This window comes from Passer domesticus, chromosome Z, assembly GCF_036417665.1.
Source record: "Passer domesticus isolate bPasDom1 chromosome Z, bPasDom1.hap1, whole genome shotgun sequence".
Classification (NCBI taxonomy): Eukaryota; Metazoa; Chordata; class Aves; order Passeriformes; family Passeridae; genus Passer; species Passer domesticus.
The window spans coordinates 5830518-5974696 of NC_087512.1; positions in this window are offsets into that span (position 1 = coordinate 5830518).

Below are 144179 nucleotides of genomic sequence, written 5' to 3' on the forward strand. Positions count from 1 at the left end.
AGGAAGGAAGGAAGGAAGGAAGGAAGGAAGGAAGGAAGGAAGGAAGGAAGGAAGGAAGGAAGGAAGGAAGGAAGGAAGGAAGGAAGGAAGGAAGGAAGGAAGGAAGGAAGGAAGGAAGGAAGGAAGGAAGGAAGGAAGGAAGGAAGGAAGTGTCGGAAGGAAGGAAGTGTCGGAAGGAAGTGTCGGAAGGAAGTGTCGGAAGGAAGTGTCGGAAGGAAGTGTCGGAAGGAAGGAAGGAAGGAAGGAAGGAAGGAAGGAAGGAAGGAAGGAAGGAAGGAAGGAAGGAAGGAAGGAAGGAAGGAAGGAAGGAAGGAAGGAAGGAAGGAAGGAAGGAAGGAAGGAAGGAAGGAAGGAAGGAAGGAAGGAAGGAAGGAAGGAAGGAAGGAAGGAAGGAAGGAAGGAAGGAAGGAAGGAAGGAAGGAAGGAAGGAAGGAAGGAAGGAAGGAAGGAAGGAAGGAAGGAAGGAAGGAAGGAAGGAAGGAAGTGTCGGAAGGAAGGAAGGAAGGAAGTGTCGGAAGGAAGTGTCGGAAGGAAGTGTCGGAAGGAAGGAAGGAAGGAAGGAAGGAAGGAAGGAAGGAAGGAAGGAAGGAAGGAAGGAAGGAAGGAAGGAAGGAAGGAAGGAAGGAAGGAAGGAAGGAAGGAAGGAAGGAAGGAAGGAAGGAAGGAAGGAAGGAAGGAAGGAAGGAAGGAAGGAAGGAAGGAAGGAAGGAAGGAAGGAAGGAAGGAAGGAAGGAAGGAAGGAAGGAAGGAAGGAAGGAAGGAAGGAAGGAAGGAAGGAAGGAAGGAAGGAAGGAAGGAAGGAAGGAAGGAAGGAAGGAAGGAAGGAAGGAAGGAAGGAAGGAAGGATTATTCCTGTGAGACTTTAAAACAAGGCTGAGTCTCTCTGTGCTTTAGTACATTATTTCTCATAATTTTACCCAAAATTATATCCTGAAAAAATTATTCTTATTAATGTTCTCTTCATTTCTGCAGGGGGCATAAAAATAACTGATGAGTATGAGAATATAAACCGTATGGTTAGTGAGGCAGAGGTGATAATTAGAACATGCTGTACTACGCAGTAAACAAAGCTATTATGAATGATAGAGTTCTTTATAGAGTATTTAAAAGGGGGATGGAAATAATATACTTTCCCCTGACTAGCTTAAAAGCTCTGTCTGCAGCTACCATGAAAAACAATAAAAAGAAAGAAGAAGGAGATTTGGAGTTAATCACTTTATGTGTTGATTTCCAGTTAAAAACAACTGCAAATATTATCAATACTGATTTGATTTCACACTAATTTATGTATAGCATATTATTTGTGTCTCATTAGTCATAGGTTTGGACAGGATAAATCATGTTGCAATTGCAAATACAAGGTTGTGGAAGAAAAATACCACTGATTTATTTTGCCAGTAGGATTGTCTGATTGCCATTTTACAAGTTTTCTGTTTTCAATGTCAAAGATGTACTTTCTATAGGCAAGTCTTGTTCATTGTGTACAAGGGTAAATCCAACTTGGAATTTAATCTTTCAAGGTTTTTAAAGCCAAAAAGTATTTTTCCCTGATTGTGAAAGCTACATGGTTATTGAATATTGAGGTTACTACTGTCAAGAGTTATCTCCAGTGTAACCACATTAAAATACCTCAGCATAGCTCTGTTTTCTTGAGCACTACACAATAATAAAATACCTCATATGAAATCAAAAAGCCCATTCTGAAATAAAAATATATGTTGCAAAAAAGTAGGCATGGAGCTCGACAGTTTCTCAAAATATGCCTTTGATTGCTTCTTGACCAATATAAAACCAAATCAATCCCCGAACAGAATACAACCAACTGAACATAAGATCCTAATTTGCATAAACTTGTCTTACCTGTTTGAGATCTGCCCCAAGTTTCCTTTTTTCTTTTTTTTTTTAAATTTAATCTTATTTTTTTGAAAGAAAAATTCTATATTCAAAAACATGAGTCAAGATGATTAAAGACCAGTTGTCATGAACTTAAAAGCCAAGCTGATCTCACTGTTACAATTACAGAGATGAATTTTTGGATGAAACACAGAGGATGAGTGCAAACGCACTATTGTGCTACACCATTTCTGCAAGAGAAAACTCTGAGCCTCTGGAGTAATGATTTGAGAAAGGAGACATTGGTGCTCTCTGCTTACCTTACCTTACCTGCTGGTGTTACGTGCAAAATCATGCTTCATCCTGCATCAGTAGTGGATGCATGTATTCTACATCCCATATATAGCTGAACATCTCTTTGTATGTTACTAAGTGGGATGCAGATGAGAAGTACAAAACACCACACAAGGAATGCTTCCCTCCCATCATTTCCAGGAAGCTTTGGTTTTCAAGAAAAGATAAAAAAAAACCTCACAAACTGAGAGATATGTTTCTCACCTGTAGTGCATAGCTAAAGTAAAAATCTTAAAATTTTCACTACAGGTATCACTTCTGGTGTCTTTATTAGTATTCAACTAAATGTTATAAACCAGTGAAGAAGTATCTTGAACAATATTCCCAGAAAAATCTTTCATTACTAATGTCTGCACTTTTTCCACTGTAGTCCCATTTGCTATTTCCTTTAGCCTGTCTCCTTTTTTTTTCTTCTTTTGCATCTCTCAGGGTTTCCTTAGAGACTGTGAACTAAATAACCTTGTGTTAACAGACCCATGGCAGCAGTAAGATGAAGAGATCTAGTTAATACACATATTTCTGAACAAAAGTAACCATTTGAAAGACAGTGGAAGAGGGAACTTGCATTTCTGAAATCCTAAGGGACTCTCCTTAGAGTTACAGGGGACTTCTACTCTTCACTCAGGATTTAGAGCCACAACCCAGTCCTAAAAGTATGTTCTTCATAAATGAGAGGTGAGTGAAGTAGATACATGGCCTGCAGGGAAGCTCTAAGAAGATCAAAATACTGGGAGACTCAAATTCACTTCCTTCCTGCTGCAAGAATTCAAGCCAATCTTATGAAGTACAAGTAAGCCCAAACACCAGTCCTGTGGCTTTCTTTGAGGGGGAAAAACTCACTCAGAAGACTTGGCTTTAAATACAGGAAGAAAAAGATCTGTTTTCAATTACCACTTCATGATCTTAACCATTTTTCACTAAGGGCCATTTTGTATAAAATACTGATGGTTGCTGTATGAATGACTTTCATGGCTTTAAAAGAAAATTCCCATAAAATGCTCAGCCCATATATTCTTGAAAGAGTCTCAGAGTGTTCTTGAAACATATCCATAAGACAGACCTGCAAGCACTGTGTGGTGGGAAGCAATGTTTTCTTTTACAACACAGCAGTGTTGTGGAGGAGAAAGATGGTTTTACCTCTTTGGCTCAAAGCCTTGAATTCATGTGCCTTCTTTTCTGGGAGATTATTCTAACTATTGTGTTATTGGGTATTCTTGGGTACATATCCTTAGAGTCTCTTTCTTGAAGTTATTCCACTTTGCAAGATAAAATGAAATATTCATCAGGCCAGACAGAAAGAATGAATAAGCAAGATTCTTTTGTCTGTTGGGTTGGGTAGTCATGTGGGAGATGAACACATGGGTTCTGGTCCCTGCTCCAATAAATACTTAATACATATCAATGTATAACTCTGGGAGCAAGTCCTTCACACAAGATAGGCAGAGACATGCATGTCTTGTGAATCTCGGGAGGATTGAAACATAAAATAGATATCTCACTCTGTCAAGACCAGAGTTCTTGGCATGCTCAGATCAGAACTTTAGATACCAAGGGAACTTCTCTGTCAGAAATACTCATGAGTTTGCAGTGCAGCAGCTTTGAAAATATAAGCTTTAAAAATGAGAATCTGAGGGTTTTAGTGGACTTAATTCTGAGTGTTTTCATTTTTTCTGCTGTTTTATTAAATTTATTTTCTCATAAGCCATAACAGTTCATGTTGGACTGAAGAGTTGAACTTCCAGCTCTTATTGAGCAAAACCATGGTAGAATACAAAACCACCTTCCCTACTTAGGTGTCCAAAGCATGTAACTGTAAGGAGGAACAATTACCTTACTACATTAGGACAAGAAATTTCCTGTATTCGACTGTCCAGGAAGTCCCCATTACAGCCAGAGATGGAACCTGCCTACACAGCTCAAAGTCCAGGGCTTTACTGCTGTAGCTACAGCCATGCACCCATGAGATGATGGCCAATTGCCTCTCTATTTGCAGGAGATATTTAATGGTTTTGCTACCTAACATCACAGAAGGTCAGCAGGGAGATGGATGGTGATAAACTAACAAGCAAAATTGTTCTAACAAAGCATCTGTGAGCAACTGCTTGATCAAAATGACAGACATCAATCAGAATAATAACTTCAAATATGAGATTTTCAATTAGCGAGGGAACATAAATAAATGCGTCTGGAAAATAAGCATAAGGGATTTGGGAAGGAGACAGCACATACATAACAAAAGAAAGAGAGGCAGGAGGAAGAGAAACGAACTGATATACACAAAGATACGTGCATAGAAGCAGACTTGCCAAAGGTCTGCTGGGAGATGCACATATAAACAGAACTATTACAAATATTGTCTCTGGCATGCACACAGGAAATTCTTGCTACAGCAAAGATCTTAAGCTGCACTTTGCATTTAAAGGTAGAAATAATAATAATAATAATAATAATAATAATAATAATAATAATAATAATAATAATAATAATAATAATAATAATAAAAAAACCCGCAAAACATCTTCTGCTCTAGAAGATGTTGCCTTCCAAATTGTTCTGTGACATGGAAGTGTTTGTAGGAGATATTTGGCACTGGTAAAGCTGCACCTTGAATATGGTCTTCAGTTTTGGGCCCCTCAAAACAAGAAGGACACGAAGGTGCTGGAGAACATTATGGAAGGGTAGTGGAAGAGGGGGAGGTTTTGGAACACTAGTCTGAGGAAGAGTGACTGAGGGAGCTGGTGGTGGGGCTCATCCTGGAGAAAAGGAGGCTCGGGGGGACCTTCTGGCTCTGCTCAACTCCTGACAGGGAGGGACAGCTGGAGGGGTTGTGCTCTGCTGCCAGGGAGCAAGGGACAGGACAAGAGGACAGAACCTCAAACTGTGTCAGAGCAGGTTCAGGTTGTATTATAATATTTTTATTTGTTTTCACTGAGAAGGTGGACAGGCTCTGTAAGAGGTTACCCATGGCTGTACTGGAATCATCATCCCCAGATGTATTAAAAAAAAACCAAGTAAATGCAGCACTTGAGAATATTGCTAAATGGTAAATTTGTGATGCTGGGTTAATGGTTGGACTTGATCTTAGAACTCTTTTGCTACCTTAATGATTTCATGATTCTATATGCGTAACAGAACTGTAATCAGAGCAATGGGTATATTCAGAATGAGTGCCTCTTTTGTCATTTACTTACCTCTGAGGTTGTCATTTGCATTAGTGCAAAATGCAACCTGACCAAAATAACAACATTTTACTTCTGATTTGAACAGGATGATGGGCAAAGAGGTCTCAAATTGCATAGCTCCAAGAAAAAAAAAAAAGAGGACCACCTCCAGGTCAGGAAAATCTTGATGTGCAGATTGTTGAAAGGTGCAGCACATGTCTGGGAAATTATGCAATGTACAGATTTGGTCCTTGTACTCCCATCAGAGCTAATGCAGTTGGGCTGGATACTAAGAGAGATGAAGTTTTGATGTAGTATGCTATGGTCACTAATTTCTGTGAAGAAACTCTGAACTAGTGTGTGGGCCTCAAGGATGCTGGTGAATAAAGCACAGCCTCTTCAAAACCTCTCTACTATGACCTTGTTTTGTATGGTTTCCTGAGTTTCCAAAAGCTGAGTGTTCTTCTGAAATGTACTGATATATCTAGGGATGAATCTAAAAGAGGTGAAATTCAAAAACCTGGAAAAGAATCTAGGAGAAAATTAGGTTGCTACTTCCTGCTGAACAAACTAACCCAACAAAAACACCCAAAACAATCCCTCCCAATAAAAACCTCACAGAAAGACTCATTATACAAGATTCCTTGTATGATTCAAGCTCCAATTGTTCATGTTCTGGCAGTAGCATAATTAAAATATCATTGTGGAGAGGTGAGTGGGAAGGGAAAAGATCACTGATATCTATTGTCAGGCAATTCAGAGAGAGGTGAGATTTCTTTGTGAAAGTGATACTTATTTTGGAAACAATGTTGGTGTCCTGATTCAGACAAGGACACTCATTATTATCAATGTCTTAAAACAAAGATACATGAAACTTTTGACAAGTTAGGTGAAGAAGGAGTTCCTCTGAGTCTCATTCAGGCTTTGAATAGCCTTTAATTTACAAAACAAATTCTGATGGAGGCAAATTTAGACCACATATGTGCTACATTGACTATATGACTCTATATTCAAAATTTTATGCCATAAGCATCGCTGAAGACCAGTGCATTAATTAAAGGGTTTGGAAAACTGAAGTTTTATGTTACAGGCCATCTGCAAAGTGAAGTAGACTGGAAAGAGGTGGTGAAAATGAGAATATCTGCTCTTTGAATTTTATCTTATATCATCTAAACAACCATTTCTGCAGATTTAGCAGACTGAATAGAGAGAAATCTAAATCCAAGAATAAAAGACCTTGAAGAGTTTAGAGGAGGTAAAGATATAAGGTCTGATAGCTGAGGAATACATCCAGGAAAAGAGAAAAAAGAGAGATAGAAAGAAAGATGACAGTGAGCAGGACACTTCAAAAAACATTTGAATAAAAGCAGTAAGTCATTAATGCTGTTGATAAAGAAAGAGAGTTGGTTTAGATCTTGGAAAGATGCGAGGTTTAGATAGGTATTGGGAAGTTCTTTGTTCTTAATTCTTTCCTGTGAGGGTGATGAGACCCTGGCACAGGCATCTCAGAGAAACTCTGGCTGCCCCATCCCTGAAAGTGATCAAGGCCATGTTGGATTGGCCTTGGAGAAACCTGGGACAGTGGAAGGTGTACCTGCCCATAGAACAGGGTTGGAACCAAATGATCTTTAGTGTCCCTTTCAACCCAAAATAATTGTATGATTTTATGTTGAATGCTGTTGAATGTCAGCTTGTATGACTTGAATGTCAGCTTACCAACTGCTGTTGGTAAATCATGTAGAGGACAGGTCCACATAAAGTCAGTGAAACTACCAGAAGCCCTTATGACTACATAAGCAAACCCACACTGTACCACAGAAACAAATAAGTTTCAGATGTATAATGTGTCATTTAGCAATGCCCAATAGTCCTTACAAAGAAGCCAAAATGCAGCAGCTGTTACCAGATTTATGTATTTAGTTGTCATTGACTCATACAGTGTTGAGTGAATCTCCCATAATTTAAGAATTATGAACTTAATTTTGTCCTTGTTAATTCTTGTGGATGCCCCTGACAGTTCAAGGAAAATATTTGATCCACCATTTTGACTTATCTAGTTCTATTTGTGATTATAGTTTTCCTTTCTCTGTGGTGGGGTGCTCACCCTGTTTTATGCTAATTATCTGTCAAAGTGTCTCACAGCTCCAGAATTTGGTTTCCCCTTGAGCAACTCTCAAGTTTATTAGTTTGACCTTATCAAGCTTCTTTTAAGGCAGCTCTCAATGTCAGTCCAAAGTTACAACTGCCCTTCATTCTTATTTTCACAGTTACAGCTCTTCTCCACTCCTCATTATTAACCCTGAAGACGGAGTCTCTTACTTAATGCATCTCTCAAAATCCTGGGCACTTGTGGTATAGAAAGAAGTGAAAGGATGGAAACATGGGAAAATCAGGGCTTCTCTCTCACACACTTTACTCTTGGTTTCCTTCTGTCACTTACCTCAATCAGGCACACTAATAAATGTTTCTCCCCAAAAATGGACTTGTGAATCTCAGAAGGAGAGCAATCAGTGGCCTACACAATCACTCATTTTGTGCTTTCTTGTTTGAAAGAAATTTTCAAAGCCTTTCTTTGTTTTAGCTGTAGCAACAGCTGTTTTTGCAGCAGGCACTGTGGATGAAGGGCAATTTCCTGAAAACCAGACCTCACCTCAGCTATTTGATAATGTTATTTATACATGTGCATGCATGGGCATAAAACCACAGACATAAAAGAGCTACAGCAGCATTGATGAATGCATTGTGCCCTCTGTCATGCTACTTTGTCTTGCCCCTTTTTTTCACATTGCCTGGGTTAAAAAAAAAAAAATTAAAAATTAATTGAAATCCTAATGCACTTTAGTTGCACAAAACTTATTTCACTAACATCCTCTACCTCAGGATAATGATGTGGGTCTCCTGAATCATAACTCACACTATGGAAATCTTCACTTTTGCACACATTTGCTAGTCAAGCCAGGAGCTTTCATCATGCCCTTAGATTTTTTTTTCACAGTCCTGCTGTACTCTGTTTTAAGGAGACCTTCTTCCTGTCCCATAACTCCTTGTTGCATAACACCATGATTTTCTAAGTTAGGGTGATCATTTCAAATAAATGTTTGTTTTTGTAACTTACATTAAAGCATCTCAGAAGTTCCCTTTCACTCTATGCCCTTAGAAATTTAGACATATAAATTAAAGAACCCATTTCTGTATTCCTGAAGAAAGTTTCCCTGTTAGTCAGCTTTAGCCAAGCAATGCAGATCTATTCCTTTTCATCTGTCCCCATGACTCATTGCCTACATCTCCTTGATCATTTTGTTTATTTTGCTCTGAAATGTATCAAATTCGGTACATTTTACATAGATCTTTCTTCCTTTCTTTCTTTCTGTCCTCCATAACAATCTATAAAGTGAAAGGACAACAATTTTACCTTCTCATACACTACTTTTATGTTTATATTTTTGAGCTCTTCTGTCTTACTCCTCTGTCCTTCCATCAAATTACTCCAATCTGCTTCAATGACATTTCCCCTTCTGTTTAATCATATCAACCCCTTGATTTTCCTTCAAAAGGAAAATAATAGGGTCACCTATTACCAATGATTCTGTGGCATTAAACTGTAGGCAAATATCCTACAAAATGGGTCCCATATGTCTAGAAATCAGCAAGAGACAGCAGTGACCAAGAAGTTTTCTGTTTTCTTCTGGACTTTAGCATGATGGTCTACATTTATGATGATGGATGCAAACTCCAGTGAGGTGGGATTTTCAAAGGCTAATGACCTGTCATATTTAGCAACTGAAGTATGGTAGAGTTTTCTAGACTGTGAATTCATTCATTAAAATAAAGGTGAAAGTTCAAGTTTTATGTGATAACATTATAGCTCCTCCTTAATAAATGTATAATTAGATAACTATAGGAAGATTGTATATACAGCAGATACTAATCCATTTAATATGTTGACTGTCTATACTTAATTATGATAATCTCAATGTGCTGTTAAATAGACAAGCAGGACAAAAGCCTCCCTTAGAGATTTGTCAGTATTTTAAGAGCTGATATAGTTTACCTATAATCCTCCACTAACTCATTAAAGTCCAGGCACTAGCCTTTTTTTCTTTCTGTTTTCTGTTCTAATTAGTCCTTATTTCCCTTTCTTAATTCACATACTGACAGCTTGTATTTCTTCAAGAAAAAATAAATAACCTTTATTATTGACATTAATGAGTGATTTTCACACCTATCCAGGGCTGAACGGTTCTCTGAATTTGATGTGGAGTGCTAAAACAATGGCTTGTGTCTTCATCTTCTTAGGTTCTATGAAAGTACCAAGAGGGGAAAAAAAAACCCAAACAAATGAAAGTCAAAAAGAATAGTTAGCAACCCATAGGAGAGACATTACAATTCTTAAATGAGGGTTACACACTCAATCTCTTTGTCTTTTTATGTATGAAGTGAAATACGTAGAAGACCCACACATTTTTTCCTCCATCCACTTTGAATATTGTTCACTCTTGTTGTCAGCTTTGCCAGTGACAAAAGGTTTATTCCACATATTCCCAGGTGATGGTAGAGCAAAAAGTATACCTAATGTGGCTGTCCAATGCATTGACATTCATATTTAGTCTCTAAAGTCAAGTCATTTCAGAGGAAAGGGGAGTACAATTTGCTATGTAATGCACTGAGACAATCCTATATCTTTGACTGTGTTTCATGACAGATCTTATAAAAGATCGTAAATTACTATCTGTTGAAATATATGAATTTAATGGATTTCATTAATGCACACACCTGCACATAAAAGATTTTGCAAGCCAGAAGATATGATCAGTCAAACAGCTTTAATAGTTATTAATTATAGTTGCTCACTATTTATTCCTCACCAACGTAGAAATGTTGAGGTATTTTAATACCTATGCTCTTGGATGGCATGCATAAAACAGGGAAACAGTCCTTTTCTCCTGTGCAATCAATCGGCCTGTTACCCAATGCTTTAAACTCTGTGCTAGGCAATTTCTGAGGCAGAAGCCTTATTTTTCTCCATATGCTTCAGAAAAACACACACAGATTTTTTCTTTTCAGAAAGCACACAGCTTTCTGCTCTTCCACTTCTGCATCATTTAGGCTGAACCCAGAAATCTTCAGTTCAGATTTAACTTTGCAAAAGATTTCAGCATTTGTTTCTGTATTCATTACAGGTCATAGAATCACAGAATGGTTAAGGCTGAAAAGTACTTTTGGAGACCAGTTTATCCAATCCAAAGGCAGGCTGACTAAGAGCTGGTTCCACAGGATCATGTCCAGGTGGGTTTTGAGTATCTCCAGAGAAAGCCCCACAACCTCTCTGGACAGCCTGTTTTAGTACTCTAGCACCCTTGCAGTAAAGAAGTTCTTCACACTCAGATAAGACTTTCTGTTTCATTTTGTTCCCACTGCCTCTTTTCCTGGAGTGTGGCCCCATCCTTTGGACAGTGCCATTCAGATACTTGCCCACAGTCAGGAGGTTCCCTCTCAGCCATCTCTTCTTGAGGCTCCTCAGCCTTTTTTTACAGAGAGATGCTGCACATCCTTCACCATCTAGTGAAGGCCTAACAGCTGTCGGTTAGACCCAGTCTAATAACTCCTTGTCTTTGTTGAGCTAGCAAGCCTGAGCCCAGACACAGCTGTCCAGATGTGACTCACCAGTACAGAGTGCAGAATCAGGATCACCTCCCTTGGCCTCACTTTTACAAATGCACTCCAGGATGCCATGGACCTTCTTTATACGTCAGGGCACCCTGCTGGCTCATGGACAGCCTGTTGTCCACCAGAACATCCTCAGATCCTTCTCCACAGAGCTGCTTTCCAGCAGGTCACCCTCAGCCTGTGCTGGTGCCCAGGGTTTTTCCTCCCCAGGTGCCGGACTCGCACTTGCCTTTGCAGAACTTCATTAAGTTCTTCTCTGTCCAGGTCTCCTTCTGACCTAGGTCTTACCCTTAAAGTCACAAGAGATGATTTAAAAAATAAATCCATATTGTTTTTGTGTCATAAAGTGATTAAAATAATGTCTTCTTGGTCCTAAAACACAAAAAAAAAAGCAGCAAACCAAACAAACAAAAAAAAAATCCCCCCCAAAAAAACAAAAACAAAACAAAACAAAACAAACCACACACACAAAAAAAAAAAAAAAACCAAAACAAAACAAAAAAAAAACCCAACAAAAAAAACCCAAAAAAAACAACCAACCAACCAAAAAACTTTTTAAAAAACCCTTCAAAACTCAGGTGTTGAAGTCAATAGAACAATCCAAGTAGGACACAGTAGACTAAAAATTTACAAACCCAAGGCATTACCACAACAGTGCCAAATTGAATAAAAATGTATCAAAAGTGCTGGACCAAGAATCCTATCAGCCAAACAGGGATGTACTGTAAAACATCCCAGTGACTCTGGCTTCTGCAGCTTAAAATGAACACTATGAAGCAAATGAATAAATACATACAGCTGAGAAATATTTTAAGTATGCTCCTACCTCATGTTCTGTGATTATCTATAACATAACCAAACACTGAGAGCAGTGTAGCTGCAGTGACAGCACTTTGGCTCTTGGAAAAAAGGAATCTGTCCCTGAGTTCCAGCTTTGTTTTCTAAAGTGTGAAAGAGATTATTTCTATGTAGTTGTGAGTTTTAAAGGGCTTTGAGCTATATTGGTATAAAAAGAAAGACACTGTGTGTAATTGCAGAGTTTCTTAGCCCCTTGGATAATCTACGTTTTGCTAAAATTTCCATGTTATATATGAAAATGCAAATATAAAGAAAAATTTAAGCTTGAAGTGAAAAACCCTTTACTTTGTTCAAAAGCCTCAATTAAGCAAGTTAATGAAACAATGAAGAAGTGCAACAAATTACATATTACATACAAACCTGGCAAAATTAAACATTAGATCAGAATATTGGTTACTCTTCTATTGTCCACCTCCATAATTTTACGTGAGAATATATATGAAATAACAACCTCCACCTCCCAAAACTATTATGTGTTATAAATGGTGCTAAATTGTGAATGAAATCATTACTGAAATTATTATCCTAACTGAGATTTGTTATTTTTCCTGTGTCCTTTCATCTAAAATTGAATTATACATTACTCAGTCTACTTGTAGTCCACTCTTTTGCTGGATTTCATTATATGGGCTTTTTTTTTACCCTTTTTTTTATCTTTACTAAATGAATAGAAGTTGAATATATTGTTGTGCATAGATGTATTTCCACACAGTCTACCACTTTTTAGTTGTTATTATAGTTATGGGCTTTTGCTCTTTTATTCTACTGTTTTAAAAAATGTCAATATATGCATTTAATTGCTGACCCACATGGCATGCAGTGAAGGCAATGGTCACAATGTTGACTTTCACCAAGTTTGAGCTTTTGGCCTGTACATTAGATGCTGAGCATCCACAACACTCCATTTCTCTGCAAATTATTGTTCAGACCTTCTGAAATTAAGGAAGAAATAGACATTGCTGAACACAGTCAAAATGGGTATTTCCAAAATTAGAAATCACTTGGAAAATTCAAGCACCATTGTGCTGGCCAGCCTGAATTACTAACTTGTCAAAGGGCAAGGAGGTGGAATGAAATGGGTCTCTTAACTTCAGGGATTGCACTCATGACACTTGACCATTGACAATGTTAGCTATGGACAACAGCAATGGTGATAAAAGAAACACTTGATCCTTACTTATGATTAGGATCCCTAACCAAAAATAAATTATATTTTTTAAGGTGTTGGTGATTTTTCTTTTTTTAATATTGTTGAGCTTTAAACAAGTACCTGCATGGCCTCAGTCAGGAAGCCTCTGAGTGTCTGGGCCTTTCAAAACTTTAAGAAGAGACTGATACAAAAACTTTAATAACATAAGTCACAAAAAGTACCTGAGTAGATAGCTCAAAGGCCATTGTTAGAGCTAAAGTTAGCTATTCTGCAGCACCGCTATTCACTCTATGTCCTTGCTTCATAATGGTTGGTATAAAATGCTCCTTTCATTTGGAGTGAAGAGAATTTTTAACTCAGGAAAATACTTTCCCTGATGGAAAAGACAGGGTTTGCCCTACATTATTATATGTTATAGTATGTTGTGTTCCATTACGTTATAGCACATTACTCCATGTTAAGTTTTAAGGTATTTATGCTGTGTTCTTTTTCTGAAACTTTGGTAGAATTCGGTGCTCTAGTCTAAAAGAGATCTTGAGAAGCACTTGAAATGAAATTATGTTTCAGTTAAATCAGATATATTTGTAGTTTAGTATAGCTTTTCACACTTTCCTGAATGTCAGTCTGGATCTGTGACATTATATCCTTACAATGGGAATGATTCAGAAACAGATCTGTATATCTCATTAATACTGAAAGGTGGAAACATCACCTAAAAGTACTCTTTATTTTGTCTGTTTTGGAGATAAATTGATTGGGTCCCACTGGAGCAAGACTTTCTACTTTGTTATCACAGTCCAGGAAAAATTTTATTAATCAAATCATGGAAGACTGTTACCAGGAGAAACCACTATGGTGAGGAGATCTGGCAGACTGGAAATATTCTTCTAGCACAAACTACAAGATTAGGCTGTGCAATGAAAATCTAATAGATATACGTGGTGAGATTGTTCTTTCTACATAGTCAGCAATCAAACAAGTTATCAGTAAGGTTAAAAACACTCTCAAAAGAAATTATCTCATTGCAAAATCTGCTTTTGCTGATTTGTCTACCTTACCACTTTCATTTTAAGTTGTTACTAGCAGCATATTTCTTCAGTAACAAATTTTAAAAAATCTATTCATCTTTTAGGCACGAAATTAGTCTAATTCTTTTAAAAGGAAGAAAATGTGCAGCTGATCGTCAGCCAGCACAAACTGACATCGTCTCATTAAATGTAATTAATCTACTCCAATTATCGTTATCTGAAGTTCAAGACCTCCAATTGAAATAATGTTTTCATTGATCTATTAAATGAAAAAGAAAAAAAAGTCTGTCTATATGTCCAGCTGTGTAGCTATCTGCAAAAGACTGCTTACACAGACACATTTTTTCATTAAATATTTGGTCAAAGGCTGTTGCATTCTTAACAAATTTTTTATCCCCATGATTCCTGCACATTTTTGGACAACACTGGAAACAAACATATCTTTTCCTCATGGAGGTCTGGGTGTGAAGTAGGGAGTGAAGGAAAGATGAAAAAGGATCCCAAGTCAGTACATTATGTTAGAGTCTTAGTAAGAACATACTTTACTTTCTGATCAACTTGTTGGTAGTACAAGGTTAAGAGTGATGAAAAATAAAAAGGGTGGGAAAATTCTCCTTTAATCTTAAAGTATCTGTCTTCACTTAGCTTAATTAACAAAGGAGAATGTTTGTCATGGTTATTTGTAAACATTGCTGAAATTACTGTTATTCATTTTCTTCTGGGAGAAAGGGACAGTAGAGAAACAAGTAACAAAACTAAAACAAAACCTTGTTTTCCACTGCTTTATATAGGCAGTGGCATATCCACATATTGTCAACTGAACAGGTACAGCACTGCGTGAAGAATGAGCACAAAAATTCTATTTCATTAAAAATTCCATATACATCCTTAAACTAGTTAAGAAAGCACATTAATTAGAGTTTGGCTCCCCCATTCCCCAGTATCCCTTAGTTACAGTGCTAATAAATACTTTAATAGATTAGCTAAGATTAGAGAAGAGTGACAGACAATACTGGCTGCAGTTGTGGTTGCTTAGGAGTTTGGCTACATAAATTATGCATAATGTCAGAATTTTATACACATCACTGGAAATTTCCTTGTTTTCCACATTTAGACAAGAACCTGGGGATATCCAACAAAAGGTTTATGTTACTGTTACTAATTTCATTGGAGGAAATTAGTGCATTGCAGAAAAAAACTCCCATATCTTGTGTTGGGATGTGGCCCTGTCATGTAACCAGCTCTACATGTCAGGAGGGTTGGACCAGATGACCTCCAGAGACACCTACCAACCTCAACCTTTCAATGATCTTTGCAAACTCAACTCAAGATGCCTTTTTTGCACTCTTGCAAGTTGTTATTTTTTTTCTTGTGCTGAAACTTGGAAGGATAGTAGTCTTTCTGGAAAGACATTTTTCCTTTTATATATTTTACATGTTTATTTACTGTAAAGTAAGCTTGTTTTCAGTGCATGCCATCAGCAAAGCAGGTGTGTTGGAAAAATCCTCTTTTTATTTGTAGAGTGATGAAGACAACCAGTCTTTAACAGTTTATTTTCAGTGGGAAAAAAGTTTATGACATTCCATTTCTATTTCATAATGCTCAGATTTATGACAGGCATTAAAATCGTACTCTGAGCTTTAATGTAAGCGTTATTTAATGACACCAGAGTTACCAGATCTCATGTACTATGGTATCCACAAAGCTAACACTGCAACTCTCAGCATTTCTAGAAAACATAGTGAAAACCAAGTTGCAGGATTTTCTTCACTGTGTTTTGTAAGATGCTGCTGTGCCTATATATTTCCACAGATGGGTTAATAAAAAACACAGAAACTGTATCAACATTCTACCTGAAGTGCAGTTGCATCCCTTCAGCTGAAGGGTGGCCATGATATTTTGATCCAAATTAAAATAATAGAAGGTAAAATCATTAGACCCTTCTATGAACACGTATAAAAGAGAGGAAAGAGCTGCAGTTTCAATTCGAACATAATGGATGCAAAAGATTTTATGAAGTACATGTTTATATGCATTTATTTCAACAGAGATTTAAATTAAAAACAAGACTTAAGCCCTAAAACTGCACTAAATCCTGGTTTCTACCAATTTCAATTGCAATTAGCTGCTCATATATTTATATAGTGCTTTTTAGAAGTATTTATCTTTATATACTGTCTGCTCCTTTAGCACTAAGAGAGGCTTGTCTAGTCCAGAAATGAATGAAAGAAAAAATCAGTATTGGTGTGCTCAAGAGTTTCTGAATCCTTATCACGACATATGCCAGGAAATTCATGCTAATACTGCATTTCTATGCCCAGATCTGGTCACTGCATGTGGATGGATAGTCAGTGAAGCACCTACCTGGATCAGATCATATTATACACTCTCCAAGGCTTGGACTATATATGTATATTTCATCTTGCACAATACTGAGCAGATGGAACTTGATTGTCAAAAGCCCTCAGCAGCCAATATGCTGAGTATTTTGTAAAGCCTTTCCTGTGGCTGAAAAGGGGAAAAAAGAGAGTAAAGAGAGTATTTTACTGCCTCAATTACAGTCCACTCTTAATGGGCTCCCATCTAGACAATGCACTGCCCAGTCTTTGAAAAGGGGAAAAAAAAAAAAAAAACAAAAAACCCAAAAAACCCAACACTTTTGTTTCTTTCTGGTTTGTAGGATGTGTTGATAACCCAGTTAGGCATCATTTCTTCTTATGGACAATTTATATAAATGAAAATATAAAAATAGACCTAGAGGTCTATGTCAATGCATAAGTATTTGTGTATGCTTGTGTATGTACATATTCCATCTGTGTATATTTTTAAATATGCAAACAGAATCCTTTTTACTCTCTCAGTAGAAGTTAGCAACAGCTTCCCATAGCAACAACTCACAGATAAAGATTCTCACATCAAACCAAATTGTACATAGAGGACACTGCTCACTGTTATGCCAGCATTATAGGTCTGATTTAAATCCACAGAATTAAGGAGTTTCCCAGTGCAAGTCTAACCTCATCTCACCGGGTTATGATATAGCCACACATATGGCAAATAACATCATGTCCTCTTTTTGACATATAGAAATGAGTTACAGACTGAATGGCAGGTTTTATGCCAAATTTCCTGACTTTTGTGGGTTTAAATCTTCCCCAAAATGTTAATATTATGGAAACTACTGTTTTGATATCTGAGGAGACATACAGTCCTTCTGGATGCAGTTACATTCTGTTTCTCTTGGTCTGGGGGAATTTCTTCTCCTGAACAGTCAGTTCAATTGAATAGCATAAAATAGAAAGACATTTCCTTCTGGCAGGACAGGTGGAAATTTTATGCTCCAGGACTGTTCAGTAATGATCTTTGGCTGTATTCATAAACACAGACACAGCAGCTAGCTATTAATGTAGAGATATGCAACATGGAAAATATAATTCATGACTCTCCACCCTTTCACACACACTCTTCATTAGCAGAAACTCTTCAATATTGTCAACACTGCACAGCACATGTTTCTACCTCAACTTCTTTTTTCAGTCCCTAAAAGGAAATGAACTTAATACCATGTTTCATCATCTGAAACAAGCAGATGCAGGGCAGCACAATTTTCAACACTGAAGTTCATAGCCAGTCCAGGAGAAAATGCCTACAATTTCACTTCAGTGATATTTGTTTTCTAATTTGCTTTTTTCAACCTCACAGTTCAAACTTTTGCAGTAAGATTACATTCTTATCTCAGATGCTATCTTTGTTGTTTTGGTGGGGGTTTTTTCCTGTTTTTGTTTGTTTGTTTGTTTGTTTTATTTTGTAATTGGGTGTTTCTTTCCAGTGGTTGTTCTTTTGTTTTATCATTTTATTGTTATTGTTTCTATTTGTTGTTGTCGCTTTTAGAAGCTAATGAATAATTTAGAACTGTGAAGAGCATTGATGGTTGAGCTCTTTGTTGGGATTGGGATATTAGAAAGCATGCATACAAGTGAGGTAAAATAACCTTCTCTCCTTTCAAAAGCTTTGAGAAATACACAAAGTATTTTCTCAGGAACAGTAAAGACATGCATTCAAAAGCAAACAAAACCACAAGATTTTTATTTTCTTTAACAAAAAAAAGTTAAATACTTGACCTTTGACTACTTCATTTTTGTTTGCATAAAAATTAAAAGTTTGAATCATATGAATCATATTAAAAACAATATTGAGTTGTCCCTTGTAATACCCTCTATTTCTTATAAAGTAAAAGTCATTAGGTTATTTGAGGAAGAAAGTTTAAGGAGACTATAGATTTCACATATGCATTTTAATGTATGCACACAAGTTGTTTCCTGCTACAATCACTCCACTGGCTTTAACTCTTTCCAAACAACAATCTACCCTTCAAAAAAATCTTGCAAATGACTTTCTTAAATATATAAAAAAGAAAAAAGTGAAAAAACCCCAGAAATTACCTATTGGACATTGATAATATATTTATGTTTGAGTATTTTCTTTTCAGCTACAATTGGGTTACAATCATATAGGAAGTATATGATATATTTTTTTTCTTTTTTATCCAAATTCAGTATTTCTAATCGAAAATAAAATGGACCTAAGCTTTTTGAAATTCAGAATGTAAACTTGATCTTAACTTCTCCAAGGTTTTAGTCACTCAGATACAGGAAATGGAGGTTGCAAGCCTTGCAGTATTCATCTTGTTTCTCCTTAGTTTGAATTCCGAACTGTGTTTTAATCTCTAAAATGTGTCAGTGTCTCAGTTTACTCCTGCATGAGATATTTATGGATTTGGATTTTTAAACTACTTCAAACCTGATTGCTGTGTCCAAGTCAAATGGTCCTTCTGTGCTCCTTTTAATGTCACTGACTGAAACAGGGCTTTGGTGTTTTTCCTACATCTGAACTTCCTCTCTAAAGCAGTGAAATTTGCTCCAGACTGAATCCTGAGAGCAAAGCCAGGTCGTGCAAAGGGTTGCCCATGGAATATAATGTGGACCAAATTGACCTGTCCATCTGACACAGATGATGCATTGCATGGCCTTGCGTGAGTCATTTTCTGTCTTTGGTCCTTCTCTCCTGTAAAGCAGGAATAATGACACTTCCACACTTCCATTGTAAAGACATCATATAAAAATAGGTAAACAGGTCACATACAGGTTCAGTTGTTTCAGTGTCTCGTCTCTCACAGTGGCAGTACCAGGTCTGGATAGATGAGAAGAACAAGATAACCAATAATAATATCCCCCTTTGCTGCCCCTCCTGAGGTTCAGACAGCAGGGAACACAAAATCCGTACAATTTCCAGAGCCAAATTTTGAATCTATATTACTTTGCTTAACATTTTTAATGGACTTTTCTTTGGTTTTGCAAATGACTCTACCTGAAAGCAATTTAATTAATTTGTAATTTTGGTTATGTTTTGTGGTAATAAGTCCCACAACTGGATTATCTGTTCTGATAAAGCCTGACTAAGTAAGCAAAATGAAAAAATTGCCTTTTTCTTGCCTTAACCTTCATGCCTAATAAATAAAAGGAGTGAGTTGAATAAATGACAAATATTAGCAAAGCCTTATATTGAAGTAAAATATCAGTCTATGCCTTTGCTAGTGTCATTTTTTTAGTAATATAACCGGCATATGAAAAATACGTATGAGCTACACAATTCAAAGAATATATTTACATCAGAATTCAGGAGGGGGAAATTAAAAGGTCTTGCTATTTTCTTTACATATCATTAACAACATTATATTGCTAATTCAAAGAGTTTTACTTCCCACCAAGAAAACTACCCAATCAGAAATTAATTTTAAACTTGAAAATGTATGAAGTATCATTATTCCAGACTGTGCAGTGGTCAAAACTCTTGTCTACAAATTCACTTTGGAAGGGCATGGAAATATCATAGAATGAACATTTTCTGCAGACTTCTGCACTGCTTCTCAGGGCAGCTGATTCTTGCTTTGCAGACTGTTTAGAGCAGTGGACCTCTATTTCAGTTACATCAGCATCAACTGAAGGCACAAGACAATAAAAGTTACTAAATTAAAAAAAGAAAAAAATCTTCCTTTACATTTAAACAGGCTTAAGATAGGATCAGGATCAGGTTTATGGCTTTAGACTGAGTCCTGCTATGTAATGCACATCAGAAGTCTCTTGCACATCTGTATTATACCTGGGAGATCAGGGACAGCTCAGGGTGTAAGGTGTTATTCAGCAGCTTCTCTTGTTTTTGTTGCAAAGGGTGTGCACTGGTTTTGGCAGTTCACTTTTACATCTTCCCAGTTTTGTTTTGTGGTTTCTCTCTTGAAACCATCCAAACTAACTCTGGGGCCTCAGGAACAACTTTTTGGATCTGTCCCTGTGGTTCATTACCACTCTTTATTTCCTCTTCCTTTCCCTCATCCTCCCTCACCTTATTCCAAAGGAAGATCTGCTCACAAAGAAAATAGGTGATATGGTACTTAATCTATGTGACATATTATTTTATTTTTCAAAAGACAAATTTTGAGAAAAATAACAGAAATAATTTCATGCTTTCAACTTATTCACATGATAATTCAGTTTTGCCTCTCTCTTCCTCACAAAGACCCCCAATATTTCAGCCTATTGGGTTTTTGTTATTGTCTGTGTAATTTACTATGCAAGACCCAGATTGTGTGTAGTTATGCCTAACTTTCCTAGGATCTCACACCTTCGTGCTCTTGCTCCCCTACTGAGTCATTTGGTAGAGACTCGAGGCTGTGGTCACTTCCCACACCCACAAAGGATGTGTCTTCCCTGTCTTTGATGTCAAAGGTTTAGATGTCTAAACATAAGCATATCAGACTATCCTCCTTGCAGGATATTCATTTAACCACAGGAGAGCACTGAGAAAGGTAAAATGATGAGGTTGTGCTTGATGATCATAGTGGGTCCCTTCCAGCTGAGGATATTCTATGGCTCTAGTCAGTGATTTGCCCTATCAAGGTGTCAGTAAAATCTCCGCTTTCCCCTTTCATTGCATTCCTCCAGTTTGGTAAGTCACAAATTACTAAATTCTGAGAAAATTAGTGGTAATTAGATGGCTTAGAAGCTGTAAACCTGTGGTTTTTCATGGAGATGTGGGGCACACAGCAGAGTGGAGTCCTCACTTCTAGCCCTTCTAGGCAGTGCTTTCACCCCAGTAGGAACACAGTTATTACATGAACAGAAGCCGTTCCTGATCGGCTTTCAGGAAGACTCATTATGTTCTTGCTCGTTTTTTTTGTACTTATTCTCAAGTCAAGCAAAAAAAAAAACCCAAAAACCCCAAAAACAAACAAAAAACCCCCAAAAAACTAAACTGAAGAGTGACCAGAAGATGTACCACAATTCTTTGTAAAATTTCTTCTCTTTTTTAGCTTTTAATTTCCAGTGCAAGATAGAAAGCCTGCTTAAAGCTTAAAGCTTTGTATGCATATGGTCATTTAGGTTTAACTTGACAATTCCATAATGACACTGCTTATGGAGCACAAGAAAAATTTTCCTGCATGGACCTCAACAAGGAAAAGCAGGAATGACTGACATTAGCAAGAGTTCATTGGGTGTTTTGTTGCTGCTGTTGGGGTGGTTTTTTTGTTGGTTTTTTTGGTGTTTTTTTGTTTGTTTATTTTTTGGGTTTTTTTTGTTTTCTTTTGTTAGTTTGCTTACAAACAGCCTAAGTAGCAACTGTTTAGCCTCCGTCTTCCTTACCAATAAAACAAACAATAAACCTGGTCTTCCAGCCATTGGAAATTTTTAAGCATCTTGACATCTGGCTGGTCTGATAGCATGAAATAAGGAGTGTGAGAAAAGAGCATAGCCTATAGTTTGACTTCAAATCTTGACCTCACCAGCAGTCACCTACTGCAGTTATAAAGAAAAAGTGATAATTTATATTAGTAATTGAGGTGACAAATAGACCTGTTATTTAATGATTTTAAAATTATTATTATTTAAATTTATTTCTGTTCCAAAAATCAAACTGGAGTCATGAGCTGGTTTATTAAGGGAAATCTTTCATGAAATGGAGAAGTTATACATTTTGTTGCAGAACCAATAAAATAAAGTATTTTCATCTAATTAATATCTTTGCTTTGATTTAATTTAAAATAACTTTTTACTGAACACACTGATTTAGATTTAAAAAAAAAAAAAGCAAATTATATCCAAATTATCTTCTTTCTGACCCATTTCAAGCCTCAGTTTTGTTTCTCTCATGCCTTTAACTAATCTCAGGTGGAATCTGTAAACATTTACTCAGTTAGGAAAAAAAACTATAAAGTTAAGTACTGCTTCAGGATTTTTAACCTCATTCAGCACACAAAAGTATTGGACTAAATTTCGGATAAGAACCACAACATATACATGAACAGAGCTAAAGCTCTGAACCTTTGAAATTTCCCCTTTGATGTTTAATTCTATCTAAAATAAGGGATATAGTATGCCCTGTGTTGAGGAAAATAGGGACTTTTGTCAGCGGAAACAAGAAATAATCCACACTTTTTCACTAATGAATCTGATGCCTGCTCTAAGAAGTTAATGAAAAGTCTCTCTATTGAATTCCATGGGCTCTGGAGCAAACCCCAGATAAGCTGTTCAGCGAGAGCAAGTAAAATAAATTGGGAAAAGGTTCTTTGCTTTACGAAGTCATTTTAAGGGAGGTAATGGAACAGCTGTTGCATAGATAAAACACACATGTCCCTTCAGAAATGCAGTTGGGCAGAGCCTTGCTGCACAGCACGACTCGAGGGCATCGCCCAGCAGCTTCTCTGGCTGAACAGACCACTAGCCCAGCGCTAACCTCGCAATGCCTCCCCAAATCCCTCCGGCCCCTTAAAGGGAAAACCAGCTTCATTAGCTCCTCACATAAACAGCCAGAACATAAACACAACATGCTCCATTGAAATGGTGAAATTAAGCAAGTGGAGAACCTTTCCTGTATTGTGTCAGCTTTAGTAGTTTCATTTTGGGTTTTGTTTTCGTGGTTTTTTTTTTGTTTTTTTTTTTTTTTTTTTTTTTTTTTTTTTGTTGTTGTTTGTTTTTTTGTGTTTTTTTTTTCTTTTTCTTTTTCTTTTTCTTTTTCTTTTTCTTTTTCTTTTTCTTTTTCTTTTTCTTTTTCTTTTTCTTTTTTGGTTTGTTTTTTTTTTTTTCTTCCTGGTTTTGGTTTGTATGCTTTTATTTTCAGGGCATGTATGTGAATACTTAGATAGAACTGACTTTATTTCATGTAGCTTATTGAAGCTGTGTTTTAAGGACATTTTTCTTTCTCCTGCCTGAATTTTAAAATGAGCATTTGGAAACTAAAATTGATGAATCAGAGAGCACATATAAACTATCAGTGGTCTTGAAGGGTTGCGGTGAGACAGCCCTTTTCTGTGTTATCTGTTTGAAAAATTTCTCCCTCTCCATTGATTTCACAGAGTAAAGCACAGTGAAGAGTAGAGTATAACATTTAGCTGCTTTCTAGCACTTTAGAGTTTGTGACCCACGTGTTTGTATGTATTTCAGGTAGAACATAATGATGGCAGCGTGATCTTTTATATATCTAGTTCTGCTCTGAATCTTTGGCAACTTTGTCTTTTCTTGCTGATTGCATAAGAAGTTCCCTTTTACATGTTTATGTGGATGTGTACAAATACAGGGTGATAAAAACTGTAAGAAAAGGGAGACGTTGTTGTTGATGGCCACATATCTGTGCTTAGCTATTTTTTTCTTTAAATTTAATCTTTCTTTCCTTTTTTTTTTCCATATTCCTTATTAATTCCCACTGAGTCTTTACTGTAATTTTTTTTTCTTTCCACTTTGGACCATGTATTTACAAGCAAAAATCGCTGAAGTTTTTTTAACTGTAAGTTCTTCTGCTTTGAGCCTCACAGCTTTTTTCATACTTGTCAGAATTATCTTCTCAATACCTTTTTTAAATCAAAATGCATTATCTTTCTAAATTCTCTTGTCCCACTCACTCATACTCCATTTAAAAAACTTCTGTTTCTTTTTTTTTTTTTTTCTGACATTTCTTTGTTCTTCCTTTAATCTTTGATGTGTAAACTTTTGGAGATCTTCTTTCTAATTACTATAAAAGGAAGAGGCTTTTCGTTTTAAAATTTTTTTTAAAGATTTTCCCTTATTGAAGAATTTAAGTTAGAGAGAGGATAGAAATGCAAAATAAACACATTGATTGATGTAAGTTAATTATCATTTTAATTTAGTCGTTATATTCTTTGTTTCTTATTTCAAGGGGAAAAGTCAAGGTGTGGAGTACTTGTAAGAAAGGAAAGGAAATATTTTTGACAGTCATAATAATAGTAATTATAATAACAATATCAAAACCAACAACAATAACAGTATTAAATGCATTAAAATATTTAACAATTATTTATTTAAAATTCTTAAAAGGTTAAACATTTAACCCGCAAATAAAATGTGTTATCTAACATAATGCAGTTATGGTATGAAGATTTATCTTTATATAACATCTAACTTAAAAAATAATTACAGAGCACATCCTATTAAAAAGTTATATTCATTCTTATCCAAAGTCTATCAATAAATTAAGCTGAATATATATTATGGTCCATTAACTGAAAAAGAATGAGCTTTACTGTTTCTGTTCATGTCATAAAAACATCTTTCTTTCAATGCATTGAAAAGTTCTGTGCAGAACTAAAATAATTCTTGAGTTGAAACGTGATGTGAGAAAAAGGTAGGAATCAAAGTATAGCTGGCATTACCTTAGGTGTGATCCTTGCATGTTTACAACAGGTCACAGCTTTCTCTGAAGAGCTCATCTGAAACAGGAAGGAGTGACCTTGCTGTCATCCATGCTGGGGTGGCTGCATCAGTGGACAAGGGAAGAGAGACAGCTGCAATCTGTATGGCATATTGTGATACCTTTGGGACATGGTGCACCACAACATCCCTCTCTCTTAATCAGAAAGAGGATTGGATGGACAGAGAGTTTGCTGGATGAGCGGTCATGTTCGCGGGGATGTGGCTCAATGTCTGGATGGAGCCCTGTGAAAAGAGGTGATCCTTTGGGCTGCTAGGATCAGCAGTGTTTAATGTCTTCATTAATGTCCTAGACAAAGGAATTGAGAGCACACTCAGTAAGTTTGCAGATGAGCCAAGCTGAGCAGTGCTGTTGACACACCTGAAGGTCAGGACGTGATCCAGGGGCAGCTGTACAAGCTGGAAAAGTTGCCCTTGGGGATCTCGTGAGGTTTAACAAGACCAATCACAAGGTGCTGCACTGGAGTCAGTGCATGAATCCAGGCTGGGGGATGAACAGCAGCCCTGCCCAGAAGGGCTTGGGGGTGCTGTGGGTGAGAGGCTGCACATGCCCCAGCCATGGCACTGCCAGCCCAGAGAGCCAAACGTGTCCTGGACTGCATCCAGAGCCCCTTGGGCAGCAGGGCAGGGAGGGGATTCTGCCCCTCTGCTCTGCTCTGCTGAGACCCACCTGGAGCACTGCATCCAGAGCTGGGCTCTCAGCACAGGAGGAACTGGGACCTGCTGGAGAACGTCCAGAGGAGGCCACTGAAATGATTGGAGGGCTGGAGCACCTCTCCTATGAGGAAAGGCTGAGACAGTTATCCTTGTTCAGTCTGGAGAAGAGAAGGCTTTGGGGAAACCTTACAACTGCCCTTCAGTACTGAAAGGAGGCTTATGAGCAAGATGGGGACAAATTTTTAGGATGGCCTCTTTAAACCTTTCATTAGGTCAAGGATTAAAGATTTTAAAATAAAAGAGGGCAAATTCAGATGAGATATAAGAAGATTTATATGGTGAAGATGGTGAGTTGCTGGAACAGATTACCCAGAAGATGATGGATACCCATCCTAGAAACATTCAAGGTTGTTCTGAACATCCTGGTCTAGCTGAAGCTGGCCTGGCTTACTGCAGTGAGGACTGGACAGGATGAACTTTAAAGATCCCTGACAGCCCAAGCTTTTCTATTATTCAATGCTTCTATAACAGGCAGTCTGAGAAAACACAGCCTTTCATACAGATCAAAAAGGTAAAAGCTTTGCACAGGTGAAAAGTTGCCTGTGGACAAATATGGCACACCTATGGACAGAGTTCTCCTGGCTTGTATCAAGTTTTCTGACTTCTTCTGTGTCATCTGATGTTCTTGTAGAAATATTCCTTTATTGATATTTTAGAGACCTCAGTGAAGCACCTGAAAGAAGAGGATAGTTGCTGTAGGTACCTGTCTAAAATTGTGTTTCTGTTATTATTGCTAGAGGGAACTCTATCATTAACCAGAGAAAGGGAAGATATTTAACGGCCTCATGCAAGTGTCAAAATTTAGCTAAACTCAGTCTTGGCCTTTTTCAAACCATGTCAGTAAATCACGATTAAGCAAATATGCACTTTTAGGATATTTGGTACAAACATGCATGCTGTTCATCGATTCTGGTTTTGTCTCCATAGTAATTTTCAGGGGTATGAAATCTCTGTATAGTTGCAATCCGTAATACAGAGACCTGGGTGAGGTTATATATAGTGATTTCCCATTACTTCATTTTTGCCTTTGCAAATAAGGTGTTCTTAATGTGCATTGCAGAAGGTCTTCCATCCCTGTTGTGATTGATGGCTAGCAAACTGCTGGGGACAATTCCATTTGGTGGGTAAAAAACACCATCTCGTTTATCTTTATATCATATCTGCTGCAAATTAAACTAAAAACATAGAGTTTGCACACTAAAATTGTTACACTGCAGAGCAATGTGCCTATAAAACAGCATGTTAACAAGCACGACATGATAAATGAAATGCAATAAACTTCTGTAATTTCAGATTCTCCCAGAGGCAGATGACGAGGCTATCACCTGTTGAGCTTTGCTTGGTGACAGCATAACAGTGTCTGCAAGGAAGTGCTGGCTGGGCTGGCTTTGCAGGAAGTGAGTGGCTGCTTGTGCACACTCAGTTAACTTCACACAAGCTGCATCTGAGATAAGATTCGTCACTCAAGCAAACAAATGTAGAGGCAGAGGTACTCTGCTTGCTGGATTACTGGTGTTCGCGAACTGGAATGTCCTGTTTTCTTCAGTAGATGGCAGCAGCACTGATGCATTATAAAAGCTGGATTCCAAAAGCATTTTGTAAAATAGAGCTGTTTTTCCTCCTCCCCCCCACCCCACAAATGCTACCAACATTAAAAATTATTGTAACACCTGAGCCACTGCCAGTCAGATATTAAACCTTATCCCCAGCTTCAATAGTAAAGTAATTCACATGTGTGCAAATTTGTCTAAAAATGAAAAAAGAAACCAAACCACAACTAAAAAAATGAATCAAAAGCTCAAGGAAAGTGAACCAAAAATCCCCCAACTAGCTTTCTGATCAAAGTTCTTTTATTTTTATGTGCTAGTAAACATTTATTAGCATTAACTCTCTAGACATACATGCAGATATATTTTTCCCCATAAGGTGTCCCATGGTACTACCCACTAGGTTTCTTACCAACCTTATAACTCTCTTCAGGAAGATATCAGTACAGCACCGCTTTGGGAATGGAAAAAAAAGCAAAGAATGTCTCAGGGACTTATTTGTCGTTCATAAAATGTGTCTATTTCCTACCATACAACTGAGCACTATTTCACTTCAAATGTGCATGTTTTCGCTGAGTATTTAAAGTATCAAAAATATTAAAATAGTCCCTCTAGGGTTCCTGAGTTCTATTTTTGAAGGAAGGGGAGACAAAAAGAGAAGTGTAAGGACACTCAGAAGGGAAGGTACAAGAAACCTGGTTTCAAATTCCTGTACCTGGCTCAGCCTGGCAAAAGGTATTTGCTTCCCTTACTGTGAGTGCTCTAGCCCCAGGGCTATGAGAATACAGTTGTGTATTCAATCTGGCACAGTAAATATTTCATTACTTTTACATAGAGGCTGAATGTAGGAACTGCATAATTCACCTTAGATGCAGGTGAAAAGCAAAGGGAGGGTCCCCACTCAAAAATCTTGAAAATTAGAACCTTCAACATATAACTTCTGCATTCCCTAAAAATATCCTGAGGCACTCAGTTTTGTGAATGTAAAATTTCTGCCCTCTACATTCATCACAAGAAATAGGAGAGTTGATCTCTAACCCAAAAATTTCATGTTTCTAAGAAGAAAGCAAAGACTAAAATGAACAAGAAAAAAACCTTTAACAATTTGATGGACAAATTACATGTTTTATTACTATTATTATTATTGTTATTTTTATTGAAAATACTATCTACTACTATTTACTTATGTGGCAGACTTGTGGCTTTGTGAGATGGAGAATTTCCTGGGTGGGAAAAAACAACTATTATTCTATTATAACTAACTCAAATGTGTATGATGAGAGAAGGTAAATTGTTCAGAGGTTTAAATGCTGTGGGATACCTTGAATACTACTGAAATGTTCCTGAAATTTGTACTTGAGCTTTCTACCTCTGCATTTATTTCACCAATGCTTGGGTACTGCAAATGCTTTTGTCTTTCTTTGATATACTTCATGTGATTGGTTTGTGCCTAAACTCATCTTCCACAATCTTCCAACAGAAACTTTTAACAAAATTTACATTAGGATTGAATCATCATAACTGCTGGCTTAATAATAAAAAAATGGAGTTGCCGTGGTGACAGCTTATAAATAAATGTTCCTTTCAAGCAACTGTAGGTAAGGACAGAAGAAAAAAATCATCTTAACATCTCGTATTGATTGTTGGGTCAATGCTGTTCTTGAAACTGTAAAATATGAATGAGCAGCCTTTGAACAGAGTAAGATACTAGATGCCTTTGATCAAATCTGGAATGCATTTCTACACTGCTACTCACTAAAAAGAACAAATAGAGGATAACCCTCAGATGATCAACCCTGGATCCACAAGGCCTTCTTCTATGTAGCTCAAAAAAATAAATATATATTGACCAAATGACAGGTTTCAGAAGATAGGGTTTGTTTGTGAGATTTTCAAATAAAGTAAACAATAGAAAAGGAAGAGTTTTATTTAGATCATTCCAAATGCACTTGTTTACAATTAACTGGCATTAAATTAATCAGGGAAATTTGTAGACTGAACATCAGCCTACATACTTTTGATTACAGAGAGGTTGGTCCAACTACTGAAAGATTCTATAAGAAGAAATGGAAGAAATCCCATTGTTTTCAAAAAACTGGATGTGATAGGATGTTGATGAATACAACAAGCTTATAGGACATGGTGGATAAAAATCCCTAAAGAAAATTGAAATTTCAGTTTTAGAAAATAATATTAAAAATAAATAAATAGCAAAGAAAACAAACCAGAAGTTGTAGCTGCAGCACCTCAGAGAAATTTTTATATCCTGGGACCCCATTTGCAATTTTTAAGTTTTCAAATATGTATGTTATTTACTATTGTGTGTGTTTAACTCTTCTCATTCTGTGACACTATGAAGACAGAATGGAATGCAATAAACCAAGCTGTGACTCAATAAAAGTGGCATTACTGGTGTGACCAGTTCATGAAGATGCATAGAGGCATAAAGCCTGTGAATTACAGCCTGTGCTCTACATTTCCCAAATAACATATTTTTTCAAGTGGATTTCCTCAAAGGGACTTGAAAGTGTTTCAAAGATGTGTGATGATTATATAGTGTGGGGTTTTGTTTATTTGTTTGTTTGGTAGGTTAGTTGGGATTTTTAAAATAATTTTTTTAATCTGTATTTTATACAGCTGTGTTTTTTCTAGTCTTAAGCTTAACTTTCTTTTGTTCTTCTGGATTCTGCAGTCCACAGCATCAGTTTTCCCTAAAAGAAGTTCTGGAAAGGAGGAGAAAGCTGACAATGGCTCTTCCATGTCCCAAGTCTTCCACTGGAAGGAACATGCTTTTGATGACCATTGTTTCCTTGACTCTGATCTTCTTGGATCCACTTGGTGCAAACATATTTTTATACATTTTCTCACACATAGTCAACTTTTTTCCATTTACGTCCAGCTAAAATTTGAATGTTGTACAACAACCTTCCCCAGCCCATTAGCACAAAGAATATATTTTTCTGCTCAGTGACTATAGAGATTTCTCAGACTTCTATTTCATATTGCATACTCAAACCTAAATTAAACAGTCTGGATAATAGCTACTTGACCAAAATACAAAAAGCATCAGGGTTAAAACAATCTATGAGCTCCTCAAGTCAGCAGAAGACTAGATGAGACCTGAAATCCTGCACTACCAGGCCCTTACATTGTCTGTGGCTCCTCCTCAGCTAAAGATGGGATGCAATATTTTACTCACTAAATTCTCTTCAACACTAAGTCTGTATAGGTACAGACTAGAAGCAGTTAATGTATATACAAATATTCTCTGAGACATCAGAATTTATATGTATCTCACACAAATAACAAAGACAGCATTCCAGGAAGTGGAAAGTTAAGAAAAGTGAAGAATGTGACATCATTAGAATGAACATATTGCTGTCAGACTTCAAAATTATTCAGGTACAGTAGTATTTTCTCTCTGTTCCTTACATTACTAAATCTTTTTTGGGGGAACTCCACACAAACACAGTATTTTATATTTGGCCAACTTACTCTCCCTTGATATATGTGAAAGGTGGGCAGAGATATCTTCTGTCATTTCAGAAATGAAGATCAACTCAATCCCTTTAGAAAAAGTATGAGTCACTTCAGTTTAACATATATCACTATTTGAAACTCCAGAAAATATGATAGAATTAACATCCACTATATTTTTTCTCAACTGATTGTAAAATTCACAGCAGGAGAATGGTAAAGGAGTAGTAGTTGTTATTTTAAAATCCTTTCCAAAAAGAAATTTTTGCCCAGTCTCTACAAGTGTTAAATTAGGAGGTCAGGTAGCAGTGTGTCTGTAAGTCAGTTTGAGTCTGTTCCAGTTTTTCCTCAGAGGACGAGGCCTGGGTTCCTAACTCTGGCATCAGGAATAAGTTGAAGCAATATCTTACCTCCTGTGATTGCTTTGAAAGATCATTGATTTTAAAGACAGATTTTAATGAAAAAAAATTTTAATGATTATGGACAAGGAAAGGAACTTTATCTGCCCATTATGTTGAAGAGAAATATAACCTGCAGTAGAGTTCTAAACCACAATTTTACATTTTTATGCTTAAAGAAATTTGCATTCTCCTCCTGGCAAGGCAAGAAACCAGACAGATTGATAGGAAAACAGGTTTTCTGGCTAATTGTTAAAGATGTTTCTTTGATTTGTGCAGAACAGCATGAAGACAACACAAGATAAGTAATGCAAAAATACCAGAGAAGGAAAATGCAAAAAACCTGACTTTGGAGCTCACACAGGATCACTCTCAGCAGATATTCATGCTAGATTTTCATTTCTTTAAAGCAGTTTTATCATTAGAAGAAAAGGGGAAAGAAGGAGAAAAGAATTAAGAAGCCCATAATCAGACCAAAATTACAGAATTACAGAACAGCCTTTTGGGTTTTTATTTTTTGGGGTTTTTTTGGTTTTTTTGGGGGGGGTTTTTTTGGGTTTTTTTGTGTTGGGTTTTTTTTTGTGGGTTCTCTTTTTTTTTTTGTTTTGTTTTGTTTTGTTTTGTTTTGTTTTTTTGTCCACATCTGAAAACAATGATGATTTCTTTTGATTCTATAGCTATTCATCCAACAGAATGCTAAAATAGCATCCCAGGAGAGATCACATCTTGAGACCGAGCTAGACAACTGGGCTACTTCTATAGCCAGCTGTGGAGGATTGGTGGAGGATTGGAGGGCAATTAAACTCATTTTATGATGGGTGTTTAAGAGGGAGATCTACAGAAAGTGATTTGTCTTAGCTGTATTTCTCCGTTAATTATGGACAGTCCAAGGGAATAGCTTAAACTGGACACTTAACTTGAAGGCAGCTAAAAGTGGGGGTGAGTCCCAGCTCTTGTCACCATGCAATATAAGCCTTCATTGCTCACAATGATTATGTTCATCTGCACACAAGGATTTCTGGATGACTGTCTTGCCCTATGTTGTATCATCCTTCCCCCAAAACTTGTGTGTTTCAAGGACCTGGCCTGCTAAACTCACTAGAACTTTTCAATTCATTGCAGAATTCACAGATTTTACAAAGTTGTGAATAAGGGGTATTCTGGTCAAACCCCAGTGCCAGAAATAAAATTTTGCCTTACAAGTCACAGCTTTTATCAGGTGTTCTTGCTATTCTTTTCTCTCTCTTTAGCCAATATCAATGTTAAAAAGCCTTTTCTCAGAGTATTCAAAAAGAACATATTCAGTATGAGTGCAGAATTCAGGTTCCCTATTCAGCAAAGAGAGACATAAGAAAATACTTAAAAAATAGGGCAGGTAACAGAGGGCTGTGAACTGCTTAGACTGCAAAATTCTAAATTATTTTTCTTGTAATGTCTAACCAAAATTTTAGCCAACTGAGAACACGTACTGATAAAGTCAATGACAAAGCTTGAAATGGAAGCAACTGAAAACACAGAAACAATTACTGCCCAACTGTCTTTGTTTAAGCTGCCATTTACTTATGAGCATTTGGATCTTATTATTTCTGCCAAATTTGTATTTTACTGAAGCCGGGAAAACAAGACAAAACAAATCTCTGTTCTTGAATTTGAGACAGCTGGGCTGTAGTGAAGGTGACTCTGAGTTTCCAAGCAAGTAGGAATCAGTGTTCACATAGAAACTGCTTTCATTGTTAGGCTGTTAGGAGTCATGCATTCATTTCCTGATGGGAGAAGGGAAATAAGCTCTGTATAATTACTTTGGGATGTGGATCTATGATTGTGCTGCAAAGCTGAATTGGAAATTAATTTCTTGCCATGCAAATCAATTTGTTCATTGGAATGATCTCCAATTTTATTTTTTTTTTGCCAGACTCAAAGCCATTTGAGACTTAGATTTCCTCAAGGAGTGCTTAAACAACGACTGAATGTGTGGAGGATGATGCACTCATAAAATTGTGCAACAATTTAGGCTGAAAGTGACCTCTGGAGGTCATCTCTTGTGATACCTGCTCAGAGGTGTTGGGGAGAATCAACTTCAAAGTTAGAGCTTAGGCAAGTTTTTAATATAAATTCATATTTCTTCCCCCTAATTTTCCTATTGTTGTAGGAAAATGGCCAAAAATACTTGATAAGATCAGTTAAACTATTTCTGCTGCCCTCCACTATCTCTCAAGCCAGTCCTCTCATCAAAAAGGTGCTCTAGACCATTAGGCACGACTTTGCTGTTGTAAATCTAGGCTGGTCAGTTCACATTCTTAAAACTTCCATACCTGGACAAGGGTCAAAGAAGATTTGCTTCATAGTCTTCCTGGTGTTACACTAAAAATATTCTTGTGGTCAAAATGGATAACATTGACTAAGTGCTGATAAGAATTTATTGTTATTTTAGCTCAATCCTTGTGTCATCAAAATAGAGTGGTAGTTATTATTCCAAAGAGATTGACTGATGCACTTCCATTTCATAATGCATTTAAGACTGACATAGACAAACTTCTCAGTTTCTAGCCCATCCCTTAGTTTGCATGCAAATATTCTTGTAAAATCAACCATTTTACTGAATAATGTGAGTTTCTGGGGTTGCCAATAAATAAGGTTCTTCATAAAACAGTAAACTGTAATGACGACTTTGATTTCATTTTTCATTTTCTTTAGGAAGCTTTTGTGAGTTTTCTGAGCTGCCTCTTTTCTTTTTATTCACAGGTTACTACAAAGTTTAAATCACCTTAAATTGACTATTAGCTGAAGTTATTAATTAACTCTCTTCAGCACCAATTAACATAAAGAATTAATGTTTGTTACTTAGTGATTTCAGAGATTGTCAGAACTTCACCTTGTGAAGTATTAAAACAGCTAAACTGAAACAATTTAGTCAGTAATCACTTACTAAAAGACTTTTTAAAACAGGCAAATCATACTGAGGTCATATCTAGTCAATACAGTCTGAAATAGTCCTGACACCCTGGGTGACCGACCTCCTACAGGTCACAGCAGAAATTTTATCTATTGGGCTATATACACAGCTCAGAACATAACTGGGGTGGAAAGTTGCAGGTCTTGACATATTTAAAGATTAAGCATGCCAGTCTTCACATGTGCATAAGGTAGATCTAGTTTTCTCCAGTAAAATTATTTCCTTCTTTATGAATAATATTCCTTAAAACAGGATCCAGGACTTGGCTAGGCTCTATTCCCATGTTAGGTTATGGAAATACTGAATTCTATTATATTGTCTTTTCATATTTGTTTTATTTTCCTAACGAACATAAACTAGAGGAAAAGAATTGAAACTAAGGAGTGGAGAGAAAAATATTTCTGTCCTTGTTTTGTCATCAGGGTCCTTAAATCCCAATATCTATGGAATTTTCTCTAATTACATAGAATATCGACCAGAGACAATAAATTAATTGAAGTTTCCTGAGTGCTACATTGGTAACTTAATTACAAAACAGTTTTGTCTGAGTATCTCAAAACTGATGAAAAAAAAGTCTTAAAAATCAAGATTTTTTGAGTGTTTGAACATATTACAAACAATTTTCCTCTATTAATGCCTATTTTGGGGATTTTTATTGTTTCTAATTATTCCTATTTATATAATTTTGCTCGTATTCTTTTTCTGTTCCCTTTTGTTAATGTTGTGATTGTTGTTCCACTGACATGCAATTTATTTCTCCTTTTACTTGTTAGATCCTTCACTCTAAATTCTCTTCTCCTGGCCTTTAGAAGATTCCCTGTTTTCAGTAATAAAAAGTTGTTATGTGATTAAAAAGGATGTTGGAGTCCTCTCACATCATGCCATCAGTATGATGAATGCACTACTAACCAGCTTGTTGAAATCAAAAGCAAACCAAAACCAGTCTTGCTGAGTGGAGTGTGAAAGGTAGTTGAACAGAATATAATTCTAAAAGCAAAATATGGTGGATTTTTTTTTTTTTTTTTTGCCAATTCGCATAGCACAATGTTAAATCTGGGGTGTTTTTTAGGAAACTTGTGTAGAAAGGTAAACTCGTTCTCGAGTCATTATCTAGTGTTAAGTGCATAAAAGCCATCCTTATAAGAGACAACCAATTGTCCTGACTAGTTCTACTGCTAGCCTGAAAAAGATGATTCTTTCTAAGAATTCTTTGGGTAAAGGAGCATAATAAAAACTCTGTCTTACTCTTTCTTCATTTGTGTCATGCATATTCTCAGAAACTTAACTGAAGTAGTTACATGTCCAAACTTAAGATGCTTTTTGAATTTGATATAAAAATTTTATTTTCACCACATTGCGAAGGAAATCTCATGAGCATATAATTTATTGGTACTATGGCAGCTTATTAAGTCTGTCTAGAAAACAGTTTTTTCATTTTATGAAAAAAAAAGATTGTTTCAGAATTAGTTTTTGTTCTGATGCAAGATAAAAAATTGATTTTTTTGATTTCTTAGTGTTTAGGCAGGAAAAAAACTAACATTGAGATCAACAACCTATAACAGTTTTTCCACCTCCCTCCTGTATATCCTGACATCTCAATTGTTATCTAGGTCTATGTGATTCTCTGAGACCTGAATTCAACCTTCGTCTTGGGAAAACTTAAGTACTTTTGTCAAAATAATTATTTTCAGAACAAAACCACAGTTTTGATAAATGTTCAGAGATATATGCTAAATTTCTGAACAGCTACTTACATATTACAGAACTCTGTAATATGCAAAGCTGTACCTCTTAGCTGGATGGATCTTTGCAGGATGCATTTATCTCTACAATCTGTGTCTGAGAGGTTTTATTTTAATGAAAACACATCTCAAATTGTTAATTTGTGATAGCCACGGCAGACTCTGAAGCCATGGTCAGAAAGGTGACACAGAGTTTATGGTCCTGGAAAGCTTTTTGCTCCTATTTAATGGTGTATAAAACCTCTAGTGTTTCCATGCACAAAGCAAGACAACACAATAGGTTTGCACTCAATATTAAGAAGAAATTCCCTGTGAGAGTCGTGAGGTCCTGGCACAGTTTATCCAGAGAAATTGTGGATGTCACATCTCTGGAAGCGCCCAAGGTCAGGTTGGACAGGACTTGAAGCAACTTGGTCTGGTGGAAGGTGTCACTGCCTATGGCAGGATGTTGAAAATAAATGTTCTTTAAGATGTGATTCAACACAAGTGATTCCATTACTCTATGTATCTATGAAGACAACCATGTATATCTTCACCCTTCTCTTAAAATCTGGTCATCAATTCTTAATTTCCAATTGAGAAAAAAAGTATCACAGAAGGAGTTAATTTTATTGTTCCTATAATCTCCTTGCTCCCTCCAAAAAAGCTCCAATATGCTAATGAACCCATGCACCAGAAATCACTCAAGAATTTCTGAGTAGGTTTAGTTTGGGTTCATTAAAAGAGCCAAGTGGGATCAGTTTTCCAGGCTGGTTACCACATCCATAATGCTATTCAAGCTACAGAAAACTGCATAAGTTCTTCTTAAAAAGAAGAACTTAAAAAAAAAAAAAAAAAAAAAAAAAAAAAAAAAAAAAAAAGAGAGAGAAAAATAAAAGAAAACTAATTAAAAAAATTAAAGAAATCTTATATTCCTCTAATGAGACATGTTGTTTTCATTAGTATTCCTTTGAGGTATTATACAAAAAACAAAACTGAACAAGTCCATTCTGCACAAAATAACTACTTTGGTCTGCAATCAAGTATCTTGCTTTAAGACTTTGCGTTGTTCACCACTTTCCCTATTAGTTTTAGCTGACTTCACACTGTGTCTATAGTTAAATGGTAGTGTCAAATGCAATCCTGTGGCATTTTGTGTGCACACGACTCTAGAAATAACTATATGCTAATATTAACCTAGGCATCGAAATTTATCACACAGCTTAACAAGGGTCTTTTTTTCAAGGTAGCCTTCCCACAACACACATAGCTGTTTCCAAGTGCTTCCTTGCTTCATAATAATATGGATAAGTGTATACCTTTTTCATTGTATCATTGGTTCCAATATTAAAAATAATAACTAAAAAGGTAAATTACAAAAAAAAAAGTAAGCATGTTAAAATTTTTCATCTCTTCCTTTAAAAGATGCAAAATTTCTAAACACAATACATAAGGATAAATGTTGAAGGCTGGATATCCAGCTCTAGAATAGAAGGAAATTTGAGAAGGAAATTAAAAATGATTCATGGTATTACTATGAATAAACCCAAAATCAGGACATCTTTTTTTGGAGTCCTTATTATATGCAGATTGGCTTATTACCTGAGCCATTAAAAATTATTAATTAATTGTTTCTTCTTAAAAGAGCAACAACAACAATCCAACTAATTATGACTCATATAGTCCCCTGGAAAAGACTAGAAAGTTGTATCACATAGAAGGATGGACATTGAGAGCATCTTGCAAAGCCAGTGTCATCACAACACAGTCATTAAATAAATTCTACAAAAGGTTTGGTCTTTTCAACAAAATTAGTATAGCAGTTTTGTAGATAGTGAAATGAAAGCAGAGGTAAACAAGGTGAAATTAGGTGAAATATGCTAAGCCACAGGCAGAGCTCTCCCACAGTAACAAGCCTTTTAACTTCAAGTCATCTGACTCAGATTTTATCCTTTCTTCATGCAACTTTGATCTCCAGATGTAAAATCATGCAAAAAATGAAGGAACGACTGAGGCATAGAACCAAACAATGCATTTTTTTTTTAAGTTTTTATTATCACTTTTGCCCCCCTTGAGGAGAGCAGTACTCACGAATTTTAAAATTACTGTGAAGGGTGAAATGAAACAACAGAATTCAAACACTTGCAAATATCCATTTGCCACATCAATAGATCTAATATTACTACCTGAGCACAACAGAACCTCAGGGACTCCATTGTGTTTTCACTTTTGTCAGTAAATCTAGAGTAACTTCACTACAAATGTTTTAGTCAATAGTTATTCCTGATTTACACTTATGAAGCTAAGAGAAAATGGGACTTTAATTGATCAGCAAAACCTGTTTCAGTGTAGATTTTTCTCTAGCAGTCATCTTACTCAAGTAATTTCAAGAAAAATAAATAATAAGATTCAAACACCACAGTAAGCCGTTAAGGAAATTATATATCAAATAAGTCCCCAAAAGCCTGGAGAATTGCAAACAGAAGTGTTGCCTTACAGGTCTCATTTCTTATGTAGATTTAAATAATTCAATTGTTGAATAAATCTTCTATATTTTATTTATTCAAGCATTTTCAACTTTCATTTCCCAGCAGCCATGCCAAGAGTCATAAGAAAGAAAGGATCTTTTTTGATCATGACAACAGTGATGTGAAAACAAGTTGCATAGCAAAGTTTCTGCATTCTATAGTAAAGGGATAGATAATGGTATGCTGCCTAAAACTATCCTCAGCAAGAGTGGAACTGGCAAAAAAAAAATAGTTTCTTCCCTAGGCTTAAATAATTCATTGGTTGAATCACTGAATACATCTCAGATTTTGTCATGCATTCACAGCTTCCCTGTGATACTTTTGCTGACAATAAAATTTAAAACCAAATCAAACAAAAACATACCTAGACTTCCCTTAAAGAGGCAAGAGTTTGATAGGAAATCCTTTGTAGTTTCAGAAAACTTACATCATATTGAAGATGATTGCTCTGTTCATAGCAGTAACTTCTATGGTAGTTGAAATAGTTTTTTATTATGTATTTTAAACAATTTTTCATTCTTTTATCTGGAGTTCTTCGATCAAATAAGAGCTACAGGGAATTCAGAAAAGCTTTTTTCACTTCCCATGTTCTCCTACTGAAATCAAAGTGATGGGGTTATCTTGTTGTCAGATTCTATTGTGTGACAGAAGTAGGCACGATACTGACAACGGTTGAATTGACCCTCATTCCCTTTAAAGCTTTGTGCACAGTTGCCTCTGTGATTTCATTGAAGAAACACAGGAAATCAAGCTTGTTGCATTTTCATTTTCTAAGACAATAATTGCCTTGATAATTGCATGCACAGATTTGCCATCCCATTGCCATACAATCTGAACACTTAGAGCTCTTTCTAAGATTCATTGATAATGCATAGGTAAATGAAGACATGATAGTCTGCAAATGCAGTCTGCTCTGGGGCAGAAATTAGGTAATAAAGAAGAGCAACACAAAGACTCTTTTAACAGCCTTCTCAGCAGACATTGTGTTAGTTGCCAGGTTTGTTTAGAAATGACGTACAACCTGGGAGCACATACTTGCTTGTGGCAATTCCACAGTCACAAAATTTTGTCTGTTCCCTTGTCTCACAGCTGTTTGGCCTGCCTTGTCCACCCGACATTCAGCAAAATTCATCAAGAAGATTTTTTGAACCAGGCTGCCAACTTGATATGACAGAATCACAGATTGGATCAGGTTGGAAGGGGCCACAGAGAATCATCTGGCCCAACTTTCCTGCTCGGACAGCATCATCCCAGAGCGTGTTGTCCACCATCTGTGTCCAGATGGTTCTGTGATATCTCCAGTGAGAATGGCTATCTAGTAAGCAATCAAAAAAAACCTTTCACCTGAGTCCCTTAATCCTCTGGAGTATTGGAATGGCAAGATAGACTTGACTTCCTGGGAAATGGGAAGGGTCTGTCGGGAGGTGAAGAAATAGCAGTAACTCTTTCCCGGAAGTTTTAGCTGAGTTCATGTCACGTTACCTGACTGTTGTAAGGCAAATGTTCTTTCTTTATCCTCCCATAATTAAGAATAAAATAAATACTTCACACCTTATTGTTGCGCAGAAATTCTTTCATCCAAGGGATATGTGGGCATTAATGGAAAAAATGGTGAGGCAACACAAGTATTCTTCATCCCAGTACACCACCAGTATATTGCTGTAAGCATTAGCATAAAAGCCCTGGCATATTGAGTTGGCACAGGATTGTACAGCACAGACACAGCAAAATTTTCAGAGTGCTAATGTCTTTTGTCCTGCCACCTCTCTGTTGATTAAAAATCAGACCAGAACTAGGAATGGTCCTGTTTGTTCATTACTATTTTCTGGACTCTCATAGATCAATCATATGGCTGGGCATGGTGTAAGGGTTGTGTCTTTACAAACTCTTAAAACAGTATTAAAATTAATTTCTTCAAATGTTAGCTCCCCAAAGCTTTTATTCTCATTTCAGTATTAATTAATGAATTTTACGCTGCCAAGACTTGGAATATAAATTATAAAATAATAAAAAAATTACACTTAAAAGAGAAACTTGTGAAAAAAAAAAGAGGAAAATATTAATAATAAAAAAGTAAACCAAAGTTACATTGCTTATTTATCATGATTTAATATTTTTCTGTTTCATTTAGTACAGAATTTGTTGGTTTTCCTCAGTAGCTTTCTGAAGAATAGATTTTCAAATGAGACACTATTATTAACATTCATTTGGATAAAAAAAATAAGCTTTGACAGTGTCTGAAAACATTTGATTTTCTTCATCATTCTACACTGTAATTCATCATCACAGCAAACACTGGACCATATATTCTTGGCTAACTCGTATAAAAGTTTACTAATAAAAACAATACTTCTTAAAGTAAAACCTAGCAGTTAGAAAAAATATCCAAACAACCTGGTACTGAAGAAGAGCTGTGGAAATCACAGGTAACCTAAAAAGACTTCAGAGTTCACTGGGACATTGTCTGGAAAAACTGAGCAATGAGGATTTTTGCAAAAGGAAAATTGGGTGACAAAAAAAGATACAGAAACAGAAGCATAAGTGAAGTTTCTTTATTTTTTTTTTCTTTCAGAAAATATGTCCTGAAATAACTTTAGAGATGAAAAATAGCAGAGCTTGCACACATGCATGCATAGAAGGATATATTCAAGGAGGCTTTCTCTGCCTATTGAAGCTTTATTTTTGACTTTACATGCTTGAAGTTTCCATTCAGGAATGTTCTGTCTCTACTATTTTTTTTTCTTTTCCTCTCTCAAGAGTTTGCAAAAGTAAAGGGGAAAAAGAAGCTCTGCTGTGCTCATACATTTTTTCCTATTTCTTGAGTTGACTCTGAGTGGGAGGTGGAGTTTGCTCTTCCTTTCATTAGTTGCTTTGAGATTCACATCTTTTGTTCTTCGAATGCTCTTATTTGAAATTCTTTTCTTTATGTCAGCAGGGAGCAAGGGTTGATGAGCCCCAGCCTCAACTACAGCCTTGGGGCAAAGAGTCTTCTTTTTGAATAATAGGCTTAAGGATTTGTTGTATTTTTTCCCCCTGAAATATATCTTGGATATGTTGATTTGTAAAAGGCTCTTCTGAGGCTTGTACATGTCCTCTTTTCTGTATAGTTTTCTGACTTTTTATTTTTCTCTCACTGTGTTAAAAGTTTACTTAATGTTTATGCTTCTTTATTCTAAAATCCCCATCATGTTTTTGTTGTTCTTTTTTTTCTATTATGTCTTTGATCGATATATATTTCCATACTGTGTTTTACTTTTCTTAAACTGATGTAAGATCAGAGTAAACATTTGCCACCTGTCTTCCGAGATATCTAGTGAGAACAAGTATTGAATATCATGGTGCATTCAGTTTTCATACATAAAGGATTTTTACTGGGACATTACATGCCACATTTCATTGTTTAAACCAGCACTTAGAAAGATGAATACCATGTAGGTCTGGGAATTTTTTTGAGAGACAAGAGGTAAAATTTTCTGCAATGTTTTTGATTTATTCCTAGTTTTCATGTTTCCTTCTCTATAACCAAGTGCTTAAAGCACTTACTTAAGAATCATCCTTCCTGAGACTGAATGAGTCCTTCTGTTACCCAAGGACAGCCCTATCCCTTAAATATACGTAAAAATATGTGACTCCTGTTGAGGTATTCCTGGCTGCACACTGGCTCATCAATATTCATAGAGAGAGAGCATGAAAAAGAAAACATAATTTGGAAGCCTAATGCCTCTGATACTCCACTGAGAGAAAGGTGGTCTGTGTTCTAATCCTTGTTTTCCTTATTTATCTCCTAAATTACCAGTCAAAAGGGAAATCTGTGGTTTTCTCATTTCATGCTGGTACTGCCTTTTCACTGTAGTATAACATTTCAGACTTCACAGGCAGCATATCCATTCCACACAATCCCATGAAGTTCTTTGTGCCTGAGAGCCTGCACTAAACAGTGTCTGACATTCCTTTCTTGTGAAAATCAGGGCCCTTCTCTTGATTGGGAAAATTATCCCTTTCAAAAATGCTGCATTCAATCCCAGTTAATCACACAGTTTGGTTTACTTACTTGAATTTGCTTCATTTTGCTTTGGTCAGTAGAATTGTTTGGAACTTGACATTAGCCATTCTGGGAAGCGTGTGTGACATTTTGCTATAAGAGGCTGTTTTTTACTACACATATTGATTCTTAAATGTTCCCCAACCAGTGTTAAAGATGCTGAAAGCACCCATAGTCACTGTTTGATTAATTTGTACATGTTTCTCTTTTCATTTTAATGTATGTTCCCTGTCCCTTGGGAAATGTCTGTGGCATATTCCTCATGACCTCTTAGTCTTTAACAGATCTTTGGAATAAATACATTCAAAGCCTTTTACCTTAATGTAAATGGACACATCTTGCTCTCTCTCTCTTGTGGCCTGGGGGTAGGGGGACTCAAGCTCCATACACTTCTATGTGTCCAATTCATTCCATTACTAGGAGAAAGCAATATCTTCATAACACCAGCTGTAATCATAATCTTCCCAGCTGTAGCAGAAGTGAGTCTTCAGATTTTGTTAATGATGCATTCCAAGGTTCAAGACAATTAAATTGCTGCTGATGGCTTTATATTTTATTTCTTATTATTGCTATTATTTTACTTCTCTGTTTTGTGTTTCTGCCTCTTTGTAAAGTCTTGTCCCCATCATCCCAAAAAAAGAAGCTTATGTGCACTGCAAAAATATTGTACTTAGAAGAAAGTGTTGAAAGGGTTTCAGTGTACAGTATGCCATCAAATATGTTCATAGCACTTTTCAAAATCTGTGGAAAATCAGTAGCACAGACAAAACAGACATGACCATTCTACATGAGAAAATGCTGAGACAGTCCAACTGAAATATTTTACAGAAATATGCAATTCCAAAGACATTTAGCCAGGGAGAAAGCATTATTGTGCATCCAGTTTATTTTCATAATCTTAAATTGTATCATTTTGAAAAAGGAAAAATATTATATTTTAAATCACCTTTTTAACTTCTCTATTATAATAATGGTAATTAGTATCATATTGTAACACCATACATTCATTATTATATGTACTCAGTCTAAAATTTTGTACCTATTTTTGGTTATACTTCTATGATGCTTTCAAATGCAATTCACTGCTCAATGTGAAATCCAACATTTTGATCCTTTTGTCTTAAAATGAATTGGTAGTGTTGACAGAACACATTTCAGAGATATCAACTTCTCTTTCTTCTTTGTGTCATGATTTGAAATCTAAATCCATGTTAAAACACCTCAAGTTCCTGTAAAATAGACATTATTTTCTGAACAACACATAGGTAGAACAGTTCACAAGAATTTTAATGGACACACTCCTGCTGGAAATTGTTAGAACAAAACCTCATATCTTTATTAAAAATATACCTCATTTCAGCTCCATGGTAGAATTTATAGCGCATGTGCCATGGAAGAGAAATTCTCAAGCTGGAGAAATACAAAGTGATTTTTTGAGGTGTTTTAGGGGGGGTGTCATTTTGTTTCTATTTTCAGGGGGTTTTTTTGTTTGTTTTTTGTTTTTGGGGGTTTTTTTAAGACAGTGTTCATAGGAATATCAACACAAACCACCTGACCCTTTCTCTGGTTTCTGACTTATGTTGCAGATGCCAATGGAAAGATTTTGACACACAGTGAAAATATGAAGCTATTTGTCCCTTATTATATATTCAATTTCCAGTCATCTGTGAGGTTGGGACTTCCTGAACCACAGATTGTATACACTGTGTTGTTAACAACATCTTGGGTCAGACCCTCCTTGTTCATATGGGCAGGAATTTTTAAAAGGCAGCTTGCAAGCTGTTCCAGCTAACAATTTGTCTTGTAGGTACAGTCATGCTTGGTCCTTATGAGGCTCTCATAATTAATTTATGAACATCTACTTTATTCTATGTTAAATAGATTCTTCCTCATTACTTACGTGTAGTTGGCAACTTCTAATCATGCATTTAGATCATCTGGTGTAAATATAGCCATCTGGAAGCTAAGCATCCAGTTTCAAATAGTCATCTAGGTTCTTTCTTAAAGAGACATTAAGCTGTTCCCAAGGACAATTCAGTATGTTGCAAAATAAATGATTGGTTGTTGGAACTAATTTCTCCGCAGATATGGCCCCTTTGGGTTGGATAGGGAGCCCAGATGAAATAACTTAGATGCCCTGTTTTCATATGGCTGTCTCTCAGATGGATCTCACCTGTGCTAATGAGGACAGCTTCTGTTGTGCAAGACTTTTCTGTCCTCACTTCACTAATGTGACCTTGGTGACACAAGCACCCTGCCTTGCTGCTAAGGTGGTAGCAAATAGACACTACAGCTATGCTAGTAGAGGAAATGAGAAGTGAACCACTTTCTGGTCCAGCCCAGCTTGGACTTAAAGGTATTAATTTATCTCCCAAAACCAATCAGCTGCCTCTACACTACCTACTAACCCAAAATCATATTAACCCCAGACTGTGTCAGAAGAAAATCTGACAGAGCGGTAGATGGACTAGGCTCAATCTCACCTGATTATTTAATAGCATGGGTGATTGCAGAATGGATTTTTTTGCTTGTGCCATGGCCTGATTAGTCACATAATCGCAATATCATATAGGTTGGAATAGACCTCTAAGATCATTGAGTCCAGCCTTTGTGTGAAATTGCCACGCCAATTAGATCATAACAATAATTGCAACATCCAGTCATTTCTTGGGCACCTCCAAGGATCTTGACTCCACCATCTTCCTGGGCAGCCCATTCCGATGCCTGAAAACAATTCTGTGACTAAATTCTTCCTGATGTCTAACATGAACTTGCCCTGCCATAGCCTGAGGTTATGTCGTCTCATCCTGTCAAGATTTGCCTGGAAAATAGCCTCACTTTGCCTTGTCTCAGGGATTTGTAGACAGCAAAGTGTCCACTGAGTCTCCTTTACCCAAAGCTGAGTCCCCCCAGCTTCCTAATCCACTCCTAATATGACTTATTCTACAGACCCTACTCCACTCTGTTGCCCTTCTCTGGGTACCATCCAGCAGCTAAATACTTTGCTGTTGTGAAGGGGTGGAAAAGTGAACACAGCACTGGAGAAGTGAGCACAGGCCCCCCCAGTGCCCCAGCCCAGGGGGATGGGCCCTGCCCTGCTCCTGCTGCCCACGCTGTTGCTGACACAAGCCCGGTGCCATGGGCCTTCTTGGCCCCTGGGCACACTCCAGCTCGTGTCCAGCCCCTGGAAACCAGCCCCTGCAGCTCCTTTCCCACTCAGCAGCGTTCCAGCCACGCTGTCCCAGCCTGGGGCACTGCCTGGGGCTGCTGTGACCCAAGGGCAGGGCCCAGCACTGGGCCTGGCTGAGCCTCACACAACCGGCCCTGGCCCATGGATCCAGCCTGTGCAGATCCCTCTGCAGAGCCCCTGCCCTCCAGCAGATCAGCACTCACACCGCAAGTGTGCTCTGACAAGGGTTTGTTGGGTCCTTTTGTGCAAAATTATGCAATGTTTTTTAAATTATTTTGTGTACCAGAGAAAACTCTGATTCTTCTGTCTATTGTGATCCTCACAAGAAAGTCAACAATGGTAGGGAGGTTTGATCTTGTCACTTCTCACCACTTTTTTTTCAATCACTTCACATTAGCCTTGTGCTCCTTCTGGAGGATTACCTCACTTGCCTCTTGTCCTTGGCCTTAAACTCCCTAGCTATTTTGCAAGATTTAAAAACAGAAAGCTCTGTTTAATACATTTTTTTAGTGAGGGTGTTCTCTAGTCCTGAGGTAAATGTTGAAATATTACACAAAATGTTATTATTCAACACTATTAATTGAAATAAGATTTTACAGTGAGTCTAATAAATAAATAAATAATTGAATTGACAATTAAAAAAAAAAAAACAGAAACAAAACAAGACAATGTACACACTGGCTGTTTAGAGACTGATACAATTGAGTTGGTTTTAGGTTTGATTTTTTGGGTTTTTTTCCACTTTCTATTAAGGCCATTTACTGGAACTACCACATGTAAAAAAAATGTGTTATTTATACTTACTTTAGGAGCTACCCAGAATTACAGGAATTAAACTAATTTGCTTGTAGGACAGAAACTGCATCTAGTAAGAGGGTGATGTGTTTTTACAGGTCAAAATGGGTTCAAGATATCACTAAAGGTGTGTGAAGATCCTTTGCTCTGAGAATAGAGTCCTTACATGTCTCAGTAAAAGATATAATTTTTCTTTTACAGATTCTGTGAGCCTATCCTTAAATTCTTCCTCAAGGCAATTTTTTTCACTCATAGCTTGTTACTTTGTACTTTTTTTTTTTAATTTTTCCTTATAACTTATCATTTATGAAACAACAAACCACTCTCCCAAGAATACCTGAAAGGAAGAGGACTCATGGGTCAGAAGCACACTCTTGGTTTTCTACAAAAGAGTTCATTAGGAAACCTGAGTAATTCGGTTAGATGGCCCAGAAGAGGGAATATTCAAGCTTTAAATAAATACACAATAAAAATAGCATACTTTTACTATAGGGTTACTGGACTGTAGCAGTAAATGAACTGAATAAAATTTTATGGCTTCTTAACATGCTGAGGTTTTTCAGTGTCGTCCATCTTGTAGCCTAACAACATTTCCCAGCCTGCTATCAGTGAAACTAATAGTGCGAATGGAAATTTTATGAAAAATGGGAAATCTACGTTGGTTTTATATTGTGTCAGTAGAATGAATAAAGACCATATTTTGGCATTAATAGCTAATGGTAGAAAGTGTGGAGGGAGGGAGAAAGAAAGAATGGCTACATTTTCAGCTTCTGAATTGATGCTTTTTAAAGAGTTGGCTGTAATTATGATACTTGAATGTGATTATCATTAAGCTGATAAATTATTTAGTAAGAAGGTGAACAACGTGAAGAGATCATTGATGTATTCAAGCGCCCAAGCGCCTTAGTTGTATTCCATAAGTCTCCTTATGACTCCCAGACTGCTGTATTAATCACATGGATACCACAGATATGTTCTGTTATTATCTTTCACTGCAAGGTCAAGGTTTTGTACTAACATATCGTATGGGAAGGCAAGGTGGGGGAGAAGAAACCTCAAAATTATTAATCATACCACAGAGCAACGATAACAATGGCTCTTTGCTGACTTAAAATGGATTCCTTAATGCCCCTCAAGCCAAGATGTTATAATGACCTCGCTATCAGGCCCCCTTAGACAGCACAGATAACATGTAAATTGGATCCACAGGAAGCAGCAGGTGCATCAGCAACGGAGCAGCACTCACTTGAGTTCTGCTTCTGAGCAGCCACCACAACAGCAGCAGAAGTCTGGGTATGTTCCTCCAAAAGTTTACTTACATGTCAGGGAAAAAAAAAAAAAAAAACAAAAACAACTTATTGAGTAATAAAGAGCAAATAAGAGGACAAGATTTTTAGTTTGGGTGGGGTGGTTTTTTGGGGTTTTTTGGGGGGTTTTTTTGTTTGTTTGTTTTGTTTTGTTTTATTTGTTTGGTTGGGGTTTTTTGTTTTGTTTTGTTTTGTTTTGTTTTGTTTTGTTTGGGGATTTTTTGGGTTTTTTTTAATGAAAGCCAGAGCTCAATTCCCCTTTTCAGGTAGTTACAACTTCCTGAGTGAGCAGCACAAGCACACACCTTTGATAATATATCGACATGCTGCTAGTGAGCAACATATCCATAGCTGCTAAAACACTGTATCTGCCAGAAATAACCCCAAAATTCATTTAAATCAACTGCTTAAATACTCTCAGGAGCTTTCTTGTGATAAGTTTTTCCTAAATGTTTTGTTTCTTGAATTAATTCTGACTATTTCTTTAATAAAATAATTTGCCAAATAGTTTGAATAAATCAGATAATTTCTTTTAAAATAAAATAAATACCACTAGACATTAATAAAAAGACCAATGTCTTAAGATCCCAAGGATTGATTCTTAAGTAGATTTTATATATTTATATATATGGTGTCAACTTTAAATGTTGATAAATAAGGATAGTGCTGGTTTACATCATGGCAGAGTTAAAAGAGTGGTATTTTCTCAACTTTATTATACTACTTAAAAGGAACTCAAGGGTCTTTTATCAGACCTTTATTAGTTTGCATGCTAACCAAGTAATCTAAGTAGTCATAACAATTTCCTTTGTACTGAAAAGACAGAGAGAAAGAGAAATAGAGACAGAAGGAGAAGATAAGAAGGAGAAAGATCTTGGAAGAGAAAGAGGAAGAGAGAGGGAGAGGAAAAGAGAAATGACAAAGAATAAAGTAGATAATTTCAGGGCATGACTATTTTATTTCATGTATCAATCACTGATTTGTGTCTTCCAGGTGTTTCTCTCACCAGCACCTGTGAAGGAAATACCCATTCCTGACTATTAGTAACTAGATTATGAAATAAATTTAAATAAATCCCATCTTTAGTGACTTACTGTTGAACTCATTCTTCATCAAATGGTCTCAGCCATGGCTAGTTGTGAAAATTTTACCCTGTTCAGAAAATATCTCAGTAGTTAATATGCATTTTTTAAGAAATACCTCTTTTACTAGAATAGATGCAATAGATTTTTTAAAAATAAAATTTCCTCAAGATCTATTTGATCTTTAGATATTTTCTGTAGTCTAGCAAACTGTATTTTATGCCCTATTCACTGCAATATTTTGAAATTGAATGAAAAAGCTTGGGAGTTTTTTCCCCATTATTTTGCTAAATCACTTAAACTTGAAAAATGCAGAGAAACATTGTGAAAATATTTTAATATTTCTTTCCTTCAATAGGGCTGGAAATGTTATTCATACTAAATTCTTTATATTATTTCTTTTTCTGCATTTCCCCCAGAAAATCAGTTCAATATTTTCCCTTTTATTTCTGGGGTTTTTTTTATTTTTCTTTCCTTTTTTGACTTTTATGACTTTTTATATTTTAGATATTGGCAGTGTAACATAAACAAAAAAACAATGCACAATTTAGGGTAAATTTAAAAGATTTTATATTATTCTCATGACTTTCACACAGCATAACAGACACATAGACCTTGTTTTGACCCGGGGACAAAGAATGACTTAGTTTTGAAGAAAATAAAAGCAATACTATTTTCCATATCACCAAAGCTTATGCATAAAAGGTTAAAATATCATATGCAGTGTATGTCAGGGAGTTTCTAGGAAAGATAGAAACACAATAAAATAATTTATTCAGTTGAATTTCAATATTTGTGATTATTTTGTTGCGCCATTCTTATGCAGCCACATTCAAAGGTTTTTATTTATCATTAGAAAAATTATGCCTGCTTCAGCTCAATTAATTAGCTGCAGTTACTTATAAAACACACAATATGCCTGTTTCTTTGTCCATACGTGCCTGGTCTGTTTCTTTGTCTATATGAGCAGAACTAAACATAGTTTAGAAATTCTTGATCCTACTTTAGTCAGGCAGAGGGACTTTATGATCCCCTCTGGAGCGATTTATGACAATTTAAGAATCTTGTTCTTGACTCTTTTTAAGATTAGTGACCTAGAAGTTGTAACTTAACACAAATTAGGTCTTCTGCCTTTCTCCAGTATTTCCCATTTTGATGGTGGTCTGTTGATAACAGTTCAGTTCTTGTGAGGTTGGCTGAATGAAACGCACATATGGGAAATGGAAAGCATTTCTGGTGCAGTAGTGAAGAGAATAGGAGAAGAATATATATATATATATATATACTAAGGGGTTAAATTTGTGAAGGGAGAAGCAGTCTTTGTGTCATGCCAGCAGCTGTGAACAAAATTAATTTGCCTCTCAAATATAGCCCCTAGGGAAGATCCCAGGAGTGTTATGTGAAATAGAAGGTTGTAAATGTCCCAGAGACCTTATGCAATTTTAGGGCTTGTTTGAAATCAGAAGTGAAAACTAAATAGTGCTAAAAGGAGAATGAAACAATAAAAAAAAAAAAATGTTTGAACTCCCATTGTTGATTGTGTTTAGGAGGCAAAAATCAGACATAACCGAGTATTCATCCTCCCTCTTCAATTTTTATCTCAACTCTCCTCTGACTTTTCCTCCATTCTCCACTCTCCTGTTAAACTCAGTTTTTTGGGGTTTTTTTTCAGATTTTTTTTTTATTTTACCTTTTCTTCTTCAGGTGCTATCTCCTCGTTTCTGTTTCTTCACTCTTCTTAATTCACCAAAGCAGTAGTGCCTGCTTGATCTAATTGACTTTAACAGGCTTTCTCAGGAGCTGTAAGTAAAGTCTGTGGTCTCTGTCCCCTTATTCCTCTCTCAGCTGTGTACTTCCTTATTAACTTTTAAACACTCTGAATCTCCAGGGCAGTGAACCCCCCTAACTCTTTCTGACATAGATGGGAGTTGAAGACAACTGACACTTTATAGGAGCTGCTCAGCATTTCACCATATTGATACATAAATGCCTGATGGGTCAGATCCAAAGTCTCCTGAAGTCAATGGAAAAATCTCTCATTGACTCAAGCAGGCTTTGGATCAAATCCTATTTGTTTATCTGCCCTTCTGTGTTAACCTTCTATGTTTCTCATCTTTCCCTATCAATACCCCTTGCTAGAGGCAATCTTGGCAGGACTAAAAACATGGTGAAAATTAATAAGGTATCCACATTATTCAACACATTTAAAAAAAAAAAAAAAAGAAAAAAAAATTTACTTGAGCTAACTTCAAGTGAGCAAAAATCTGAGACCAGAGTAGCATTTAGATTATTAGGTTTGGTGCACTGTGTTTTTTGCTTCTTCAGCCTCTTACTGAGAAATTAATTTGTGAAATTTCATGTAATTGTAGAGATTCAAAATAATCCAAAAGAGAACTAGAAAATGTTCAGGGGGAAGTAAGAAGCAGGAAATGGTGGAAAAAACCCAAGCAACACTCCTTGTTTGATTACATTATTTTAATTTTAGATTCTTTCTTTCCTTTTATAAAACACATAACTCAGTGTGCAGATTCTCTGCAGTTTATAAAGAAAACATGAGATATGCTGATGCATAAAATATTGGGCCCAGCATCACAGTATGTGCAAAATTCCATACAAAATTCAGATGTGCAGTGAAATAGGAATTCCTTATTTCTCGTCTAGATTAAAATGGGTGCATAATTTATCTGGTGCAAAATATATGCAATGCTCTTTCTTAATAATTTATATTAAAAAAGATGTTTTGGCATTTGGTGTCAAGGACAACTCTTGCAGAAGAAGGCTGACAGGAAAACTCATGTTAAACCCAGCATTTCCTTTAAGTAAAAGACATCTTTTTTACTATCACCCTTCCTCATTTTACTTTAACAGATGCAGCATAAACATTATCAACATTATAAAAATTAAATGGCTAAATTATTCTTATCTAATAATTCATAGATTACAAGATAGTTCCTTGTCATGACATGGAAATGTATCAGCCTTAATATTTAAGCTGTGTTATATATGGATCAATAATGGAAACAGAATCTAGAAATCTAAGAAGCTTTATCACTATTTAAGTATTTATTTAAATACATAAATAAGCAAATAGGCAATGGGAGAATAGCAGTCTACCCAAAGGTCACACAGAGGCTTAGATGACACAGTGGTAAGCAAATATTTAACATTGTAAAGGATGATAAAATTACTCTTTTATTCAATTTGAGCATAGGGAAGACTCACTTAGTGTGTTGAACTCAGTCCTTAAATCACAGAATTCATGTCTAAGCCCTAAAACTCTTTACCTATTAAATCATCCTGCACACACCTTATGACACTATCAGTTGCTGCCATGTCCATAAATAGTGGGTGGAGGATGAAGGGGACACTTTGGAATGGGATCCAATGTTTATGATATCTTCAGGCAGAGAAAGAAAACCAAATTATTTTTCTATAGGGAGACCATAGGGGCATAGATGGAGCTGAGATGGTTTGAGAAATCAAACTGGTTACAATTACAGCAGAAATAGCAGTCAGGATTGGAGACATGCACAGTCTGATGTAAGGACAAAGCAGCATCATCCCTGTAACATATCAGGGAATCTAAGCCTCTACGAGCTACTGCTAACTGGCACCTAGAGTGTTCTTGGCCCTCTGTGGAAAACATATCTTTTTTGATTAGTAAAATCTATGGTGGGTTGACCTTGGCTGGCCAACAGATGACCACCAAACCCACTAAGCCGCTCTAACAATTCCATTTACCAGGTTGATAGAGCAGAGAAAATAAGAGGCAGACAAACTTGTATGTTGAGATAAAGCAGCCTACTAAAGAAAAAAAAAATTTCTGCATGAAAAACCAAAAAGAAAAAAATAGTTTTGTTCTCTACTTTCTATTAGTAAATTATATGCAGCCACTTCCCAGGAAGCAGAGCTGCAGCGCATCACTTCATGAAGATATATTTCACAAAATTTCTGATTGGGTAGGTAAACTGAAACCACCACACACAGAACACATGACAGAGACAACAAAACCCAACCTGCTTTATTCCTGTGTGCAACTATGCATTGGCTGATATGTACTCTAAAGTTCTTCTAGTTTTGGTGAAATCTTACAGAAAGCAAAATCCAGTCCTGTGTAACAGAACATCTGATGAATTGGTGAAAAAGCAAGTTTCCTTCCTTCCTTCCTTCCTTCCTTCCTTCCTTCCTTCCTTCCTTCCTTCCTTCCTTCCTTCCTTCCTTCCTTCCTTCCTTCCTTCCTTCCTTCCTTCCTTCCTTCCTTCCTTCCTTCCTTCCTTCCTTCCTTCCTTCCTTCCTTCCTTCCTTCCTTCCTTCCTTCCTTCCTTCCTTCCTTCCTTCCTTCCTTCCTTCCTTCCTTCCTTCCTTCCTTCCTTCCTTCCTTCCTTCCTTCCTTCCTTCCTTCCTTCCTTCCTTCCTTCCTTCCTTCCTTCCTTCCTTCCTTCCTTCCTTCCTTCCTTCCTTCCTTCCTTCCTTCCTTCCTTCCTTCCTTCCTTCCTTCCTTCCTTCCTTCCTTCCTTCCTTCCGACACTTCCTTCCTTCCTTCCTTCCTTCCTTCCTTCCTTCCTTCCGACACTTCCTTCCTTCCTTCCTTCCTTCCTACACTTCCTTCCTTCCTTCCTTCCTTCCTTCCTTCCTTCCTTCCTTCCTTCCTTCCTTCCTTCCTTCCTTCCTTCCTTCCTTCCTTCCTTCCTTCCTTCCTTCCTTCCTTCCTTCCTTCCTTCCTTCCTTCCTTCCTTCCTTCCTTCCTTCCTTCCTTCCTTCCTTCCTTCCTTCCTTCCTTCCTTCCTTCCTTCCTTCCTTCCTTCCTTCCTTCCGACACTTCCTTCCTTCCGACACTTCCTTCCTTCCGACACTTCCTTCCTTCCTTCCTTCCTTCCTTCCTTCCTTCCTTCCTTCCTTCCTTCCTTCCTTCCTTCCTTCCTTCCTTCCTTCCTTCCCTCCTTCCCTCCTTCCCTCCTTCCCTCCTTCCCTCCTTCCTTCCTTCCTTCCTTCCTTCCTTCCTTCCTTCCTTCCTTCCTTCCTTCCTTCCTTCCTTCCTTCCTTCCTTCCTTCCTTCCTTCCTTCCTTCCTTCCTTCCTTCCTTCCTTCCTTCCTTCCTTCCTTCCTTCCTTCCTTCCTTCCTTCCTTCCTTCCTTCCTTCCTTCCTTCCTTCCTTCCGACACTTCCTTCCGACACTTCCTTCCGACACTTCCTTCCGACACTTCCTTCCGACACTTCCTTCCGACACTTCCTTCCTTCCTTCCGACACTTCCTTCCTTCCTTCCTTCCTTCCTTCCTTCCTTCCTTCCTTCCTTCCTTCCTTCCTTCCTTCCGACACTTCCTTCCGACACTTCCTTCCGACACTTCCTTCCGACACTTCCTTCCTTCCTTCCGACACTTCCTTCCGACACTTCCTTCCTTCCTTCCTTCCTTCCTTCCTTCCTTCCTTCCTTCCGACACTTCCTTCCTTCCTTCCTTCCTTCCGACACTTCCTTCCGACACTTCCTTCCGACACTTCCTTCCTTCCTTCCTTCCTTCCTTCCTTCCTTCCTTCCTTCCTTCCTTCCTTCCTTCCTTCCTTCCTTCCTTCCTTCCTTCCTTCCTTCCTTCCTTCCTTCCTTCCTTCCTTCCTTCCTTCCTTCCTTCCTTCCTTCCTTCCTTCCTTCCTTCCTTCCTTCCTTCCTTCCTTCCTTCCTTCCTTCCTTCCTTCCTTCCTTCCTTCCTTCCTTCCTTCCTTCCTTCCTTCCTTCCTTCCTTCCTTCCTTCCTTCCTTCCCTCCCTCCCTCCCTCCCTCCCTCCCTCCCTCCCTCCCTCCCTCCCTCCCTCCCTCCCTCCCTCCCTCCCTCCCTCCCATCCTCTCTAGTCCCCTCTCTTCTTTTTTACACGCCTTCTATTTTTTTGTTTTAATCTTAGTGCTGTGGGACTTTATTTTTTTTAGTCGGGTCAGGAGGGGGAAGGCGCTAAAAAGCTAAATTACAGCCAATCAGATTGTACTCACAGCTGAACCACTAGAAAAATTGCAGCTCATGAAATTTGTCATGGGTCAGGAGCCTGAGTAATTTCATTTTAATCAGTCTTTGTTGAAGCAGATTTGCCATTGCAGCAAAGGACTCATAGAAATTTAAATCTGGGAGAGGGAATGGAAAGGAGATGCCCAAAGAAGGCAGCCTTTCTAGGGTGGGGTTGGGTTTTTTGTTTTCCCTTGTTTGGTTTTTTTTTCCTATAGATTTGGTTTGTTTGGGGTTTTTTTGTTGGTTTTTTTTGTTGTTGTTGTTGTTGTCATGATTTTTTTTTCGTTAATGTTTTTGTTTGGGTATTTTTTGTTTTGTTTTTGTTGTTATTGTTTTGGGTTTTTTGTTTTGTTTTTGGTTTTGTTTTTTGTTGTTGTGGGTTTTTTGTTGTTGTTGTTGTTTTTGATTTGGTTTGGGTTTTTGTGGTTTTTTGTTGTTGTTGTTGTTGTTGTTGTTGTTGTTTGTTTGTTTTTTGAATTTTTGTTTTTGGAGGGTTTTTTTGGTTTTGGGGTTTTTTTTGTTATGCACATAGTCTTTACCATACCAAAGCTAAGAGCTTTCAGTATTAGCAGAGATCTTGGAATCTTCATACTCATCATGGAGTATGAAATCATTTGAAGCTTACCAACATCTTTATTTCTGGGGCAGTTAAATTGTTCCCAATTACATCCCAAGTATGTGTTCACTGGGTACTGACTGGCTAAATCAGTACATGTTTACACACAAGATCTTTATCCACAGTTTTTCTTTTACTGTCTTCCTCTGAGTTTAAATACCCTCTGAAATTTGCAGTGTTTCTGCATGCTCCACAAGCAGAATAAAAGTACAACTCAACTGCACAGCAGAGAGAAATGCTATTTCTTTTTTTTATTTTTAAAAGAACTATCTTAGAGTCTTTAGCCAGTAACTAGAATTGCTAATGCAAATTACATTAAGATTTTCCTCAAATTGCTTGTATTTCATAATCAGAACTCTGCATGCCGATTAGGTTATAGCTGTAGGGAAGAGCTGATCTTAACACATGAGGAATTACTGTGCATAAAAGAAGAAAAATTATTTTAAAAGTTAATTTCTAATTTCTTAGGGAAACTGGAGGTAATAATGAGGCTTTGCACGTATTTAATTTTAAAATACAGATCTTTAAGTGTTTGAGCCAAACAATAAAGAAGCCAAAATACTATTTTCCTCCAGCTAGAATTTAGAAACAAGGTCAGGTATATATAGTTTCTCAAACAGTTCTTTGCAAAGAAAAAAACATTAACAGTAAAGTCAATGCTTGTCTTACATAGCTGATCAAAGCCTAGAATATGTGGAAATGGGTTGAATGGCTCTTATCTTCTTTTTGTTAGAAATAAAATAAAGTGTTTAGAGTCATTATTTTAACAAATCTATTTCAAAGTTCCTTTCTGGGCTTTCCTTTAGGGAATTTTGGAATTTTGTGAAAAATATTTTTTTAAATCTTGTATGACTCTTTTATCAATATATTTATACCAGTACTAGTCATTATGTAAATATATTTATGTAAGTGATGAAATTCTGTGATGAGTGACACCTTCAGTTGCTACCACATCTGGTAGTCCCTGTTTAATAATATCAAGATGCTCACATCCTAAATAATAACAGAAAGAAAACAAAGGGGAGGGTGAACAACAAAATAAATAAAAACACAAAGTCATCCAAATCTCAGATCTTTCTAATCTGACAATCTAAAGACAGAGAGGAACTCAGTGTTCAAAATGCAGATTTTACCTTGAAAAACTGCATGTAGGTAAATTGTAGGTAAATGTTACTGGGTGGTCTCTTCTGGGGGAAGATTTTCTAAGTTACCTGTGCAGGGACATTTATATTTGTTCTTCCTCCATTCCCCCACCCCCTCTTATTTTCAGGAGTCTCTTTATTTTTTTCTGTAGAATCAGTCACAGATTTTTATCAGTGACTGTATGAGATATCTCAGAAAAATACCTCAGTTATCACGGATACATCGCTAATAGTAGTTTTGAACATATAGTAAGCACATTTAAAACTGAGTTTTAGACTTGTGTGAGATTTCACATACATGAAAGGTTTTATTATCAACTTCTTACATATTTCTTTCAAGTGTGATGTGGTTCCTTTTCATTAAGGAAAAAAAAAAGCAAGAAATTGATTTTTCATTAATATACTTGGTTAGATTTACAGAGGTTTGTTTGTTTGCTTGTTTGTTTGCTTGTTTGAAGAAAGATACACGGAAACAATAGGGAAGGAATGACGCTTCATCCATTGTTCTGACAAAGAAACCCAGAAAAATCCTTTTGTTCACCCATTTTTGCTGAGGATTTCAGTGGGCCTTGTTGGGAAACTGCATTTGTCAGGAAAATGCGTGGTTGATATGAGCTCATCAGGGGGATGGATGGCCCTGACAGCCCAGAGAGCTGTCAGCTGAGCGATGAGTTCTCAGCATGATCGGTGTATGATGTCCAGACACCAGATTGCATAACAACCAGTCCAGCAAATTTATTGATTTCTTTTCTTCTTTGAGTGTAGGAGCAGGATAGTTTAACACGTGTAGCAGCCCTGAAGGTTGTTGCCAGAAAGAGCTTTCTTCTGTTAAGTAGAGTAGTGCCATTCTTTCTGTGCTAGACCAGAAATAGAGTTAGTATGACCAGAATGATCAATTGTGAACCTAAGTTCCAAGAACATATCTCTGAAGAAATGTACACTTTCGAGAGGAAAATATATTCCTATAGAGGAAAGATGTCTCTCAAACATGAAGCATGATAAATACATTAATCTGAAAATATTTTTCTGTTTAATCAATACTGTATGGTTAAAATTGTGTCAAAGTTATATTTATGTATAATTTTTATGTTCTTTCTCTTCATTAGTTTTTTTTACTTATGTGGTTCATTTACAAACAGAGATATTACTAGTTTTTGTGTATCTCTTTTTTTAATCGAAACACTCTTCAAATCATTCTTTTAGCAACTAAAATATTCCTTTGATTTTATGTCTGCTTCATGCCATCATATACCCCACTGTGGTGTTCCCATAAAGCTGAATTCATTTGAATTTACATAACTAACTAAAATATAAGTATCCAGGACTTTGACCCAGGCTGGGCACTGGGCACCCAAGACCATTTTATCATTCCCCTCCACATGTAGATGATGATAGAAAAAATTAAAAAAAAAAAAAATCATGAGATAAAAACAGAGAGATATCAGTCACCAAATACCTTCACAGGAAAAACTGACTCAACTTGGTGGTATTGAGTTTATTACTTAGGTAAACAAGCACAATTATGAGAAATAAAACAAATTTTAGAAACCTTGTCCCCAACCCTTCCTTTTTTTGCGTGCTCTAACCTCCTTCCCCTCAGTGATGAAGGGAGCCAACTCTCCAGCCAGAGTCCTGTCCTTGGGCTACAGCTTTTCACCAATTCATCCAACACAGATCTTTCCACAGGATCAATCCTTCTGGAACAGGCTGCTCTAGTGCGAGTCCTTGCCATGGGGTCACAAGTCCTGCCAGGAATCCTGCTCCAGCCTGGGCTCCTCTCTCCATGGAGTCACAGGCCCTGCCAGGATCCTGCTCCAGCACATGCTTCCCATGGGGTCACAGCCTCCTGTGGGCACCCCCCTGCTCCAGCCCGGGCTCCCCCAGGGGCTGCAGGTGGATCTCTGCTCCCCCTGCCCTCCCTGGGCTGCAGGGGCACAGCTGCCTCAGCCTGGGCTGCTGCAGGGGCTGCAGGGGAACCTGAGCTCCAGAGCCTGGAGCAGCTCCTGCCCCTCCTGCACTGCCCTGCCTGGCTGCAGGGCTGCTCCTCTCACACATTCTCTGTTCTCTTTCTCTTCTCTTTCCATGCAAAGGTTTGCTTCATTTCAACAGAATTACTTGCAGACCGATTAAACCCAACAAAAACCAATAAAACCATAACAAGGAAACAAAAAAAGCAGTGACTGATGGTGTTTTTGAGGTTTTTGATGTTTGATAATGTGTTTTTCTTCATTTTTCACATTGTTGTTTTCTTTCTTATAAGACAGCAGTACAAATTCTCAGCTGTAAGGGTTAAAAAAAAAAGATGAATGAACATTTAGAAATTACTTAAAGTAGCTGCAGCATTAGATAAGAAAATTGTGGAATTAAACAAACCTCGTTTGTGCTTAGCAACAACATGATTGTTTCACAAGTGTAATGGATAACATTATTACAAAACATGAGCCTTTTAGGAGGGTTGAATTCAAGGGAAAGATCTGGGATGCTTGTTTTGCCAAAGCTCATTTCTGTGCTGATGGCAAGAACATCATAAGTGGGACATGGCTGCCTGTTTAATCACAAGTCTATCCTACACACTAGCTATCACTATCCATAACTATCACATCTATGAAGAAACAGAGCTGATGTTCTCAAACTTCCCACAAGATATAACCCTGAAAGTACCTGTGATCAAGTTTTTCCAGACAGAAGTTAAAAATAAGCCAGAAGGCAGGAAATGCTGAACATGACTCACTGGTGTCAGTGTTCATACATTGTTTTGTAGAGTTTCTTGGCTATAATTCTTCCTTCAAAGCAATTTCCTACTAGCACTTTCTAACCTGTTCCAGGGTGGCTTTCCTTTTACAAAATTCTTCATTCATGTCAACTGTCCCTCTGTCTCTGGTTTTCACATCACACTTTGCTCAGCTGGGTCTCATATTTCAATGAGGGAGTTCAACAGGGGCTTTCAGAGAAATTGCTGAAATCCTTTCTTTCACTCCCAAAACAGTAAAAGTAGCTATCTGATGTGTTCCTAAACATATTTTTGAAAAGGTTATCTTATTCAGTATATTTAGTATCCATAAAAAAAAAAAAAAAAAAAAAAAAAGTAATATAAATAATTAATATAAGGGTTTTTTAATGAAACAATATATACATATACAACAAATATATCATTATGCTAACAAACTACACTTTAAAGAAGTAATCATAATGATTTAGGAACTTAGACTCTAAGTCAGAAATTAGGAAGTTTTCTGATTGTGTGTCTGTAAATAGAGGTTTTGTTCTTCTTTATCAATTATAGCTTGACTCCAGTTTTGCTAACTGCAGAACAAAAATACAATCAGTACATAAACACCATATTGTCCTGTTTAACAACCTTGCAAGTTGTTAAAAATCATGCTTTTTGGCTCAGTAATTATAGCTGATATGTCAACCAGGAGTATAATGTGCTAGAACAGAGTGAATGCACATATGTGTATATATATATATATATATATATATATATATACATATATATACACATTTATATTTTTATTAGAAGACACTTTGTGACCTAAAAGAAAATTAATAAATTTATACATGAAAAGAAAAAGTGTCACGCTTTCTCCACTTGAATACATATATAAATATATTTTTCTTGCTGTCTTTTTCCTTTTTTTTCCTCAAAATTGATCTGAAAAGTGTAGAAATATTATGAAAGTAAAAGTTTTGGGAAAGTGTTTTAAGAAGTTGTTCTTCATTAAAACATAAACCTTTAAACCAATATTTCAAAAATATTCCCCCCCAAAGATATGTTGGAAATGCATAATTCAGTTTTCTAGTCTTTAGTGTTGAAAAGCAAAAATCCATTCTAAACAAAATTTTATCAAAACAGATGCCATGGTTTAACCCCAAGCCACTCTCAGCCACTCACTCACTCACTCAGTGGCAGGACTGGGGAGGGAATCAGAAAGATAAAAGTGATAAAATTCATGGGTTGAGATAAAGACAGTTTAATAGGGAAATCTGGACACAAGCAAAACAAAACAAGGAATAAATTCACTGCTTCTGTGGGCAGGCAGGTGTTCAGCCATCTCCAGGAGAGCAGGGCTCCATCATACATAATGGTTACTTGGGAAGACAAGCACCATCAATCCAAATGTCTCCCTATCTCCTTCTTCTTTATACACTGACCATGCTGTCACATGGTCTGGAGCATCCCTCGGGTCATTTGGTGGGCCCTGTCCTAGCTGTGTCTCCTCCTAAATCCCCAAGCACTCCCAGCCTCTCCCAGCCTGGCAGTAGAAGAAGCAGCAAAGGGACTTGTCTATGTGCAAGCCCTGCTCACCAACGATAAAAAAACCTCCATATTATCACCCCCATGCTCAGCACAAATCCAAAATACAACCCTGTAACAGCCACTGGGAAGAAAATTAATTCCACCCCAGCCAAAAATAGCTCAACAGACAAAACTTCAAATTAAAGAACTTTTTTCTATAAACTTTCTTTGGGATTTGTTTTCTTTTGTTATATTTTTTATGAACAGTTATAGAAGTTTTAGATTTTAACCCCTCCACTTCTGGCATCTTTCCTGTCACTTTGTGAAAATATGTGCTATTTTCAAAGACATTGTGGGCTGCTGGAGAGCAGAAGAAATCTTCAGAGAATGTGTACCATTTTCCCTTTGAAAATCATCTGAATCACATCAGGTTCCTATCACTCATGTCATTTTCCATGATATTCCATGACACACACTGAAAACACAGACAGAAAAAGCCACTTTAACAGTTTCTGTTGTTTTTTTGGGGTTTTGTTGTTGTTGTTGTTGTTGTTGTTGTTGTTTTTTAATTCCAACCATCTGCCAGACTGTATTATCCTCAAGAGCACTGACAGAACAGGTTTCTTTAAAAACATGATTAAAAGAGTCACAAAATGTCAATGAATAAAGAAAGAAGGGTAGCAAAAGACACAGGTTGTTAATTACTGCTTTATATCCAAAGTATTAGATTTAATAGTTAATTAACATTTCTTCAGATATTCTGATCCACCAATACAATGTAATCTAAATGTATCCTTGTATTATATTTCCAAGATAATTATTACCAGGTATATGTATCATGTTTCATAAAGGAATAATAAGAAATAAAAAAAGCTCTCTGTCATGACAGTAAAAATTATTTATCTTGTATATATTGACTTATTTTGATTTTACCAAAGACATACAGACAAATATAATTATTTTTTAAGCAGCTTCTCTGGGGGGAAAAAAAAAGAAAAAAGTTGTCAGAATAAATATTTACTGCCCCCCAAGAGTTTTGCAGTATTTTGAAAGAAGTGTTTCAAAACACATTGGTACAAGATATAGATGTTTCTCTCATTGCTTTGACCAAGTAAGGTCAATGTTAAACTCCCTTCCTAGGGCTGACTTTGAATACCTACATCAAAGTTAGAACAGCAATGTCCAAGCTTCACACAGTGTGGCATCCATGCTGAGATACCTACTTACTGTAAAAAGATAATCTTTTTTTATTGAAGAGAACTTTTGAGAAATTTAATGTAAAAGTTGTGTTTGGCAAGGAAGCCATCTCTATGACGTCTACTGAGGACAAAAATTGGTTTCTGGAGGAATTTTTTCCCAGCCTAAAGTTAGATATTTTAAGATTAGGTGATATGAATCCTATTTTTAATAATTAACTTTGGAATAAATAGATGGGACACCATTGAATTAATTTTCTTTCTGTGTTCTTTACGTAAGAAATCTCTATCTTCATATATTTTAAAAATGACAAAGCTACAGGTGACTCTTGAGGGATTTAGTGATTCAGCAATTAAATCTCAGATACTGGAAAAAAACGAAGTAGACTTTTTTGGAGTTTGTGAGTTTTGTTTTTGTTTTAACCTTACAAAATCCAAATATCAAACAAAAATCTGTGTATAAAATACTTTTTGTATTATTTTAGAGCAAGAAATCATCAGCAAACTTGCTGAGGGTGTATTCTACGCCTTCATGCAGGCTGTTGACAAACAAGTTCAGTAAGACTGGACCCAGTATTAATCCCAGGGGAGTGACACTGACCACTGCTTCCATCTGGTTTCTGCTCCACTGATCACAATTCTCTGAGCTTTTCCTTTTAGCCAGTTCTGGATCCACCTCACTGTCTGTTTATCTAATCCAGATTTCCTGGGTTTACCTGTGAGCATTTTATGGGAGACACTGTATAAAGCTTTGCTGGTATAAAAGCAGATTACATCTACTGTTCACTGCTCGTCAACATCTCATAAATCCCAGCTACTGGCCCTGCACAGGACAACCCCAAGACTCTCACCCTGTGCATGAGAGCATTGTCCAAATGTCTTTTGAACACCAGCAGTCTTGGTGCCATGCACAATTCAGGGGGAGCCTGTTCCAGTGCCCAACTACTCTGTAGTTTGACCTAAACCTACTCTGACACAGCTCCATGCTCTTCCCTAAGGTAACTGCTATGATCATGGGAAAGAGAGGTTGGCACCTGTCCCACAGACCTGAGTTCTGAAAGGACAGTAACACCACATATTTTGTTTTATTTTCTTTTTTCCTGTTCACAGCTGTACACTGCACCCAGAGGAAAGGGATCCATGCAGGCACCAGTGTTCAAAGGTTCACTGGAAATTGTTCAGCTGGAGCACACAAAGGATACACCAGCACTCATAAAACAACAGCTGAATGAGCAGACAATAAAAGCCTAAATGCAAGAGGAAGTTAAATGATAAAGAGATGCTGCAGCACTGAACTTGCTTAGGTAAGAACTTTCTGCCCAGTGCCACTCCATTATGATTAATGTGTGCACATGCAGACTTTATGAAAAAGATAATGAATTGATTGTGTTCTTAAATGATGCCATTTTAGACCTGTTTGGATTCCTGCCTTCCCCGGGGAGCAGATGACCACAGTCTGTTAGCTTAAACAAATGAACGTTTAATGGTCATCTTTCTGCCAGCCAAGTGGAAAAGGGGAAACATTTATCAAGAGAAGGTAAGAAAAAACTGGTCAAGCTGGCTATTCATCTGGAATTTAGGTGCTGCAAAGAGGCCATTGAGAAAGGAAAACTGCAGCAGTTACCACGCAAAACTCACTTCAGGCATTGTTCAGAATGTGGAGGTCACCAAGTCCACAAATGGAGAGAATTTCACATCCTGGCTTTCTCAGAATATAAAAGCCATGAAAGGTTAGTTTAATTACTTAACCACACAATGAAAACAGCAACAACAACAAAAGCAAGGAGAAGAAGATCTCAGAGATGATATGATTATTCTTCAATGTTTTTAGTTTATATACTTAGCATTCTGTTCAATGAGACTAGGAACTAACAAAAGCTTTTGGCTTTGTAAATGGTTTTCTTTTCCTTTGTTTCCATTTGTTTACCTTTTTATATCTGTTTTACTCTATTTTTTTAAAATCACACTTAAATTTATCTTCTCTAGTCAATTGATTTTATTCTTAATGGATGCATTCCTTAAGCAAAGCAGATACTCTAACAATTCAGTGTCTCCCCATGTATTGGCTTTATTTCACTCATTTTCAGATGTCTATTTTCAATGAGAAAAACTATCTGGTGATTAGTTCAAGACAAACACCTAACTTAATATGTTTAAAGTAACACGAGATTTTTGTTCAGAGACATGTATTCATCTTTCTTGTTGGTAAATCATCATCATGTTTTTCTGCTGTTTACAGTGATTAGAAAATGGAAAAAAATCCTCCACAAAAAAAAACCCACAATAAAAACAGAAAACAAATTTTAAGACATGAAATAACTATATTATAATTAATTTTGAATAGTCAAGTCGATGTAGAAACTATTATCTTTATAACAGTAATATTTCAGTGCCCACTGGAACAAGAGAGAATTAAGTATGTAGTAGTACAATCTGGTTTCCAATTCAGTAAGGAAGAGCTTTTCAAAAAGAAATAGTTGGTATCCTGGTGGATGAGATGAACGGGTCACCAGTGTGTCCTTGCAGAGAAAGCTCACTGCATGTGGGCCTCTATTTACAACTGTACAGTCAGAAGATCAAGCTGCAACTGGAAAACTTTATTTTTTTTTGTTTTGTTTTTGTTGTTGCTGGTTTTTTTTTGGTTTTTTTTTTTTTTAATCCTAGTTTGATTTTTTTGCCCACCATTTTAAAACAATGAAACAAAAGAGAATTTATGGACTGTCCATGCTTTGAAATATTGAAAATCTGACAGGGTCAAGCCTTAAGATACTTCATCTAACCCTGAACAAGGCTCTCAGGTTGTTATTAGAGCAGCTGACTTGCACAGGTCCCCTCCAGAATGAACTACTCCATAAGACTGTGTGAATCTGTGATTTTAAAGGAATAGTATAAAAACTCACACTAAAAGTTAATATTCATTTTGGGAAAGACTTAAGAAGTAAGATGCATGAATGCAACATAGCACACACAATAGCACCTACATATTGACTATGCTACCTTTCTGTATAACTTTGAAAAATAGATAAAATTTCTTACACAGGCACTTTTTTTTGAGTACTTACATAATAAAAACAAACAAAAAAATTTCCCAAAACTATTAAATGTAAAAGCTACTCTTTCAGAAAGCTGAATTCAGCACCATCTCTGTCCAATAGTGGTACATATTTTATTAATTCTTCTTGAGATATTTGCAGAATTGGTCCTGTTCTCAGCATCACTCACCTACATCCAGTTGTCCTTCTCCATTTATAGCTCTTATATTTTGAAAACTTGCTTATCCTAGAGATAGATTTCCTGTACATTTTTTCCGTAGCATGAAATATTTTCATGCAAATAGCAATTTTCATTGTTAGATATTCTTACATGAAACTCCACCCAATGCTGAACAAGAGGCTGACAAACACAAAGAGTTTCAGCTGAACAACACATTAATTTTAAATGATCTGGGCAATTTTCCTGATCTTTATTCAGCACGGGCAATCAGGTATCTAGTTTGATGCCCATCTAAAAATTACTGCATTCCATACCAGAACACTTTCCTAATACATTGTTGAGATATAGCCTGCAAAATGTTTTAAAGAGTACTTCATATAAATAATAAGTCACTAACTTCTGCAAACATATAATCTTGATTTTCCTAAAAGTTCTGGACTAGTCTTTTTGAAATAAATATAATCCCTTTGACTTTTCATGAATGTTGGGTATAGAGCTGAAAGTATTTGTGTTTTCATTTGCAGAAAATTTCCATCTTCATGGTGTTCTCCATGATTTTAACGTCTCCAGAGTTAAGTGTAACCAAAATTTTATTTTTGACTTTCCCTGAATTTGACTTACAATTCCCTAAAAAAATATTTTGGAATGTATATGTAAGTAGTCATGAACTTCAGGCTGAGCTGTACACTTTAAGCGCTTCATTGTCAGGGATGTTGTGTCCATATATATTCTCAAGAAGAACCCTATTTAACCATGGTTGGTTTAAGAGGAGTTTTTTTTTTGTTTCTTTTTTTTGGTGTTTTTGTTTGTTTGTTTTTTGTTTTGTTTGGGTTTTTTTGTTTGTTGTTTGGTTGGTTGGTTTGGTTGGTTGTTTGTTTTTGGTTTTTGGTTTTGTTTTTTTTTTTTCTGTCAAGTTCCTCTTTTCAGACTACCTGGAGAAACACACCTCCAGTTAGTCAGGTAAACCAGATGCTCAACTCGTTCCTTCTGCTAGCTACATTTCCTCCTTGTAAATTAAGACATGCTAACCTATTTAAAACATAACTCAGGTGGTTGGTGAACCACAGCGCCTGCCAGCTCCTTAAATAAAGAGGATCCACTTACTCATCTGCTCTGTCTCCATCCTCCTGTTAAATTTGGATTAACTGCTCGTGGTCCAAACAGATAGCATAAGGATCTGTTTGAGGAGAAGAATTCCTCTGAACTCATCTTCTTTTTTTTTTCCTTTTTCCTCTACATTACCCTTTCAATTTATAAAACAGGCTTATTGCTCTGTGTAAATGTGACATGATGTAAGATGAACTGCCACCACACATCAGAAATTAGAAAGAAAATAATTTTTCAGAAAATAATTTCTTATGTGATTTTTTTTTGTTTCTTTTGGGTCTTAGCAGATCGAGTATTGAACTGTTCAGCCACATTCTGTGGATAATTTAATACCCGGAACATTCCTCCTAGTGTGAATTACAGACACATTAGACTTGTTCGACAAGGCCCTGAACATATTGTTTCAGGCCTTATCTATTTCATGGGAATCTTGTAAAAATTGATTGATGAAATCCCAGAGAAATCTTTTTTAACCAACCCGCTTTTCTTGAAAAAAAAAAATACTAAGACAATCGGCTAGTTGTTATCCTTTTCATCGACATCCATGTACAGGCACTGGATGAATGTTGGGTGATATTTGCAGGCAGAATGGGAGCTTCAGGCAGCATTTGTCAAGGAAGGCCTCCTGTTGAGCCACAAGCTGCTGAAAAGATACCCCTGCTTTCTAAAATCCTTTTCAGAGAGGTGTCTAGTTATGGCTGGATTCCATCTTATCCCCAGAGACAGCCTACAATTTATGTTTAAACAATTATTTAGGTGTAATTCAATCTTTGTGTCACTTTTTTTTTGTGTGGGATTAAAGATGGCAACCCAAATATATTTATGCTAACAAAATAAATGACTAGTTTTATTAACAATGATAATGATAATGATTAGAAGACTTTAATAAATTTTTTTTTTTCCTTCACGGTATGTATAGTCATAGCCAGTAGTCCAGTGCACTTTTTTTTTTTGAAGCAATATTGAAGAAATAATATTAAAGCTAGGAAAATAAATTTTTCTTAAGTAGAGGTTGATATTACTCATAGTAACAATTGTAGGTAGTTTTCTTTGCTTAGCCTCAAGTAGTAACCTTGAGGACCATCTCACTGAAATGAGGAATCTCCATGTACAATCCCAGAGTGTGTTAGAAGTGTCTGTTGTTAAAAAAACAGGACAAGGCTTCTATATTATATAGTGATTGACTGTCAATCATATATTTCTAGGCTGGCTGTGTCAGCTCAGCAGCCTTTAGCTCAGCTAAAGATAAGTTATCAGTAAAATCACTTGTGGGTTCCTTTATCAGAAACTTTGTCTGACACATCCTCACCAGTGCCAGTTTCTGTCAGGAAGCATTTTCTTCACATCCTCAGAATGCTTAAATTTGGGATTGATGAATCAGGCTGTCCTAAGCCTTCTCCAACACCAAAAACTATGTGACCTTCCCTTCTCCATCCATCACTGATAACTTGCAAAAAGTGTAAAGTTTGAGCTGTTTTACTTCCACTTAGGCAGAGAAACCTGCAACAGGGATGTTAATCAACACAGATACATCACCTACAATTAAACACCATTAATTTTCATTATCAGAAAAACTTATTTCTCTCTTTTTTTTCCACCTTGTACTCTATCTCCCTCTTTCCAAAATTTGTGAATAATAAAATGTAATGAATTTCAGTGAAATCCATGAAATACTTCAATTTTGCGAGTCAGAAGAGAATCAAGATTATTAAATTTCAGGGGTTTTGTTCAGGTCAATGAAAAAATGACCATTTCATTGTGGAAAACTGAACTTATGCAAAGTTATAGCAAGACTGAGATTCATATTGATTATACTCAACTTCAGCCATCTACAGGAAGGGGAAATTCATCTCAATAATCATCTCAGATATCTATCAACATCCAGCTAAATCATTCTTTAGAGGTGCTTTTGTTTTCCATAGAGAACAAAGGCAGTCTAGACTCCAAGCATAGATTAGATATATAACATTGTGTGGTTAGTATTAGATGAGATTAATCCAACCTTGGGAGCACAAAGAAATAGAAAAATCTATTGTTACCATGTAAACGTACAATTAGGTAGTAGTTTGCCTTTTCTTTTCTTTTTTTAGTGGGACTTTAAAAAAAATAGATTAATCACTGATAGAACTACAATTCTTAGAACTTGGGGATGATTTTTGAGGTACTTGAACTGAAATTGAGCAAATCATAGGTAGTAGTAATTCAGTATTGAGGAATATATAAACAGTGTAGAACATAAACTATTCTGCATTTAGCAAAGAAGTATTTGGTGGGGAGGTCTTCTGGCTTTTTGTTTTATAAATTGTGCAGGTTCTAAAATGATCAGTAGTCAAATGAAGACTTCTCACCTCATTTTCACTGGGTGTAACATTCTTGCTGAAGTGCCACTGAAACTTTGTCAAGTGTCAGAGAAAAGGAGGCTGAGAGGGGACCCTCCCTGCTGTTCACTGCTGCCTGACAGGAGGCTGTAGCAACAGGGAACTGATCTCTCCCAAGTAAAAATCAACAGCATAAAACAGCCTCAAATTGTGCCAAGGGAGTTCATATTAGGCTTCAGGGGGAGCATTAGGAATAAATTCTTCTGTGAAAGGGTGGCCAAGCATTGGAACAGACTGTACAGGGAAGTGATGGAATCACATGGCAGAAGAGTGTCACCAGCTGGTCCTGGCAGGGGACTGTCCCTCACCTCGAGTCCTGTGAGCAGTTTTGAGTGCCACAACATTCAAAAGACATTAAGAAGTTAGAAAGTGTCTAAAGAAGGACAATGAGGATACTGAAAGGTCTGGAAGAGAAGTTGTGTGAGGAGAGTTTGAGGACACTTGACCTGTTCAGCCTGGAGGAGACTGAGGGGAGACCTCACTGGGGTCTTCAGCATCCTCACGAGGGGAAGAGTGCAGGCACTGATCTCTTAACTCAGTTACCAGTCACAGGACCCAAGGAAACAGCAGAGAGCTGGGTCAGGAAAGAGATTGGATTGTTATTGATGAAACAATATGAATTAAATATTATTTACATAATTATTATAATTATATATACATGCATAATACAGTGCTACATTACATAATTACATTTTGTGCAATATACAATATTACTTAAACTTCTGTAATAATGTGATGTAAAAACAGAAAATCTTTATGGATGAGAGAGGTAGAGTAAGAAAGTTGGGGTAAGAAACCTTTTGCTTACTTAGAAAACAAATATGTATACAATACATGAAAAATATCTGTGACATTGTAGATTCTGTAAGGTAACTTTGAAGGTAATTTATTTGTACTGTTTTAACTGTACATTTATTTATCTACTGTAGCAAAAAAATTAAACTTGAGAGGTCTTTCCTCACATATTTTAATTTTCAGTTCTGAATTTTTACATCCAGAAAAGCATACAAACATTTAAAAACACAGTTTTGCTTTTCCTGAATTTGGGTAAATTAAACAGTTGAAGACAGAAAAAAAATGCCAACAAAATGTAAATTTAAGATTTATGTGTTTATTTGTATGTGTTTTAGATTAGACTGATTTTTTCCTTCTTTTGCTTTTTCCTTTTATTAGCCTTTATTGAAAATTTAAGACTAATCTAGCTAGGTAGGTAAGCAAGTGGTTCTGAAAAAAAAAATGAAGTAAAGGGAGCAGGTAGTTTATGTTGCAATTACAAAGTTTCAACTTTGATTAATTCATAGTCATGAGCAAGAAAAGAAAATAGGATGTTGAAAACCTTAAATAAAAATAAAACAGAAATTGTGTTTTACAATCATGACTCAAGCCAAGGAAAGATTTTTATTTCCTGAAAAAGAAACCATAGCAGGACAGGCTGAGTCTTTACTGTTAAAGAGTCAAAAATCATCACAATGCTTGGTTTTATAATTTTTTTATTCATTAAATTATTGTGTGTGGAAAAATAACAGATGATTGCATGAAGAACAAAATAATTAGAAGTCTGTGAAGAAATTGAGAAAAGTTATTAGAAACAAACACTAGAGACATTGGCTAGGGGGAAAAAAGGGAGGGAGCTTTTTAATTGTTTGCATTTCATTTGAAAAATAACCAGTGATTGACAAAAAACATAACAGACAACAATTTCTGCCAAAAAAACACAAAAAACAAACATCCTTTCTGTCTAGGAAATGTCCTCATGAAAGAAAACATCTGTAGGTGAAATCTGCAGGCCAAAATCTTCATCAATTTCAGATACTGAGTTTCAGGGACACCCTGTAAAGTAGCAGCAGATTAAACCTCCCTAAGTCAAATACAGCACTGTAATGTAAAAAAACCACAAAAAAAAAAAAAACACACACAAAAAAAACCCACAAAAAAAACCCAAACAAAACAAACCAAACAAAAAAACCCATCCAAACAGAAAAAAACAAACAAAAACAAACAAAACCCCCCCTACAAACAACAAACAAAAGAAAATTTACAGTTTTTTCAAGTTTTAAGCCACTTGGTATGGTTTTAACTTAATTTATGTGAGGTATGCAGAAGTGCTTCAATATGACAGAAAATTTTGCAGAAAGAGTTAAAATGTGTACAGAATCAAGGCTCAGAAATATAACCAAGTCAGCTGCTCTACCACATCTTGTATCACAGTCTACCAATATCAGTTTGGAAATATGTTATTGAGGCCCTCTGGCTCTGGCTACTCCTGGACATTTCCAACCGAACTATTCTGTGTTGCTTCAGCCTGCGGAAGTTCTGGAAAAAATTGTCCTTGAATCCAGCCTGAGGATATTATCAATTTCTTTTTTAGTCTTCCTTACTTTCATAAAATGACCCCAGATATTTTGATCTTTTTACATTGGTTGTTTCTGGACTTCTGGTCACATTTTACTTTCCTATGTGCACTTTCCACTTCTGTCTATGACGTACAGCACTCAGAATTGGATACCATGCTCTAGCTAAGTCTTTATCATGAAAACCAGAGGATTAATCAGGTATCTCACAGGCTACTTTTGTGTTTATGTATCTCAGTATGGTGTTTGCCATTTCATATTTCTTCTTTTATTCCAACTTTATGTCTAAACATCTCTGTTAAATAATGGAATAATCAGTATAGTCTTACTTTTATAAATTATTCCCCCTTACCTCCACTGGTACTCTCAGTTGTGCTGCAGCAAATTACTTTATTTTACTGTGCCTCATTTTTCTTATTTTTAAAGTGGAAGTACTGGTACTGCCATCTCTGTTTTCTTTGAAATCTAGGGATAATTGTTACAACATGTGAGGTAAAAATTAGTCGTTTCGATTATAACAAAGTTTTTATAGAACATTTTGCTGTTGTCAATTCACATTGTTTCCACATTGAACTGATTGTGTTTCAGAGAAGTATGAAAATTTGAAGTCTTTTTAGCATATACATATAGTATAGAGGTTCTGAAAATCTTATAATATAATGTGGTTTTTACACATTACCCCAAACTATTAAAACATTCCTTGTTTAGACTCCAGTCCCACACTCTGAGACCAGATTTATCAAAAATGTCACTTTGATTTTGTTATAATGTTGCAATTCATAGCATAACTGCCTCTATTTTTGCAATACCAAACTTTTTGCCACTCTCTACCAGTAAAATTTGATGTTAAAAAATCTATGAAAATGGGCCAAATTTGGATATGAAGATCTTTTAGGTGCAGTATGGACTCAGTGCAGTTTGAATGTATCCGTAGAATATCTTAAGCAGAGGAACAACATTGTTATTTTAATAACAATAAAATAATAGATAATATGTCCATTGCACACTAAATTCTGTTGGAAAATAGTTCAGTACATCCTTATTTTATTACACTTGTTACTGAGAGGAAAAATAAAAGGCTACATACAAGTATTTTGGAGAGTCTCTTGTGAAGGCAATGCTTGTTCCTTAAAGCAATCCCCTGTTTCTGGGGGAAAAAAAAAAAAAAAACCAAACCAAATTTCTAAAGAGAGAGAAAAAAGAATATATAGCATTACAAGGGGTATTGAGAAAACTTAATAAGTCATCACTGTTAATGTGCAAATATATAGTAATTTAAGTCCTGTTTTGTGTTATTTGCCAGTTCTGCCAGCCACCGTAAAAGCATTGTGACAGAAGTCCCAACATCAGTCTTTTTCAGCCTGTTTCCAGAAAGGTTCTATAGTCGAACAAATAACCACATCTACAGGTGCAACCCTAACTGCTCTCACCCTCTTGGGTTGGGGAGGCATGATACAGAGATCCACCTTCTACTCAGAAGCAGCACCTCTTCACATGAGGTTATCACACTATATCTCAGTGAAATATTCAAAAGGAAATTAACAAGGAACAACTGCAAAAGACTCCCAAAAAATCAAAAAACAAAACAAAACAAAACAAAAAAGCCAAAAACAACAAAAAACTCCAAACCAAAATCAACATAGAATTATAGAATTATGAAGGTTGGAAAAGACCTGTAGAGCTTCAGGACACAGTACGTATATCTGCTTGAACTGTTAATAAGTATTTTCTTATACATTAGCATAGAAGCAAACTCACTATTTATGCACCAAAACCTTAAGCACCAGCTGAGCAAAATTATGCAGAAGGCTCCAAGCTATCATTTTCAGTATGCAGGGCTGTTGATAATATGTCTACGGCAGGAAACTGCCCATAATCACTGATCACCAGCCCTCTTATTCTGATTTGAAGAGTGGGAGAGGGAAGGCAATTTTAGTTTTAACTGTTCTGATGATTCAGAGCAGAAGGCATACTGGGTGATGGTTTAGAAATGGTGCACTGAATACTGATCTTCAGCACAACAGTTTCTGATACTGATGGACTTCAAGGTTGAGAAATTATTCTACTGTGAATATAAGACACCACAAGTCAGAATATTGTCCAGAACAACCAATTATTTGAGACAGTGAAGCAAATCGTCCAGGCCAGAGAGAGAGATAACTTTTCATCTGGAATTTTAAGCCTTATATCAAAAAGGTGAACAGACAACTTTTGGAAAAATATTCTCATGAGATATTATTTTTGTCGGAAGAAAAAGATCTTCTGTCACTTATGAAACTCATTGATCTGGAAATGTACTGTCATGAAGTTTGAAAAAACTTTTGCAACAACTATGCTTATGGTCCTTAAGTAGAGTTGTTAGGCAATTGGGGCTAAATGACCACATGTGTTTAAGAAATACAGGTGCAAGGCTTTATTCTTTGCAATCAAATTTCTGTGTCTATATTATCTAACAATAAATTTTACCATATGTTTTTATTTTGATGACACAGTTTCAATAATTATGCAGTATTTATTCTCCTTCCTTCCTTCCTTCCTTCCTTCCTTCCTTCCTTCCTTCCTTCCTTCCTTCCTTCCTTCCTTCCTTCCTTCCTTCCTTCCTTCCTTCCTTCCTTCCTTCCTTCCTTCCTTCCTTCCTTCCTTCCTTCCTTCCTTCCTTCCTTCCTTCCTTCCTTCCTTCCTTCCTTCCTTCCTTCCTTCCTTCCTTCCTTCCTTCCTTCCTTCCTTCCTTCCTTCCTTCCTTCCTTCCTTCCTTCCTTCCTTCCTTCCTTCCTTCCTTCCGACACTTCCTTCCTTCCGACACTTCCTTCCTTCCTTCCTTCCTTCCTTCCTTCCTTCCTTCCTTCCTTCCTTCCTTCCTTCCTTCCTTCCTTCCTTCCTTCCTTCCTTCCTTCCTTCCTTCCTTCCTTCCTTCCTTCCTTCCTTCCTTCCTTCCTTCCTTCCTTCCTTCCTTCCTTCCTTCCTTCCTTCCTTCCTTCCTTCCTTCCTTCCTTCCGACACTTCCTTCCTTCCTTCCGACACTTCCTTCCTTCCTTCCTTCCTTCCTTCCTTCCTTCCTTCCTTCCTTCCTTCCTTCCTTCCTTCCTTCCTTCCTTCCTTCCTTCCTTCCTTCCTTCCTTCCTTCCTTCCTTCCTTCCTTCCTTCCTTCCTTCCTTCCTTCCTTCCTTCCTTCCTTCCTTCCTTCCTTCCTTCCTTCCTTCCTTCCGACACTTCCTTCCGACACTTCCTTCCGACACTTCCTTCCGACACTTCCTTCCGACACTTCCTTCCGACACTTCCTTCCGACACTTCCTTCCGACACTTCCTTCCGACACTTCCTTCCGACACTTCCTTCCTTCCTTCCGACACTTCCTTCCGACACTTCCTTCCGACACTTCCTTCCTTCCGACACTTCCTTCCTTCCTTCCTTCTGACACTTCCTTCCAACACTTCCTTCCGACACTTCCTTCCTTCCGACACTTCCTCCCTCCCTCCCTCCCTCCCTCCCTCCCTCCCTTCCTTCCACCATTTGCTTCCACCACTTCCTTCTGCTATTTCCCTTTCTTTTTTTTTGCTTCCCTCTTTTTCTCTTTCCGTCTACCTTCTTTCCTTTATACTAATATGAAGTTCTACTGTCTTCAAAATACAAACAAAACAGCAATCTACAAAGATAACTTTGGTTGGGTTTTTTTTTCTGTCTAACAGATAGGATGAAGTAAAATAATTTCTTTAATGTTGTTGTCATGTTGAATATTGTTTAGGATAAAAACAGTAGGGAACAAATAAATCACTACTAGGAATCTAAGACAGGCTTATGGTTCAAGGTAAAAAAAAATCACTTATGTGCAAATACTGAAATTCATTTAAGGGCTTTAATTTTATTTTAAATGGATATGTAAATATGGAATGGGAGTTTCGGTGATTTAAAATTAATTTGCCTCTCCCATATACTGAGGTACTATTGAACATTGAAACATGAATGAATATACATGAATGAATTACAAACTCTTTCCCCTGATTTCTAAGATCTACACATTTTGACCACTGAAGAGGAGGCTCTTACAAATGTTCCTGTGGCAGCTCAGCCTGAGCATAATAGGAATTTACTAAATTCTTTGGCGTGTTTTTTTGGTGGTTTTGTTGTTGTTGTTGTTGTTGTTGTTTTTTGGGGTTTTTTTTGTTTTGTTTTGTTTTTTTTTTTGAGAATGCCAAGATTTTTAGAATTGCTTTTGCTACATATATTACAGCATTTCCCAGTGGCAGATAATATCTCAATACTAAGGTAATAGTCTTAAAAAAAGATGTTTTCAGGCTTTAGTGTGGAAACCCCAGCATTCTATGAAATATAATTAAGGAAGTCTGCACATGTAAACTCTCTTCAGGCTTTGAGGAGGTCATAATTTCCAATGGAAAATTATGTAGAGAACAGAGAACCTGAAATTAATTTTCTTTCTCCAAAGAGGTCACAGATGCTCACATTCAGAATATTCTGATATGGAAGATCAAGTAACCATAATTTGCTTCTCTTGCATACTTGCACTGCAGAGACAATCAAATGTCCCATTAAAATAATGTCTTTCTGACATCAGATGTTATGGGAACAATATCTTAATTTTAACAAATTTTCCTGGTTTTTTGTCCTAAATCTTATCATTTAACACAGTGGTATTAGGAATGTAATACATGGCAAAGTGAAGTAATAAACTACACCATCTGCTTGCTTTTTATGCTGTATTCTCTAGTGTATTAATAAAAATTTACTACATCTGATGCTAAGGAGACGTACACGAGAAGCAGGAAGTGTCCAGTCTCAAAAATACCAACAAAGACACCTGCAAGAACAAGAGTTCACATGGAATGGTTAGCCTCAATTCTTCTGAGAAAGAACCTTGAAAATAAACCCAAGCTAGAAATTCCAGAAACATATAAGGAATATTAATGACTCCCTATAGTCCGTGTGCCCGTTTGAGATTAGTAAATTAGTGTATTCCAAAAGTGAGAGGTTCTGCCTGCCAGGCATTTCCCCAAACTCCACACATGACAGTAAAGACAGACAGCCTGTTATGTCAATCTGCTTCCACACTCTCCTTGTTAGGTGATGTACTGACCCAGACAAGTTCTGGGACCAGACTGAGTGGGATTTCAAAGACCTAGGACAAAAGAATCACAGAATTATTGATGTCTCTGATCCACACAAACATCATCTTTCTCACACAGTCAAAGGTCAGTGAAAATCTCTCAGACCTCATAAAAGAAGTTCTACAGGCTAATTTACCCCCTTCCTGAGTAAGTAAGTTTCCCTTCTCTCCCAGCCTGTGTATCAGCAGGGAAGAAAAAAGTTTTGAAGATAAAAGCCTTTGTGCAGCAAGTGGAGAGGAAAGACGAGAAAAGTCTGGTGAAAAGCAATATGTATCAAGTATACACCAAAAAAAAAAAAAAAAAATCCTACTCCAGAACATTTTCTATAATTCATAAGAATAATTACAAATAAAATTATTCCAAATAAAAATATTTACAGTAATTTGCAGTTCTTTAAATCCGTTATTTAATGACAAAAAGTAAAACAACTATTTTACCAATTCTCACGTTTTTGTAAGTAAGTGTTTTCTTTTTATTAGGCCATTTTTCAAATTCCAGTCAAGCATTGTGCTTTATTGAAAGATAAAAAACAAACAGCAACCATTTTTTCTAGAATTAATTTTGTCAATACCGTCTGTTCTTTTATTATGCAATATAAGAACAATTAAACCATTTTTTAAAAGAAAGCAACTTTGAGGAAAACGATTCTCAGTTGTTGTTTCTTTCTTTAAAAAAGACCTAATAAGGAAATGCAGTTTTATTACATTTGTTATTGATGCTATAAAACTGTACTCCAATGTCTGCAAAATACAATTTAATTGATCATGCTGTGAAAATGCATTAATATGAGTTATTGAACTTTTCATGTGTATTTGAAATTATGTAAACATGTGAAACTCTTCTCTGGCACAGCATAAATCTTTGACTTTCAGTTTAATTATATTAATTTAAACACATTTATGAAATAAGGCTACAAAGATTTTGACCCAGATTCCTTAAGCATCTGGGAAAACTTGGCTATGAACTAAACATGACTAAGGAAAAAATACTTGATGATATCATCTCAGACTTCATTCACGAATGAGATAATGGATTACTGTTTTAATCTTTATTCTTCTAATCATTGGTAAGAGGAAGGAAGAAAAGAAAAAAAAAGAAAAAGAGAAAAAAATAGAAAGAAAAAGAAAAAGAAAGAAAAAGAAAAAAAGAAAAAGAAAAAGAAAAAGAAAAAGAAAAAGAAAAAGAAAAAGAAAAAGAAAAAGAAAAAGAAAAAGAAAAAGAAAAAGAAAAAGAAAAAGAAAAAGAAAAAGAAAAAGAAAAAGAAAAGAAAAAGATGAAAAAAGAAAAAGAAAATAAAAGAAGAAAAAGAGAAAAGAAGAAAAGAAAAAGAAAAGAAAAGAAAAGAAAAGAAAAGAAAAGAAAAGAAAAGAAAAGAAAAGAAAAGAAAAGAAAAGAAAAGAAAAGAAAAGAAAAGAAAAGAAAAGAAAAAGAAAAGAAAAGAAAAGAAAAGAAAAGAAAAGAAAAGAAAAGAAAAGAAAAGAAAAGAAAAGAAAAGAAAAGAAAAGAAAAGAAAAGAAAAGAAAAGAAAAGAAAAGAAAAGAAAAGAAAGATTTTTTAGAACAATAATGAGGGAAATACTGAAACTGAGTTAAATAATTATGAGTTGCTAAAGGACCTGATGGAGATATAAATGAACTAAGACAAAACAACTATATTCTAAGTTAAATTTTACAAATAAAATATTTTTACAAGAAATATATACTTTATTAAAAATAAAAATAGTTCAAAAACATCTATTTTTTTCATTTCTTTATGATTGTTATTGTTTGGTAAGTTTTTTATTTTCGTGACTGCTCTGAAATAATAAAATTCCTTAGGGTTTTTTATTTACTTTCCGTCCCCCTACTCCCTTTCTTCTTCCTTTTTTTTTTTTTCTCCTCACAATAACTTTTTAGTAATAAAACAAATTAAGAAAATAAAGATCAGGCTTAAGTTTTTCATTTGAACATCCCACCCCCCCTTATTTTTCCTCTCTTCTTTTATGCTCCAAATTCTACAGAGGATGTTTTTAGTCAGCTATTATAGTTCTTTGAGAACCCTGAGAAATCAAAATTCATTTGAGTCTTTTGCTATAAACCTTTTTTTTTTTTAATTAATTGATTCATTGCCCGATAGAATGCTCTCAGTCATCAGCTTGCAATTAACATTTTCAGTCTTGGCTTTTACTTTATATTAAGTCTTTCATATGATCATTAAACCAGTGAGCTAAAGCACATATGACATATTGTGATAGTTTAGATTGTCCCTCTCTGATTAAGGTGAATATTTTCTAATATTTGGTTATTTCACTGAAGTGCAGTTTAGTTTTTAGTAGGAGTTTGACATTTTTAAATAATATTTAATAAAAATAATATACTAAAAAAAGGAGCAAATTAGCTATCTAAAAATGGGCTGAAATAAATAGTGCTTGGTAGAATATCTGAATAATTGTTTCAGAGTAAAGATGAAAGATAATTCTAATTGCTTAAAAAAATTTGGTTTTCAGATATTTCAGATATTCAAATGTATGAATTTTATATTTTAAATGATAAATTCTCCAATTAATTTTGCTCTTTTTTCAATATTTCTGTTTTTCACAATTCTTAAAACTCAAGGCAAGCTTAGTCTATAGCGTCTGATGAAAAACGCAAACTGGAGCTGAGAGAGACGAGAAGAGGAAAGAAGTTTTGGGAACTTTTGTACAGACTTGGCTTCCAGCCGTAGAATCTTTCAGTCCATTACTATTATTTCTGGCAGTAGACAGATGATTTGGGCAGCTTCATCCTCAGATTCTTCTTCTCAGGACACACAGATCCAACCACCCTGTCCCAGTCCGTCACAAAATTTTACAGCTATGGGGATTCTCCTTTTTTCCCACCACCTTTTATGCACCTGTTGTACATAACAGATGTTACATCCAGCCTGGCCTTGGTGAATTCCAGGAATGATGTGTCATCCATAGGTCCTCTGGGCATCCTTCTCTTGTGCCTCACCACTGCCGTGCCCAAGAATCTTTTCCTGACAGCCCATCTAGACCTGCTCTCTTTCAGCTTAAAGCCATTCACACTTGTCTTATACCTACATGTTTCTGCAAAAGTACTTTTCCTTGTGTTGAAAAGACACATCCAGGTCACCTCAGAGACTTCTCCAGGCTGAACAAACCCAATTCTCTGTCTCTCTTATCTACTTTTTTGGTCCAGATATGCAACACAGTTTGGTTTTGTGTCTCTCAACTTCCTCTTTTTGAATATTGTGAGATATTAATTATTTCAGATTAAAAATAGCAGCCATGTAGGGATATATTAAAAATAAAGTTAACCTAATCTAAACAAAAACTTTAAGGTATGGAACCAGAGCATTATTGCTGCCTTGCAAAGTAATTTTTAAAATCTTTATCCTTGTCTGAGTTTTCACTGTGCCTTGGACCAGACATCACAGAAACTTTCCTCCCACCTTCTTTTCTCTCCAGTGCCAGACTGCATGACCCTAGGGTTCAAAGCACTGTTTGGGATATGTGTTCTCATCCTTTCCTACTCTGATACAATTAACTCCCTGAGCTACGCGTGCTGCTTGAACAAGTGAATAAATCCTGAAGTTGTATTCTGAATGGACCGTGGTGTTTTGAGTTGGCTCCGTGAAACAAAATGATCAATACTTTCTTCCTTGCAGTGCCTTTTTTATCAGAGTTTGCAGCCTCCCACCAAGGTTCATAACCTTGGCGGTCATCTTTCATCCTGAACTCTCTTTGATTATAATTTTACATCACACAAATTTCATTCTATCATCTCCAAAACATAGCAAGGCTGTGACCAAAGCTGTCTCAGGATGATGCCAAGTCAATAATTCATACCTTTATTACATCTCTGCTGGGTAGCTGTAATTCAACCTAGTTGTTGTAATTGTAGTACGCTAGCACCTGTAGATTGGTGTGCCTGAAGCAGTTTTGTGTCCAATGATTGTTCAATGCCTTTTACAATCTTATCTACTTGTCTAATGCATCTGTAATATATAGCAAATGCCTACCACACCTCACAGAGACAAAGAATTTATGCCACTTAAGATTTTAAATCCTTCTTCATGAAATACCACAGCTGAAAGGTAATTCCTTTAGACTATCAATTATGCTCAGGTTTATATTCCTTTTTCATCGCCTCCTTCTTTCTTTTCCTCCTTTCTCCCTTTATTTCTCTCTTTCTCCTTCATCTTCCTTTTTTTTTTCCTTTTACTTCCCCTCCCCATTTTCCTTCTATTTACAAATACACAGAGTATTTTTGATTGCATCTGTTGTATTTTAAATTTTGAGTTACTGTACAGGGGACACCAAAAGAATTTTCTTAAAGGCCATTAGAATCAATGGCCTGGGCTCAAAAACTGTAAAGTGAATGATATTCAATAATAAAAGACTATGTAGAAGTAAAAAGGGATAATGCCCATTTTGGTATTTGTTCTCAACTATTTCTTCTTGTTTTTTAAGCAGTAACCCATAGCAAAAATACTGATGGAACTGCCACAAAAAAAAAATCCAGTTCCATACATTTTCTTGCCCTTTAGGCTGTGGAATTACACAGTGAGAAAAACACAAACAAAAAAAAGCAGTTATACTTGGAAAGCACTAAGAAAAGCTTTTTACTTGCTGGGTGGTTCCCAGTGTGTACTCTTGCCTGGCATTATTCCTTTTGAGATACAAAATTTCATATTTGCCTTTTTAGAACTTCATGAGGCTTACCAAGGATCCTTTCTGCAACCTGTGGAGACCCCTGTGAGTCACAGTAGTTCTCTCCAATTTTATGTCATCCTGAAAGTTGTTGAGGGAAAATTCTTACCCATCATCCTGTAGTTCACATGGACAAGGATGGTGCATGTAATTTCTGACAATATGAGTGCAAAAGATCATGTCATAAATTCTTTATATACTTAGTGCTATGGATTTGTTACATCTCAAAATAATCAATTTTATTTTTTAAATATGAATTTATATTCCTAAATTCATAAAGCTGTGTGGCTTTCCGAAGGTAAAACTTTGCCTCCGTGTTCCCATAAGTTTTTATTTGTTTTTGTTTCAAGAAGCTGGAGAAGCATGCTCTAAAAGTACCCACACAAACAAAACTATGAGGCAAGCCAAAAAACTACATTATTGTTGTAATAAAGATCTTAATTTGAAATAATTCCATGTGTTTTACTGTGCATATCTGGAGATTTTAAATGTTGTTATTTAGAAAATTACATGACAATCCTTATTGTATCCAAGTATAAAATCAGTGCTCCCACTTTTAACATAATGAAACAGAATGGTTTGCTATAGAAAACTCATGGTATTGTACAGACCTAAAAGAGTTTGTCTTTCCTCCAGAAGCAGGTAAAATAGTGACCTTTCTGTTTAGCTGTAATAATATATCAGAGGATCCCAGACACCTTGTGAATACACCCACAGTATATCAGCATCACACAATTTACATTTTGAAGCATATTTATCATAACTGAGTCAAACAGGGCAAAATTCTCAAACCAATTTATAATTTACAATCCAGCATTTGGGGTCCTGGCAACTCAGTAATTATTTGGCTTCTGCTTGTGTTAGTGTGCATATGTGTTTATTATTTTATTTATTTATGTGAAATGTGTGTACACAAGTTTTATTTTGGAGGCTTATGTTATAAAAGCTCTGCATGTGATTTATTAAAAACAAACGATGTAGCAAAAAGAAGATTATATTCCCTCATAATGAGAGAGGGTGCTTGCAAAAGTCTGGAAATAGAATACTAACTAGTAGCTCTTTGAGAGTTGTTAGCTGAAGAGCTGTTGAATATAAGCTGGCTTTGCCGCTCTTTTAGCTAGTGAGACTATTTCTCCTTCATTTTTATTTGTATTTTGTACCTTTTGGATGTTGTTTTCTCTCCTCATCTCCTTAGGGTCCATTCTCTGGACCTTTTTTAATACAGAAAAACAGATGAGAGGAACAGATCTAATAGGACACATATGATGTGGCCAAGGCTTCAAATTTCTGCTTCCTAGTGGACAGATGCAGATTTAAATTAATTTGTCTCCCCAGGGTGATTTGTCATGTATCTGGAAAAGGTGGAAAGGGTGTCCAGGAAGGAAATATTTGGAACTGGGTTGGAACACAAGAGTTTGGCATACTCAGGGATTTGAGCAGGTTCAGCCACTTCAATTCTGCATTCACAGAGGAGCAGATTGTGCTGAAAAACCTCTGATAGAGGTAAGGTGAAGGGATGTAGTCAGAATACTGCTTAGGTGAATATCTTTCAGGAATTACTTAATGTCTATCTTTGCACCTGTCCTTAACACATGAAGACTTAGAGGGAGCTTTCCTGCTGTATTCATGTCTCTCAGTCTTCTGACTCAGCCAAAAATAAGGCAGTACCATTCAATAGCCAGCATTATAAAGAAGTGAATCTCATTGGTTGCAATGGTGTTTTTCTCAGAGGAGATTTATCACACTCCCATTGTCAGAACCTACCTGTTACAAGCACCTTTAGGACAAGAGTGATGGGTATCAGAAGGCATGGTGGTTCTCAGTGATATCTGGAAGTGAGGCCCTTGGATCCAGAAGCAAAGTGTCCATGCTGTGATAGCTATATGTGTACTCTGGACTGACTGTACACATTGCTTCGTTCACAAACATCAGAAATTATTAGAGTGCTAACACCAAGGGTAGGTGGGAACACCAGTTACAAAAGAGAAGACTACCACTGAAATACATCCCCTTCCTTGAGAAGTTTTTCTTAATTTGTCACTCATATCAGGACTGAGATAAACTCTAACCCATGTTAACCTGTGCAGCCATCTTACATATCTGCTATTAATGCTCTGTGTGTGTAGCTGAAGATAATTTGGGGTGTTTTTTTGGTTTTTTTTTTTTTTTTTGTTTTTTTTTTTTGTTTTTTTTTTAATGGCAGAATCATTTTTTCAATTCAATTATTCATATAAGAATGCATACTTCCTCTTTTGCTGCTAAGAATTATCTCTAAATACAGAGCAGGAGACTTGTGAGCATCAAGAAAATAAAGAGCACCTTGATGGGGATCTCAGTAACCTGGTTAAGTGGAAGGTGCCACTGTTCATAGCAGAGGGGTTGGAGCTATATGATCTTTAAGGTCCCTTCCCATCCAAGACATTTTATGATTCTACAAAAAGAGTAAAAGTTCTCCCTGTGTTAAATTCAAAATAAGCTCAAGGGTGATACAGGCAAGCTACTGTAACACAGAGAAAAAAGTCAAAAAGTATGAGAATAAGAAAAGTGAGATTGATATGTCTTGTCAACTAAAAGATGGAAACTCAAATGAAGGCAGTAAAGACTGTGAAATAACCTTTATTTTGTACATACACACTTGAACAACCTAATGAGAAACTACCATGTGACTGAAATGCCTCATTTTGCATGATAATTTATACTTTTATTTTGAATAAAATTCATCCCTGCAACAAAGAACAAAATTAAAAGTAAAAACGAAGAATGCAAATATAAATCAGTGTAACTTTCTTTTGCCTTGCTTTACATATTTTTGAAAAAAGAATTAAAATCGTTTCCATTCATGGGATATGCAGAATCTTAATTCAACGGAGGCGTTTCAGTAGAAATAGCAGGAAAAAAATCTTATTATTATGATTGCTGTTATTATCATTATAGCTATCATAATAGTAGCCATCAGTATCAAATTCATGACAAAAAAGTGCCAGCCAATCATTTTGATAGCTGTGTTTACTAGGATGAGGAGTAAACAGGACAAATAAATCTCACCATCTGTTTAATGCTATGCTTTTGTTTAGAATTCTAGTGATAACACTGAATTACTGTACTTCCAGAATGTTCCTTTTAAAGGATTAACTAGCAAACCATATATATTAATTAGATGTGCACAATACCATTCCACTGATGACACATTGAAGACATCTTTAAAAATTGCTTTTATAATATCCTAAATAAATTAATCCCTGATTTTCCTCTGATTATTCCACTCTGGTGGGGGGGTGGGGAAGGGGGGGGAGGGCATGGGGTGGAGAAAACAAACAAACAAACAGTCATGTTGTCATCTTCAGAGAGATTAATAAAAGACTAAAACAGAATTTAAGTTGGAAGTTCAACCACTATAGAACTATATTTCTGAGTTTATTAAGCTCATCAAATGGTCATCTTCTTACCATAATATGTGCTAAATAACAATAACATAACAACACTATAATGACTGTTTTCAAAACACACTAAAATAAATTTCTCAGATTTATTTATTTAAAATATAACTACTTTTAGATCGTTTATGAACTTTGCCAAGTCACCTTAAGGTCTTAAATTGTTCAGGGGGTTTTGTTGGCCTAATGCTTTCTGTCATGCTTAATCAAACAATCAATTTTAACAGAAGCTGATTGTCCAAATAAGTTTAGCTTAAATTCCAGGTATTGGATGACATCTCCAGGTTATCAGAAATAACAAATTGCCAAACCTGGTTTTAACTAGATGATAGCAGCTGACCTGACATGAGTGTACTCTAAAGTGTGGCACACCCTAGGGGCATGGGGTGGGGAGCAGAATCCGTGGAAGACTATAGAGGATACGTAACAGACATTCTGTGAAATGGATAGTGACATCTACCCTCAGTTCCACCAGTACAAAATAAGACCTTTGATATTGCAAATGGAAGTACACTGGTGTAAGATCTAAATAGATGAGAACAGAATCGACCTGCCGGAGACTGAAATTTTTTAAACACTTACCGTGGAGGAAATGCAAGAATGTTGAGGTTGTTCTTACACTTTTTTTCTTAATCTGTAGAGAATAGTATTAAACTTCTTGGATTAGTATCAGTAAATCTGAGTTATTGTATCTTGTGTGTCTCGGTTTTATCAGGATTTCACATAAATGTATAGATGTTGTCACCAACATCAAAAATTAAAAAAAATCACCAACTTTCAATCTGGATACTTCCTGGTAGTCAGGAGATCTTAGCAACCACTGCATAAAAACAGGACCAGTACCATAAGTCATCATTTTGAGCTGGGAAGCCTGTCCTCTGGCAATGTCAGACCCCAGCAGAGAATTACAACCCAACACAAGCAGATATGGGCTGAATCAAGAGAAAGCACTGCTTGGCAGCAATTGCAATTTCCTTTTAAGACCACTTTTGTACAGAAATTTAATACTCATAACAAGATTGGAAAAGAGGTAGAAATCAAGGTCTTCGCTGAGATCAAGGTCCAGTTTTGCTGATCATATGGTTTCACTTTGTTTGGAGCCCAAGCCCCTGCTACACTGCAATCCATGGGTGTCTCCTACTTGTCTGCAGAATGTCAGTTTTACATGTGCTGGATACTTGCACTGCTTTTGGCTCTTGTTCCTCCTGTAAAATTTTAGAATAAAGGCACTGTGTCTCAGAAAATTTTAAACTTGACCTGATTTCAGAAAAAAAAATCCCAAGCTTTATTATCCCAATCCAAAGAGAGTATAACCAAAAGAACAGAAATCAGGCAAATGAAAGTTTGCTGAGGACATCAGGGGACATTTAACTAATTTTGAAGTACCTTGGTTCTTGTTAATAAACTCCTCTTCATGTTCCTATGGGAAAAATTACCTTCAGCTATTTTATTAATAAATTACATGGAATTAAATGAAACAAAATAAGCTTAATTTTAAGGAAAATAAACTCCAATTTATAGTTTAAATAAATAGATACATCCAAGGAAGTCTCTGCTTTTAATGAGGGATTATATACACCAGAATCATATACCAGAGATGCTCTCCAACACAAGTAGGCTTCCCAATACTCTTCAAACTTCATCTAAATTTAAATCAAAGGGTGTCATAAAAAATCATAGAAGAAAAACAAATTGGAATATCTTTATGAATAATAAGCAAAAGATAAGTAAATAAAATAGACTATACAAAACCAAGTCTGAAGGTTCTTTCTCTTTTCCTTCTCTTTCTTCTTTTTTTTTTTTTTTGAGCAAAATGCTACATTTGATTCTAAAGTATGAGTTAGTTGTCATATACTTGCAAGAAGAGTCCAGGCCATGGAGAGCAATTTCCTTGAAGTTGCTTTTTCTTCAACCCAAAAACTCAGTTGCTAGAACAGTTTCAATTAATTTGTTCTTTTGACAGCATTTGAGCAATACAACTCATCTCTTAAAAGAATGCTTCAATATTTTTATCTCCTGAAAAGGTGAAGGAAGATTCCTCTAACTCTGCTATTCTCTTTGGTTTAGTTTTTGTTGGTTTTGTTTGGGTGTTTTTTGTTTTGGTTTGGTTTGGTTTTTTGAGGGTTTTTTGTTTGTTTTTTGGTGTTTTTTGTTTGTTTGTTTTTTGTACAAGCAGTTAAAATTCAGGTGTCCTACAGAACCATAAATTTTAAAATTCCTCTCTCTCACTGATATTTAAAAAATGCCAAATCTAGTCGGTTCCAAGAGGAAGAAGGACTGAGAAAAATTTTCTTCCAAAGTCCTTGCTATCAGCATGGTTAACAGCAGGAGTCACAGAATCAAAGATGTTTACATTGTAAAATAACTTATAGATGATCAAGTCCAACTGTTAACACTGCCAGCTCCTCCCCTAAACCATATTCCCAAGTGTCACATCTACAAGTCTTAAACCCTTCCAGGGATGGTGAATCCATCATTCCCCTGGGCAGCTTGCCCCAATGTTCCACAACATTTTCCCGAATTTGTTTTTCTAATGTCCAAATAAACCTTCTCTGGCATACCTTGAATCTGTTTCCTCTCATTCTGTCACTTGTTACAAGGGAGCAGAGTCCAACTCACACGTGGCTACACCCTCCTTTCAGGGACTTGTAGAGTGAGAAGGTCCCCCAAGCTTCCTTTTCTCCAGGCTGAGCCCTCCCAGCTCCCTCAGCTGCTCCTCATCACACCTGAGCTCCACACCCTTCCCCAGCTCCGTTTCCTTCTCTGGACACACTCCAGCCCCCTTCTTGCTGTGAGCAAACAAAGCTGAGCACAAGATTCCAGGGGTGGCCCCCCCAGTGCCCCAGCCCAGGGGGATGGGCCCTGCCCTGCTCCTGCTGCCCACGCTGTTGCTGACACAAGCCCGGTGCCATGGGCCTTCTTGGCCCCTGGGCACACTCCAGCTCGTGTCCAGCCCCTGGAAACCAGCCCCTGCAGCTCCTTTCCCACTCAGCAGCGTTCCAGCCACGCTGTCCCAGCCTGGGGCACTGCCTGGGGCTGCTGTGACCCAAGGGCAGGACCCAGCACTGGGCCTGGCTGAGCCTCACACAACCGGCCCTGGCCCATGGATCCAGCCTGTGCAGATCCCTCTGCAGAGCCCCTGCCCTCCAGCAGATCAGCACTCACACCCAGCTTGGCCTTGTCCTCAAACTGACTGAGGGGTTTCTCAATCTGCCTCACCCAGATAATCGATATAAGTATGAGATAAGGCTAAGGCCAGTATCAATCCCTCAGGAACACCACTGGAGAGTGGACACCAGATGGATGCAGCTGCATTCTCCATTCTCATCCACTCTGCTGAATTAAGACTTTAGCATGGAGCAATTTTTTTCTGCCTTCCAGGGCAGCAACCTATTTAGTTCTAAATTATCCTAACATATATAGATGAAGGTGGCTTTCATCCTTAGTATTGTTAAGTGGTACACAGAGTGAATATATTAATAAGTTCTGTTCCAGTTGGCCCTCTGTTTCAGCATTTACTGATTTTTGTTTAATTATCAGTATGAAACAGTTTTGATTTTTATTTACCTGACAATTTAAGAAAACTCCTAAAAGACTCAAAGTAGATGTTAAATTCCCTTTGAACATAAAAAAAAAAAATTATATCTTAATATCAGGCCTATTGCTGTTTTGTAGTACTTGCATATTTTGGATTGTTGAGATTTTCTTTTAGTTCACAAGAAATTTGACCAAAACGGAATTAAGTTTTAGGATAAGCTAAAAAAACCTGATGGATTGTAAAAATTAAAATAAATTTGAAAAATGTCATTGGCTCAATGCAGGAGGTATGTTGAATTGCATTAGTATCACAAAGATATAAAAAACCAAAGAAATGCACTGGCATAATATGCCATCTCAGTTTTTCTCTTGCCTATGGGTCTTTTCTCTGCCTTTCATTGCATTGTCTGTCCAATTTTTTTCCAATGTCCTTAAACATCTTTTCAGCTAGTTCCCTAAATCAATAGAATTTTTCTTTTTGTTTCAAACTTTGACCAAGAATTCTTACCAACAATCATGACCAACATTCTTCACCTCTACCATAACACCTTTTTTTACCTCTCCATTGGAAAACAAGCATCCAAACCATTCATTCTTTTTCATAGAAAAGAAAAGAAAAGAAAAAAGAAAAGAAAAGAAAAGAAAAGAAAAGAAAAGAAAAGAAAAGAAAAGAAAAGAAAAGAAAAGAAAAGAAAAGAAAAGAAAAGAAAAGAAAAGAAAAGAAAAGAAAAGAAAAGAAAAAAGAAAAAAGAAAATAAAGTCTTTGTCTGCTCTTAGATTTGTAGTAATTACCCTACTGAGTTTATCATACCAGCACTAACATTCCTCAGCTCCTCATTGAAACTGTATATTTCTGTTTGTGAAAACTAGGCAAGAAGTGACAATTCACGTCTTCTGATTATGATGCCTAAAGCTCATGTTTCATTCCTCCACTTCCCTCTGGTTTTTTTTCTCCTCTTCTTCCTTCCCCTATTTCTCTCTCTCCTTCATTTCTCTTCCTCAGAGACAAAACCTTTTACATTATTCAGGTCTCCATTACATGCTACATTTTTGTTTTGTTTGTACGTGGGACTTTGAAGATCTGTAGTTCTTTTCAACATTCAAGGTCATTGGACCCCTTACTCATATGCAGTGCTGTGCTACTTGAATTAGTATTACCCTTCAAAGAATAATATTTCACAGTGACAGCAGTCACTGTGTAATGAGCTTTGTTAAAGCTGTTAATGCCAAAATGCCTTTTTGTCTTCACATGCTTTCTGTCTTTGCAACCAAAAGAAATGTTTGATTGGAAAATTGCCATGTCGTCAGCAATGAATTTTGCATTTCCTTATAAAAACAAGATTTAAACACAGTTTTGGAGATCTTTTGTTGCTAATGTTGTTGTGATTTCTCCTCCTAATGAGCAGAACAAGGAGTCTGATGTGATAGCTGCCACATTGTGGGGTAAATGGGAGAAAATATGAATATCTAAAATTTTAAGCTCAAAAATATGCTAAAGATTCAGAATACCTAAAAAGAAGAGAATCCATATAAATGAAATGTTTAAGGTGGACTTCCAAATTATGTAATATCTTTTTTTTTCCACATAAACCTCAACAAATACTAGTAGCATTTCTGCATGCAATCATAATGCAATATTATACACTGAATACACTGACAATAGATGGAATTATGATGGAATATTATTACAGTTATTGAAAAAGACATATTTACAAGCAATGAATCCTCCCCTCCCCTCCCCTCCCCTCCCCTCCCCTCCCCTCCCCTCCCCTCCCCTCCCCTCCCCTTCCCCTTCCCCTTCCCCTTTCCCCCTCCCCTTTTCCTGTTCCCTCTTCCCTCTTCCCCTTATTCCCTTACTTCTTATCCTGAAGCAGTAGAGTTTAAATCAAAGTTAACTCAGTAATTATATATTTGAATTCCTTTCAGACTCTTAGGTAAATACCATCTGGTCCTGATGATTTGTTACTTTTTATCGATATGTCTAAAATCTCCTCTGCTGACACTTCATTTTGAGACTGACATTCAAGCACAGAGAAACAACCAAATTTCCCATCTTCACGGGGAACATGGATATGAAGAATTCATTTTTCTTTTCTGCTATGACATTATCTTCCTTGTATGATTCTTTTACATCTTGGTCATTTGTAAATCCCATAAACTCTCTGGCAAGTTTCTTGCTTTTGATGGATATGAAAAACTTTTTATTATTACTTCTTTTATTTTAGAAACTTCAGCAGCTTGTTTTTCACACTAATCTTTTCATCCCATTTTTATTAAGTTTTAACATTCGACTTGTCCGCAGTGAAGCCTTTTTGCTATTTTCATTGAGTGCACATGCCTTCCACTTTTGAAAGATATTGATTTATTTCTAAACTAAACTGGAGGGGGTTACTTCGCTTTGAAGGATGACACAAATGAAAAAATATGGGGAAAACAGGAAAAAAAAAGGAACGGCTGTTTACTTCAAGGAATGAATTGCAGAGGATAAAGAAAAAAAGGAAATAAGAAATAAAGGAGATTAATCATATAGTTAAATTTACACTATATCTAATGTCAGGTTACAAAGCTATTTTTTTTTCTTTTGTTCCACCTCAATATGTGCAGCAGCTGCTCCTTGGAGAAAGGACACTGTGCATGCTGTTCTCATAGCCACAACATTTTTTCCTGAAACATTCCTGATGGAAGCTTGAACAGCCCACCTTTACATGGCAGCACTAAAGTGTGTCTTGGATACTTTACAGCATTTGTACTTTATAGTCTGGTTGTGTTATTCTAATATTTTTCAATAGCTCAGAGGTCCTAAAAGGGTACAGCCAGACCATCTAGTCATCAAAACTAAATTTCACAACAATCTGTAGCCTGCAATTCACAGCTCAGTTTTTAAGTTCATTTGGAAAGGCCTCTGATTTTTTAAACTTTTTACAGCCATTCCCTGTCAATTGAGAGGAAACAGGTCTGTAAGTAGAAATGAATAAATGATTAGAAGGTATCCCTAAAAACTGAATAGAAACCTGATAATTTTATGTGTTGAATTCAATTCAGAGGTACAGCTTTCTAATACTGACAGCTATTGTCTGTTTATTTAACATTTGGGAGGTGGTTGATTTGGGGCTGTTTTTTTCCTTTTGGTGTCAAAGTCTTCTTTTCCACGGCAATATTTAAAACAGTATCATAAAGCTTGTCAGTCCATGCTAGCTTTATTTTAGAACTTATTTATGCTGCAAATCAAACTAGAAGTAAGAGCATAAACAGCAGTTGCATATAACAGTAGATGAAGATTTTTTCTGACATAAGGTTCTAAAGACAGGCACCAAAATAGCATAACTAAGTTCAACACCATGTTTCTGAAGGATTAAGCATCCATGGCTCCTTGTTATATATGACCCAAACTGGGAATACATAGCAATTCCTCAGAAAATCCATTCTCTTTCTCCTAATATTTACAAAGAGTTTGGGATTCTGATTGTGCAACTTGTTTTTTGAAACATTAGGGAGAGATATTAACACAAATATTTGGTATGCCAAAATGCATAATCATTTTTACAGCAATTTTATTTAAATAATTAAAAAATATATATTCTATCTCTGCTAATGAATGCCATTAATTTGATGTCCTTACTATACCAACCCTTTAGCTCCCCACAAGATATTTGCCTCATTTTTAATGGGAATATTGCATTGCTCTTGTAGGTATTTACATTGCTCTTGTAAACCTCACTAAAAACCATACATTCTTGCTTTTGCTGCTTTCTGGACCTAGAGTATAATGTTCTCCCTGTATAATTGGATGTGTGTCTGGGAATGTGAGTGGGAAATGGGAGACCTGCTTGAGCAGTGGAGGATGCACTGTCCTTGAAAGTACCTGTCCTTGATCACAATTATATCCTTTCCACAGGGGAAAAAAGTTTGGACTTTGAACTTTTGGGGCAGTTAACATACCCTGCCAATACAACCTATTTAAATTGTAAACTTCTACTACTATCCACACTTTTATAAATGCTGTCGTAATGGATGCTTTGAGGCTTTTTAGCAATAAAAAGGTAGATAATAAGATGAGGAAATTCCTTTTTCTGAGGAAATAAAAGTTATCTCAATTTAATATTTTTGTCATGAATAAGAATGAAACTTTTTAAAAAAATCCATTGAATGTAATATTCAAAAAATATTTATTTAGAATGAAACATTTCTTTAATCATTTTTTGAGTGAGCTTTTTTTTGTACTAAATCTGAAATGCACATTTTCATGTTGTTTACCTTTTCATACTGACCCTTCCAGGCAACTGACACTGATTCTGCTCAATTCCATGTAAATCCTCTAACAGATTATGTTTCCATATTGCACCAAATGATATGCAGTTGCTGAAAAATTGTGTCACTTGAAGCTTCAATTCATTATGAACAGCATATCTCAGCCACTCATAAGAGACTATAGGATAATCAGAGTTATGCTTTCCAGGATGCTGTGAAGCACAAAAAAAGATAATCTTTTAGCAAAAAAATAACCCAAATCAGCAGGACAAGTGTAAAATGTAACCTTCAACTGCCTGGTACTCCACATTCCAGTGATCTCTATGGTTTGTCAAAACCAATCTGAAGGCTGAAGCCTTCAGATTCGATAACATATTTCTTATGGCAGCTCTTCAAAGAGGTGAGGCAAATTTCTCCACATTTTCATAAAAAAAAAGTCATGTGTTGAACCACAAACTAAATAAACCATACAACGAACTTAAAATTCAAAAGAATGTTCTGGTAGCTAATTAGTTCTTGATCCTTATTTACAGGGTTATATTTAAATAAGTCTAAGTGGGGACACAATATGAACAATCTGGATGTATCAACAACTGATATTACTACCAGTAAGAAGATGAAAGCAGTTTCAAGTTTTGGAGATGGATTAGAAAAAAATATTTTCTGTATAAATCTCTCTAGTTTACTGCCAAACCTAAGTGAATTGCCCACACTGGTATGGGGCAGAACTGCTGTACATTCCAGGACTCTTTATTCCCAGGTTTCTGCCTGAATAACACAAGTCTTTCTCCTATTCCTGGCATTGACTGTTGCTCCTGTAATTGCCTTCACTGTTATGAGTCTTTTTTTTTCCCCTTTCCCTATAAAAGAAATTACAGCTTGTCTCTGTAGAAGATAAAACCTGAGTAACTGCCGTACCAAAGAATGCAGCAGGTTTTGCAATAATGTGGAGAAGGGAAGATATGTGACTTGTGGGCAATTAAATACATTCGACACACAGGACTATCGGAGAGCCACTTATTTTTAACTCCTTTTGGTTATTTTTCTCTACAAAAGGGCTTTAGCCCCCCAGCTTCTCTCTGAAGAAACTTTGAGACCAGCCATGACAGGACTCATGTTGTTAAGCCTGCTGGGTAGCGCCAGTACAAAACGTGATGACAGAGTCACCCACAGAGAGAGCTGTCTTATTTATCTCCATGCTGGAAAACTGATGCACTCCTAGCAGTAGTAGTTTTCCCTGTAATCATTTGTATTATTATTTATAACAAATTACATGTCAAGGACACAATGGCAGATTGGTGTATCCCATTAATTTTTTGTATGAGGGGTGGAGGGAATAAAAGGCTATTACTGTTACTAGAAATACATTGACAATTTATTTTACCTGTGAACTGAGAAGTTCTTTGCATTAAAACTTTTATGACACAGGAAAGAGGCAGACTCAGACAGACATAAGAGATGGAAGGAGAAAAAAAGGGAAGTGGGAGACTGAGGCTTGGAGAAGAATCAGATTTGGGTATGAGTTGAAGTGGTATCTTTAACTACAGCATATTTACTAAGACAAAGTTTTCAAGTTTTTTTTTTTTTTTCCTAGAAAAAGCACTATTAAATGCACATTTTCCAAGAGATCTGCTGATGAATATTTAGTTCAAGATAGTCCACTAATGACAGCAGGTTTCAAGTTTTATGCAAGAGTTAGTGAGATTCATGGAAGGAATGTATCCTAAACAAAGAGAAGGGGAGGCAGAGGCAGTTCAGAGCAAGGTTTAAGCATCACAATGAGTTTAATAAGCAACTGAGTGCAAGAGAAGAAAAATGTGAAAACATTTGTGAAAGAAGTAGGGGGAGGAAGAATGAAAGCTTGAACTCTGTGGCCTGTGTTCACACAAGATGATTGTAATTGTCCTTTTTGGCCTTAAAAATCCATGAATCTATGAATGAATGAATGAATCTATGATTCTGGGACAAAAGCTGAGAGAGGGTTCAAAGATTGCAGGTCCAAAGTCAAACTCATCAGTGAAGACTTATGAAAAGACATGATTGATGACAAACCTTGTCCTTAGATTGTACATGAGGCTAGTGCTTTTTAAAAGTGACACTTGTCACTTTTCCATCTCAGCAGGAGGAGAAGAAAAACATATATATAATCTTTGTCAACATCAATTTTTCTTTCAGGTTTATTGCAATCATAAACTGTACTGCACAATGAAAAAACACAGTGTCACCTTGGGTCCATCAAACTTGACACTAAAAGGTTAAATGAATTTCTTAGCTTAGCTGGATCCAAAGAGGAAGAGTACCACAGAATACATGCTGCACAGATTAATATTGTCCTTTCTTTTCTTTTTCTTGCAATTGCAGACAAAGTTTGCAGACAAACAATGGACATTGCATTCAGCTCAGCAGCCCAAAGGTAATTGTATCAATAAGTTCCAAAGATTTGAAGGTTCTTTCAGTGGCAGTGCTAAGCATTATGGCTCCGAAGAGATACACAGGTTGGAAGTTGGCACATATCAGGTGGCAGGCTAGTCAGCTATATTATTTGCACCAAATCGGGTGGAGTTGTCCTCACTGAGCCTTCTTTTAACCTGCTAGACTAAGCATTTCTTTTTCCTCTTTGTTTTCAAACCAAGTCTTATTACATCTCTTTCTCTTTTTCTCCTTTATCACTCCCTTGGCTGTGCTGCTACACTTGACTGTTCTTTTAAAAATCTGCAACTGCACAGATTTAAGACAGGAACAGTGAGACAAGAATGGAATGGGTTGTTTATGTCTATATTGGAACTGGTGAGAAATTTACAAATTTTTTGTTTGTTTTTCTTCATAAAGCAAAAGAAAAACTAAAACCAATCAAAAATATCCTAAAACAAACAAACGAAAAAGGAAAAATAAAAAGCCTGAATGCTTCTGGCATTAAGACATACAATATCTTGCATTCTGCAGTCCCTGCCATTTTCTGGAGGGAAACCAGTCAGATTTATACTGGCTTGGAGAAAGTAGACACTGGAAAAATTTATGATTAATGAAACTTTATTAATTTATAATTAATAATAATAATAATAATAATAAAGAATAACAACAACAAAAATAATAATATATTTTTAAAATACTGGGTTTTTATCACTGATTAAATAACCAGAGTGTTCAGTTGCTTGTTTAAAATATTTTAGAGAGAATAGAGGGAAAACCCTGATAGAAACTTATAAGCATGTAGGTGGTCAGTTTGCACTCATTTAACCTCATACTCCATAGAAAGAAAAATGGCAGGGAAAAATCCCTCTGCAGTTAGGATGCTGGCTCCCACAGCATTTCTGAGCTTCAGTCTGAGGTCTGTAGTAGGATCTATATGCATGTCCATTCACCTTTTGAAAGGTCAGGTATGCTATGGAAACTAAACGCCTAAAGTGCATATGCCACTCCACTCCTGCAAATGATGGTTTATGAATCTGAAAGGTAGATGGAACAAAGGGCCTGCAGGATTTGCATGTTCTCTCAGAGCTGTGCCACATGTGAAGAAGCAGTCAAAAGCAAAAATTACCTCTGCTTCTGGCTCTGTATAGGGAACATGAAAATTAAGCACTGAAAACATGACAAACAAATTCCCTGCCTTTACCAGGCCCTAATAGGAAGAATTTTTTTGCAGTAGTGTCTCCTTTATTTGTTCTACAGTAGAGGTACAGATGATTAACTGATGTTAAAGAAAAAAGGAGTAAAAATTTATACCAGACAAACTCTAAGTAAGGAATCCAGAGGATAGATAAGAGATGATAAAAAAACCACAGCCCTAAGATGAAGTTTCATGACAAAACTAGCAAGATATTAATGCTAATCTCAAACTTAGTATCACAGAATAAAAAAAAAAACCAAAAAAAACCAAAAAACAAAACAAAACAAAAAAAAACCCAAACAAACAAAAAAAACCGACCCACAAAACAGGAAAGTAAAAATACAACCATTGAGATGCCAGTGCTTTTTGTCATTTCTATTAAAAAGAGGTTTTAAAACTGAATTTGCATTTTTGGCATTAAAACATATAATTTTGTCATCTTTTTAGTTTAAATGCTATGTATATTAAAAAACAGCAATGCTCTTCTATCTTGCTGAGTTTGGGAAATCTTTGGCACTAGTGAAAAACCTAGGAGCAGCTTCACCCAGAAGTCTGAAATCTCACCAAGTGCCTTGTCTTTGTCATCCTCTTACTCCTGGGCTTTTAGATCAGAGGAGAATACTGTCTTAAAGAAAACATTTTAAATAGATTCTGCTTAATTGGAATAATTCCTTTCAAAAAGCAAGACTTTGTAATTTTTCTTACAGTTGTTTAGTTTTTCTTAAGCATTTGGCTTTTGCAAATGGCTCTGCTTGTTCAACTCTTAAAAAAAATCCCTTAATTCATTTTCTGGGAACCCCTTCTGGAGTCTGTGAAAGATGGGGAGTCTGGAGGACTAACAGCCCAGGATCTGACCTGCAGCAGGCACTGTTCATCAAAGAACTGCAGAAATTTGTCCCACAACTCAGCGGGTGGGTGGTGTTGGCTGGCACCAGCAGCAGGGGAGGGGTGGTAACTACACCTAGGCAGCGAGCACATCGATGTGCATTTATGCCAATGTGTGTGCTCGTGTGTGCAGACGGATACGTCGTGAAGTTCTGGTGGCAACTGAAGCGTGATTTCACTTCAACTATTTGCAATGTTGATTTTTGCAGTGTTGGTTCTCTGCACTAAGCAACATGAAAAACTTAAGCTGCAGAGGTTTATTTAGCAAGACGGCGAGACTGAAAGTGAACAAGGAGCTTCACGATTTTGACATATAATTCTTTAGATATGATCAAAGAACTCGATTTACTGGAAGTTCTACTAAGTGTCAGGAAAAACAATTTAAAGAATTGGAGCTGTCGACAGGATGACACTTTCATTTTGAGGCAACTTTCAAGGTTTTGAAACTTGCTCTTTTTCCACTTAGGAAAAAGTGTTGGAACATATATTTTCCTAATGAACGAGTTGGAGTTTTGTTTCATGTCAAAAGGAACTTAAGCACCCATCACTCTCTTTCAAAAAAAAAAAAAAAAAAGGAGGGTTTAATTGAAAAATAAAATTTATTATGAAATAAATTTTCTTGCAACCAATGTGCTTTTATGTGATTCTCCTGTTTTTACAAAATAACATAGTAGGGTACAATTTAACCTAAATATATATATTCTGACCAGCAACACTTAACATCTCTGCACTTAAGAATACTAAAATAATCTTAATTTGTTTTAGAAACAGCATTACATTACATTAGACAGCCATCTGAGGGAAGAAGTTATACAGATGAAGTGAATGTTTTAGTGTCTCAGATTAGTTGGTATCCCTTGGGGAGACTCTGCTCTGCAAATACAGAGTCACAATTCTTGTCACAAGTGTGTGCTGAAGCTTGTAATAGGTTTCTTCTGAACCTTTCACACTTCTGCTTTCCACAGAAGGTTCATTTACCTTTTCAAAGCAGAACAGAGCTGTTTTTAGATTGTCTTGATTCCAATAGACGCTGAAGTCCCTTGAGCCTAAATTGGGATGCCTTCGTCTAAGCAAATTTTTATCTGACTGGTTAGCAAGAAAGGGAGATCATGGCACCAACTCTAAAAATCTTCATGCCCTGTGTTTTGTAGTTCATTGACTGTTCCTTTCAGGAATTTTTGCACCACTTCGTTTTCTCCTGTCCATTTCCTTACTTAAAATTTTGAACACTCTAAGTGGTTAACTGAAATTCAAGCACATTCTTAGTTTGGCACTTACTAAATTTGTGTGCCTAATTAGTGAGCAATTTGGTATAATATTGCTATTTAATTATTTTATTCACAAAGTATGCAAGGTTTACTATAACCACTCCGCTGTAATTTTCTCCTCCAAAGAGCAACATGTCCATGGCTTGCTTCCCCAGTTTCTAAGGTTACAGCTGCAAACCTGGCCTGTGCTACAACATCCCACACGTGTTTGGGTTTCTCCTGAGTCTGCATCTGATCCTCACATCCTCAAATTCCATTCAACACTTCCTCATTCAAATGCTGAGTCCCCAGTGGGACATACCTGGTTTACAATTCCAATGTAAATGGGGGAACACACCATAAGTTAGTCTTTCTTGCCTCAGCCAATACATGTGGAGTCCATTTGTTGTCAAATTGAAACTTAAATGGGCTGCTGACCTGTTGGAAAATAAATCTAGAATACTGCAATGCAATGCAATGCAGTTCAAGGTAATGATTTCAAATACCACGTGTTAGGACTGTAGGGCATATATTTTATGACTGTTTCCAGTAAAACTCGAATTCAGGACTGGGTGACAATGTGGGATTCCTGGGAATGTGGCATAGTTCATAACCCAAGGAGGTGTAGAGAAAACAGCAACAAAAACATGCAAGGTGAGGATGAATTTATGCAAACATTTTAGGAATGGTCTCTGCAACTTGTTCAGCCCTGATTGAAGTTACAACCTCCTTGCTATGAGCAGGGACACCTTGCACTATCCCAGGCTGCTCCAAGCCCCACAAAGCTTGGTTTTAAACACTCCCATGGATGGGGCATCCACTCTTCTCTCAGCAGCCTCTGCCAGTTCTTCACCACCCTCACAGGGCAGAATTCCTTCTGTGGCTCCAAAACATGCTGGCAGCATGAGTGGCAGCATTTTAAAAGCTGTGGGGAGAAAGGGAGAGCAAATCATACTTAATTTATTGAGCCTTTGTTGCATAATAAATGAGCTTCCAGGAACATGAGCAGCACCAAAGTCAGATTTTGTGGTGAAGAGACAGAGCTGCTGTCTCATCTGCAGGGCTCAGTCCCACAGCAGGGTCAGGAGGGGCCTGGGAGCCCCAGAGAGATGAGGACATTCTGGGCCACAGGAGACATGGGGAGCCCTGGAACCAGGGGCTGTCACCTGCATGGTGAGCACCTGAGTTGAAGCCTTCTGCCTCCCTGGTGCAGAGGAGGAGAAACAGGAACCTGCAACACTGAGCTCTGAACCACCAGACTATGAGGTACTGCAGCCTGGGCTTCTTGCGTTTGTTCTGTTGAAGCTGTTTCACTTTGTATGAATAATTAAATACTCATTGGGTTGGGGAGAGGCAGAGAAGTGATTCTGTACCTCACCAGATAATTGCAAGAGGCAGCAAGTAAAATCTTGTGGTTTCTATTGAAAACTGTTACTGAAATAAATTCTCCAGTGTTGGTTTGTTGAGAAACTTGTTACACTCCCTGAAGTTGAAATATCTTTTGCTGTTATGGGGTTTTAATTTTATATTTTTTTGTGTGCCCCAAATATTGGTAGCTAGCAAAAAAATATCAATAGAAAATTTGGATGTTGTTAAAGAAAGGGAAGATTATTTCTACTTTATAATTTTACAGAAAAAAGAAAAAGTAAATTAAGAAGAAATTGAACACAAAATTAAAAAAACAAACAAACAAAACCCCAAAAAACCAACCAAACAAAAAGCTCCCACCAAAACCAGAAACAAACCCCAAATTCAGGATTTTTTTCCCTAGAAAGATTTACAATTTAAGACAGTTAAGCTTATAATTTATATGGGTGAAGAAATTGCATTAGAATATTTTTGCATCTTTTTTTTTATCCTGAGAAACATTTGGAAATGAAAATAACAAAAAAAAAAAGAAAAGAAAAAAAGAAAAAAAGAAAAAAGGAAGCAAGAATTCACCATTAAAAAAAACCAAACAACAAACAAACCAAAGCTAAAAAAACCCAAGTTAAAACAACAGTAAGCAAAGAACAGAAACTTCCATTTGAAAACCATTGTACAGGCAAGTACAATTTAGAACTAAAATGCAGTCATATATTGGCAGAGACTTTTATACTTTTGTATTTTGTATTTTGTATTTTGCCAGTGCCTTGAATCATCTGAAGTAGCTTGAGTAAATATATGTCTCAACTTAGCCAAGCTGCAAAAATCACACTTAAGTCTCTCCTTCAGCAGTTATATCTGTGTAACTTAGAGCATTTTCTTAATCAGATGGAGTTAAAATGATTGAAATACACAAATAAATTTCAACTCTCTCTTAACTGAATATAGAAAAACAGGATGAAACATTCTGTTGCTACGAGGATCTGACCTTTCCTGAATTTTGATGCAAACTGAATTAGCAATCTTGATGGCATTCTCCATGAGATAATCTTGTTTGGAGTCCTCCTGTTTCACATTATCTCTGTTTTTGTTAGAGCCAGAATTTATTGCAATAGATTAGACCAATGAAAAATCTGATGTGCATCTTATTGGCAGGAGCAGTGTGCAAGAGTCACTATCCATAAACTTCTGCAGAGTTGCCAGCCCTCAATGCTTCAGCTAGAGGCAGCACGATAGAGAACTTTACTCCAAAAGTGTGCAGTATTTCACTATTATAACTCCATCATGGTCAATTAGCCAGACATGTTCCTGACTTTTATCTTCAAAAATGATGCTTCTTGATTATTTATGTTTCCAAAAGCTATTATTGAGTAATTCAGTGTAGTGAAGGACTTCAATATGCTCTACCATTGTGACTGTAAATCCAGGTGTTAATACTCCCAGGTGGCTCATCATCTCACTGCAGATACCTAATAAAGTTGCCATTAGCTGGCAGTATACACTGAAAAAAAAGCTATACAGCCAGCTGATCTTCTCATTAAACAAAGGGCTACTAAGGAATGCCAGGAAATTATCTGAGTTGTCCAAGTCTTTAAAAAGAGAAAGGGAAAAGCTAAAGAATGCTTATTTTTACAGATTGCTTCAAAGAACACAGTTGGAAGCCATAACCAAGAACAGCTGGAGGACAGAGACCCAATGGCTTGTAGAATGAGAGCAGACCACAGCCACTGTAGTCAGCCTGGGGTGGAAGCCAGGTATTAGTTTTCCAATCTTGCTTTGAGACTAACTTTAAAAATCATCTGATTCTGATAAATTCAATGTAATTTGACTTATCTCATCTTCTGAAAAGATATAGACCTGAAAGACTCACCATCTTTGACTGAGAGAGGAAATTTGGAGAAAATGGATAAAATATTACTAAGGAAATTGTTGATGACTTTTTTGCTTTCTAGTTTAAAAAAATATGTTAGATTTAATATCGTTATAGTGATAACATCTTAGGATGTAATAATCTTGTTCATATCAGGTGCAGGATAGATCTAATTCTACTGAGGAAAAAATATCCACAAAAGGTTTTCTGCACTGGAATATGCTCACACACAGGGACACTCGAGTTTAGGGTTTTTCATTCTTTTTCAAAGTAGTCAAAATATAAATTGTCCCAACCTTTTGTTGTGCTGGCTTTCAAGGACAGGGACCTCCAGGGAAACTCGATGCTTCCAAATTCCTGGGTTAGAACATTTGTCCTGTGTACTACCTGGAAAAGCTCTAGATATTCAGAATTTTTGCTGAAACATTGTATTTTCCCAGCAAAAACAACTTGGTTGTGAAACTCAGGTGACAATGGAGGTGCCTGCTGAACAGGTAAAAGTCTGGATGAGTATTGTGCTGCAAGTCAAAAGATACTGACAAAGGTGTGTCTTTTAGAGAATTACTTCCTAGCCTGTCCCAACTTTATTCAAGTTCTCAAGGGCTGTGTGAGCCATGAGACTGTCAGCATACACACAACACAATCACATTTCTGGGTTTCCTTGCTGGTGTTTTTTTTTTTTCCTATTTATGTTTTTCTGTACTCTTTTCCATTACCTACCAAGAGCAGGTATGCAAGGTTAAGCCCTCAGAAGTGATAAAATGACAGAATTACAGTTATTATGCCATCCAAGTGCACTGTCAGTTGCTATCATGTGTATGAAGATAGACTCCTGAACACACCAATTTAACTGAAAACTCTTGTTTTCAGTGTTCATAGTCTCTTTTGCTGCATAAAAGAGATGGTGCTCTGGAGGTTATGCTTTAACAGTGGGGATGTCCATGTGCATAAACACATATCCTCAAATAAAAACCCAGAAAAATTCTTCATCTTCTAAGGTCAAAACATGTGAAACCTGGCACAGTGAAATGCCTTGTTTGTGTGGTTTTTATAAGGATCAATAGAAGTAAAAGGACAATTGCAGAGCTCATGCATCTAAAATTTTTCTCTCCCTACCATTGCCAAATCAGCACAATAAGCAGCAAGCAAGCAGATAATCCTCAGTGATCAAATGCAGTGAACTGAAGTATTAGTAACAAAGATTTTAATATGCCTCTACCTGCCTGTAGCTTTTGACAGAGCAGTCAACAAGAACAACAACAAAAAACAACTGAGGGTTTTGGGATATTCTTCTTTGAAACATTGTAAGTAAAGACTGAAATAAAAATGTAAAGAAGTAAGCATCTGAGGCAAACTTTTCTCTGCATTAAAAACTCCTGGGCTCCAAACCTGTTTATTCCAGATGCACAGCTGGTAGCCATTGCAACAACTGTAATTCTGTAATATTCTCCCATGTAGGCTGTTGCAGCTTGTCTGTTTTGCGTCCCCTGTTGTGTCTTAGCCTCTTTTTACTGTTTTGCTGTTTATCCTAAGGAAAAGTAAACAGAGAAAATACATTATTTTCTAGATATTTATGCAGGTTGCAGTAACAGATATGCACTGTAGACACAGATATTTGGGATGTAAGAATAGCTAACATAATATATTAAGACTAATTTTTACAATTAAATAAATTTTGGTTTTGTTAATAAGTCCTCCATAATTTTTAAAGACAAATTTAAAAATATTAATTTAAAAACTTATGCTTGAATATTATATACATATAAATAAAGAGTTATATACGTACAGAGTTGATGTTTTGAGGGAAGGACAGACCTCATATAAGAAACACAGATTGAAAAAGTTGTATTTATATGTCTGTGCTTAATAGAAAAACAGAAGGAACAACTTGTGATTTCGTTGGCAAAACGATTGATGGTCATACTCCAGCCAACAGCTACAAAATCAAAGAAACCCCCCTTTTATGATATAAAAGAATACATAAGCATTAAATCTGAAGAATTCTTCATTTTTGAAGAATTATTATAGTTCATTTGAGTTTTCAAAATGACAAACTATTGCTTTGAATATTTTTGGTATATACACATATTAGAGATGATCAGGAAAAAAAAATCCTTGTCTCAATGTTTTAATGTTCCAATCTTTGACATTTATTTTCATTCCAAATTGGGGCAGAGCTGAAATCACTGAAAACTTAGGGAAAAAAAAATGTTTTGTGGTTCTTTTGAGTTTCTTTTTTAGAAACCAATTTAGAGTAGCACTCTCAGAAAGAATTTCTAAATTTGTTTAAGAAGCAAATCCAGCTAGTAAAACCATTTTTGACATTTGAGCCTGTCCAACTGTGATGTGCCAAATTGCAGTTTATTTTGAAATAACTGTCCATTTTACATGCAATTTGAAGTCAAGTTAACACTTTCAAATGAAACATTTTATTGTGGCTCTCAACATGTGGTGCTTGTTTGGTTTGTAATGCCATTTGGGAAAAACAAAAAAGAAATTGTCAAAATCGTGACACATTTGACTAAAATGTATTTTCTAGTTGCAAATTATTTATTTTGAAAGGAGATGGTTCCTATATGCTTCTGGGGTGTGCTTTTTGGGCTGCATTTTCATGCTAGCACACCCACAGAGAGAAGTTGTAGCTTTTTTATGTAATCCAGGAAAAAATTCAGGCAGAAATGTGACATTCCCTGAACTTCTCACAGCTCTTACCTGAGGGTTATGAAAAGTTAGAGAGAGACATATTTGGGCTGACAGATCTAATATCCTCATCATCCTCATCATCCTCCCACCTCCCAGGCTCAGAATAGGAATTGGAAGCAGAGATCAGTTTGAACTGGGGAGCACTGGGTGAGGTTTGTGGAGGAGAAAGGACCAGAGGATGATGTCATGGCTTTAAGTTAAAAATAGCTGTGTGTAACAAGGAGGTAAAGAGGAGGTGCCTGGATCAGGAACTCCCAGTGTGTGGTTCTGAATGGAACTGGAAAGAGTTAAACTTATTTCACATGGTCTGCACAGAGCACAAGTTGTATCTTCCTGCCTGTGGAAATTTCAGAGTTTGCTAAGAATCCTTTAAAAGTGTCTCAGAGATTTTTATGTGTGAGATATATGTGACAAATTAACTACACTAAATATAATTTTTAACCATGATAAATACCTTCACCCACACAGGTCACAGACATTTGGAGCGCTACTACTCTGAGGAAAGAAACTTTGCAAGTAGAATACAAACAAGTCTGGGCCAACAGAAGATGCAGAAGCTATAACATTTGATAAGTTCAAAATCCTGATGAGTATGACAGGAGCAGAACAGGCAGAGTCTGCCTTGCTTAGGTGCATCTTAGCTGGAGGGACCTTTGAGTCCTGAGGGAGATTAAATTTATCATAGATCTGCAGAATGATCTTGTAATTATAAAGACAAGCTGTTTTCTGAGATCCGTGTGCAACAACATAGCCAGCAGATGAAGGGATGTGATTATTCCACCCTGGCCAGCATTTGTTTGGATACACTTGGAACACTGTATTCAGCTTTAGCTGGCTACATAGCGTAATTTTTTTCCTTTGAAAAAGTAGGATCACCAAGCAGGGTGCTTAAAGGCTTGCAGGACCTGATTTATGGAGGGAGGTGGAAAAACTTTTTGCTGTGAGAACAGTAAAATGCTGGAATAGGTTTCACAGAGATTCAGTGGAATTGACTTAATCAGAAATTCTGTTTCACGGGACCTTTGATCAAAGGCCCTTCCCTTAAGAGAAGTTGAATTAAATCTCCAGAGATCTAACCTGGCTTTTTCCATTATTCTATTCTATAATTCTAAACATAATTAATTATTATTTTCTTAGTCATTCAGGGAGACATTGGGTTCCATTGATTTTATGAGTACTTCAACAATATTATGTTGCCAAGGGGGTTTTTTTTTTCAGTTTTACTTAGATATTTTTAGCTTTCTATTTTAGTGCATTTGGTTTTTAATTATGACATAACTTTCCCTATTTCAACACCCTCTGAGTCTCTGTTTTAACCTGAATGGTCTTTTGTGGCCTTTGACCACTTACTGTCTCATGCTTTCAGTCAAAATTTGTGTAAAAAATGCCCCTGAAGGTGCATCACACTTGCACCTGAAGGTAGGACTTGGATATCATACACCTGAGCCCTTGAGCTGAGATTACCCACTTGGTTTATATTGGTCTTGGTTTGTGCCCTAGACGCATAGGCATTCACATACACATGAATATAGTTTTCTGAAATTTTAAAGGTATATTTTTTGAGATGTATGTGAATGGTAAACCATATTTCTGTAAGTTAGTCACAACACTGAAAAGACACCTGTTGCTCTGTATACGGATCAGTGTGAGTCAAAAAGTGTATATGAACTCTTGTGGCATTCTGGAGGGAATTCTTGGAAGCTTTTTTGCCAGCTACCCTTGGTATGCCACTTGCATTTCATAAGACCATTTTAGTCACAGTGTCAGGTTCAGGAACATTCAGGGCCTTAGTAAACATTCAAAATCCACTCAGCTATTCAGAAAAGAGTGAAAAATGTTCTCTGACAGAAAGAACAGATCATTATATATACACAGTGGAGACAGTGGAATGACTGGAGTGCTTCAAGTCCATTGGTAAAGCCGGCAAGAGTCCTATAAAAGAGGAAAGAAGGAATGATAGAAGTCATTCACAAAATTATTCTGTTTGGTAGAATAATGAATTATACAACTTCCTTCTCACACAAAACCACCACAAAACAAAGTCTACTGGTTTCTCCTATAGTACCAAGGAATTTTAGAAGTAAAAATGGCAGTTGAATATGCTCTTGTTTATTCTGTGGGCTAATGAAGTCAATAGGATTGTATTAATACTTTTTCCTTCTGGATATAATTCTAAAAAAATGTATATTTTTCTCTGAATTGAAGGCATGATTATCTACACAGTGCAGAAGCAGGCTTAGTATCCAGAGAACTCACACTGGACTGATGTGAAACTGCTAATAAAAATCAATCTTAGCCTTCATATCCTGGACAAATATATAGGTATAGAAATCTTTCCTGTAATTATTGCTAAGTAGCAGGTTTTTTTGGCAAGATTTTTTGTCAATTTGATTAGATTAAAGCACCATGGTTTATGTTGTTTAAATATTTTCAATATCTAGTATAGGAAAAGAAGATAAATAGCTCCAGATCTGAAATGTAAGAAAAAGTTATATTATACTACATCCCACTTTTACACCTTATTAATTTGCTTCAAATTCAATGAACTAAAAAAAAAAAAAAGACAAAAGATAAAAAACCCAACAGAAATAGCAAATACTAATTTAATTTATAGAAAATGGTTATTCATATACCAGGCTTTAAAAACAAAAAGTCTCAATCCCCTTATCCCTTGACTTGTTCTCACTGCATGATCCATTACCCCTTATGGACAGTGAACTATATGTACCAGTATATTTATTAATGTATTGTAATAGATCACCAGTCTATATTTCTTTATTGCATCCTTGGTAACATATTCAGAACATTATTTAAAGCTCATTATTCACTGAAATAACACATGCAATAGCACAAGTTGGTTAGCTGTGATATTTTATTAGAGTGAGCATTTCGGGATTTTATTCTCAGTCCCTCATCAACATAAAACATGGTAAAGAGTTCATAAATCTAATTAAGAACATTAGAATAAGGAAAAATCACTGAATATTTAGTTAAGATATGCAAGCCTCATGTACAAGCAAGCCATTAGAGGCAGTCATAAATGCCAATTGAAAAGCACTCAATAACAACTAGTTGGTGGGAGTACAACAAGACAGATGTAGATAGAATGGAAGTCTGCAAAGGTAGATATGTTTGTTTATCTGGTTGTTTGTCTGGCTTTATTTTTTTTTGTTTCCCCTCCTCTTTTCCCTTGAATAAATTTTACTGGGATGCTGTTCTGGTTTGGGCTGCCATTCACTTAGAAAAATAATCCTGTTGTAAATGTTATATCCAGGGGGACGTAAATTTAATCTGGGACAGCACATGCCCTTGAAAATAAATAGTAATAGTACCTTTTTTCCTTTTCCTTTTTTTCCCTTTTCAATTTTCCTTTTCCATTTCCTTTTTTCCCCCTTTTCCCTTTCCCATTTTTGTTTTCTTTTTCCTTTTTCTCCCTTAGAGATTTTTGAAAGACATTCAAGTTGTAAAAGATGTTTTTTAAAAAAAATTATATCACATAAAATTCTTCAAGTTGCTTTGTTTCTTAGAAGCTCCTTCAACACAAATTCAGCAATCAGGATCCTGCATGTATGATAAAGCTCATAAAAGGTAAAGGTTTTCTTCATGCTAGTTCCATGGATAGCTTTGCTTAAGTGAGATAGGAAGAAAGACTGGAAAGCATAAGTTACTTACAAAGCAGAGTGCTTTCCTGAAAACAAGAGAAAAAGAAGACAAATTAATTAGCAACCTACTGGTTGCCCAGGGAACTTGCCTTTAAATTTACGTGGTGAAGGTCTGAATCCTCATTCTGCCTTCGCTTCAGTATATGTTTCTCAAATCAGATTCATGCTCAAGTCTTAATGGCTGAAATAAAGAGGCAAGAAGCAAAAGAGAAAGACATTATTTGTATGAGCCAGTGTTGATGATGCCTTGAGAATCTCCTAGTACAGAGGCTATACAGTGTTAAAGGAACAAAGTCAGGATTTATCAAAGGATACACTCTGTGCAGTAAAAGAGCCCAGCCAAGGCTACACTCAAGATGGATGACAGGTCATGGGTTTTCACATTTTTATAAGTTTTGGTCCATTTCCATATTGGAGTTAATTGTCCAATTACAGCTTCAGGTTATGAACTCCCATCCTTCCAGTTTGCTCTCCTCCATTTGCTGTTGTTTGTAATATTTGGGCCTGAAGCTGCAACAGTGTCCTTGGTTCTCAGGCTGGAAAAGGATTGTTTTGTCTAACTAAACTGTGAGGAGAACTTGCTGACACTTTATATGAAGTTCAGAGTTTTATACTAATGCAGTACAGGATCTGGAAAATATGAAAGCTAAACTTAAGGCATCAACGAGAACAGTCAGCTGGATGGTAAGAGATTAAAATCTTTTGTTTCTAGAATTTTTTTTCACTCTTTCTTGTACAGCATGTCAAAACCCTCCCTTGGCCTACTCTGATGTAAAGACACAGATGCAGTTCTTGCCTGACAGTTTTTCTGAACACAGCCCACTTCACTGGGCTCTATATTTAAGAGAGATAAAGAAGTTCCTTGACTGAGGGTCATGACTAGGAAGAGCAACGGCGAGAGGTGTGTTGTGGGGACATTGCTCAGGACCATCAGGGGAAATCTAATTACCACAGGAATGCTTTTGAGTCACCTGGGCAGTAATTCTGAGTATATCTGATGAGGCAAATAACATGCTGGGAAATAACAAATTATAGTTAGTCCACTCCTACATATGAAGATGTAGGACCATGTACATTCAGATTTTTCATTTTTACCTACTTGCTTCCTATTCTTTTCAAGGTAATTTCAAAGGAGTGTGGTTAGGCACACTTCAGTGAAAGTTTTGATGGCAAGACAGGTACGGAGTCCCTTAACCTAATGATAAGGCTTTTCCTTAGATCCTGAGATCTGGAACAAAATCTGTTAGTAAACACATCTGATTCCAGATGACTCATTCACATTCACAACATCCATTATCAACCTTCTGCAACATAATACTAAATAAATGTAGTTGTACTGCAGTCATCAGTCCTGGTTGTGCTAAGATTCTTTCTTATCCAAGATCTCAGATATCTCATTGAATGTGTACATCAAGCCTGGCACCTGTGAGCTAATGTAGTGTAGAACAGGAAATCAGTATTAAGGGAGACTTACTTTTACTCCTTTGCAAACAATGTGTTTGTATGTGTAGTGGTGATTTATTTTATATGGTTTTGGAGTTTAGGGTTTTGGACATTTATTTTTGATAGCTCATAATTCTTGAAAAAAATAAGACTGAAGTATGTTCTGCAACTGACCCAAATGCAAATGTAATCCTTCCATTATATATGTTTTTATATATGTGTATATATATAATTTATGTATATATGTATATATACATATAATTATTACTGCACATCATATAACAATTAAAATGACTCCTCAAACTGCTTCAGTCCAGGTGATCTCAGGCTCCTCTGTCTTCTGTACTCTTATTGAGTTGAAAAATAACAAACAAGTGTAAATGACATTTACAGCTCTTAATTGGTGTTAATTAGCAGTTCTTATTATTCAGCAGGACAAGCAGTGGTCTTTTATTGAGAATTCAGGGATGCACATCTGCTTTGAACTCATCAGACTTAAAGACAAGTAATAAAACAGCTGAGTGAATGACTTAGGGCCATAGCCATCATTAAAGAGTCCTTGCAGAAGATTTATTTATTTTTGCTTTAAAAAGATGACTTTTGGGACCATGATCATAGCAGGGTTAATGCTTTTTAATTAGAAGTAGATCTTGAAATAATTTTAATATATTGAATCATTAATAATAACCTGAATTTTTATTGTTTTTTATTGCCAGTGGTAATTGCTATAAACTAGACCCTAAGGCAAATCAGGGGGGATTAGATCTGTAACCATGTGAAAGTGCTAAGGGGTTGTTGATATCAGTACAATGTAAGACTAAAGAGTTGTTTGATCCTTTGAGTAAGTACTGCCAAGTACCAAAATTGATGTTTGAGATACCCCAAGCCCAATATGTCAGCCCTTACAAAACTTTATTTAGACATGCAGACTGTGGCACCAAGATGTGCATACCCAGCCAATGGTATAGTGACTTGTTTAGTGAGATCCATTTAGCTGCAGTGGAATTCATAGAGTGGGAAAGGTTCACAGTTTTGTGGTGGGTTTTTTGTTGTTTTGTTTTGTTTTGTTTTGTTTTGTTTTTGATTTTTTTTGTTTTGTTTTTGTTTTGTTTGGTTTGGGGTTTTTTTTGTTTGTTGGTTTGTTCTTTTTGGGGGGGTTGGGGTTTGGTTTGTTGTTTTTGCCTTTTTTTTTTTTTTTTTTTTTAATGGAGGAGTCATGTAGGTTTTCTCCAGACCTTGACAGGTACAGCTATGGGACGACTTACACCACCCAGCTTTGGAAGCTTTCTTAGGGTTCTCTAGGTAACCTGGTAGAACTACCATGGACAGATTTAGGGAGTACAATCTTGGTCATCTGAGGGGGTCATTCATAGTCATTCATGTGCCCAGAATTATGAATTTAAAAATAGTTTAGTTGTCCTGTAAAGGTACTTGAGAGAATTTTTCATCTCATGCTAAGCAAAAAAGACAGGTCTGATAAAATGTACTCCTGAATTGCTTTTAAGTGTAAAATAACAGGCGTCCTTCTCAGATTGGTTCATCCTCTAAAGTCTATAATTAGATTCTTTTTTAACAAAAAGCTCAAGAATTAGCTGCAGTTACAATAGACATTTCTCTCAAAACAGATCAAAATATCTTTCCCACAGCTCTGAAATCTGTGTCTCATTTCACCTGTCCATTTCCTACTGTAGCTTCTCAGCTTTATGCACTGTTTTCTCAGTGCCTGACTTTCCCACGCTTTAGATATATTACCTAAACACCTAATTTTGCATGTTATTAAGTGACAATCTCTAATACTTTTATGGAGCTAATCCATACCCAGGAAGTGGGGTTCAGTTAAATAGAGTATGGAGAGAAACATTCAAAACTGCATTTCTTTAAAAACAAGAGAAGTGAGTGAAATTTTGTTCAATCTGCATAACACAATAGTCCAGTGTAACTATAACAGATATGAATAAAAATGAACTGACAAAGAACCCCCCAAAAACCCCTGCTAGAAATCTTAAGGAAAGTTGTCTCATCTCTTTGGAGATATACAATGAAGCAGATAAATTACTGCCTAATCGTTCTTTACTGCGTTAACTGTCAGGGTGCTAACTATTGTTCCATATGAAAAATCCATGTTGAGAATCCAGCTCAAAAAAATCTCTGAGAGTTCTTTAACGAAAAGGAAACATTTGTTAAGCAGAAATGCTTTGTAACTCACATATTACTTGCCAAGAAAAACCCTGCTCTGGTGCAGCTAATTTGTAGTGATGTCAGGCTGGGATTTTCAAAGGTGCCTAAAGAAGTTAAATGACTGGCTCCTATTGACTTTGCAGCTACATTCCTGATCAGACCTTTTATACTGCTTTCACTTTAATGAAGGGAAGAAGTGAAGGAAAAGGCTGGCTAATAGAGGGAGTAGGAGATTTACTTTTCTTGGAGCTCGAAACAAAGATTTTACTCAATGGATCAGCAAATGTATTATTATTAATAGCAATAATAATGGTACCTACTTATTCACTCTATAGGAGTACTCTCAAAATATCTCGTAGAAAATCATGGTTATCTTTATTTTATAGGTGAAAAAATGTAATCTGGGTCAACAAAGCTCAGATACTGCTCTACAGTTGCCCCCCTGTGCACGTACCAGCAGCACTTACAATGCAAAATTGCAGCACCAGAACCTAGCTATAGGTAAGTTCTTCAGGCATTGATGTCCTTGGTCAAGGTTACTCAAAGATATACGACACATTCATAATGAAATGATGGATTTGACTGGGTCCCAAACCAGAATCCAACTAGCTTTTTTCTTGGGGAGCCTGATGATAAAACAAGACCATCCTTCCACTTGGCACCAGGCTACCACATGGCTCATACTCAGTTAAGCACCATATTGATCTATTTTTAACCTCGTAAATAAGAGATGTTAGAATTCACAGTTATGCTTTGAAGGATGATGAATTTATGACAAAACTATATGAAAAAATAAAAGAAAAAATTGGATTTTATATTGTTTCAAACTTTAAATTGAGCCCATTAGAAAATAAAAAAATGTTCTTGTGATCATTTTATGAAAAAAATCTATTTCTGAGTGAGTATGAAATATATATATTTGAGTAAAAAAAAATCAAAGACACTATTTCTAAGTTATATGGCTGAAAATAGGTCCTGTTTTGAAGTCTTAGTTTTGAGACCATGACAAAACCAACATTGGTAGATCTTTTTGAAACCAAAATTCTTTTCTGTGGAGATTTGAGCACAGATTTATTCTGAAAAAATGTGGGTTTTAATATTATTATTCCTTTATTGCTACCAATTTTAATGAAGGAATCAAGATAATTTATCTAGGCTTTTGTTTTTGTTTGGTTTGGGCTATTTTTGTGGGTTTTTTGGGGTTTTTTTTAAACCCCCTCAGCATTAGATCAGCAACAAGAACAAGTACAAGTCTACTTGTCCCAGAGAGTAGTTAGTGAAGAAGAACAGGTATATCTGGAGAGGAGTTCAATCTTTATCTTGGGTACTCATCAAGCTTAGAAGATTAATTTTATTTCTTCCTCTTTAGTGGATGTAGGAATTTAACACAATTTAATTATCTCAATAAACTGAGAATGTATCTATTTATTATACAGAAAGAAATTTCTTAATTATTTAGAATTTTGAAAAACTTTTTGCTTAAATAGCATTATTTGATACTAAAAAATTGGTATAACTCTCTTAAAGGAAATGTTGACATTCAACTTTTCCAATTTTTTGTTGCTGTTGCATGTATCTTAACATGTTCTCTTTTTTCTCCACTTAATTTTCTTTGTCCTTTTGGAGGATATAATTCTTTTTTCTCTTTAAATGCCCCTATTTTAATAAGGACACATGCATAAACGCTAAGCTTACTTACACCAACAGTGGTGTTCATACACATATGGAAACCATTAAAAAAATAATCATTTATGTTCTTGATAAGCAGCTTATTTCTCTTATTGATTCAGACCCAAACAGTTTCCATCAAGGTGTTTCATCCCCAGATCCTCCTTTCCCCATCACTGCAGACAGAAGCACATTCCTGCCTATCACTTCTGTGTAATCCCACATTCTGCCATCCCAGAAATGTCTGGATGAGGGAACCACAACAGACCATGCAGAAAATCCTTATCCCAAGGCATATAAAACAAAACATATAATCCAAGATAGTGTGATTAAACTAAATTTCCTTCTAGGTATTAGTCTGTTTCCACATGGATTAATTGATTTGTAAATAAGGATACCTGCTACTATTCTCCTCATAGTCACCAGTAGTGTGTGACACTTTTCTTGACCAGGTTTATTATTTTTTATTAGTTTTTCTTTTTTTTGTCCATTTATTTGTTTGTTTTAACTCATGAGACTTATAAGAAAGAGGTATCTATGAGCTGGCTAGTTTCATATCAGGCTAAATTCAACCTGGTCAATTGGTTCATGTGTTTCCATGAGAACTAAAGACAGACCTTTAAAGAAAAATAGATTAGCAACAATGAAAATTACAGAAGAGCAATGTTAAGAGTCTACAGCAGTAGTCAAAGTGTTTCTTTAGTGACATGTTGCTTTAATTATTTCTTTTTTCCTTTGTTTATTCTTAGGAAATTAATTTCTCTCCCAACCAGAAATTGGGCAGAGCAGTATCCATTAGAAAACCATATTCATCATATTACATTTGGATATAGGAAAATGGTTGAAGGAAGCACAGTTTATGTAAGTGAAATGTTTTATGTGATGCTTTTTAAGGCAAATGAAGTTGTTCAAGAGATGAAGACTGGCAGAAAAAATAAAAATAAAACACATAGTGGTAAATGCTGAAAAAGCTGAAATCCTTTTCATTGCTTACCATTATGGCAGATTACTCTGTATTAATTGGGAAAAAAAAATCAAGCCATTTCCTCAAAATAGGCAATTCTTTAGAAATTATAGGTAAACACAGGATGAAATCAGTGTTCATTTTTCTGTCCTGTATTTCACATACAACTTAGTTGATTGTTTTAATTTGTATGTTTTCATATAGCATCAGTCAGAAAGCACAGGACAAAATATCTACAACACAAATGAGGATCTGCAATGAATGGTTTGATTTGATTACTGACTAATTACAGATTAAACTTATATACCATTTTAAATAATATTTACTGTCTAAAACTGAGGAATTATTCTGGTTTTCAATGTATGTACAGTTACTGGGGAACAAATAATGAATACGTGCCACACACATATCATCTGCCATCTCGTCAGCCAGTTTGAGTTTTATTGTTTCAGATATTGCCCAATAGAACTGTTCTCATAGAATCAATGAAATGAAAACACTTCTAAAATTTTCTTTCCCGGGGAGGAAAGAGGAGGGGAATAAGAGAAGGGGAGTTTTTTAGATATTCCACATATATGCAGTATTGCAGACAGAGGAAGACAGAGATGATGCATTTTGTTAACACTCTTAGCAGAGTATGGTTTTTTACTCAACTGATCAGTCATGTTATGCTGCATATATCCAGAATAAAAACCAAACCAAATAAGAAACAAATAGAAAACTTCCCCCACTCCAAAGCTCTCTAATGAATTTGTGAACTAAATGGGTATAATGAATGTAGAGAAAGCATTATTTTATCCATGTTATTCATGAGCATGGGTTAGTAAGCAGCAAGATTGATGCAAGTCCATATTGAACCCACAACCTCTGAATGTCTATCATCTGATGTTTTACCTAAAAGGAAAGACTTCAAAATTGAAAATTGCCATCAAAATACTGTGAAAGACCAAAAGCTGAGGCTTATCCTTGCCCACCAAGTGTTCTAACCACTTAAGCATCTAAATATAAGCTGGTTTCCAGATTCATGCTGATTACAGAGTTATTGTTCCTTGGCTAGTTATCAAAGGGTGATCTTGCAAATGGTCCCTGGCCGCTGTGCCTGGAAGTTCTGTGCATGTGTGTTTGTTCTCCATGTCCTTAGACACCAACAAAGCAATTCTATTGCAGTGGGAACTAGTTCAGAAACCATTAAGTATCAATATGAGGATCTACTCAGATGGCTAAATTTGCTATTAGCAGAGCACAACAGAGATTGAGGCAGCCCCAACAGTAATTCTAGATGGCAAGCAGCACAGAGGTAGCATAACTACCACAGTTGTAAAAATGATGAGCAAGGGATGGGAGTGACAGTAGGGGATATCGTTACAGTGGCTTGATCAGATGTGACTGAAGATGTAATGATATGATCTCTTTGTTACCATGGATGGTACAAAGACACCTCGAGACATGTGTCTTTTCACTCCATTTTTGCCTTTCCTTTTCTGTTCTGTAATGTTAAAGGAAACAGCTGGTAGTCCAGCACTGGAAGCAGTTTAGGTACTGCTGGGACAACCCCTTGATCTGATTTTTATATTAATTATCAAAGAGCTAGGCTCCCTTACTACAACCCTCTTCTCCAGGGAATACTGGAACTCACTTATGTAGCTCACATGAAAGGTAAATTCTTCCAGTGAAGACACCTTGGTTTGTACCTGTGAATACAAAGTCATCTGAACAATTACCATTTCAAAGTGTATAACAATGTGTCATTCGAAATAGCACATATTGCATGTGACAACAGGATGTGATTGGGGTGGTGGTGCATGGAAACCCTGGAAATGGTCAGTGAGGGGTTCTGACCATTGTTTGCTTGTCACATCATGATTAAATATTTCCCATTTAAATTCTATTGTGTTCATATAAGAATCCCTTTTTAAATGATTAGGACTCAGTAATTTTGTATTTAAGAATTTCAAAGAGCTGTCTCAGGTGCTACTCAAACGATTAAAGTAGATTTAATCCGGTGTTTAAAACTTCAGGACATGCCTGAAGTGTTATGGGAAAAATGCATAGTAACAAACTTTTTAAAGGAAGAATAAATAGGATAATCCAAGCAATTACAAGTTTCATTTATATTTGAAGCAAAATGATGGACCATTTGAGACAAGTCTGAATTAACAATGAATTAAAGGAAAGTAATGTATTAATGGCAGTGAATTTGCACAGGTTGAAAATAAATCTGTTCAAACCAGCTCATGTCAGTGCTTTGATGAGAGGACTGATTCAATTCAATAAAGTAATAATGTAGAATAATAGTGTAACTCCTTTAAAGAAGTTGACTTTATACAAGAAACAAAAAAAAAAAAAATGCAAGCCCCATTTTTTTGCCAATCACATTGAATTATTAAAGAAATTGTTGATGCCTATGCCCCACAACATCACAGCAAATTGGGAATTAATACTAATAAGGTGTTTTTTGACTGGGGTCTCCCTGGGATTGATTTTTGACTCTATGCTAGTAAACATTTTATCAACAAGGTGGAAGAAAACATAAAATCATTACCAGTAAAGCTTGGAGTTGATACAAAAGCTAAAGGAATGATAAATAATGAAGAATACAAACCAGTGGTACACAGTACTCTCTGCCTCCAATAAACTAGGGACAAGGATACTATTAGACTCAGATATATGAACAAGTTATTCTGGCATCACACATAACAAGTCAGCTGATTCATGAGAACTATCCATGGGAGTAGTCTACCCTGCAGAAAATCAAGGCTGTTCAAATTAGTTTAGCTCAGTGAAAAGCGGGCTAAGCAAACTCAGCTTATCTTATGTTTAACCCAGATTTATTGCACACAATGGAACAGACAGCAGGGATCAGCTGACATGCAATAATGGGTTTTGTGTCTAAACCTAGTGTGTATTTTCAGTGTGGTTAATAACAAATAATGCATTTAGGAGCAAAGCATTTTTGTCACATTTACAACGTGGGGAAATACCACAGTAAAAATATAGAAATGAAGATAATATTTCAGAGCTAATCTAGTGGACAAGTTAAAAAAAGAAAAAGTGAATATCAAGTTAGAATAGGCACATTGCATTTTTAGGGTGAGAATAATTAACTGTTAGAATGACAAGATTTATATTGGATTTTCCATTGCCTGATTTTTTTTAGCAAGATTGGATTTTTTTTTTGTAAAACATTATTTTCTCCAAAGCACTGGTATTGACTTGAAAGAAGAATTAAAAATCCTGGATTCTGTTCTATGAAGAAGGCTAAACTGAACAAACCTGGTTATATCCTCTCACTTCAAAATCTAACACTTATAAGTGTTCACCAGTGATTTTTCTGACAAGAAGTAGTTGGCGAAAATAGGTAGGTAATGAGAAAAGACAGCAACTGCATTCTCTGAGAAGTCACAAACATTGTAGTGGTGACATGGAGCAATGTAAAGCTTTATTTGCCATTGCAATTAACTGAAGAAAAAGTAAATGACAGAGAGGACTACTTTCAAATAACTGTGATTTGGTGTCTTGAAAAATGCAGGTTTTATTCTAGGATATTTGATTTCTTATCTGACCCCATGAAAGATAAAAAAACCTTCCTTTCTACAAATTTATTAATAAAAAGGATATAATCAGAATCCCATCCAAGGGAAAAAAAAAAAAGTTAGTGTTCTTTCCATGATATCAAAATCCAGTTTTATATATATATAAAAAATAATAAAAAAAGGAAAAAGAAAAATGTATCAACATCATTGTGTAATTATTATTTTTATTGCTACATATATTGATTTCATGTTGTACCAGCTGAAACATTTTGGTTAGACAAAATTGAAGCACTAGTCGTGTTTACTTTTAGACTTCAAAGTGAAGAAAATTCTGAAAGCTCACTTTGAGCAGCAGCTCTGAAGTCATACTGATTTACAGATTGCTAAAGTGGTTTGTAATAGTAAATTGTTTTCAGCTTGTGTTTCGCTCAAATTAGGAAGTGTTTGTAGAAAAAAAGTTACATTCCACCTCAATATTATTGTTGGATTTTGATGTTTCTTGGCAGTCTTGTTCTGTAACTGATGGAGAAACAAAGACATTTCTTGTGCCTGACCTGTAACCATCAGGCAAGATGAATCAGCCTTTAAATAGGGTTAGCTTTGTTATCTAAAGAGGAAGTTTATAAGATTAACTAGAGGGAGGTGCTTATTTTAACTGTCTTGAAAAAAAACAAAACAAAAACAAAAAAACAAACAAACAAACAAACAAAAAAAACAAAAACAAAACCAAACTCAAAAAAACCCATGAAACAAACCAAACCAAAACCCACTTAAAACCACTTAGTTGTCTTTGTTCTGACAAGTTGTAATTATTCTGTCTTTTTAATAGTTGAGCCCATGAGTAGTTTGCAAGTCATTGATGCCTTCAGGTCAGTGATAGTTGTTTCAGGCAGCAACCCTCACACAATTACATCCAAGGGCCTTTGTTAAAGCAGGGGCTACATAAAAGAAACAAAAACTTTGTATAGCGTTATATGTGAAAGACAGATGGTGACATGAAAATAATTTTGCAGATGGACAGATAAATGATCAGTTGGCACTTAGTCCAGCATTGAAGAAAACCAACACAAAAAAATTTTGGAGGGGTCTCAGAATTTCATGTCAATTTCCATAAATTTATGTTTCCAGTGGAATTCAGCTGTGTTCCCCAGCATTCTTTGGAAAAATATTTTTTGTTGCAATATATATTCTAATACCAGTCTTAAAAATAAGATTTTTGTGTTTATATAATGTATATTTGCACCTAATTAATTTTTATAAAATAGCCCCCACATTTCTAAATGTTGAAGAATATTTAAACTGGCTTTTTTTTTAAACACAAATAAAATAAAATAAAATAAAATATTTCTTTTCCAGCACTAACAAAATGCCTGACAGGTCTGAGACAGGATGTCACAAATCAACTTCCACAGCTAGGAATGGACTTATGAACCTATTAAACTCACCATCTTTGGCTTTGAAGCAACAGTCATCATCATTAATTGTTATTATTGCACTCCTTGACATTTTCAAGGAAAAAAAAAAGGCACAAAGGATTTCTTGAGAGCCGTATCTGGTCACCTTAAGACAGAAGGGATGCTTTCACTTTATTTAATTAAAATGCTTCTTAAAACACAGTGAAATGCAAGACCTGAAAGTAAATCAGATGCCGACTTTTTATTTCCCTATAAATCCTGGGGTCTATTTTAGAAAAAATTCAAACATCTCTAAAGCTCTTTTTTTTTCCTTTTTTTTTTTCCCCCCCTATTTATACAGATAGAGCAAGGACTTTGTCCTTTACTGGGCCTCCTAGACTGAACCACTTAAGAAGAGTAGATTACAAAAATTCAAAACAAAGTTTTTCCAGTGTTGAAATATTATTGTTTTTACTTTGAGATGTTGTGCATTTTGAGGGTTTTGGCATTTCCAAGACATTCTCCCTAGAAAACTCCAAGTTTCTGACATATTATACTGGACACAGAAACAAAAAACACTGCTTGTGTACTTCAGCCTGAGCAATGATAATACTGAGAGACTGAATTTCTTTTTACAATTTGCCTTTACATAATTTGTTCCTGGCTAATGTTTTCTGGAAATTATGTAACACTCCTCAACAAAGCTAGAAAATAGTAATGAGTTTTTGATGCAAATTTTTTTTCTGCATGTGTGCTGATAAAATAATTTTTTTTTAAATGCCCAAGTTAGCCAACAGTTAAATTTTCATGATTGTATCCACACATCAGGGAACATCCACAATCCAGGCCCAACCCTCTCTGGGTTTTCAAGTAGGTATAAATGAAAAAGTATCATCTTCAGTTTATTACGTTATCAATGGAGAGAGGAAAAAGAAGCAGAGAAACTTACTTCAGTGAGTGAATCTTATCTATAATGTTTTATTAAGGATATTTTATGAGAATTTTTATTAAATTTCCAGTTAATCATACTTTTAAGATTGAAGTTTTAAAAATTATTTTTTACAAATTTCAAAAATTTATACGGGGTTTTTTAACAATGAGAAAGTCTTGTTTGCTGACTTATATTTTGTTTTGTTTAAAATAAATAAATTAGAAAGTAATGAGTTTATTCTTTTTTCTTATTGTCCCAATAACTCACAGACTTTTCAAAGTTTAAAATTGCTGGGTATAAACACCGAAAAAACCCCTATTTTTAAATCACTGATCTGATTTTGTTCATTGATTGATCTCCTCTTACCATGAGAGACAGAAAAGACTCATTAAACCATACAGTTTGTCTCAATACCAAGCCAAGATTGATTGATCCCTACATTGCATCGCTCAGGCATTTTCGTGATGAAGCACACCCAGTTGTGAAACTTGCCATGGCCAGCATATCACAATCATTATGATACATTGCATATGTTCCTGCAATTGTTTATATCACTATATTTTCACTTAGTAAAAGCAAAACAACCCCAGAGTGCTTCTTACGTACCTGAACCCAACTAGAAATTCCATAGCTTGCTTTCTCCTTTTTGGAAACTGAAGAGTAGGGTGAGTGGGAGCAAGGTGAAATGTTATATGCTGATGCTATTTTCTTTGGAAAAGAAAGATGATTTCTTAACATGCTCTTGGCTCTTCCATTTTAGCTAGAGACACAATTACCTGCAATGTGCTAGAACAATGTGGTCTTACCTGGGAATATACCAGACAGAGCTTAAAATATTAAAAGTAAAAATTTTGAATCCAAATAAATGACAGCAATACTACTTTTGCAATCATTACCTTCTACTTCATGGAGCACTGAAAAGAGAGTCATGTTACATAGAATATATACTTATAAGAGCAAAGCTTGTCATTCTATTATGTCTGTGTTTGTGTTGTTGTCTACAAACCAGTAGAAGTATAATGTTATTGCATGTTTCTTGCTTTATTTTAAGAAAGAAAAATACTTCCCAAAATGGAGATGTCTAAAGATTTCCCCCCACCCCTAATCCTGAGGAGTCAAAAGCCTGTGAAGAGCTAAATGTGAATTTCTACTTCTTCTATGTTTCCTATATGTTTATTCACATTGTAGTAAAATCAGAAGTTGGCTCATGCCAGATAATTTCAGATCACAAAACAGAAACTTTCCTCTGTCCTTCCCAGTATGTTTTGCTTCTTTCTTATATCTTTACAGGTGAATAAGAAAGTGGTGAGGCACTAAGCAGGATATAATGTACTTGGGATGACCTGAATTCCATACTGAAATGTAACACAAGTTCTCATTGAACACACTGACCTCAGTGGGATGTATTTTCTAAGTGGGTTTTGGGGTTTTTTTTTTCCTTTCCTTTTACAGGAAAATTACATGAAAGCCATACCCTAATAAAACCATTTTTTTGAGGGGAAAGCAATCAAGCAACAACCTTCAGACTCACATGCAGCTTGGGCCCATGTTCAAATCTGCATACGCATGTTTAAGTGTATATTTGTGTGGGTGTCTGTGTCTGTAGGAAATAGAGATTCATTCTTGCACCATTGCAGTCAAAGTTTCAGTCTTGGCAAGTGCAGAGGAAGTTGTGGAAGTACTTGAATCCTCTTCTCTTAACCTGCCAGGTCTAAATTCTGTAACCAGGACGTTAAATTTTGATGTCAGTAATGGAGAGCCCTATTTCCAAAGATTTCTGATGGTGCAGAACTCCTCTTTGTTTGGGGTGACAGTTTCTTAGCAACAGCTATTAGTGAGCAGCTGCAGACCCAATCAAATGGTGAACTTGGACAATCTCTTTTGTACACGTCTTGAAGAAAAATCCCTTGCTCAAGAATATAAAACATATTGACAATTATACACTAGCCCCGAATATAACTTTTCCCTGCGGTTCTACAGGCAGGTTAGCTGCACTGAGCAGTCAGCTGTACACATGGAAAAATCAATTTCATAAGAGATATATCTTCATGTGTCATGATCCAGTGTATGATAGTGGCCTTTTATGTCTATTTAGCTTACAGCAAATTTAAAGCTATCACCTACCCTGGTGATATTAGCAGTCCAATAACTCAACAATTAAACAAATTTCTCTCTCTGTCTCTCTCTTTTTCTTCGTTGACTGACTATAATCATCTTCCAGGAATGACCTTGAGAGATTGGATATTCTTGGTTTAAGTGCCATTAGCAATATTTTTTTCAGAAAGCGAGCTACTTAGGTAGTTGGCAAAAAAAAGCACCGATAAAAATCTACTCTTGGCTACTCAGTAAATTGCATTGCACTATCTGCTTGCCAGCTGAGGGTGAAGAACATTGTATATTAAAAGATTTTCATTGTGTAATAATGTGAACACCAGCAGCAGTAATTATAAAATCAATAATTCGTAATAAATATGTCCTCCTTATATAATTACTAAATGATTGCAAAACCAATATTATGCACTAGTTGGAATGGAAAAGGTTGCTGCTAAAGACTTTCTATATTACACATTATTGTTCACTCTTAAACACCCTTGGTCAAATGAAGCATAACTTCAGCCTCATCAGAATTAAGCTAAATGCTATTTCAGTTTGATCTCCTTAAAAAGTATTTGATTCATGGAAAAACTAATTACCAGATTAAAGTGCAACAAAAAGTGACTTAAATGCAAAGTCTTAAACACCATTTATTGTGAGCTGGGAAACAACAGGAAGACGGTTTCTGTCCTATAAGATGGTAATTGTTTAGGTATTTTTTATTATTATTTATTTTCTTTCTTTGCCTCCTAGATGAGTGTTTTGATTCCCGAGGAGCACAAATAAATCTCAAGATATCATTTGTATTTGTCCTCACATTTTTCACAAGGTTTTATTTTTGCTTCAAAGATTTCTGATTTTTCTTGAGGATTTCTGCAGCTGAGATAAGAAGGAAGCTGGGCCTTTTGTGGGTTTCCCATCTTTCAGTGTACTTAAATTCAGCAAGGGGGTCAAAAGTTTCATTATTTTAGTTGTATAAATTGCTTCTAAAAGCCACATAAGCACGAATGCAAAGGAAACAAGCATAGATGCAAAGGAAACAAGCTCAAATGTCAATTCCAAAGCACTTTTGTATGACATAGCTGCCCTACTCATCACAATTCCACCCTAAAGAAATATTTTCTATGTATATAAAGGCATGAAGTTTAAAGAACAACACCTGCTATGAGGAAAAATATACTTGTACAAATGTGTAAACAGAATCTCAGAGGATATAGGCAGGTCACTGAACTCCAAAAACTGCTTTGCTTCAATTTTCTAAAAAAACTATACGTATTATCATCTTCTTATTTCTGCATTATTGTGTTCATACTTTTCTGACTCTTCAAGAAAGTTTAATCTCACTAGCTACGGATCTCTACAGTGTAAAGGTCTGTGCCTGAGCTAATCACCCCAATTCCCATATTGTAGCAGTAATTCAGAAGATGCAGCAAGTGATAAAAATAGGTCCTTTTAGTGTGAAGTCTTACCCTAGATATAATATCCAGAAGAGACCAGATGAATTGAATCCTAAAACTGTTTATTTCTCTTCATAAAGGAGTTTAGTGTGACTAATTCAGATGTAAATATGTCCATTCTAAGTGAATCCCACACCATACATCTATTTGAAGTGTTTTCCACAATATAATCATAACTACTTGCATAACATAATCTATTTTCTTTGTCCACCATGCCCCAGTATGGGTGAGAGTCAAATTTCCCTGTGCCTTTTGTCATGAGATGCTCCTTTCCATCTCCTCCAAATGGTATCCACCTATCTTCTGCAAGGATCTTTACTTGCCTTTATATGGAAACTTGTGATAAAAATACCTCTTGGCAAGCTCCATCTGCAAATATAAAAACTCACAGTGCTTCTGAGCCTAGAATAGACAAATACATACAATGGAGGATATTAAAAAGTAATAACAGGACAATATCCAATGATAGAAAAAATATTCCTTCTTGAAAGCAAGCCACTAAAAAAAATTGGGGATAAGTCTAGCTGACAAACTATTCTCTCCTCTCCTCTCCTCTCCTCTCCTCTCCTCTCCTCTCCTCTCCTCTCCTCTCCTCTCCTCTCCTCTCCTCTCCTCTCCTCTCCTCTCCTCTCCTCTCCTCTCCTCTCCTCTCCTCTCCTCTCCTCTCCTCTCCTCTCCTCTCCTCTCCTCTCCTCTCCTCTCCTCTCCTCTCCTCTCCTCTCCTCTCCTCTCCTCTCCTCTCCTCTCCTCTCCTCTCCTCTCCTCTCCTCTCCTCTCCTCTCCTCTCCTCTCCTCTCCTCTCCTCTCCTCCTTTTTCACTTTTTCATTTTTTCACTCTTTTTTCCCTTTTATCCTTTTCCCCCTTTTTCTTCCTTTTTTTTTTTTCATTTTCTCCTATTTCTTTCCCTTTTCCATTTTTCTCTTTTTGTCTCACCTCACCTCATCTCACATGTAGCTAGGCTGGGAATGTCTCATAGCAAGAAAATACCAGGAATATAATACTAAATAATCTCCTGTGTGAGTCAAACAAGAAACTGTTTTGATGTGACTGGTTTTGCCATAGGATTCTGGTTAGCTATTTAAGAAGTTTAGAAAGTCCTAATGATTATTATATTTGTCAACCACTCGGCAGGTTTAGTGCATTTAGGGTTGTGCTAAGCCTGGCAGTCAGAGAAGGTGTTGTCATTCCACTTTGCATTTGGGACATGGAGATCTACAAATACGGAAATGCATTCAGACTGGCTAAGTACAGATGCCTAAGTTAAGCTCTGTGACTTGTCTAAAGTCCAAGTTCAAGCCACCTCAGTGGTTCAAAGTAGGTTTTACCTGTGTATGGCAGACCCTTGGCATTGTCAACCAAGTCTAGCAGTCAGGATCATGTTAGCCATCTGAGCTGTGCCCTGTGTACTTACATGAGGACAGTAAGGCATCTATGGGAAATGCAGCACTAAAGCCAGCTTCCATTCTCCAAGACTATCAAGGTGAAATAAGGGTCAGGCTCTCCCCCATGGTTAATTCATGCCTTGTGGGTTTCACATATTAACTGATCACTTATTTCTCTCACGGATTCTCAAAACATTAAATAATATAGAAAGCAATGTTTCTTTCAAGAATTGATCTGACATGAATCCAGCATTCTAGGGAGAAAGTTGGTGTAAGGGGTTTAAAATTCAACTTCCCTGGAATCCACAGAAATTATTAATGCCTAAGTCTCAAGGCCATCTATAACATCAATATAAGGATAGGTCTGTTAAGATTGTTACCTTGCTTCTCTCTCTGGTATAGTTAGATGATTTCCACGCTAATGTTACCCATGATGACTTCTCATCAATAAAATTCAACATTCACATATAATAACACTTTTTCTAAGTACTTCACAATATGAACACCTTGATGCAGTGGGCCAGAGTTGTAATTTTCTGTAGTCAGTATGGAAAATGTATATGGGCATGTGTAGATGTCTAGACAAATTAAAAACAAGGTGGTGTAAGAAGACAGCTTTTACTGAGACAACAGAAAGATGTTCCTTGTCCTGAATCATGAGTTCTCGTGTTCAGTAGTAAATTTTCTGGTAGGATTCAATATTGGAATTGCAGTTCCTAAACTTTAAGTTACAGCTGGGGTCATAACTTCTGCAGACCTTTCATCAGTTAAAGGGGAATTCAAGAGAACTTCCACTTGGGTAGAAGATTTTTTCAGTTGTCTTTCTGCATCTGGCGATATGCCCCAAATCTTATGGAGAGAATATTCAGTGGAATTTGTCATGAAAAGCCATCCTCAGCCAGTCATCCCTGTAGGGGATAAAGACCCTACAACTGTTCTATCTGTTGTTCTGTAACAATGCAGGTTACATTGTAAAACTGCAATATGAAGGTAGAAGAGTTATATCTGAGTGAAAGCATGGATTGACCAGGCTGGTTTAAGGGAATTTACCTCCCTACTCCATTAGTCCCACTCACTGCAGTGTAGATAGTCAGGGATTTGTGAACACACAGAAGCCTCAGCAGAAAAGGCTTATGATCCCTGTGCCACATCCATGAGCCACTGAGCCAACGTGTGCATGTGCAGTGTGTTCGATGTATTCAGAACATGCCTGATTTATTGTGTGTTCTTTCATATTTTTCTCTAGGATTTCTCCATCATTCAAATCAAGTCTCTATTTGCCCTTGCTGATATGCACTTGTGTATTTTGGAAAAGGTAGGACATCAACTCCCTGAATAGAAAAGGCTGGTTGAAATTCTGTTCCAGTTGTCACCCAGAAATTAAGATAGCATGATCAAAGTTGTTCCTTTGGACAAAAAAGATAATATCCTGTGTGGAGAAAAATATAATTTCTTCCTTTCTTTTTTCTTTGTATTGATTGTGTTTAAACAGGAAAGAAATGGCATTTTAAAAGCAACTACATATTGATATTTGCATCAAAGAGAGTAGACACAAAGAAACCATGAAGTTCAGGCTGTAGGATTATAAAATGTGAGGCCATAAAATACAATGGAAAAATATACAGCAAATTGCATTTCATAAGCCATATCTATAGAAATATGTACACATAAAACCACATACTGTAGTAATATTAATGCCAGAAAGGAAAGATGTATCAAATTTAAAATATTTCCACTCATCTTCAGTTCCCAGTTTTTAAGGCTAGAAAAGCACTTCTGTAATCCCTTCATGAAGAAGAGCAGAGAGTTGTAATCTGCACATGTCACCAGGTATAGCTTTTGAGCAGTGATATCTGTCAGCCATCCCTTCAGTTAAATTGGGTTATGATGTACCAACAAAGTTGGGTTGCCAGCTAGACCTCAGTGGCATGCAGAAACTTCTTGGTGCCAGTGCTTTACAAACCTCAGGCAAAGTGGATAATATGTTATATGTGAGAAACAGGAATATACCATCATACAATAATGGAATCATAGATTAGCTTGAATTGGAGGGACATTTGAAGACTATCCAGACTAACCAAACTATCCAGACTATCCAAACTTCCTGCAATAAGCAGGAACATCTTTGACTAGACCAGATTGGTCAGAGTCCAATCCAACTTTTCCATGAAAGTTTGCAGGTGTGGAGCAATCTCAACCCTCTACTGGGTAACTGTTGTGGACAGTGTGAGTGGTCAGTCAGGGACTTTGCAAACCTCTGACAAAGCAATTGAGTTGCTGCTGCATGTAGTGGACAGGTACTTCTTCCCATTGGCTTTTAACAATAGAAAATCATAAAGGTTTAATTTGTGTCTTTAGAAATCACTTAATGGGCCTTTTTAAAAAAGTATGGTTAAAATTTAGATGCTTAGATAAATTAGGTTCTTGTGCCACCAGAGACACCTTTCTCTAGATATTCTGAAAATATCTCTCTATACCACCTCAATCTCAGTTTTTCAGGCGTTGCTACTGATAAGGATGATGATAATTAATTATGATGATGAATTTAAAAGAATTGTGCCTTTCACTAGTGGATAATCTAGAATATACCTGCACACAGTATCTAATAAAAAGACAAAACAATAAGAGGGTAATAGGGGAGCAAGGACGTGTTTTGATAAGGATGTTAAATACTGCATTAACTGATAATCTGTGTTTGTATAATTGCTATTAATGCTGTTATTTGTGTGGTTTAACTGTGAAAGACACGCAAGACACAAACACAAGAGACCCCTACCAGTTTTGTCATCACTTATAAGCCAGCACAGTTCATCAAATGGGAAACTCAGGTTCTGTCTGTGTGAGGCGAAAGTGGTTTCTCCTCAGGAGGAATGAGTAGACAGGTCAGGAGTCAAATGCTGTATGACCCTTGATTCTACTTGACATAAAAGAGGAGAGTTGAACTCCCCTGCAGCTCTCTGTACCTTGTACTATATCTGTTCCCTTTTTTGAATAGCAGTCCTGGAGAGATTCTAGCAGAGATGGAGAAAATTTGAATTTTGTCTGAACTTCCCACTATACCAAGTAGTTTAAAATATAATTATGAATTAGACAGACCCAGAGCAATGTTTGCAGAAGCATCTAGTCAGCTTAAGAGAAAAAAAATCTCAAATTGAAATGCAATGCAATATTTGGGAGCCTAATTCCCTTAGGATCTCACTTTTAAGAAATCAAGCTTATTTTAACTTTCTCTAACTCAATTTATCGAATTTCACCTTGAAGTTTTTTTGTGCTTCTTTTTCTGCAGTTCTTCAATATTTTATATTTTTTAAACATTATCCTAAAAAAAAAAAGAAGGAACAAGAAAAAAGAAAAAAGAGAAACAACTGCATGCACTTTTCGTCCAGTACATAAATGATGTTTTTCCGATCTTCTATAATTCAATTTAGGCTTAAGCTATTTTTTTTCTTTCAGTTAATGCTCATCTTGATAAACTCCTAAGGGCCAAATCCTCAGAGAGCTTTGTTAAATCAAATTTTATTAAAATTTAGGATATGAAAATCTTGTTTGCATAATAATCTATGTTAAATATTCTACTTTTTTTTCTTTGGAGACCTCATTTATAATCACTCTACTTTTTCTCCACACTTACTTTTCAAACTGTAATGTGAAACAAATTTTGCAGGGCAACAAAGTCTAGCTATGTTACAGAACTAGACTTCATTTATTATGGATTTTGTTGTAACTTAGTAGAAATTGTGATGGATATTGTGATAACATTTCATTGTGTGGCACTACGAAATGCAGTAAGTTAAGTGATGACAGTCACAAAAATATGTTTGTCAGAAGAGGATATCTTCATTCATACAGTTAAAAACACTGAGATGTTGATCCAAAAGGTAGATTTTTCTTTTGAACCAAGGCTGAATTATCATTAGAACAATCACTATGGAGATGTATGAGAGATAAACCTGGGGTTTTTAAACTTTCAGATAATCTTCCAGAGCCTGTTTTACTCTTGTCAGGAGAATTTGTATACCTGAAGTCTAAGAATCATTGGATTCCTGAAGATGAAACAACAATATGTAATAAAACTTCTTGTTCTCTGGGGTTGGAAAAGAGATAAAGGATGCTGTAGAAGTAATTAAACACAACACACTCATAATCCAGAATCAATAACATGTGATTTATTTTCCTATCATACACCATAAATTAGTAATAGGTAACACAAGTGTCTGGATCAATCTACTCTCATTTTAATTTTCTAAAAGTTTGGTATCTAATCAAAAACAAGTCTCCAGTCTCCCCCATTAGGCCCTGGAAGAATACTCAGCTCCTGTTTTTGCACTTATTTTAACTTTGAACCTAGATTGAAGCATGATTTTAACACCTTTGAACAGGGTGTAGACCAAGTGATCTGCAGAGGTCTGATCCAGCCTCAGCTGGTCTGTGCGTCTTGGCCAATGGAAACCTGAGGCTAAACACAAAAGTGTCTGGAGGACCTTTGAATTTTGGTTCTCGTGTGAACTGTGGGCCTAAGCTTCTCTTATGGTCTCTTAAAATCTGGCTAACACAGGAGAGGTGCTTGGCTACAGGTACAATTCAGGTTGGAGGTGACTTGTTCAAAACTTCCAGAGAAGTTCTTGCAGTTATATGTTCAAATCCAGGTGACTGTACTGCTGAGCTGCATTCCACAATTAACTTTTTAGAGGGGATTGTAGTTTCCATTTTGCCCCATGTTAAGTACCCAAAATATAGTAGTCAGAGTGAAATGGAAACTTTTGAAAACCTCTCAATTTCTTCTAAAAATTCAAGGGAAAGGAATTTTGTCTTCTTCATTTTAAGAACTCATTGGGCTCATTAATCTTGATTTTTTTGTCTGCTTGTTTGCTTGTTTTTGGTCATTAAGGAAAAATCATCATATATATATATATTATATTCTTATTATATTCTTTTAATGTAAGTGAAAAACAGTGACTTTAAAGTTATGAATACAACAGTTTAATTGGCGCGATTAAGGAAAATCAGAGATAACCAAAACAACTTCTCAGCATTTCTGTGAGATGCAGAAAAAAAAATACTATTTCTTAGGGAAATATTAGCCTTGTCACTCTGTCTATTCAAAGGTAAGAGAAAAATGTAACACTCCAAGTTGCCATTCACTCCAAGTATATCTCTCTGACAAGTTTCCTTTCTATTAAATTAATTTTCTTTGGCCACTGAGATTAGGAATATGATTCTCTAGAGTAGTGGTTAGAACTCTTACCTGAGTAAGGTCAGTTTTTCAACATTTCTTCATAGATGTTTAATATATTTTATCCAATTACTGTTTAATTTAAAGTCAATGGGATTTAGTGTTGTAAGTGATTTCATTACTAGAGAAACTGTCCTTATGAGAAAAGTCCTTTCTCATTTACTTAAAACTAATAGCAGTAGTAATCAAGTGCTAAATTTAGCACTTAAGTGTTAAATCAAGCCCCAGAAAAGAAGGTTTGGTCCATGATTTGAGCAACTGTCACTTTGGTTATGAGAAGGTCTGAGACTGCTTTAAAGTTAAAAGGTGTAAAATAGGAATCGGCTTCAGCAAATGCAGTGAGGACATGCTTGGTATGAAGCACATACCAGTAAAGTTTAGTTCAAATGTTTATATGGGACCTTACTTTCCCACTAATAACAAAAAATATTTCTATTTGAAATTACAACGCAAAAAACATTTTTAAATAATTAAAAATTGTTACAAAAATCATATTACTCTCTTGCTGTTATGCACACTTTGAAATGTACACACAGGAAGGGAAATGGCAAGCAGGAATTTTTTTTAGGTGTGAAGCCTTAAATTGGCTGAAAAATTTCCTTTGTTTGCTTCAGCCTGTTTTTATATCTAGCTGTTAACTATATATAACAAACATCCAATATTTGCGTTTCTGCTGAATAGCCTTGGAGATTTTTCATGAGTAAGTGGTCATAAGATATGCATGCAGCCACTGCTTTCAGTTCTTTCATTCTCCTCTGATTTTATGTTGAGTATGTGTGTGTGAGAGAATGGCATTTTGTATTGACTGAGACAAGTATAACAACCTCCAGTGGCTCAGCTGCCATCACGGTAATTCTACATCTCTTCCAATTTGTGAAGAAATGTAACTATGAGCTTTTGAAGTTTTGATATAATGGAAACAGAATTGAAGGACCATCTGAATGTTCTGGTTAAGGCAATACAGTGGGGCATACATTGCAACACTGCGGTTTGCTGCTACCCATCCTTCCCATTGCTCAAGGGAATTCGTGGCAAATCCAGGAAGATAATGTGGTGGTTGGTGTGATACAGAGTAATGGTGCAGATCTGAGATAATGATCAGAAAGATGGGGATCTTTTCCATGGATCATAGTGCTCCTACAAGTTTTCTCCTTTAGTTGTCTATAGACATTTGAAACTTTTGCAGTGCTTCTTTAGCACACAAACATACTGCATGAATCTGTACTGAGAGGTTCCTGCTCCCTTTAAGTGTGACATTTTTACAAAACAGAACAAATCAAAACAAACAAACAAAAAAGGCAAATTTTTCCATCCAAAAATCTAACGAGTACCACTGTTAATCTGAGAAGAATTAAATTACTCCCCAGCAAAACATCTCACCTCACTTTTTCTAAACTGTCATGACCCGTGCAGGCTTGGAAAAATCCATGGGTCCAATTGTTCTATGCCTTTTATGGTTTACCATTTATCTCTTCTTAGGAAGTCACCTGTATAAGCATACTTTTTATGTATATTGTGTTAATTTTACTCAAACACTGCTATATGGACAGTGTGAAATGTGTTTTTCTTAAAAAAAAGGCAAACAAACACATAGAGTATTATCAAAATAAACTGGGTAAGATTGATCAATAAATTACTCAGAGAAATCACGAAAAATCATATCTACTTGTTCAAGGGTTTCTGGTTTTTATGACTTATATTTATGATGATATTCACAAGACATGCTCTCTCACAAGTTCTTACTGAATTTATCCTTCTCTGTGGGGCTTAAGACAAGTACTAATATCCCAAGGAATTAATGTAGATTATAATTGTGTTTTACTGCTCAGCATTTAAGGTTGCAGTTACCAACAGCTCTCCTCGCTGTTTATGGTTTTCCTTAGTGGTGTGATATTTAGATCTGTGTTTTGCTGGCACAAAAAAGCAATGCACGGGCAGATTAGCAGAGTTTTGATTGTGTTGACATATGTGTCTATGTCTGTATGCACACATGCCCAACACACTAAATGTGCATATCTATGGTTTTACTGCATGTTTGCTAATATTGGGTTTATGGCAATACCAATAGGACCTTTCTCCACATCTCACCCATGTTCCTTAAGAGTAATACAGGAAGACTGTTTCTAATAATGGAAATAACTAATCAGTTTATATTTATTCCCTCTTCAGCTGACACTGCCAGCTCTGGCGCGAGCATATACCCAGCAGAAAGTGGACCCAGACTATGGATTTACTCAGGTTAAAAAATGGAGCTTTCCTTTTGAATATGTGGAGTCATCTGGCACTCAAGACCAGTAAAGTCAGGAAAACATCTCTGAAGATTTAAATGTATTTAAGGATTATAAATATGATCTTGAATTGTGGCTAAAACTATGTCTCTCTTTTTTAGGGTTTTTAATACTTTTTTTTTTGGTATCTAAATGATATTTATATTTTCAGAAAACTGTTCTTATCTATTGGGTATGAAAATGACATTTCATTACAGCTGGAGTTTAAGAGTTTGAACATAGTGCTGACATCATGGGGTACAAAACTTATTTCAGCCATCTTATGTACCAAATAAAAAGCCTTATTTTGAAATTCAAGGTTCTGAACAGAACACGGAGCTTTTAGACCTTTCTCTTATTGAGTCTGGGATTAAATTCTGGGATCCTTTGGATACCAGCGTGCAAAAAAGTACTGCAGGATAAGCTAGAATGTGGACAAAGAGCATATATATTAAATTATAGGCACTGTTGGAATATGAACTGTACCTTTACAGGATGTGAAAGGTGGTTTATCTCTGTCTCCACTGAATAACCTAACTATCATGTTTCAGTGTTCCATTTGCCTCTTTGTCCTATAACACTGTGTTTATAGTCCACCACCAAAATTCAGATTATTAAATAATATAGCAGACTGAAAATCGTTGTTCTCTACCTTTTGCCTCCAGCTGGGATGGCATACATCATATTCTGTGGCACATGCTTGATGAAGAAATATTTGAGCCCCATTGCAATGTGGAACATATCTCCCACATCTTGCAAGTGCTCAAACTACGAAGGTGTTAATTTAAAGAAAAGATGACAACCATTAATCTGCTTGAAAAGAGAGGTGGAAACCACTGCAGCACATAGATATTCCTATTACTATAAATGCTTATTAGGCCTTTTTAAGATTGTCTTCTAGAATTAGATCCCCCAGGAGACCTGAGCAGAAGAAAGCCTAGTTGCTGCATTCTAATCAATATTAGGTGTGAGTTAGGCTGCTCATCCCTGCCAAGCCTTAATACAGTTATAGGTACCTGGGGAACTTTAAACTAAAGAAGTCAGGTGGCAAAGGATTTTAAGCTCCTTGGACATTAGGGGTCAGCTCAGGATGACAGTTTAAGTGCTTACTGTACATTTTGTGTAAATCCTAGATTAGATACTCAAGTCCTTATATCCCATTGGGTCCTAAGACTTTGATGCATTGCTCTAAGCCAAGGCATTTAGCTGACATGCTTAGTCACTTAAGCTCCTGATAGAGGGAGAGTAAGACCACCTTTAATCTGAATCACTCTTTTGAGTTCTCCATCTTTGTCAATTGACTGCAGGAGAAACACAGGGAAAACAAGTTTTTGGATGTGGATGTTCTTCAGCTATGACTTTAATACTTAAAGTTGGGTTAAGCCTGCTGAAACATCATCACTTAGCACTGAAAGTCACACAGGAACTTTGTGCTGAGCAGGAATTCACAGGTGGCTCTTAGTCAAAAACCCAGTGCTTTAACCTACCCCTGTGCCCACACATTGACTTTGTAAGTATTTTCCTGCCTCAATTTACCTGTCTCCATGGCTGTGCTGATTCAACAGGAATATTTGCAGTCTCTGTTAGAGCAAAGTTGGCACAACTCTTAGATGAAAGTGAGGACAGCACAAGAATGAAGAGTGACAAAACATATTCCACATGCATGCAAAATTGCTGCTCGGGGTACAGTTTTTATCACTTGATCTGAGTTGTCAGTGCAGCAGAAAAAGATTTTCTTTCATTTAAAAGTTACAAAGTGTTGCTATCTATTTGATCTGAAAGTCAGCAGTTGCTGCCAGACCACTGCATTTGTAGCAGCAGCATCTCAGAATGTTCAGTTTACTGAAATCTAGGCTGGCATTTTGCATTGTTAAGACTACATAAAGAGCTTTAGGAAATTGCCAAGATGCATTTCCCCCATCCTCCTGCTTAAAGAGTTACCTGGGCTTATATCACTGCTAATGTGAAACACTTGCTCACAGCAGCAAGTGGCAATTCTGGGTACATCAAACCCCAGGTGAGGAGTAATTATGATTCAATGTCAAGATTAATGTTGTCAAAATTTTAAAATATGGCTGACATGACAAAGCCCCCCTGCTGTCTGAGGATAGCCCAGACACAAATGCATTAGAACAACTCCAGCTTTTCCCTTAGCACTCTTATTGCTGGGCAAATCTCTAGCTTGTTCTCAAATAATTATGAAAAAAAGCACCGGAGGGAAAATAAAAAAAAAAAGTGAAAGAAAATAAGGACAGATGGGACGAAAATGTAATAGAATAGCCTATTCCATGAACAAACTGCTATGTTGGGGCAGAGGGAGAGGAGTGTTGAAAGATAAAACAAATAACTTTAGTTTAGTTTAAAAGTGCCCATAGTTAGAAATGTTTGTGACTTCAATGGGAAATATATTCCAGAGAGTTCTGCAAGCTCTTTGATGAATGTGTGGAATTGTCTCCTTGTCTCCTCATTACCACTTAAAAAAAAAAAAAAAAAAAAAAAGATCTGACAATTCAAGCGATCGTCTTTAGCTTCTGTTGTTTTCCATTAGCAATGGGAACATACTCTTTTAGTGAAACACAAAATGTGGTTTCCAGAGCTACTGCTGAGTTTTGCAGCATGCCAGGACCTGATTCACTTGTTCCAAGAACAGCTCAGAAAGGTGGTTAGAGACAGTTTTCAGTACTTTATTTGTCCCAATTATCTGTTCCTGCCTATTAGAGTGAATGAAACATCATGGCATTGTTTATCATGGGCTTTATGTTCACTAATAACACTGTTGTTTGTTACTTGGAACATGCTGCATGCAGTTAATGTGGGTTCCTTCCTGCTAATCCCCACAATCTTTCAGACCCATTTCTTTTTTCTTTCACAGTAAAACTGCACAAATCTGAATCAATGTGGCTTTCTACCACATTTTTTTTCATTTGAAACTTGCCTGTTATTGTGCGGTTGAAGGTTTCTGGCCATCAGAGATGTCCATATTTATAATCCACAAAAACCAAAATCCAGCACCACATCCTTCCAGCTATTTTGAAAATGGGTCTTAATTCAATTAATCATAATTGGCAGTGCCTGAGAAGTTCAACTCTGTTTCTCTTACATTAACACTGCCTGTGACTCTGAGACTATCTTTGGTCTTTCTGATCCTTTGTAGTACCATTGAATTCTGGATAATACAAAAGAACCTGGACAAGGTCCAGTGCAGATCCAGCTCAATATTGCAACAGGAGACTAAGCAGGTTGTCCTAAATGTGGAAACAGGGCCAAAGGAGTCAAAGTTTACCAGAATGAGTCCACACTAAATTAAGATCTAGTATTGTGGAGAGTTGGGCATAATTTCTGACAGCAACAGGCAGAACCATCTTGCCTCTTTCATCCTACAGTATTCAGAGATTTTCATAGATTTCACAGCATGGATATCTGAATATGACTGGCCTGCAGAAGTCACTGGACATAGCACCACCCTGGCAGGGCAGTAAAAGCTGCTGGCAAGTGAGGACTCATCCACAATGAACTCTCTTACACAGCAAATTAATCACAATATGATTGTCTATCTCCTTTTCACACAATCTGATGAGCAGTTATTTAATCAAAAAGACAACTACAGTATATCCTAAGATCCTTTTGGGACTTTACTGAGATGAATGAGGACGTTTACCCCTAAAACGAAAATTATAGGAAAAAATGTGTAAAGCAATCTATAACAAAAGGTGGTTGTGTGCAGGATGTGGAATGTAGTTTCTGTTACTGTTGTTTTGTTTTGTAATGTGGAAACATTTCATTTCCATGGAGTCAAATACTTTTGCCTCAGCTTGATAAATAATTTTATTTCTATTTTCCAGTGTATTTAGTTTTCCCTGCTGAGATTTTCTGTATATGCATATCCACATAGCAATTATATTTACTCACTTAATATTACAAAATAAAATCTGTATAATGTGGGATCACCATTAATGTTTTAAAAGAAGCAAAAGATCAACCTTAGAAATACATATTTATATGTTTCTCTTTATTAAAATATTTTTCCTCTAGAAAAAGATAATGTTTCAGCATTATTAGAATAAAATAGAAAGGTCAGAATGACTTGCTTTAACAAGTCACAATTGTGTCCAACGAAACGCTTCATCTATACAATCAATTACAAAGAGAAGTTTCTATATTAAAAAAATAGACATTTTAAAGCAAAAATTATTCAGTACAGGGTTTAAAACTTCACATAACTGTGAATATGTTTCATAAGGTGACAGTATTTGGGGAATATTTTTCTTAGAAGTAGGCATGTATGAGTCATATTTTTTTTCAATGTTTCATTGACAATGACCAATACTTTCTTTGTGAGTTTGCATATAAAATCAGCAAAGTAATGTCCACAAAAATGTCAGACATATAACATAACTGAATATTAATAACTGGATATCTATTCCATGACTGGAGTCCTACAAAGCATTGCAATGTGAATAATAGAGGGGCAAGTGACAAATGCCCCTTCCTGCTCTAGAACTGTGGACTGAGCTCTCTCAGTGTGTTTTACAGCTGCATGTCAGTCTGGACCATTACAATAAAAGATCACACCACATGCTTCTCTAAGTGATTTGGTTTGCTAGACCAGTTGACAGTAATCACCATTAGCCTCTGAAGAGGAAGAAGTCTAGAGATAAAAGGCAAAGAATGTGCCTGCATTAAAATAAGCCTTTATTTTAATTGGTGGTTTTGCAGCATCACAAGTTTCAGACAAGACTGTGCACGCCAATCAAGTCCCCTTGGCCTTGATATCACTATTTAGATTGATAGGTCTTTGTAAAGTCTGTCACAACATCTTCATTGACATTCCTACCCATCCTAGAAACATTGAAGGAATCAGGAGTTTGTAGTCTCATGGCTAGAATAAACCTCATGAGGTCAGCCTGTCAATAGCAGGGCTAATCCTGATGTTAGAGGAGGTTGCAGGGGACTCGTACTTCACAGTCACGTCAACAGATACAGATACAAAGCAGAGTAATTATGAATTAAAACTGATATAGTCACTAGCAATCATTTGTTTTGTTGTTCTTTTTAATCATGTCCTTCCCAGTACTCCTTTGGAGATAAGATTCTGTCATAGTCTGACATTATATATCTCCACAAATTTTTATCTATTTCTCTTTCTTATCCACTTACAGAGTATAATTTTTGCTCCTGTTTTCTAAAGGGGTCTTGATGGCCTTGTGCCATGTTTAGTTCTTTGCTGGAGATGTTCAGCACATTTTCTAATGTCTCAAGGTGATTAATTTACTCTTTATTTAAGAATACTTTATAGAAGATCATGCATGTTACACTAACAGTAACATTGGAAATATCTCCCATTTTTCCACAGCCATTTTTAATTTTATCCCATGAATGTGATAAAATTAAACACGGAACACACGTACCTTTCTGCAAAATGAAAAGATGTTTAAAGTCATCTGATAAAGCAAAGGATTAATAGGGGGAAAACATAAATTTCCCATCCTCAGTCCCCCTTTTTGTGTGTGTATATGTATGTGTCACTTCTGTTGCATCCTTCTTTTCCTGTTCCTCTATGTTATCTCTCTTCAGTTGCAAGGAATAAAAACAAAACAAAACAAAATAAAACAAAACAAAATAGAAACAAACAAAAAAAACAACCCTCCCTTCTATTTCTTAAACTTGAAAATCATCATAAAGAAAGAGATGAACTACCATTTTGTTATTGTTCTGACAATAGTAAACAATGACAGGTCAAAGGCGAAATTCAGGAAAAGAGAATATATTCATTTTTATGCCCCCCAAAATGTTCTTGAATTACTTTTGTGCTCCTTGGTCAATAATGATAACCAACACAGAACAGACCTTTGTCTGAGGAAATAGCACAGAATAGATTTTTCTACTGGATAAAATTTTGTTGTAGGTTTTTATAGTGACTGTTAGAGACAAAGCTGAGCAGAACATATTGGTTTCGTTTCTGCACTAGAAATTTGAGCTAATTCAGCTGCTTGCCACAAGTAGTCTGGTTTGTCATCTCACATTGTTAAATTCTGAAGATTTGGAATTCCCTCCAGCCAAGATGTAGGCTCATGGGAATGTGATAGGTGGAGCTGATCCTTGTGAAGGTTCTGAGCTGTCTTTTGGAGTTTGAGTGGGTGTGAATTTAAGGATTACAGCTCCTCTTTGCCATACAGACATATGTGACCCTTAACAAATTCCTTTTCTCTGTGTGTTAAACCTTATCTCCAAAAAGACAGGGTCCAATTCCTATCTCCTTTATACTCTTTGGGGCAGTGCCTTATTCCTTTTCGTTGTGAAACATGGTAAGCAAAGCCTCAACCTCAGTGGACACCTAGGAGCACAAATTTTGCCTCTGCTAATGATACAATTCTTAACAGGTCTAGCTGGACCACTTTGGAAAATATCTGAAGAGAAACACTCTGTGGCAGAGACTCAAAGGAAATAAGCAGTGTAATAAAATGGTTTTTTTCCTATTAAATATGCCAAGGTAAGTTAACAGATTTGAATGGAGGTGTTTGCAGCACATATACTCAGAGCTCTAGGCTGATACTTTTCATGGCCTAAATTCCACTCTCAGTGCAGCCCAGACAACTTTACAGGCTTTGTATCTTAATTAAATCTTTCTAATGATTCAGAGCAATTTTTTAACTCCCACTTTACATTTGTTCACTTGCTAACACGTGCTGTATATATGCCTTTAGATCCCAGAATCACATTATGGGTAAAGAATGGTTTGGAACTTTAAAACTCAATTTAACTACCATTCTAAGTATTATTTATTTATTTCCAAATAAAACATATTGGCTGATACTTTATTTTAAATAACCTAGCCATTCAATTCAGAAGCCCTACTGAAAATAAAACAATCTTGATAACAAAGCTTATTTACAAAGTTACAATAAAATACTGAGTGGTTTTTACTTTTACTAATGTAACTTCATCTATCTGCATAGTAATTCTCAACAATGCTAAATTCTATTGCCCATTTGTAAGTCGATACTGTTACATAGTACAAACAGATGTTAAATTAGTTTATAAAAAACACCTAGGAACAACTGTAGCAGCAGATTGCTTGTAAGTAATAAGCAAGATTATAAAATTCAGATTACAACAAAATGCAATAGCTTCATGTGCTAGCACAAATTAAAATATATATATACCATGGACAAGGTGCAAAATGGATCAAATTAAGATAATGCCAAAATAAATGGACTCAATATTATGTTAATATTAAAGAACTTTACTAGCACTGTGATCCTGCCAAAGAATTTTAATGTGTCTTTTATCTCTACTGGTGATGTTACCAGCAAAGTAATAGTTTGAAGGTCTTACCAGTGTTCTTTAAATACAAAAAATATTTTCAGCATATTCAAATAAAACCAAATCTATGCAATGGAAAGGTGGAATATCTGTTGTCACAAGTAGAGCAAAACCTGAATCCACATTGTTCATATAAAAAATTTGCAAATAAGAGACTATTTTATTCAGTAAATCCAAGGAATTACATTATAATAGAAACACTGACATAACCCTAACTATAACAGCACAAATGTCACTTCTGTAATGAGGCAGAATTCTTTCCTGATTTTCTAATCTCTCGAGAGATGATTCTACAACAAAAACAAAACAACATAAAATAAAACAAAAAATTAACGTTAGAATATACAAGAAACAGGCTGGTGGTGGTATTCTTCCCCCCCAAAGGGCTTGTTGCCAATCCAAATTAAGTTAAATAAAATTTGAAATTTGTTCAGTGTCTATTAAGAAGAGCCTAGTAGAAAGAGATACGCATGGAGAGAAATGTGATTAACTCACTGAAAGGTATTATAAATTACAAAAGAAGAATGGACTACTGGACAAGCGCTGGGTGGGTTTGGCTGAAATCAGTTTGACTGTTGTGCAAGGGAGAATATTGGGGGGGAGCAGAGGAGAATTAGGTGCATTTATGCTGGTTTTAAAGTACACACAGAGTTGATTTCAAACCAGCTTTTTAATTCAGCCTCAGAGAAGTGCTTATTGCAGCCCCTGTGAAAGGACCAGCCCTGTTGAGTCTATGAGTCTTTTACACATTGTGACTAGCATTACAATGACTGACGCAACACAGTAAGTAAAAAAATAAAGTTCCTTTTCTCCCTCGGTCCCCCACCTCCCTCTCCAGCAGATCAATATGCTTGAAGAAAATGTCACAGACTCCATTGAAGGTAATAGGTTTAGATCACCATTACATTTTCTATTCAATGAACTGAGTCTGGTCCATTTCTGTTGGAAAATTCACCTGTTTGAAAAGATTCATTTTCTTCAATGCAGTAGAATATAACAGCAGAGCAGTGATGCCTGCAGTAGATAGATATAAAAATATGTATATATATGTGTGTATATATAGATATATATATATACACACACATATGTATATATATATGTAGTTCATCTGCTCCCCTATATGGGAGGAATAGTGAAATAAGAGGGTACAAAGGAAGGTTTAGACAACTCTAATTAAAATACATTACTAGAAACTAAAACAAACCAAGCTGCTCTATCTTCCTGCTTCTATCTTCAGACTCAACCTTAAAAGATGGTGTTCCAGGCTCAGAACAAGTGTTCTGAAACCAAAATGGTGAATAATTTACCTAGAATTTAAACGGAGAGCTAGACTTCTTTTTTTTTTTTTTCTTATTTTTTTCTTCTTTTTAATTATTTCTTACTGTAAGCCTGTTTCTTGTATCAGGTAAGGCTCTTTGATAGAGATTATCCAACCTCTGTGCATGTAGTGCAACAAACAGTTCCAGACCAACTTCATATATAAGAAAAAATGTGTCAAAGAAAAAGGACACATTGTGTTTGTTTTCTAAATTTTGAGACCTTGACCAATCAGATTCTCCAGTCTCCTGCACAGCACAACCAGTTGTGCTTTTAACTCTTTTGTATACCTTTTCATATCTTCCAAGGAAGTTTGTACTCCTGATGTGAAGATATCTCTGACTAATGATCTAGAATTCTTATGAAGCTTGCTCAGTCTTTCTCAACTGCTGAAAATCCCAGATTTACCGTTGGAGTTTGTATGACTTGTAAAATTTTTCAGGACTTTCTCCACTCAATAAAAGTGCACCTTACTAGCTAATTTTTTCCCTGAAAGGGTGGGTGTAACTTGCAATGAAATTATCCACATTACTATTTTCTCTCTCTCTCTCTCTTTTTTTTTTTTCTTTTTCTTTTTAACAGGCCAAACCTATCTGAATGGTTATAATTATTCTTTAATCTTTGTTTGGGGTGCAGACATGCCCTCTAAATTCAGAGCTTTAGCATACAGACATCTCCATCTAAGAGAACCCTTCAGAGTACGAATTCATAGCAATAAAGAGATGTTTAAACAAGAAGAAGATACAATTAATCACTTTATGTTGTTCTAAAAACCAAAAGAAGCTAAATTCTCCTCAAAAAGTGTACTTCTTTCCATGAACTAAAAAGAGGCACAAGATCAGACTGACACATGCAAGCAGCACAGGAGTCCAAACCGGTGCTCATGGGTCACAGCACATTCTATCAGGGAGTCTCATTTGACTTAACTTTTTGTTCTTTTCCAAAAAGACAAAAAAAAAAAAAAAAAGGTTTTTATTCTTTTGTAAAAGCACATTTGTAAAAAATATGAACTTTCACAAACATAAACTTCATTGTTAAAGTATTACTGGGTTTAGAGGTTTTTGACAGAAAAAAAAACCAAAAATCTGCTTATTTTATTTACATGGCATGATTTGTTCCTCTAGAATACTCTGTACTGAGATTTAAAAAAAAAAAAATTTCAAAAGATTTTTTTATTTTTTAATTTCATTTTCATGTTTCAGAAAGGAGCCAGCCATGTTTTAGGAGAGACAGTTAGAAGATTGTGTGTGTTTTCTTTTTATATACCTTCCTCAAGTCTTTTTTGCGAGTCCAGATCAAAAGCTCCTCCAGCATCCTTCCCAATCCATTTTCATCTTAGATGTTTGCTTCTTAATTTAAACTCATTTCACATTATATTTCACAATTTCCATCAGTCTTCCTTCCTCCTTGGTTTATTTCTGACCAAGTTATAAAAATGACTTTTAGCTGTTTGGTGACTCAGGAAGAGTCCAGAGGAAATGGCATATGATTCTATCATCAAATTCATTTTCATAATGCATATATGCAACAAAGTTGAACAAACATTAAAGTTACAATATTTAGTTTTATGATGTCTCCTAATTTGGAGTGTTTATATTTATATTTTGATATTTTTAAATGCACTACTACTACTACTAAAATATAGGAATACATGCAGGAATATGTGAATGCAGAAACACCATTCTTTGAAACCAACATTAATAATAATTTCATGAGATCATAGAAAAAAGCTATTGTTAGTCCTGAAAAACACAGAGAGTCAGGTATTTTTGGTTAGGAGCTCATTGTCAGCTGTGATTTTTTTTTTTATCTCCTTTCTCCCCTCTTCCTTGACTGTTAAAGGGAGGGGCAAGGCAGGAATTTTTCAAATTTTACGGTTCAGAGAAAATAATGAAAAATTGAAAAAATATGCCAAGCAATTAAAACCTGAATGAAAGGAGCCATTTAAAAACTGCATTGATTTCTGAAATGAACTCATCGCTGTGCCTTATAGTGCATGACTATAAATTACTAGTACTGGTTAAGGTCTCTCTGCCAACACAATATCTAGATTATGGCAACTAGGAAACAGAATTAGTTTTGATTAGAGCTCGATTGTGTGCTCTCTTTGCAGACTGAGGATCAGCAAAAGTTCAGCAACAGATGCTCTGGGTACACGTAAGAAGTACCTGCAATCATTTAGCATTGCAAAGAGAATTCTGATGCTAATGAGGGCTAAAAATTGGATTCACAAGTTTACAGAGTACACCAAACTGAACAAAATTGTCAGCATAACATTTAAATTACTTTTTTGATAAGCTTGGCTATTTACAAATCATCAGACAATTACATCTTCCAAAAACTATTTAACATCAATTCACTCTGCCTTTTCAACACTGCACTTGATTAATTCCAAATAAATTGAAAGAAATTACCTTGCAGATTGCAAGAAACTGACCAAAAACAATTGCTACAGTTTTAAATTGCGTATCGTTAAACTAACTCCGCATAATAGTTTTCATTTGCATTATCTTCTCTGCTCCAAACATTAACTATTTCACAGAAAGACAAAAATTTTTGGATTTGATTAGTCTAATACACTGAAAGGACTGTGTTTACCCTCAAATTATCCAGTAATTATCCATTAATTTTGACAATTAAACAACTCCCTTGAATAATAATGAAAGTATTGGAAAACTATATTTCATCCTTTCCTTTTTTCAATTGATATTACCACTACTTGTGCAAACCCACAAGATTACTGTAAGGAGAATACATTTCTTATCCTGGAAATTAACATCAAATATATAAGGCATGCTTTTACCCTAAAAAGGACACCCAAAAATCTCTTAAACATGAGAATGCCAACTTCAAAAATAAGTGGTTTCCACAGAGGCAGCAAATAACAAATATCTACCAACATCTCAAATTCTCAACACGAGCCCAGGTTTTATGAATGTGCTTTGAATTTTTTTCAGCAGACTACCCACTGGCCAAAATATGGCCAAGGAAGTCCTCTGGAGATGAGGGGTGAGGTTGAACTCACAAGTTAAAATATTCCAGATGTGGGATTTTACATGTGAGTGTTCTCCGTAGCACTGAAGCAGTCTGGGTGAGCTCAGCTCAGCTGCCTGCAGGTGTGTGCCTGGCCTTGCAAGGAGCATCCCAGAGAGCACAGGCTGCCCGAGCAGCTGACAGATGATCTGTAGCTCTTGTGACACATCCACAACGCCAGGACTGTGATTTCCTGGACTGCCAGCCGAGGACAGGCAGAACACCCCGTGACATCTGAAGTGGTGGAAAACATCTGTCTGTGCACAGCAGCATCAGTCCTGGCAGGGGTAATGAAAGCAGGAAAGCTCTTCTGCTTGCTGAATGTATGTGAACTTTAGGATAAACTGAATAGTCCTCATGATTCATGAGTTTAGACACCCCAGTGGATCTTGCCTTGCTTCTAGTAGGCTTTCTAGAAGGTTATAGATGTCCTGAATCAGGTTTTTAAGGATCATTTGCTTGTCTTCTTTGACATCAGTCCCCATTTTTATGGTCTTGGATGAACAGGTATCCTTACAATTCAGCATTTCAAATAGGGTTTGGACTTTGCAGTTGCTGCAGTTGAACAACAGTGGTTGCTTCAGTTTAGTTTTATATTAAAGGTATAATTTAGACTTAGTAAAGACATATTAATAGTCTGTACTTTAAATTAAAAAAAAAAAGGGAAAAATATCCACTACAGACATTTTCAGCTTTAGTGCAAATGTAATTAGTTTGATTTACTATAGCTATGGGCCACCAACTCTACCTAAGCTTACAATGAATTGCTAAAAAGG